Source organism: Candoia aspera, chromosome 1 (genome assembly GCF_035149785.1).
Source record: "Candoia aspera isolate rCanAsp1 chromosome 1, rCanAsp1.hap2, whole genome shotgun sequence".
NCBI lineage: Eukaryota > Metazoa > Chordata > Lepidosauria > Squamata > Boidae > Candoia > Candoia aspera.
This window is the reverse complement of record NC_086153.1, coordinates 77,720,343-77,864,521: the sequence shown is the minus strand read 5'-3', so window position 1 is coordinate 77,864,521 and position 144,179 is coordinate 77,720,343. Positions and strand designations below refer to the sequence as shown.

Genomic DNA, 144,179 nt, shown 5'->3' with positions numbered 1-144,179 from the left:
ACAGCCTTCCTATTGGCTTATCTTGAAAGCCCACTAGGAGGACTGAAGGCTCTAATCTTCTGCTGAATTCCCAAGTAACTGGCATTGAAATGTAGATTGGATAATATACATCCATGACTAATCTTTGCTGTTTTGTTTTTGTTTTTAGCTTGCATGATCTGTTTGTCTCATTACTGCTGACTTTCCATAAATGTAGCCACATGAATTTGTAAATACTTTCTTCTTAATCAAGAGAGGAGGTGCCAGCCCTATTTGTCAATGATGATTACAAAATGCCATTCATGACTTTGAGATTGAAAAACAAAATACAATTGTCTAATTTCTGTGTCTCTCACATAATGGTTAGGGGAAGAATACTGATTAGGGGTGTGTGGAACAGCCTTGATCCAATTCCAATTTCTGAATCAATCTGAAAAATCTCATTCAATCTGAAATTCAATTTGCAATTCAATTCAAAAAATCAGTTTGATTAGATTCAGACATTCAAACTGATTCAGAACTTCCATTTGAACCAAATCACTTCAGCAAATCTCAAATCTCTTAATCAAATGTAAAGTTTTCAAAATTAGCTTGGAGGTAACTGGTTTGATTTAATGCTTTGAATTAATCTGAAGATTCACATGAAAAGTTCATATGTTCCAAATGAAAATTTGCACTGCCCCAGGATGAGTTACTACCCCAATAGGTGAAGATGTTTGCCAGTATCAGGCATGTTATATGAGGCAACTCTCAACAGAGGAAGAGCCTGAAAAGATATATATTTGGAGAAGGCATAGAAGGTACAAAGTATATTTCACGAAGAGGGTAGTTTTGGCATATTTGCTAGCTTTTTGGAAAGAAAAATAATGTTTAGGAATAACTATAACCCAAATTAGTTTTAAAAATTAGTTTCACTGGTTTTAGTGGTGTAAACTTTTGAGCAAATATGCTTTAGAAAAGTTCTTTAATTTTAAATTCAAGTTCATGGTTCTCTATAATTTAATGTAATTAAATGTAAAAGTGGTTCTTCTTCAAGCAGCTGGAGGGATCCAGCTATGTGATGAGGGAAAGGCATGCCTTTCCTTTCTTGATCTATCTTCAGGATCCCAAATGGACCCACAAGCTTCAGAAAGGATTGCTGATGCCACGCTCACTACTACTAAATAGCCAAGCAAGACTGGTGTACACAGGACAGCAGAGCCTCCCTCTATAACTGTCTCATACCCACCTCTTTTCACACATACACCCAAAAGACCACCTACCACATTTCTGCATAGATGTTTTATAGATTCTGGTCTCTCAATCTGCCTTTCCTGAGAGTATAAGCAATCCTTCAGGCTATCTGTTCTGCATTTCAGAGATATAACAAAGTTACCTCTTGCCATAGGGGACAGAGATAGGTGAGAGAGAGAGAGAGAGAGATCAAGGTTTCTCATCCAGGGTTCCATGGAACCCTGGGGTTCTGTGAGAGGTCACCAGGGGTTCCATGGGAGATCACGATTTATGTAAAAAATTATTTCAAATTTGGGCAACTTTACATTAAAGAGGTAAATTTCATTCTTTCTTTTTAGTTTAAGAACACTGTTAATGCATATATACAGGCCTACACATGAATTTTGTAACTTCCGGCCTGTATTTGAGCCTGAATGGGCAGGGGATCCCTAAGGCCTGAAAAATATTTCAAGGGTTCTTTCAGGGTCAAAAAGTTGAGAAAGGCTGAGATAGACAGACAGACAGGCACAGACAGAGATGATGGCGATTTGCTTAGGCTTTTGTGCTATTCCAATAAACAAGAGTCTGAGTGTCTTACAATTCCTCCTTCATCAATATAATCTTATAACAAACATCCATAATCACAATAAGCATTGATCATCCTGGTGCTTTGTTTACTGTGGAAACAGTTAATCACACTTCCTTTCCATCCCCAAAGGAGCTATGAAAGAACCAGGTCTACTGAAATATTTATAGTATATAGATGTTATCATTCCTTATCTCTAGGGGTAGGCTGTTCCAAAGGAGGGAGGCCACAACCAAGAAGACTTATTTCTGGGTCCCCTGAGGAAAACATCTCTTGGAGGTGGGACCCATAATATGCTTTCTGTCACTAGATAGGTAGAATCCAAGTGGAACAGGTAGCCCCAGAGATATCAGATCCTAAAGTCATAAAGATATTTAAAGAAAACAGCCAGAACATTGAATTGCACCCAGAAGGTTACCAGAGGCCAATGCAGTTCCAATACTAGAGGTATTATGTGGATGAACTGAACAGAGACTGTTACTAACTGAGCTGCTGCATTTTGGAGTAGTTCTTCACAGCTAGCCATAGGTAGATTGAATTGCAATAGTCCAAATGTGAGGTGAGAAGGGCATGAATAACACCTCTCATTTCTGGAGGGTACACAAGTCAAATGCTCTCTTGGTGATGGCTTCCATCTGCTCTTCCAGTTCGGCCAATGAGTCCAGGAGGATCTCCACTTTGTGATTCTGATCTCTATGTGGGAGTATAATCCTGTCTAGCATCAAAGATAGATTTATTCCAGAATCAGAATGCTCAGAATCCAAACTATTTCATCTTCTTGGGAAGAAAGGAAGGCTTAAGTCTGTTTCTCCCTATCCAGACCCTAACAGTCTCCAGGCACCAGGCCAAAACTTTGACTGCATCTTGTGTTTACCCTAGGGTAGAGAAATATAACTGAGTATCATCAACATACTAATGATATGTCAAAATGTACCAGCAGATTGTCTTCCCCAGTGGCTTCATTTAGATATTAAACAATAAGGAAGAAAGGACTGTCAGACCCCACACTGGAGAACTTTAAGGCCCAACCTTTGCCTCCATCCAACTGGAAGAAGGAAAACCTATGTAAAACAGTGCTTCCTACTCCTAAACCTCACAGATGGTCCAAAAGGGTACCATGATCAAGGGTATTAAAACTATGTGAGCAGTCCGCAGGCCAGGAAGGTTGTAAAGGCAGTTGTTTTTAATACTTCAATAGTTTCTCAAACATGAAACTGGGCCTCAAATTTTAATAGAAGAAGAAATATTCCTTGGGAAGTAGAATCTTGGAAAATTATAAAATCAAGGAGATATTTAGACCTCTAATTCATACTGCTGCTTAGTGCAGGAATTCAATTAAAGCAACCAAAATAGATGGCGCCCTCATTTTTACTTGTACACAGGCAATGGAGGGAGCCCACCATCTTACTGGGTAATTGGTTTCACAGTCAAACTGCTCTTGCTTTTAGGAACCTTTTGCTAACATTAAATAGGAATCTGCCTTCTTATAACTCAAATCCATTATTCTGTGACCTGTTCTCTGGTAAAAGAGACACAAGTCTTGATCTTCTATGTGACATCCTTTTAGGTATTTGAAGAGTACTATCAACTACTAGGAGGTAGTTTCCTAATCATTCTCAGTATCCTTCTATGAACCTGATGTAATTTCTCTGAATCCTTCTTACAGTGTAGTGTCCAGAATTGGACCCAGTACTCAAAATGGAATAAAGTGGAAATTATACTTTGTTGACATTTTTGTTCTGCTCTTGGCTACCATGGTAATTAAGTACTTCCTTAAACATCGGCCGGGTGAAGAGGTTGAATTTAATTGTCCTCAGTTTAGGTGTTAATAGTTGCATTGCCTGAGGGGAAGGCAGCTTGCAGGACTTTTGTTTAGTTTTTAGCCTTGCAGCCGAGTAAGCAGCTCGCTCCTCTCTGAGAGTGTGTGTGCATGCATAAGCCTATAAATATGTTTTTGTGCTTTCTGTAAATAAATTTTTATAGAAATGCCTGGTGTGTGATTTTTCTGATCTCCTGGGCCAACCACTTCCTAGCCTACTCTGACATACTTATGTTGCTGGACCTAAAATTTGGCTTCTTTTCTTTTCCTTTTTGTTCTTCTTTTGCAGCCATTTCACACTGCTAATTCATATACTGTTTGCAATCAACCAAGTTTTTTTTTCTACAGGTACTATTTCCAAGTCAAGTATCCCTCATCCTATATCAGTGCATTTGTTATATGTTTTCTAAGAAAAGAATGTCGAACGTGCCTCGATCAATCTGTGACTTTAAGCCAATTTCTCTAACCTATCAAGATTGTTCTGAATGTTATTTTCCCCCCTAGGCATTAACTATCTTCACCTAATACTGTATCATCTGCAAATGTTATAAACATTCCCTCCATCTCTTCATTTAACTCTTTAATAAAAACATTGAAGAGTAGGTGACCCAAAAGTGAACCTTGTAGTACCTTATTTGATATCTTTCTCTAATTTGATGAGGAACCATTGATGAGTATTCTTTCAATATGATTTTAAGCCAGCTTTGTATCCCCTAAATTATTATGTCATCAAGTCCACAGGAATTGGCTTGCTACCCATGAAGTATTGGCTTTGCTGAAATCAAGACATATTATGTCCATAGCATTCTTATAATCAGTTAAGAAAGTTACTTGATCAAAAAATGAGATAGGTTTAGCCTGGCAAGATTTGTTCCTGGCAAATCCATGCTAGCCTCTGGTATTTACTGCATTGCTTTCAATGTGCTTACAGATTGAACTTGTTATAATCAACTTAAGAATCTTCCCAAGGATTGTTGTCAGGCTTATTGATCTGTAGTTTGCTGTATCATCCTTAAGGTAAAGGTAAAGGTTTCCCTTGACATTAAGTCCAGTCGTGTCCAACTCTAGGGGGCGGTGCTCATCTCCGTTTCAAAGCCGAAGAGACAGCGTTTGTCCGTAGACACTTCCATGGTCATGTGGCCGGCATGACTAAATGGAACGCCATTACCTGCCCGCCAAAGTGGTACCTATTAATCTACTCACATTTGCATGTTTTCGAACTGCTAGGTTGGCAGGAGCTGGGACTAGCAATGGGAGCTCACCCCATCACGCGGATTCAAACTGCCAACCTTCTGATCGGCAACCTCAGCAGCTCAGTGGTTTAACCCGCAGCACCACCGCGTCCCTATGTATCATCCTTATCCAGAGAAAAATAAACCCAGGGAGTTCTTCACCAGTCATCTGGCAGTACACAGTTTTACATAATTTCTCAAAAATAATACATAAGGTTTCAACCAGACCATTAGCTGGCTGAGCTGTGTAGCACTTTAGATTCAAAGGGGAAAAGATGTTTCCAAGGTATGCTTCCATAGTTCCTGCCAACAACTCTTTAAAACAGTTGCTGTCATGACCTCGTTGCAAGGCACAAAGAGCCTCACAACGTGGAGCATGATCATTAAGGAAAAGGGGGAAGGAGATAATCTTTCAGGAATTAAACCAAGCACCCAAGGACACCCACACCCATGATCCCATCAACACCTGAAAGGAGGGACGTCAGAGGAGTGAAGATAAGGAGCACATGGTGCCCCGGAGAACTCAACCGTTGCAGGAAGACAAAGAGGACACCGGGGAAAACGCCCACGCAGCCATCAAGGATCCCATCAAGAGGGATCGGGGCATTGAGGGGTGGGGAAGCCCGGGGCAATACAGGAGGGTATAAAAGGGGCACCCCCACCTACCTACCCCGTTCCCGTTTTTCGTTCTGTCAGCTATCATTCCAATAAACCAGAAATCCTTAATACCCATTAAGTGAGTCTGTGTCTTATTGCGAAGCGAGGCTGGCCCTGACATAAAAACGGGAACCCCAAAAAATTTTTTTCCACCTGGTACCTATCCAACTCGTTTGTGAGGGACCCAGCCAGGCATGGAGAACCAGGAACCGAGGAGGCGCAACCCTTCGGCGCCGGGCGACGAAGCCCCGCTCTCGCAGGGCGGGATGCAGCTGAGGTCCGGGCGATGCAACGCCCCGGTAGGTATGGGACCCAGCTGGGGGGAAGCAGCGGGGGAGGGACCCACCCCGGCGCCCCGGAGCCCGCGAGGCACCGGGGGCGAGACGGGGGGACCCCCTCCAAACCTACAGGCAACCCCGACGGAGGCGCGAGACGAACCGCCACCCTGGGCGCTCGAAGGCGAGGGCGCGCCTGGCACCGCGGCGGGATCGAGGGACGACCCGTCCTCTACCACGGCCAACGGCGAGGGCGAGCGGAGCGGCGAAAACCCCGGCGGGACGCCAGGGATGGCGGAGAGGCTCGGCGCGTTGGAGGAAGGGATGCAGGCGGTGCGGCAGATGCTCCAACAGCTGACGGTGGCACAGGGACCCCGCGACGGAGGAGGCGCAGAGGCAACCCCGGTCGAAAGGCGGCAGGGCGAGTGGGACGGCGGCGACGGCGGCACCCGACCCAAGGAGCCCAACCGACGACCTGAGGCGCACCGGGAGGCGAGGCGGGGTGGAGACCCAGCGGACGGCGGCGACCACGGCGGGACCCGACCCCAGGAGGCCATACAACGAGCGGGGGCGCGCCCGGATGTGAGACGGCGGGACAACCTCGGCGGCGGCGGCGTCCGGCCCCAGGAGCCCACCCCACGACGGGAGATACGCCAGGCTGAGAGGCGGAGGGACGACCAAGCGGGCGGCAACGGCGACGGCGGAGCCTGGATCCAGGAGCCCGACCGAGGGAGAACCCCCCGCCCTCCCCCCCGAGCGACGGGACGAGTACCTTGCGAGGAGACCCAGAGAGAGGCACCAATGCCGCAAGAGAACCGGAGACACCCCGACCCGCAGCAGCTCCGGCAAAACCCGAGGCACGACGCAGAGGGGGCCAGGAGCCAGACCAGGACACCCGCCAAAGACTTTGGCATAAAGTTCGATGGGGACCCCTCGAAACTTTCCTTCTTTTTAACTAACGCGAGGTACTACCTCGAAGAATGGGGTCCCTGCTTCAGAACTGAGCGGGGCAAAATCAATGCCCTGGCTATAAAACTAAAAGGGCGGGCCGCCGATTGGTACGTCCAATTGTGCCAATCCGGCGCCCGGGCGCTGCAGGACAGCACTGAATTCCTGCAGGCACTAGAAAGGCACTTCAGGGACCCCCTGGAGCAAGAAAAGGCAAAAAGGGCGCTAGAGACACTTAGACAAAGCCCGCGCTCCGTGGCTGAGTATGCCATGGAGTTCCAAGCCCTAGCCGGAAAAGTAGACACGTGGTCTCAATCGACACTGATTGAGAAGTTCAAACATGGACTCAATTTAAACGTCCTCCGGTGGGCACTTGGCCGCGACAACCCCAGCTCCCTCACGGGGTGGATCCAGCTGGCAGCGGAAGCGGAGAACGCCCACGACACGTTCCTCCACGCAAGGAGGGAAACGCAACAGATGGCGACAGCGAGACCCCCACGCACCAGCGCAAGGCAGGTGAGGGCGAGACCCCAACCCTGGAGGGAGGAACGGGACAGACGCTTCGCAAAAGGGCAATGTTTTACGTGCGGCAGGGAAGACCACAAAGCAGCCGCATGCCCCAAAACGACGCCCAGAGAGAGCCCAAGGAGGGCACAAACAGCACCAACCCCAGCGCCGAGAAAGCGACCAGCAGCAAAGGGGGAGTACCGACGCAGACACGACCCCTACAGTTCGGAGGGGGAGGACAGCAACCCAGAAGAGGCGGCGGGAAACGACAACCACCTGGCCTAAGGGGCGCCGAAGGACAGGTGGAGAACACTGACAGGCGCTTCGACAAAGGGGTGAGTGAGGAATGCCCCACCCTCTACGTCCGTGTCACCCTCACCCATCGAAATAAAACCGAAAAGGTCTGGGCACTCATTGATTCAGGTTGCTCCAAAAGCCTCATGCACCCTGACCTGGCAGCCGCCCTCGACCTCCGCTGCTATCCACTTCAGCACCATTTGGTGTTCTCGCAGCTAGATGGATCTGCAGCGGGAGGGGGCCCGGTCACCCAATACACCGGAAAAACCGCGCTACGGCTCGGCAGCCACGAGGAAAAATTGGCTTTCATCGTGGCACCGGTGGGGCAACCCCGACTCATACTGGGGATCCCATGGCTCGTGCAGCAAAACCCAGTCATCAATTGGAGAACCAGAGAGATTAAGTTTGCTGACGGGTGCTACCAAGCACCGTCAGGGGACAAGGTTCCCCGAGCAGCCATGGGGGGGGCGACGACGACTGCAGAACACACAGAGACAGCTCTGCCAGAGGGACTGCCAACCAAATACGGGGAGTTCGCCGATGTTTTCGGTGAGAAAGAGGCGGACAAACTCCCCCCCCACAGAAAGACGGACTGTACCATTGAACTGGTCCCGGGGGTACCCCTACCCAAACCAAAAATATATGCTATGACCCAGCGAGAGCTAGCTACGTTAAGGGACTTCATAGACAAAAATCTGGCGAGAGGTTTCATTGAGCCAGCGAACTCTCCAGTGGGAGCGCCAGTCCTCTTTCGCGAGAAAAAGGATGGGACATTGCGGCTCTGTACAGACTACCGCGGGTTAAACGCAGCAAGCATTTCAAATAAATACCCCTTACCCTTAATAAAGGACATTTTGTCCCACTTGGTGAAGGGTAAGGTATTCTCCAAACTGGACATAAGGGAAGCCTACTACCGCATACGGATAAGGGAGGGGGATGAGTGGAAGACTGCTTTCAATTGCCCATTGGGGGCGTTTCAATATAAAGTACTCCCTTTCGGATTGGCGGGGGCACCGGGGGTATTCATGCAGTTAATTAATGAGGTCCTGCGTGACCACCTTTTTAAGGGGGTTTTGGTTTATCTGGATGATGTATTGATCTACACAGAAACAGAACGTGAGCACGAACGCTTGGTAAAGGACGTGCTCAAGAAACTTCGCAAGGCAGAGCTGTTTATAAAGCTCTCCAAGTGCGAGTTTCACAAAAAACAAATTGACTACCTAGGGTATAGGATTTCTGCTAAAGGGATAGAAATGGACCCCAGCAAGGTCCAAGCCATCCTGGCGTGGGAACGCCCACGCACAAGGAGACAGCTGCAAAGCCTCCTGGGATTCACAAATTTCTACAGGGGGTTCACGCCCAGGCTGGCAGAGACTATATTGCCCCTAACTAACCTGCTAAAAACTAAGGGCTTGGGGGACACGCGCAAATCGAGGAACCCGGGGGCGCTACTGAATTGGACAGCTGACTGTCAAACGGCTTTCGAGAGACTGAAAACCCTTTTCACAGCGGAGCCAGTGCTACAGCACCCCGACCCCACCAAGCCTTTTGTGGTGCAAGCAGATGCCTCCGATTTCGCCATCGGAGCCATCCTGCTCCAAAAGGACTCCGACAACCACCTAAAGCCCTGCGCCTACCTTTCCCGCAAATTCTCCGAGACGGAGCGGAGATGGCACGTATGGGAAAAGGAGGCGTTTGCAGTAAAAACAGCCTTGGAAACGTGGCGACACCTGCTGGAGGGGGCCTCCTGCCCTTTCGAGGTGTGGACGGACCACAAGAACCTGGAGGCACTCAGCACGCCAAAACGGCTCAGCCCGAAGCAGGTGCGATGGGCTCAGTTTTTCAGCCGGTTTAATTTCACGCTGAAATTCATACCGGGCAAGAAAAACTTCTTGGCAGACGCCCTCTCCCGACGACCACAGGACGACACGCAAGCCTCCGACATCGTAGGAACAGTATGGACCGAGAAACAGCTCGGCTGCCCAGCTGTCACGCGGAGCCAGACAAGGAATCAGCGCACGCCAGCACGAACGGCGGGGAGCGATCGGAGGGGACGCTCAATTTCACCGAACTGGCAACAAAGACTCACACAAGCACTACAGCAAGATACATGGTTGCAGAATAACCAACAACATGTATCTTTCAAAGACAATCTCGCCTGGAAGGAGAAAGCTTTGTACGTGCCCGAATCACTGCGGGGAGAAATTTTACACAGAGCACACGATGACAAATCTGCAGGGCATTTTGGGTTTGTAAAAACCCTCCACCTAACAAGGAGGCAATTTTGGTGGCCAAATCTTAGAAAGGACGTAAAAGACTACGTAAGCAACTGCCCCACATGTGCTACCACCAAACGTAAAGGAGGGAAACCCCACGGGCTGTTACAGGCGGTAGCCAGCCCCTCCCGGCCATGGGAAGAAATTTCCATGGATTTCATTGTGGACCTCCCACCCAGCCAAAGAAAAACTGTGATATGGGTGGTAAAAGACTATTTTTCGAAACAGGCACACTTCATCCCGTGCGCGACTATCCCCTCCGCACAACAGCTGGCACGTTTATTCCTAACACACATATACAGGATTCACGGCGCCCCCTACAGGTTGGTGACCGACAGAGGCACACAATTCACGTCAAAGTTTTGGCGGGAATTTTTAAAACTAATCGGAACCAAGCAAGCACTGTCCACTGCGTGGCATCCAAACACGGACGGATCAACAGAGATCCTTAACTCAACACTTGAACAGTTCCTAAGGGCATTCATAAATTATCAACAGGACAACTGGGTAGACCTACTACCTTTTGCAGAGGTGGCCTATAATAACGCAGTACACCAGAGTACTGGCCACACCCCTTTTAAGGTGGTCTATGGAAGAGATTTTGTACCGATACCAGAATTGCCGCAACCTGAAACCCTGCCCTGCTCACCAGACGATTGGGCGGCACAGCTGGCAACAACCTGGCCAGTCATCCAGACGGCTTTAGCAGACGCACAAACAACGTACAAAAAATATGCGGACAACCACAGGGCGGAGGCACCGAACTACAAAGTGGGAGATAGGGTCTACCTCTCCACTAAGTTCATAAAGACCTCACAACCATCGAAGAAATTGGCACCGAAATTCATTGGACCTTTTAAAATCATACAGGTAATCAACCCAGTTACGTTCAAACTGGAACTGCCTTACAATTTGAGACGGGTCCACCCAGTGTTTCATTGTGCACTACTGAAACCAACGAGCACATCCAAATGGCATGCGGAAGAACCTCCACCCCCACCCATAATGATAGACAATCAACAACATTTTGAAGTGAAAGAAATACTGGACTCAAGAAAACAAAGAGGAACACTACAATACCTCGTGAGATGGAAACATTTCTCACATCCAGAGTGGGTCCAGGCACGACACGTCATGGCTAGACAACTAACAAGACAGTTCCATGAGGCATACCCAGAGAAACCAGCACCATAGAACATCTTTGGGGGGGCAGTATGTCATGACCTCGTTGCAAGGCACAAAGAGCCTCACAACGTGGAGCATGATCATTAAGGAAAAGGGGGAAGGAGATAATCTTTCAGGAATTAAACCAAGCACCCAAGGACACCCACACCCATGATCCCATCAACACCTGAAAGGAGGGACGTCAGAGGAGTGAAGATAAGGAGCACATGGTGCCCCGGAGAACTCAACCGTTGCAGGAAGACAAAGAGGACACCGGGGAAAACGCCCACGCAGCCATCAAGGATCCCATCAAGAGGGATCGGGGCATTGAGGGGTGGGGAAGCCCGGGGCAATACAGGAGGGTATAAAAGGGGCACCCCCACCTACCTACCCCGTTCCCGTTTTTCGTTCTGTCAGCTATCATTCCAATAAACCAGAAATCCTTAATACCCATTAAGTGAGTCTGTGTCTTATTGCGAAGCGAGGCTGGCCCTGACAGTTGCTTTTCTCAGAATCGTGTGGCTGCTGTAGCTGCAGAATTATCATGAGGGAAAAAGCACTTTGAGGTTAAGGAGCTGCTGAGAAGTGTTACATGTACTTCCCTCAGCATATGCTGAAGCACCTTTTTTCCTTGAAATTAACAATACAGCTCAGCCCTCTTATCTAGTTCTTTCAGGATCTTGGATGCAATTTGTCAGACCATGGAGTTTTAAACTCATTCAAAGAATAGAGGTATTCCTTGACCATGTTTCTTTCAGTCTCAAGCTACAATCCTGCCCCTTCATCCTGCTCTTCACAATTGCCGGTGGAATATATACTTTTTTGTCAGAGAAGCCTGAATCAAAATAAGAGTTGAATAACTCCGTGTTTTCTTTGCTATCTGCTAGCATTTTGTTGTCTTCACTGAGCAGCTGGTATACCGATTCTTCCTTCCCCTCTTTTTATTCTGAGCATCCTTCATTAACCCAAATTCATTCTCGGCTTTTACTTTTCTGACCCAGCTCTATAGTCTGTAGTTCCAGGATACCTACCTTTATTCTTTTTTTGTGACCTGTTTCTTTTTCTGTATGTATGTATGTGTATGTATATGTATGTGTATGTGTGTGTGTGTGTGTGTGTGTGTGTGTGTGTGTGTGTGTATGGTACATATATATGTATGTATACACACACACACACACACACACACACACATACTTTCCATTTTTTTCTAATCCAATGGACTACAGGAAAGAAATTATGTAAAGGGGGCTGGCATTTTGTCTGTCTCGCCGTCTGACCCTCAGCAAGGTAACTCTTTGAAACCTGAACAGAAGGGAGTCGCATTTATTATGGTGGAGAAGCTGGCAAAAGACCTCAGTCTCCATTTGGAATGGGCAGTGGCTTGGGCCTTGGACCACATCACCCCGATGTGGCTTCTCCCTACCCACCAATCCTGGTTTACTGAGTAGCTGTGGAGATGAGTGCCAGAAGAGATGCCTGGAACACTCTTGGAGGAAGATTCTGATCAAACGTGGGTATGAGCCCATATTCGGGATTATCTCATGGCAGTAAAGGCGGTGAAATGTAAGTACTCCATCATTGCATCAGCCAATAGCCACTGAGTGGCCCTTCTTAGGGTGACATGGTCTCTGCTAGGTAGGGACGGGGCACTAGCTATTTGGCAGATAAAGCCACTCAGTTCCACACCGAGTAGAATTCTACTGGACAGGTACAGCCAAAATTCCAGGGCGTGGTTTGGTGGTGTGATTTGGAATGAGTTTGAGTTGGTGACTTTTGTGGATGTGGATAGGTTCTTTGCACTCAAGTTTGGCCACCTGTTTGTTGGACCCACACCAAATTTAGAGTGCATCATTAAGGCAGTCAGGGGGGTGATTTGTAGTTGGGCCCTTGAGGTGGTATCAGCCTCTTTGAGAAAGGAGGCAGTACCTTCTGCTTTGAATAAGGGGGTAGAATGCCCTCTCCTCAGGAGACTGTCCTTGGACCCAACTATCTTAGACAAGTACCATTCTGTCTCCAACCTTCCCTTTTTAGGCAAGGTTGTTGAGAAGGTGGTCAGGCTGCTGCTGCAAAGTGTCCTGGAGGAAGAGGATTAGATCCATTTCAGTCAGGTTTCAGGCTGGGATTCAGTACAGAGACAACCTTAGTCATGCTTGTTGATGACCTGTGGTGAAGCCAGGATAGGGGTGGTGCATCCATCCTCATGTTAGTTGATATCTCAGCAGCTTTCAATACCATCAGCCACAGCATCCTTTCAGACCAGCTAAACGGGTTGGGAATTGGGGGCACCATATTGCAGTGGTTATCTTCCTTCCTTCAAGGCCAATTCCAGTCAGTAGTGCTGAGGGGGTGGGACAGTATCTGATGATACTCAGTTATATCTTTTCACCCCAGGCCAGCCAAGTAATGCTGTCAAAGTCCTGTCCCAGTGCCTGAGTTTATCCTGTTGGACTCAGCTCCTGCTTGAAGAACAGGTGGTAGCTGTGCCAAGATGGCCTTGGCACAGCTCCATCTGGTGCACCAGTTGAACCCCTTCCTGGGTTGGGCAGCCCTCCAGACTCTCACATACTTGTCACCTTACAGCTTAACTATTGCAATACATTCTACATGGGGCTGCCCTTGAAGACCACTCAGAAAATGCAACTGATCCAGAATGTAGTTGCGTGAACAGTGGCAGACCCACATGACACTCCTATTTTGCAAGCTGCACTGGTTGCTGGCATGCTTCCATATGCAATTTGGAGTGCTGGTTATCACCTCTAATGCCCTACATAGTATTAACTCTGATTATTTCAGGGGCTGCTGTCTCCTATAGTTTCTGCTAAGAGCTTACAGAGTGGGAGCACTCTAGGTCCCCACAATCTAATAGTGCCATATTTTTGGACCCAGGAAGCATGCCTTCTCTGTCTCAGTGCCTGCCCTATGGAATAACATCCCCCCTGAGATCCAGACAGCTCCCACCTTGATGGCATTCTGTTGTTTATTCGTTTAGTCGCTTCCGACTCTTCGTGACTTCATCGACCAGCCCACGCCAGAGCTTCCTGTCGGTCGTCGACACCCCCAGCTCCCCCAGGGACAAGTCCATCACCTCTAGAATATCATCCATCCACCTTGCCTTTGGTCGGCCCCTCTTCCTTTTGCCTTCCACTCTCCCTAGCATCAGCATCTTCTCCAGGGTGTCCTGTCTTCTCCTTATGTGGCCAAAGTATTTCAGTTTTGCCTTTAATATTCCCTCAAGTGAGCAGTCTGGCTTTATTTCCTGGAGGATGGACTGGTTTGATCTTCTTTCAGTCCAAGGCACTCTCAGAATTTTCCTCCAACACCACAGTTCAAAAGCATCGATCTTCCTTCTCTCAGCCTTCCTTATGGTCCAGCTCTCGCAGCCATATGTTACTACGGGGAACACCATTGCTTTAACTATGCGGGCCTTTGTTGTCAGTGTGATGTCTCTGCTGTTAACTATTTTATCGAGATTTGTCATTGCTCTTCTCCCAAGGATTAAGTGTCTTCTGATTTCCTGACTGCAGTCAGCATCTGCAGTAATCTTTGCACCTAGGAATACAAAGTCTTTCACTGCTTCTACATTTTCTCCCTCTATTTGCCAGTTATCAATCAAGCTGGTTGCCATAATCTTGGTTTTTTTGAGGTTTAGCTGCAAGCCAGCTTTTGCACTTTCTTCTTTCACCTTCATCATAAGGCTCCTCAGTTCCTCTTCACTTTCAGCCATCAAAGTGGTATCATCTGCATATCTGAGATTGTTAATGTTTCTGTCATGACCTCGTTGCAAGGCACAAAGAGCCTCACAACGTGGATCATGATCATTAAGGAAAAGGGGGAAGAAGATAATCAAACCAGGGATTAACACAAGCACCCAAAGACACCCACACCCATGATCCCATAAACAACTGAAAGGAGAGACGTCAGAGGAGTGAAGATAAGGAGCACATGGTGCCCCGGAGGACACAACCGTTGCAGGGAGACAAAGAGGACACCGGGGAAAACGCCCAAGCAGCCATCAAGGGTCCCATCAAGAGGGATCGGGGCATTGAGGGGTGGGGAAGCCCGGGGCAATACAGGAGGGTATAAAAGGGGCACCCCCACACTACCTACCCCGTTCCCATTTTTCGTTCTGTCAGCTATCATTCCAATAAACCAGAAATCCTTAATATCCATTAAGTGAGTCTGCGTCTTATTGCGAAGCGAGGCTGGCCCTGACATAAAAACGGGAACCCCAAAAAATTTTTTTTCCACCTGGTACCTATCCAACAAGTGTGTGAGGGACCCAGCCAGGCATGGAGAACCAGGAACCAAGGAGGCGCAACCCTTCGGCGCCCGGCGACGAAGCCCCGCTCTCGCAGGGCGGGATGCAGCTGAGGTCCGGGCGATGCAACGCCCCGGTAAGTATGGGACCCAGCTGGGGGGAAGCAGCGGGGGAGGGACCCACCCCGGCACCCCGGAGCCCGCGAGGCACCGGGGGCGAGACGAGGGGACCCTCTCCAAGCCCGCAGGCAACCCCGGAGGAAGCGCGAGACGAACCGCCACCTTGGGCGCTCGAAGGCGAGGGCGCGCCTGGCACCGCGGCGGGAACGAGGGACGATCCGTCCTCTACCACGGCCAACGGCGAGGGTGAGCGGAGCGGCGAAAACCTCGGCGGGAAGCCGGGGACGGCGGAGAGGCTCGACGCGTTGGAGGAAGGGATGCAGGCGGTGCGGCAGATGCTCCAACAGCTGACGGCGGCTCAGGGACTCTGCGACGGAGGCGGCGCAGAGGCACCCCCGGACAAAAGGCGGCAGGGCGAGCGGGGCGGCGGTGACGGCGGAACCCGACCCAAGGAGCCCAACCGACAACCGGAGGCGCACCGGGAGGCGAGACGGGGTGGAGACCCAGCGGACGGCGGCGACCACGGCGGAACCCAACCCCAGGAGGCCACCCAACGAGCGGAGGCGCGCCCGGACGTGAGACGGCGGGACAACCTCGGCGGCGGCGGCGTCCGGCCCCAGGAGCCCACCCCACGACGGGAGATGCGCCAGGCTGAGAGGTGGAGGGACGACCCGGCGGGCGGCGACGGCGGAGCCTGGATCCAGGAGCCCGACCGAGGGAGAACACCCCGCCCTCCCCCCTGAGCGACGGGACGACGACCTTGCGAGGAGACCCAGAGAGAGGCACCAATGCCGCAAGAGAACCGGAGACACCCCGACCCGCAGCAGCTCCCGCAGAGCCCGAGGCACGACGCAGAGGGGGCCAGGAGCCAGACCAGGACACCCGCCAAAGACTTTGGCATAAAGTTCGATGGGGACCCCTCGAAACTTTCCTTTTTTTTGACTAACGCGAGGTACTACCTCGAAGAATGGGGTCCCTGCTTCAGAACTGAGCGGGGAAAAATCAATGCCCTGGCCATAAAATTAAAAGGGCGGGCCGCCGATTGGTACGTCCAATTGTGCCAATCAGGCGCCCGGGCGCTGCAGGACACCACTGAATTCCTGCAGGCACTAGAAAGGCACTTCAGGGACCCCCTGGAGCAAGAAAAGGCAAAAAGGGCGCTAGAGACACTTAGACAAAGCCCGCGCTCCGTGGCTGAGTATGCCATGGAGTTCCAAGCCCTAGCCGGAAAAGTGGACACTTGGTCTCAATCGACACTGATTGAGAAGTTCAAACACGGACTCAACTTAAACGTCCTCCGGTGGGCACTTGGCCGCGACAACCCCAGCTCCCTCACGGGTTGGATCCAGCTGGCAGCGGAAGTGGAGAACGCTCACGACACGTTCCTCCACGCAAGGAGGGAAACGCAACAGATGGAGACAGCGAGACCCCCACGCACCAGCGCAAGGCAGGTGAGGGCGAGACCCCAACCCTGGAAGGAGGAACGGGACAGACGCTTTGCTAAAGGACAATGTTTCACGTGCGGCAGGGAAGATCATAAAGCAGCCGCATGCCCCAAAACGACGCCCAGAGAGAGCCCAAGGAGGGCACAAACAGCACCAACCCCAGCGCCAAGAAAGCGACCAGCAGCAAAGGGGGAGTACCGACGCAGACACGCCCCCTACAGTTCAGAGGAGGAGGAAAGCAACCCCGATGAGGCGGCGGGAAACGACAACCACCTGGCCTAAGGGGCGCCGAAGGACAGGTGGAGGACACTGACAGGCGCTTCGACAAAGGGGTGAGTGAGGAATGCCCCACCCTCTACATCCGTGTCACCCTCACCCATCGAAATAAAACTGAAAAGGTCTGGGCACTCATTGATTCGGGTTGCTCCAAAAGCCTCATGCACCCTGACCTGGCAGCCGCACTCGACCTCCGCTGCTATCCACTTCAGCACCACCTGGTGTTCTCGCAGCTCGATGGATCTGCAGCGGGAGGGGGCCCGGTCGCCCAATACACCGGAGAAACCGCGCTACGGCTCGGCAGCCACGAGGAAAAATTGGCTTTCATCGTGGCACCGGTGGGGCAACCCCGACTCATACTGGGGATCCCATGGCTCGTGCAGCAAAACCCAGTCATCAACTGGAGAACCAGAGAGATTAAGTTTGCTGACGGGCGTTACCAAGCACCTTCAGGGAACAGGGTTCCCTGAGCAGCCATGGGGGGGGGCGACGACGACTGCGGAACACAGAGAGACAGCACTGCCAGAGGGACTGCCAACCAAATACGGGGATTTCGCCGACGTTTTCGGTGAGAAAGAGGCGGACAAACTCCCCCCCCACAGAAAGATGGACTGCACCATTGAACTGGTCCCGGGGGTACCCCTACCCAAACCAAAAATATATGCTATGACCCAGCGAGAGCTAGCTGCATTAAGGGACTTCATAGACAAAAATCTGGCGAGAGGTTTTATCGAGCCAGCAAACTCTCCAGTGGGAGCGCCAGTCCTCTTTCGCGAGAAAAAGGACGGGTCATTGCGGCTCTGTACAGACTACCGCGGATTAAACGCAGCAAGCATTTCAAATAAATACCCCTTACCCTTAATAAAGGACATTTTGTCCCACCTGGTAAAGGGTAAGGTATTCTCCAAACTGGACATAAGGGAAGCCTACTACCGCATACGGATACGGGAGGGGGATGAGTGGAAGACTGCTTTCAATTGCCCATTGGGGGCGTTTCAATATAAAGTACTCCCATTCGGATTGGCAGGAGCACCGGGGGTATTCATGCAGTTAATTAATGAGGTCCTGCGTGACCACCTTTTTAAGGGGTTTTGGTTTACCTGGATGATGTATTGATCTACACAGAAACAGAACGGGAGCACGAACGCTTGGTAAAGGACATGCTCAAGAAACTTCGCAAGGCAGAGCTGTTTGTAAAGCTCTCCAAGTGCGAGTTTCACAAAAAACAAATTGACTACCTAGGGTATAGGATTTCTGCTAAAGGGATAGAAATGGACCCCAGCAAGGTCCAAGCCATCCTGGCGTGGGAACGCCCACGCACGAGGAGACAGCTGCAAAGCCTCCTGGGATTCACTAATTTCTACAGGGGGTTCACGCCCAGGCTGGCAGAGACTATTTTGCCCCTAACTAACCTGCTAAAGACTAAGGGCTTGGGGGACACGCGCAAATCGAGGAACCCGGGGGCGCTACTGAATTGGACAGCTGACTGTCAAACGGCTTTCGAGAGACTGAAAACCCTCTTCACAGCTGAGCCAGTGTTACAACACCCCGACCCCACCAAGCCTTTTGTGGTGCAGGCAGATGCCTCCGACTTTTCCATCGGAGCCATCCTGCTCCAAAAGGACTCCGACAACCACCTAAAGCCCTGCGCCTACCTTTCCCGCAAATTCTCCGAAACGGAGCGGAGATGGCACGTATGGGAAAAGGAGGCGTTTGCAGTGAAGACAGCCTTGGAAACGTGGCGACACCTGCTGGAGGGGGCCTCCTGCCCCTTCGAGGTCTGGACGGACCACAAGAACCTGGAGGCACTCAGCACACCAAAACGACTCAGCCCAAAGCAGGTGCGATGGGCTCAGTTTTTCAGCCGGTTCAATTTCACGCTGAAATTCATACCGGGCAAGAAAAACTTCTTGGCAGACGCCCTTTCCCGATGGCCACAGGACGACACGCAAGCCTCCGACATCGTAGGAACAGTATGGACCGAGAAACAGCTCGGCTGCCCAGCTGTCACGCGGAGCCAGACAAGGAATCAGCGCACGCCAGCACGAACGGCGGGGAGCGATCGGAGCCGACGCTCAATTTCACCGAACTGGCAACAAAGACTCACACAAGCACTACAGCAAGATACATGGTTGCAGAATAACCAACAACATGTATCTTTCAAAGACAACATCGCCTGGAAAGAGAAAGCCTTGTACGTGCCCGAATCACTGCGGGGGGAAATCTTACACAGAGCGCACGATGACAAATCTGCAGGGCATTTTGGGTTTGTAAAAACCCTCCACCTAACGAGGAGGCAATTTTGGTGGCCAAACCTCAGAAAGGACGTAAAAGACTACGTAGGCAACTGCCCCATATGTGCCACCACCAAACATAAAGGAGGGAAACCCCACGGGCTGCTACAGGCGGTAGCCAGCCCCTCCCGGCCATGGGAAGAAATTTCCATGGATTTCATTGTGGACCTCCCACCCAGCCAAAGAAAAACTGTGATATGGGTGGTAAAAGACTATTTCTCGAAACAAGCACACTTCATCCCGTGCGCGACTATCCCCTCCGCACAACAGCTGGCACGTTTATTCCTAACACACATATACAGGATCCACGGCGCCCCCTACAGGTTGGTGACCGACAGAGGCACACAATTCACGTCAAAGTTTTGGCGGGAATTTTTAAAACTAATCGGAACCAAGCAAGCACTGTCCACTGCGTGGCATCCAAACACGGACGGATCCACAGAGATCCTAAACTCAACACTTGAACAGTTCCTGAGGGCATTCATAAATTATCAACAGGACAACTGGGTAGACCTACTACCTTTTGCAGAGGTGGCCTATAATAACGCGGTACACCAGAGCACTGGCCACACCCCTTTTAAGGTGGTCTATGGAAGGGACTTTGTACCGATACCAGAATTGCCGCAACCTGAAACCCTGCCCTGCTCACCAGACGATTGGGCGGCACAGCTGGCAACAACCTGGCCAATCATCCAAACGGCCCTAGCAGACGCACAAACAACGTACAAAAAATATGCGGACAACCACAGGGCGGAGGCACCAAACTACAAAGTGGGAGATAGGGTCTACCTCTCCACTAAGTTCATAAAGACCTCGCAACCCTCGAAGAAATTGGCACCGAAATTAATTGGACCTTTTAAAATCATACAGGTAATCAACCCAGTTACCTTCAAACTGGAACTGCCTTACAATTTGAGACGGGTCCACCCAGTGTTTCATTGTGCACTACTGAAGCCAACGAGCACATCCAAATGGCATACGGAAGAACCTCCACCCCCACCCATAATGATAGACAACCAACAACATTTTGAAGTAAAAGAAATACTGGACTCAAGAAAGCAAAGAGGAACACTACAATACCTCGTGAGATGGAAACATTTCTCACACCCAGAGTGGGTCCAGGCACGACACGTCATGGCTAGACAACTGACAAGACAGTTCCATGAGGCATACCCGGAGAAACCAGCACCATAGAACATCTTTGGGGGGGCAGCATGTCATGACCTCGTTGCAAGGCACAAAGAGCCTCACAACGTGGATCATGATCATTAAGGAAAAGGGGGAAGAAGATAATCAAACCAGGGATTAACACAAGCACCCAAAGACACCCACACCCATGATCCCATAAACAACTGAAAGGAGAGACGTCAGAGGAGTGAAGATAAGGAGCACATGGTGCCCCGGAGGACACAACCGTTGCAGGGAGACAAAGAGGACACCGGGGAAAACGCCCAAGCAGCCATCAAGGGTCCCATCAAGAGGGATCAGGGCATTGAGGGGTGGGGAAGCCCGGGGCAATACAGGAGGGTATAAAAGGGGCACCCCCACACTACCTACCCCGTTCCCGTTTTTCGTTCTGTCAGCTATCATTCCAATAAACCAGAAATCCTTAATATCCATTAAGTGAGTCTGCATCTTATTGCGAAGCGAGGCTGGCCCTGACAGTTTCTTCCAGTGATTTTAACTCCAGCCTTGGATTCCTCAAGCCCAGCACATCGCATGATGTGTTCTGCATACAAGTTGAATAGGTAGGGTGAGAGTATACAGCCCTGCCGTACTCCTTTCCCAATCTTAAACCAGTCCATTGTTCCGTGGTCTGTTCTTACTGTTGCTACTTGGTTGTTATACAGATTCTTCAGGAGGCATACAAGATGACTTGGTATCCCCATACCGCTAAGAACTTGCCACAATTTGTTATGGTCCACACAGTCAAAGGCTTTAGAATAGTCAATAAAACAGAAATAGATGTTTTTCTAAAACTCCCTGGCTTTTTCCATTATCCAGCGGATATTGGCAATTTGGTCTCTAGTTCCTCTGCCTTTTCTAAACCCAGCTTGTACATCTGGCAATTCTCGCTCCATGAACTGCGAAGTCTACCTTGCAGGATCTTGAGCATTACCTTACTGGCATGTGAAATGAGTGCCACTGTTCGATAGTTTGAACATTCTTTAGTGTTTCCCTTTTTTGGTATGGGGATATAAGTTGATTTTTTCCAATCTGATGGCCATTCTTGTGTTTTCCAAATTTGCTGGCATATAGCATGCATTACCTTGACAGCATCATCTCTCAAGATTTTGAACAGTTCAGCTGGGATGCCATCATCTCCTGCTGCCTTCTTATTAGCAATGCTTCTTAAGGCCCACTCAACCTCACTCTTCAGGATGTCTGGCTCTAGCTCACTGACCACACCGTCAAAGCTATCCCCAATATTGTTATCCTTCCTATACAGGTCTTCTGTATATTCTTGCCACCTCTTCTTGATCTCTTCTTCTTCTGTTAGGTCCTTGCCATCTTTGTTTTTGATCATACACATTTTTGCCTGGAATTTACCTCCGATGTTTCTAATTTTCTGGAAGAGGTCTCTTGTCCTTCCTATTCTATTGTCTTCTTCCACTTCCGCGCATTGCTTGTTTACAAATAATTCCTTATCTCTTCTGGCTAACCTCTGGAATTTTGCATTTAATTGGGCATATCTCCCCCTATCACTGTTGCCTTTTGCTTTCCTTCTTTCTTGGGCTACTTCTAGTGTCTCAGCAGACAGCCATTTTGCCTTCTTGGTTTTCTCTTTCTTTGGGATGTATTTTGTTGCAGCCTCCTGAACAATGCTGCCAACTTCTGTCCAGAGTTCTTCTGGGACCCTATCTACTAAGTCCAGTGCCTTAAATCTATTCTTCACCTCCACTGCATATTCCTTAGGAATATTAGTGAGCTCATATCTAGCTGATCTGTGGGTCTTCCCTAATCTCTTTAGTCTGGTCCTAAATTGTGCAAGAAGAAGTTCAGCTCTGCCTGACTCCAAAGTGACTCTGGGTGGCTCACAATATAAACAAAATAAAATCTAATAATAAACTATCTGAACTACAGTCAGCTCCAGGTCTTGTTTTTACCGACTGTACAGATGTCCGCCACCTTTGGCTGCAAAGGATGTAGTCAATCTGATTTCGGTGTTGTCCATCTGGTGAAGTCCATGTATAAAGCCGTCTCTTAGGTTGTTGGAAGAGAGTGTTTGTTATGCAGAGTGAATTGTCTTGGCAAAATTCTATCAGCCTATGTCCTGCTTCGTTTTGTTCTCCCAGGCCATACTTACCTGTAATTCCAGGTGTCATTTGACTGCCCACCTTAGCATTCCAGTCTCCCGTGATGAAAATAACATCTCTTTTAGGTGTGTTGTCCAGTAGGTGCTGCAGATCCTCATAGAACTGCTCTACTTCAGCTTCTTCAGCATCTGTGGTTGGGGTGTATATTTGGATCACTGTGATGTTAGATGGCTTGCCCTGAATTCGAATTGAGATCATTCTGTCATTTTTTGGATTGTATCCAAGCACTGCTTTAGCCACTTTACTATTAATTATGAAGGCTACTCCATTTCTTCTGTGGTCCTCTTGTCCACAGTAGTAGATCTGGTGGTCATTTGATGTGAAGTGGCCCATTCCAGTCCATTTCAGTTCACTGACGCCCAAAATGTCTATCTTTAATCTTGACATCTCACCAATAACCACATCCAATTTGCCCTGGCTCATAGATCTTACATTCCAGGTTCTAATGGTGTGTTGATCCTTAGAACATCGGATTCGCCGTTCACCACCAGCAGCATCGGCCGCTAGCCGTCCTTTCGGCTTTGAGCTAGCTGCGTCATCACGTCTGGGGCTAGTTGAGCTCATCCTCTGTTCCTCCCCAGTAGCATTTTGACCATCTTCCGACCTGGGGGTCTCATCTTCCGATGGTATACCGACATATCTCTGTTTGTACTGATCCATTTAGTTTTCACGGCAAGAATACTGAGGTGGGTTGCCATTACCTTCCCCAGGGATCGCATTTAGTCTGACCTCTCTGTCATGACCTTCCCGTCTTGGGTGGCCCTTCACGGTTTAGCTCATGGCATCACTGAGGTGCTCAAGCTCCAGCACCACGACAAGGTAATGATCCTTTGCTGAAGAACGATCCTTTGCTGAAGGATGGCATTCTGGAAGGACTTAAAGTTCTGTCTGTTCCTCCAGGCCTTGGGATAGTGTCAGCTCTATTAGGTACAACAGATCAGGAAACCAACTCCATGGGAAGTTTAGAAGTTTAGAAGTTCATCTTGCAAGCCTGATTATGCTTTAATTCCCCTCCCTCTAATACCCCAGTGAATCAGTGATGATCCTGCTTGAACCTCTTCCGAATAGTAACTTGCTTCCCAGAACTTATGGAATGTTTTATCCCTCTGCATATGTAAGGGCTTTTATCTGTTTCCCTCAAGGTCATCTCCCTGACTTTCTACCTGTGGAAGAGATGGAAACACCCACACCCACCCCAGTGTTTGACATATGTTGTATATGCTTAGATATGAATTGTCTGAATGAACATTGCTTTGTTAATTCATCTTTGTGATTTCCATTATTGTATATCTATATACTACTAAAACCCGTGTCTGTTTGTACTTTGTAACCTTTAACTAGGCAAAACGGTGCATCGTAGGGCAACAATTTTTGAACCAAGGTACCTAAAATGGGCTAACCTACAGAATGCATCCAAAATTCAGGACCCATAACTCCCATGGAATAGACATTTGGCAAATTTTATAAAATATTTTATGACATAAAATTATCATAAAACATTCTATGACATAAAAATTATCATAAAACATTTTATGACATAATACAAAATGTCATAAAACATTTCTTGTGGTCAAGTCCTAATGGTTGACTGTGCTGTACTGTTCAACATACTTTCAAGGCAAATACATCTCTCCCTGAATTTTTAAGAACTTTTTCAGTACATTAGAAGCAATGCCATTGTTGAAGGCACTAAGGAATCTGGTAAGGAAATATTTCTGAAACCATGACCCAACGGGTCATGGGTTGAATAGTTTATTATTAGATTTTATTTTGTTTATATTGTGAGCCACCCAGAGTCACTTTGGAGTCAGGCAGAGCTGAAATCAAATTAAATAATAAATAATGACAAATGCTGGGTGATAAAGTCACTGTGGCATCATGTCACCTTACAGTTTGATTTTGGAAGACATCATACTCAACTTCTCCTTGGTTGGATGGTGATGCTGAATATCAACAACAGTATTGCTTTATTTGTTCCTCTCCTTCTTTTAGTCCAGATGTTTTCTATAGCATTGTCAAGTTCATGCATCTGGTTGTCTAAGAAGAAATAGATACAATATTCAACAGTACATACATACTCTTCCTTTCTATTGCTTCTGTTCTTTTTGAACAAATTATATCCTTCAGTTGTTATATTCCAATTACAGGAGTCATCCCAACAGATCTCCATTATATCATATTTGCCTTTCTATATTAACAGATCAAGCTCATCTTTTTTATTTCCCATACATTAGAATACAGCCAATGAAGGCCATGCACATTATGAGCGGACATTGTTTCTGATTTTTCATCAACTGACTCATTTCAGCAACACACCCACTTTCAAAAGGGCACAAGTCTTTACCTGTGATCTTCCAGGGTATCGGATATTGATGCTTGCAGAAACATTTTATATTGTAAAAGTTCCCAAACACCACACAAATCCCAAATATTTTCAGTTCCTGCTATATTCATTTAAACTGAAGCTAAACTAACCATATCATATCTTAGTTCTGACTAAGTTATGTTGGGAGTTCAACACTCAACACTTTATTTGGACTGGGAATTCTAGAAATTACAGTCTCAGCATACACTTTAGGCAACAAGCAGGGGGCTGCTGTATTAGATCACATGTATTCAAGACAGGAATGAGGAAAAAAGAATATATGAAAGGTAAAGTTTAGAATATCCATTTGAAGGTTGAGTGGTTTGTTTTGTTTTCTGGATTTGGGGGCTGCCCTTTCAGTTTCAGAAATGTAGGTGTAATTATTTCTAAAGCCAAGCTATGACCCTGGGTTTTTTCTTAAACGTAAAATATCAGGATGGAACAGATCTTGTAATTAAGTTAAAATGTCTCACAAAAGAGAACTCATGCCTTTGTATTGTAAACTGAGCACCAATATAACATGGTCTTCAGTTTATTGTTATTTTAATAGACATTTTTTCATTCACAAAATATGGTATTTTCCTCCTTCCTCTTAAAAGGGGAGGGGGAGACAGAGGTAGCTTTCAAATGTAGCCAACTTTTTTTGTTACTACAACCTGGCATCTCTCTTGTCACAATAGCCAGTTATAATTATACAACAATCATTATGTTCACTGTAAGTAGACAAAAGACATCAGTTTGTTTTGTGCATGACTGAACTCAAATGCGAAAGAGTACAAATTTTAGATGCTCTGCTGTGAATCCATAGAGCAGATTTCCTAAGCTCAATGATTTTGACTGTTGTACAAAGGGAGCCATGTGTCGTCATGAAAGCGAATTGTGATAAAAAGTGGTTCATCCTATTCAACTTTTTCTTTATTGCAGAGATGTGATAAAATCAGAAATTGTCACATATTTATAGTAAGAACACCAACTGGACACTATAGGACACTCACACAAACAACACACATGTTCATCTCACCCATGCATCAGAAAACAACATGAGAGAAAGGCCATATCAGAGAAAATATTTTGCATGCAAAAGACCACAGTCCAATCCTCAGTACCTCTAAAGGCATTGTAGATAGTAGATCCCAGAAGACTTCATAATTTGTATACAGAAACTGCAAGTTAGAGAGCTAGTTGGGTATAGAGGTTAAGGCACTGGGCTAGAAACCAGGAGACTGAGATTTCTAGTCCTGCCTTAGGCACAAAGCCAGCTGGGTGACCTTAGGCCAGTCTCTCTCTCTCTCTCTCAGCCCTAGGAAGGGGCAATGGCAAGCCACTTCTGAAATCTTGCCAAGTAAACCGTAGGGACTTGTCCAGGCAGTCACCAGGAATCAACAATGACTCAAAGCCACCCAAAACAAATAAATGAATACATATATACATACATATGTACATTCATACAAAAGCTGGCAGTTACATTTCTCCCCATCTCCAAGTAGAACTGGGAAAGTCACTTTCAAAGACATATTCTCAGACAGACATATTCTTCATCTCATGGCAAGCCCATGTGCATAAAACATGTCTTTCTATTATTTTATTGTAAGACCTCTTGAGGAATTTGAAGAGTGATGCAGCAATGTTTTAAATAAATTGATTTCAGTGGGACAGATTTAGCCTCTTGCTTAACTGTGACATTAGAGTCAATGAAACTAAAGCAGCTTATACTCATTTTAATATACAGCATATGTATATGTATATATGAATACGTATATGTATATATAAATCAGTTTTAAGGGCAAACTCCATTCAAGATGGTTTACTTATATAAAAAGGATAAATCAACTTTAAGGACAACATTACAAGCAGTAGAGTTAAAATTTCCCTCAAGAATAATACAGTCAACACCAGTTCCAAGTGAGGCCTCAAGCAGAGCAATTCAGCTTATTCATGAAACACCTAAGGGAAAAAATCTTTCAGGCTTTCTTAAAAGGCATTTAATAAGAAGGGAGGGACATGCAGAAAAGGCCTTCTCTCTTGTTGTGACCAATTGTATTTATTTGTTGGGATGCTCTCCAACTCCAGCCAACAATTTACAAGCCTTTAAGGGCTCTCCATCTTAAATGTGGGCAAGTAAAAGTGGTTGATCATTCAAAAAACCCTAATATACTGTATATCTCAGCAGTTATCCTAAAACTGTTGCTATAACTGCAGTCATATGGAAGAGCCCCCAAGAAAGTTTAACTCAAGGACTCCTGTCCACAACTATCAACCTGAAGCCCAAATCCATACAAGTTCCAAAAACAATGTTGTGATGACCACATCAAAATCATTTTATATTGGAAGCACCATGTCAGCTATTTTTTTCTATACTATATAGCTTGAAGTACTGTCTAAGATGTAATTTAGTTTTGCTATCTATCCTTCTCAAGCTGCCGCCATCCATGAACCACAAGACTCAACATCTCCAACCCATATGCTTGGTGATAATTGGAGAGAAGACCAACATGAATGGAAGGCATCACATTAGGGAAGTCCAAGGCTTCTGGTACAACCACACTGCTTCATCTCTGCAGCCAAAGGCCTACATCTAGCATTCCTAGATTTAAAGGCAATCTACATCTGCAATTTATAACATCACCCACCCATCACAGTGGTAATATAACATTCATTTGGACAGGATTTATATCACCACAGTGACAAGATGATGCTATAATTTAGTACTCAAGCAGATATCACTGAACTCAATCTGCGTGAACCATAATACAGAATTAAGTTTAGCAGCACCACACCTAATGTTTATAGGTATGGGTAAATTTCATGCCATGCCTCTCCCAATAAATGAAAGAAGAATGTTCACTTCTTATTCCAGATTAAGTCTTCATAGTGAACTGCTTCTTATCAAACAGAGTGTACCATCCTTTTCAACCTGGCAGTCTCCATATATGTTGAATTTCAGTTTAGACAACTTCTAATCCCACATTTTCCAATCAGAATCCAAGACATCTAGAAGACAGCAGGTTGCAGAGTATGTGTTCCAAAACCATGGGATGTTTACTATCTTAAACTGACTTTATGGATTTGGCTCCCATCAATTATGTGGAGACTACAATTCCCAGAAGTCCCAACCAATAAGGCATTAGATGACCATATATTAATTAAATTATAAGGCAGCTCAGAATTCCTTAAAAGGAAGTTACACAGCTTCCTTTAGTTGAGAATATATGCAGCCAAGGCTTAAACTGTTGGCTCCTTGGTGCTCTCTGAGCTTGGTTGTTTTCCTGCAGATGTTCCGTTACCTGGCTAGGTAACATCATCAATGCAAGGAAGAGTAGGGTTTGCTGGCTATTTATATATAGTAACTTGCCCTGTCAGTCTTGATGGGGGTGTGACTTTTTCCTTGATTTGCCTTGATTAGGGTATTGTTTCTTCCCTGATTATTTATCTGGTCCTGCTTACCTGGGTGTTGGCTGCTGGAAGGAAAGAGTTCTAGGCTGTTTGTTTCCTTCCTAGGATTTTGACTGTATCTTTCAAATGGTATGTAGATGGGGTTTATCTCAATGTGTCTAATTGATAGTTGATTTGTCTGAATGGCTGGCTTTCAGGAATTCATTAGTGGTTTTGGATTTGGCTTGAGCTAAAATATTAACAGTTTCCCAGCTGAAACTGGTTGAGTCTGTCCATGTGTTCTGAGATTAAGGGACTTTTGTCATGCCTTTTGGTTGCCAGTTGGTGCTCATGGATACAGCCTGACAATCTTCCACCTGCCTGTCCTACATTGTGGTCCTTATACTGTATGTTGTCAATGACTTTTTTTTTCTTCTTTGGCTACTGGGTCTTTTGATTTGCTTTGGGGGTTTTGTTGGTTTGTGTGCTACAGTGGTGTGAAGTAGTTGTAGTAGCCTGCTGGTTGTCTCAGAGATGTTGTGATCCACAGGTGTGTTATCCTTTTCGTAGGTTGTAATGGTTGTGCTGCTGGGGGTTGTATGGTTTGGCACTTTTTGATAAAGCTTACATTCTCTTTGACAGCTTACTTTCTCATTAACGTCATAATTTAAAGCTATAGATGGTTTGTTTTATCTTTAAGTTACTCCAAGGAGATATGAGAACATATGATTTGTTTTCATAGGTGCTTCCAAATAATTTGAATTCCAGATTTGGAGTTCCATAACACTTGCTTATGTATCTGAAGTTGGTGATTTTTTTTTCCAAAATTCTCTATTTTCCATGATTTTATTTCAAAGTTCTGTATTATGCACAATCTCTCTGTAATTGCCTTTTGCTCATTTAATTTCAAATTTGTCCTGACATGATTGTATGTAAATGTAACAAGATTACTTCAGTGTAGCATTTTACCACAGGCAAGTATCTCTGTGTGCATTAGGAGAACATAACACAAAAATAATCTTAATGCAATCATATGTATAACTGCATCAATATGGGTTTGGGGGGAAGGGTATATTTGCTGAAGCTTTTAATCAATGCAGACATGCACATAGTTATCAGGTTGATGGTGGGAATTTGACAAGAGTTAGCAGCTTGCAGCTCTAGATTCTTACAGCTCTGAATCTAATTTACCTCCAAGGTAACAGTAACAAAGCCAAATGATTTTTACACACCATTAGGTAGCCTTGTCCAGTGTCTATATTAGAGAGAAAATTCTTCTTTTAAAGTGGGTCAGCTAAGGATGATTTAAATCTGTCTCCCTTGTGGGCTGGGGATTAGACGCAGATATTCATGTCCTCATCGTGGACATGAAAAAAGAGGTGTCTGGGCAGAAAAAAACAGAAAAAAGAGGTGTCTGGGCATTTTAGCTCCATGGCAATGGGGACAAGACCTAGGCCTGGGGTAGGAGACTGGGGAAAGGAGAAGCATTCTTATTTGGCTGTACAGTATCTTTTTCTGACTAATGCAGGTTTACATTTACATTCTATATCACAGAATTTGGAAATATCAAAGGAGGTTTTGTTTATTTAGTGCCTCGTGTAGCGCAGAGTGGTAGGCGGCAGTATTGCAACCGAAAACTCTTGCCATGACCCGAGTTTGATCCCAGCGGAAGCTGGATTCTCTTTTGGGTAGCCGGCTCAGGTCGACTCAGCCTTCCATCCTTCCGAGGTTGGTAAAATGAGTACCCAGCTTGCTGGGGAAGGTGACGACTGGGGAAGGCAATGGCAAACCACCCCGCTACAGTCTGCCAAGAAAACGTCACGAAAGCGGCATACCTCCAAAGGGTCAGACATGACTCAGTGCTTGCACAGGGGACCTTTCACCTTTCACCTTTGTTTATTTATTTAATTAATTTACAGACCACTAAATTCTGGGAGATTTTACTGCCACATGCAGCAATCCCCTACTATGCAGATTGAAACTGTAAGACTAGATAGTGATATTGGAAAGGATCTATTTTCAGATGCTGAGGTTGCACACCTGCAGTTGCTGAATTGTTATTACGTTTTAATTGATCAAGAAATAACACAGTACAAAACAAACAAACAGAAATAATCCCATCTTGGACAGGGTTTGTTTGTTTTTTTTGGAAATTCAAGTTCCAGCCAAGAACCTAGGAATAATCCAAGTAATGTCATAAGATACAACCTGTGCCCAGCAAGGTGGTTTTTTTTATGAATCCAAGACTGATATGGCAAAAATACTTAATTGTTGTAAAAAAAATTCTCTTTTCTTTTCAATTATTGTTATATCTGATGTGCTATGTTCTAGATGGCAATCAATTTGTATGCCACAATTTCATAAAAAGCCAATATCACTTTCAAGAACTTTTTCAATTCTGATTATACCACATTCAGGAAACTTGGAAACTGTAATTTCTGCACAGATGCCACTGGATCATAGTGGCTGCTTGGTCATGACATTGTTTATAGTCAGCCTGAGCAATTTTATTGCATTCACTAATTATGTGATCCACAGTTCCCTCTTTTTCTTTAGAAGTCTGCATTTGCTGCTGTTTGATACATATTTAATCCCTGATTCCATCACATTTGTTTGAAATGCTTGTTCTTGAACAAAAATGAATCCTTCTGTTTCCTTCTTGATAGTGACAATTATAGTGACAATTGCAACCATTGTCAGTTTCTGGCCTTATCCACTTTATGGTTCAATTCCTTTTTATATATTGGCCATGTGGTGATTTACTTCTCCCATTTTCAAACAGTTTGCCAATAATTCATTTTTATAATTATTTTTTGCTTTTGCTACTTTCAGAATGTTTTCTTTGCAAATGGCAATGTGCATTTTCTCTTTGCTTGCCTTGATGTAATTATTTAATCCCAATTTTCTTCTTCAATGTTATATCTGCATTATTACCATCAACATCATTATTATGATTACCAAAAAAGAACCCAATTGTTTTTATTTCAGTTGGATCAATCTGAACTTTCCTTAGCGGGATGCATGGTAGAATCCAAGCTGCCCGGCTCCACCTTCTCAGATTCCCACTCTCTCTTTCCTTCTCCTGTGGACACCTTCCCCTATCAACACCCACGTACCCACCCCTGGGACCAGCCAGGAATGGCTGGATTTGCACTTTCCTCCGTGCTTGGCACACTGATGAACACTGCAGCACCAACAAGCTGGGAAGCTACTGCGGCCGGGAAGAGGGGGGAGGCGAGGTGAATGTGCGTTGGCTCCAAGAATGAATGGAGAGGCGGCTGCTTGCGTTTGCCCTCCGTCCTCCCCCCTCCCCATTATGTTCCATTCACCAAGTCTGGTCCCTGCTGCCGAGGCTGCTGACGTCAGAGATGCCTGCGTCAATGCTTGCCTCAGTAACACACGTGCGGGCTTTTTCCCTCCCTCCCTCCCTCCCGCCTCCTCCTGCTGTCTTCTCTGGGGTCCCTCTTCTCCTCCTCCTCCTCCTCCTGACTTTTATTTTATAAATCAAACCATTAGGACTCTTGCTGGCTTTTTTAGAATTAAAGGTGATCTCTTTTTACTCTCCCTCCTTCTTCTTTTCGCCTCTCTGTCATTCTCTATGACCTTTTCCATCTCTGTTCCGATTATGAGGGAGGAATGTGTACTCATTCTGAATACTCTGGTGCCTGGCTGCCGTATCATACAGCAACTTGGGGACTATATTTATGCCGGATAAAAATACGTGCCAAGAGGACTGCAACCAGCAAGTCCCTACCCCACCCCCACGCACACATATGTTCCTTCCTCAAAATAAGGCATACACTTTCAGGAAGGTTTTTGGGTTGATTTCTCCTCCCCACTCTGGAACAAAGCCCCAGGGGCATGCTAATCGAACAAATGCTCTCCCTTGGTGTGGCTTTTTAAAGAAGCCTCCCATTGGGCTCCCTTGGGCCTGCCAGCTGTTTATGTTTCCTCTGCGCAAGAGGGAGCTTCTCCGAACAGCACTGTGAACAAGGCGGTTGCTGGGCTAGGAGTCAGTTGAAGCCAGATGTGACCTTGACAGCTCATTCTGGGGATGCACCCTCACCTCCCCCTAATCAAAGCACCAGGATGCTCCACTGTTTTTACAGGCCATGTCCTGATGCTATTGTCTGAGCCCCAGCAGAGGCAGTTTAAGGTCACCTTTAGCTGTTCCAGTTTTATAGCATTTTCCTTTTTTTCCCAACACAATTTGGGCCATGACACACTTCACGCTTCTGGTTCGGGTTCGGGTTGCTGATACTGGCAGGAGTTGGATCAGCCCAGCACCTACTAGCCGTTTTGGGCTGCTGGGGGGCTGTGCCCTCCCCTCTGGTCAGTGGGAACTATTGGCATAATGATTTGGCTGAGGTTGCAGAAGAGAGCTGATGATCAGTGTCCTCAGTGGCAGCTGTCTGCAGAATGCTTGGTTGATATTTTCTGAGTGCTCATCAGCTGCTACACAGGCTCCTTATAAACATGGGTTTGTTGCTTTTTTGAAAGTCCTAACGTTGTTTTAAACATGGGTTTAGTGCTCCTTGAGAACTGGACTACCATGTCAGTTCAGCACTGTCTGAAAGCTTAAACCACACAAGTCTATTGATCAGCTCTTTAGTGAGCTTGCACAGATGCAGAGTTTTGAAGTCATGGGACATCTGATACCCCCCTAGCTTTGCTGTGATTGTGGCCTGTGCAGCTTTAGCCATCTATCAAAACTCACTCCTGACCTGCACAATTATGCCGATCAGCTGGTCAGGTTTGTGTAGGCACAGAGGAAACAGGTTTATCCAGCAGTTGCAGGTGACATTCCAAAAAGAGAAGCCCAGAAAAGCCACAGGATTTAACTAATGGCTTTGTTTAGCACAGTCTGCATATCCAAAATCAGCAAACACCACTTAGTGGCAACCTAGGGTAGAGGCTATGGAGCAGTGTTTCTCAACCTTGGCAACTTGAAGATGTGTGGACTTCACCTCCCAGAATTCCCTAGCCAGCAGGGCTGGCTGTGGAATTCTGGGAGGTGAAGTCCACATATCTTCAAGTTGCCAAGGTTGAGAAACACTGCTATAGAGACAAGATAGAGATCGACAGGACAGCAAATTTTATGTGATATGTTTTCCTGCCAGCTCAAAGAAGGTGGATAATATGCTTACTAAGTTATGAGGAAAAGCCCATATATGTGCAATGTGGTTGGAACTGATGGGTCTTTATGTAGTACCAGTATGTAGTTGGAATCTATCCTGATATGTATTTGACCCCATGGATCTGTCTTTTCCAGTCCCTATCAACCCATATTGTTTCCAAACTGGAGACAGAGAGATTTTGATGACACCTGCACATTGACAACAGCTATGTGAATATGGAGGGCTCTCTCTGGTTTCATTCATGCTGGTGCAGAAATATTCCAATTCTAATTTAAGTGTTTTTGTCTTGCTTATATGTGCTTGTGTTTCTGATACCTCTATAATCAGAAATGAATTTTGCAGGCAACTACAATTGTTTCATTCTCAGTGATGGAAACCAGTTGTACTGACTCTACCTCAAACTCTTAGCCATGGAAGCTCATTAACCATCCGATTTTGTTAGAAACCAATTCTCAGGAATCTAATATAAATGAAAGCCAGCCCTTTAGAAGAGACTTAATATTATTTCATCCAGCAGTATGATAGTTTCCATTTGGGATGTTAATGATCTAATCATCGGATGAGAAAACTACTTAGCAATTGACTCAATATTCTTAATTAGCTTGTGCTTGCATTATAAAAAAGCTGGTTCATTTCTATAGGACCAGTTATTGCACAAAAGAGCTTAAGTTTTAAATGTGGAACAAGGAAGAAAAGTACAATTTGGCCTATTTAGGATTCCCAGCATGAAGCTAACTTATCAGACATTCTTGAGGATCTGTTGATCTACATGAAGAGCTTTGTCACAGCACATCATCTTTGAAAGTCTGTCCCAGATACATTTTCCTGGTGCCAATTCTTTTTTTCCTTTTAGGATCAGGTAAATATTTTTTCTGTTTCGACTGCAATTTCCAAAAGGCCTTTGACACAATGATTTCTAATGATTCACACATACTTCACTGTGTGACAATGGACAGGAGAAACATTGATATTCTGATGAACACTATGACAGCTTAACATTTAAATTTCATATAAATTTCCCATTATACATTGAAGCAATGCTGTATCAAATACACTTGGGATATTGTAGGAAATGTAAATTGTCTTTTTAAGCTGCCATGATAGGATGGAAAAGGGAATCCATAATTGGCACCAGCAGTAAAGGAACAACAGATGCTGGCACCATCCATGTAATTACCTGGGCTTTTAAAGGCATGATTTTAATGATATTTTCACAGCTGAATTTTTATTTGTTGAGCTTATCCACTCCTTTATTGGTTTGCATTGTTTGCATTGATTTTCTCATAAGACTTTATTATAAGGGTTGAGGAAAGGAGTAATGTCTTTCAAGTAACTCAAGCATTTGTAAGGAAACCAGAATAAAGATGGGGGAAAGTTGTCTGCAAACAATTCTGGTGGGCTGAAGGAACCATAGTGCACATCTTCTCCCAGGAGACTGAAAACATTACAGAAGTTTGTATCACATCCCTGGAGTCTAGAACATATTTCTTTCATTCTCTTGTAGGCAGCCAATGGCTTCCCTACAGCTGGGCAACCTGGTATCATTAGAAGGAACAGAACTGACACAGTCAGCTTTTAAAAATTCCCGAACATCTTGGCTGCTGTATTTCTTTCTCACCTCTGCTTTCATGACACAATATAGAAATTTAAAATGAAATTAAAAATGTCTGCACAGATGTTTGGTTATCTTTCTTAGTTATTCTGTAGCTAATCCAGGATATATCCCATTCTCTGTACCTTGTGTACACACAGTGCACTTTGCACTCAATAACCAAGGTGTCCCTGCTCTGTCTTTGCAAAGAGAGGAAGCTGTGTGGTAAAAGACATCATTTGTACATTAGGAACACTCTGTTGCCAGATCAGCAGTAGCACCATTGACGTCTGTACTCTGGTGCTTTATTCCTTCTGGCATAAATCAGAATGACTATAGCCCAGACACTGTTTGTTAAACTACAAATGTATTTTCAGTCAGAAAGGACACCAGGAACTAGGCAGATGTTTCCATTTAAATCATTTTACTAAGATACTCCTGCTATAGCACCAGCAAGCAAACAGATAAATAATAAAAAAGCAGAGAAAAGGCACAACGCATTGCTTTGGATAGGGAGGTATTGAACTTTTTCCTACATTAGATTTAAAGGGGGGGAAAAAAAGATATAATGGTATAAAAAATACAGTGGTCTGAATTGAGCTCAATCCCTGGGGATGTAATGGATGTGTATGCGTTATTTTCTTGCCAGTAGTTATACAAGTGGTTGGCTATTGCCTGCCTCTGGGATTTTTTTTGTTTTTCAATTTCCCCATCTAATTTACAGGTTTGGAATTTCAGATTATTTCCTGTCCAAGTACTAATGCGGCCCAACCCTCTTTAGCTTTTCAGATCAGCCAGAGTCAGTAGGTGCTCTCAGTGAACTCTTATTTTCCTGAAAGTACACTGTGGTTATTTGCAGTGAACCACAAGTTATTCCAAAAGGGCATTTGTCTTTTCCTCATCTTCTCTATGTGGCATATTATTAGGACTGTATTCACTGAACCATAGCTTGTTAAGTCATGAAACCTGAGGATGTCTGCCTGCTCATAGGGACAGACTGGGTAGGCACACTCCAGGTTCCTTCTCTCAAATGCCAGTTTGGTTTAGTGGTTAAGACACCGGGCTGGAAACCAGGAGACCGAGAGTTCTAGTCCCACCTTGGGCATGAAAGCCGGCTGGGTGACCTTGGGCCAGTCGCTCCATCTCAGCCCAACTCACCTCACAGGGTTGCTGTTGTGAGGAAAATAGGAGGAGGAAGGAGTATTAGGTATGTTCACCGCCTTGAGTTATTTATAAAAATAATAAAGGTGGGATAATAAATAAATAAATAAATAAATACATGTTGTCATCGCATGGGACCTAGACAGCAGCCCTTCTCAGTAGTGACCCCCTTCCCTGGAGAACACCCTCCCCCTGAGATCTGGCAGGCCCCCACTCTTCTAGACTTCCAGAAGGCCTTAAAAGGCTGCGTTTTCCCCCAGGAGTTGGGATAGGGTGAGGTTGGAGCCCAGTGATTGTGGTTTCGTATGTATTGGGGATTGTTGGTTTAGGGCACTGGGAGTTGTTGTTTTTAATGTTGCTTTTTTATTATTTTTTATGTTCCTCTCACTGTTGCAATGAGCTGCCCAGAGTTAGGCTTATAAAATGGGCAGCTGTATAAACCTCTCTCTGGTTTTATACATTCCTTTACACTGTAAACAGCAGATGAATATCCCTCAGCCAACATGCAATACTTTTTAGTAGTTCTCCAGAATTCTCCCAAGACCCTAGAGCAAACCTGAAGAGGATGGAACCAAAATTTTCATCCCAGTTTTGGGAGTTGGGTTGCTTAAAGCCACTTCACTTAAAAAAAATAAAAAAAAATTCCCAAAATTTTTCTCACGTTGCAGCAATTTAAGGAAGAAATTAAGGCAAATCAATTTCTTAAATTAAGGCTATCAATTTCTTTTTCTTAAAACTTCCCCAATCCCTCTAACTCTAAAAAAAGACACTGGTTGTTAGAGGCCCTATTAAAAAAGAAAGAAAGGACTAAAACCTGGCCTCGTCCTTAAACCATAGATTACAAACTACAGTCACTGGAGTAAACCCAAAAAATCCCATTATGACTTAGTGTCAGTTGTGAACCCACCATAATTCAAACACAAATACTAACAGCAATACTAAAGATAGAACAAATCACACTTATTTTTTACAGCTGTATGGGAAGGGTTTTGTCTTCCTATAAGGCTTGTTGGCATATTCCACAAATACATTCGTTGTTGCTATTTTTCACTTTTTCAATGCGATGTTAGCAAGCATGATGGTTAAAGACTTCCAACTTTCAAGAATGATGGTGTGGTGGTAAAGGGTACCTTCCATACACTTGTGAGCTGTATTCACTACCAAACGTACAAGATACCCCACCATACATGTGAACTTCTATGGCTTATTTTCTTGGATCTGTAAACATAGTGGCTGGTCTTACATACTCTTGTAAAAGCAGCGTATTTGCTATTTGCTAAGCTATGGGTCTATTTACACATGCTCAAGTATAGAGCTCCTTCAGAGGACTGCAACTCAGTGACAAAGCCAATATTGGTGGTGAGTGGCGTTTCATTCATAATGAAAATGTGTATTTCCTAACTGTGTTGTCTCCATGGGTGGAAAGGAAGGACAGAAATATTTTTAATAAATATATATTTCAACAAAACTACTGTTTTTGTTAAGAAGAGCTTGCTGCTGAATTTCCCTGAGAGCTACACTGAAGCTTACTCAATATCAGACTGAATGTGACCCTGCACTGGGTCAGGCGAAGTTGTTCACTGAAAGTGCTCCTTCACTTTCGAGCATCCAACAACTGCAAAGGGATAAGGTGATGTAGCTGCCTGCATCGCCCATTCAGAAGGATTTTGTGGAGCACAAATAAAGCAACATATGCAACCCACTCCTAGCAAATAGTACAAACCTGAACAAGCATAAAGAGATTTTATGTTCTCTTTTTATGTCACCTTGCCCTTCCAGGAACCTTTTGCAATCTCCATTCAAGGTATGCTTTACAAACACATTTACTGAAATTGTTCAGACACAGGGTCGTACAAGGACAAATCATTGCCTATCACTTTGGAGCATGACAAGACACTTCACTGGAAGCTGAGAAGAGATGTAGCTCATTCGAAGAGGACACGCTTTACACAGAGAAGATCCCAAGTTCAGTCTCTGTCATGTCTTCTGAATTGATTTAGTCTGATTGCAGCCATAGATTGAAATTGCCATGACTCAGACCATGAAGTTCTTTATTCTTAGAAACTAGCAGTTCTAGCACTATGCAAACATCATTCTCCTACTATAAGCTACATGTATTGGTTTTTCACACTTAGGAAAGCAGCTTTTCCATCAATAGTATATTCATTGTCCATAAAACCATAAGATAAAGAAGATACAAATATCTATAGACAATTTTTTCCTGCATTTCCAATTATTTTTAAATGACCTATGGAGATTTCATTGTTCTCAACAGACTGTCTATGTTGAGGCAGAATTACAGGTGCCACCTTCCCTGATGCCTAAAATCTTCTCTTTCATAACCAGCGGAGGTAATTGGAATTATAGGTAAAGGTAAAGGTTTCCCTTGACGTAAAGTCCAGTCGTGTCCGACTCTAGGGGGCGGTGCTCATCTCCGTTTCAAAGCCTTGGAGCCGGCGTTGTCCATAGGACACTTCCGGGTCATGTGGCCAGCATGACTCACGGAACGCCGTTACCTTCCCGCCGAAGCGGTACCAATTAATCTACTCACATTTGCATGTTTTCGAACTGCTTGGTGTGCAGGAGCTGGGACGAGCAATGGGAGCTCACCCCGCCGCGCGGTTTCGAACCGCCGACCTTCCGATCGACAGCTCAGCGGTTTAACCCGCAGCGCCACCGCGTCCCTAATTGGAATTATAGTTATTGGGAAATTCAGAGACAATTTTCCATGGAGATTTCAAGTTCATGCCATTCACCTTGGGAGTTCATTGTTGCCATGAAAACTATAGGGCCATCTCAGTACCTTTTCGGCCCAATGAATGAAGCAGAACATACTCTTATTTGCAAGATTTTTTTTTAATTTCCCCATCCATACAGCTTTTGTTATAGCATGAAGATGACTTATCATTTGCTGAAAACATGTTCTCCTCTTGTTGCCTTTAGCTCATCCTCAGCTGGCTCCTGAGGCAGCCCAAAGACAGCTTTAGGTGTTTTGGTGTGTAAATAATGTTTTTTTCTGTTCTGCTGGATCAAGATATTCCATGTGGACAATCTAGGATGCATAGAGCAGGTGGCTTGTGATGTGGTCCAGTGGGTCAAGTCTGTTGCGGGCCCACTCCTGTCTGTCCAGTAACTGAGCTCTGTACTGTTTTGGCTGCAAAGCAGACCAGAATTTTAGTTTCCACAACCACTTTCTTTGTGTGTTTTCTTTCTCATGGATAGGTTGACCAGTCTATCTAAAAATGATAACTACCTCAACTGAGACATTGTATAACTCAAAGAACTCAGTGGATAGACACTGTACACAGGCCACTCTTGGATACCACTTTCATCCATGAACATATGTACTGGATGGATCTAGGATTTTGGTGTGTGTGGTGATGAACAGGGTTCTCTGTATTTACCAATATTCTGGCTATGATACAGATCATAACTTCAGCTTCTACACTTGCTTTGATTGCTATATTTTGACAGGTAGGTCAACCTATCTACTTCCACCTATAGAGCAAAACCCATTTTTCAAACTCCAGCTCTTGAACATTTATCCAGCAGCTGCATCACAGCTGTGTTAATGCAGACAGCAATTAGAGGGCAGCTAAGACATACAAAAAATTATTCATTCTTTGCTGTTACTTAATGATTAATTGATCAATGAGTTGACAGGTCAATAACCAATTTAGGAAAAATTATGTAGATGTACCCAAGAACATCCTATAACTTAAAACATTTCTCATCACACCAAATCCCAAAGAACACCAATACATATCAGCTGCATCTGGGCAGCACAAATTTAGGAGACACTATTTGGTAGTCAAGAGAGACAACTCTTTGCTCCCATCTAGTGGCCTTTAAGTCAATACATCATTCTTTGGGGGAGCAGGGAGTAGAAAAAATTATTGGACAGAATGCGTGGACTGGCACATGTTCCATTATAGTTGGTAACATCTTAATTTCAGCCAGGGAAAACAACCTGCCTTAGGGTGCTGCATGGTATAGCTATATAGACATCAGAACCACACAGTGCCATTCCAGATGTGTAGCAAAAGTGTGCTATTGAAGTAGTAAGGTTTAGGGGAACTGGAGACCCTTTCAGCTCCAGAACAGCAAAAGCTGTTTCTGTGGATTGGCTCTGTAAGTGGATGGATTTGTCAGACCCTTCTTCATGACACTGAACTCACAGATCTTTCCCCCACTCTGGAAATCAGGTAGCTCCATAATTTTCAAGAGATTTACAGGTAATGAAGTAATGAAAATGGAACATGAATTAAGATACATTATCATACCCACCAAGTGACATAAAGACTTTTTTCATTTATCCTTAGGTATTTGTTCTGTGTGATTCAGAAATTTGTGACATCTTTCCCACCAAATGGTATATTGCATCCCAGAGAGACTGTGACATATTTATAAGACACTTTGGAATAAAATCCTTCATCTCCATGTCAATCTAAGTGGTACAATTGATTCAAGTCCAAATGAAATGTTTAGTGTTCTGCCTGGTACAGTTTATGGGATAAGTCTGAGGACTAAAGATATGCATAGAAAACTATAAAGTATTCATCCAACTACAAGCCCTTTTAGCTCCTGCTTTTCATGAGTCATTGAATTAGCCTGAGGAAACTGAATGGATGAGTCCAAGATATACAGTGCATAAATATGCAGGAGGAGATGTCTGATGTCTTGAAGGAAAAGGTATCACACCTGCTTCTCCAGAAGGCCATACTAGATGCTGTGATCAACTACCAGCAAGTTGCTCTTACAGATGCTTGATTTCATGCCAACAAGCTAAGCTTGATGCTGCGGAATGCTTGTCTCTCTCATAATAAGTTAATCTTCCAAGGACATTCCTGGATCTTTTTTATTCAATCCATTCCATTCACTTTACCCATTGTCTTCCCCTTCTGCTTCATTCAACCTTGCCAAGGACAGTCAGCATTTCTAGTCCATTATTTGTTCAGTGAATTTCTGCTTGCTGATCATCTCTTCAAGAGACCAGTCAGTCTTTATTAGATCCAAGATTAATGTATTAGTTCTTCTTGCAAGCCATTGTACTCTTAATAACCATTTCCACACCTATAATTCAAAGGCATCTGTCTTCTTTTTCTGTATCTCTCAACTTGCAGCTCTTGCAGCTATACATTAGCTCTGGAAAAACTTTCGTTTCGCTATTCTGATCTTTGCTGTCATATAAATATTCTTATCTTCATTATCTTGTCCAAGTTTGCCATCACCTTCATCCCAAGGATTAACCTCCTCTTTATTTCTTCCTACACTGTCCATCTTAACGTATTCCCAAGGATAAAAAAAAATCTACCACTTTCACTTCTTTGCCATCAACTGTAACTGCTGATAGTACCTCTGTCTTGTTAATATTTAACATCCAACCAGATGTTTCACTTCTATTTTTACTTCCATAATGAACTCTTCCAAGACTTCTTTACTTTCAACTAGTGTCATCTGCATATTCGTTAGTCTTTTGGCTTCCATTTTTAATTCCAGCTGTCATCTCTTTAATCTTACTATTTTTATACATTTGCTCTATAGGTTAAACAACACGGGGACAATATTGCAGCTACTGCTTTCATGTCTCACAGCAAATCTATTGCCTATCCTATCTCCCTCTGTATTAGAGTCAGTTCCTGAATATGTTAGGACTACCATATATAGGCTGCAAAAATCCAGACCATCTGCAGCCCAGATATGATAGCTATAGAACATCGTTTTTCAACCTTGGCATGCTGGCTTGGGAATTCTGGGAGTTGAAGTCCACACATCTTAAAGTTATCAAGTTTGAAAAACAATGCTATAGAGCATATTATAAATTTCATAAATAAATAAGTTAATATTGTTTCTCTGCAAATTTTATGTTACTCTAAAATATATTTTATAAAGGGTTTCAATATAATCTTTCCATTTCCAGTATTCTTACTTCTTCCTTGTTGCATTACAGGTTGTTGTCTGGCCACCTTATTGTGGGTAGTCAGTTTCCTGCCAGGTAAGATCCCACTCTGCTGTGACCAGTTAGGACAACATTTTGCCAGTAAAGTTGCTCATGTGGGTTCCACATGGGTGGGATGTAGTGTGGTGACTGGAGTATTGTCTGGATGCATTATCTGGGATTTTTTCATCCTGTTTTCATCCTGCTCAAGTGGATAAGGTGGTCTCTAGGGTGTACAGTACCTTTGTTGTGACTTGGATGGGGGTAATCCTTCCCTCCTTGACAATGGAAGTTTGTACTTAGTAGTTCTACAACCTTGTGACCCAAGGTGTTCATCCTCTTTTTTCAGGTATCATGATAGCTTGTTCTGAAAACCACTTGGATCTTTTCCTCTTTGAAATTTTGGGAATGTTGGGAATTTTTCACTTCACTCCTCAAGAATTCCCTTATTTCTTTCCAGGTTTTCCTTCATATAAGGGATGTATTCTGAATCTCTTCCTTACATCTTATATTCTGACTGTATATCCTCCAGGTTAAATCTTGCTGGCACCCTTACTCCTTTGAATTTCCAAGTTTAATCTATATATTTATGGTCAGTATTTATCCATAATCTGTAATATATGGTCAGTTCCACAGCCGGCACCTGGAAGTGTCTTTGGGTTCCTGTTAGGTAGTTGATGTTAGTATATATTCATTGATGCCCAGGTGTAGAACCTGTACTTATATTACTTGAAGCATTAGTAATATATACTTTGGTAAACTCTTAATAACTACCTCCTGCATTATGGAGTTTATTGAGTCCAAATCCCACCTGCAATTCCAGATTCTTCCAGTTTGATCTAGTGGTTAAGGTGCTGGGCTAGAAACTAGGAGTCTGTGAGTTCTAGTCCCACCTTAGGCATGAAAGCCAGCTGGGTGACCTTGGGCCAGTCACTCTCTCTCAGCCCAACTCACCTCACAGGATTGTTGTTGTTGTGGGGAAAATAGGAGGAGGAAGGAGTATTAGGTATGTTCGCTGCCTTGAGTTATTTATTAAAATAATAAAGGTGGGACAAATAAATAAATAAATTTCTCTAAATTTTGCATTTCATATCTTAATGTTGTATTTAGTATCTCACCATTTTTTGAGAATTCCTCAGTGTTTTCTAACCACTGTATCTATTATATATTTGTATAACACTGATGTTCATCAGATGTCTACTGATTCTAATAGATACTATCCTGTTATTTATTGTCTTACACTGAGGACAATGTCTTTTTAGTGTATTTTTGCCACTCAATTCTTCAGTATTGAATCATGATCTCAATGGTACATCAAGCAATCCTTTATATTAAAGTGGCCCATTCCAGTACATTTAAATTCACTTATTCCTAAAGCATACAGTTTAGTACTTTTATTTAAGTGATTTTTTCATTGTAAACAATCAGTTTGAAAATATGCACTGAAAAAATGTAATTGAATGGAAAGTGAAAGACCCACAAGGCACTCCTGCATTGCGAAGTGTTGGAGGTCCCAGCAAATCAGCATGCCTCATTAGCATGTGGATGAGTTTACTCTAGGATGCAAGTTCTCTATGTGCTTCTGGAGGAAGCTGTTTGTTGTCCCGCCCACATTCCTCGGTTCTACCTCTTTCCACCATCAGAGGAGAAAGCATGCTTTAGCTGCTCCTTCCATCTCTGGGAGCCATACTTGGGCCTGGAATGAGGAGGTTTCCCCTTTCTCCATGCAGCCTTCAGCAGCAATGAGGGCTGAGGGTCAATTTAGTATAGGAAAAAGAAAGAAGAATGAGAATCATCATTTTTCTTCTCAATGGATGTAACTGGGCCAAATAAATGAGTAAGATATTCTTTTTACTTACTTTTGAACCTACTTTGTCTAAGTGTGTAATTCTTTATGCTTGGGTGGGCTAAGTGTGTAAGATCAATAACATATTTCTCTAACATGCTCATTAATGCTATTTTAGATAATATTCTTTTTCTGTGCACATCTTTCGCTGTGTTAAGCTCTGCTCCATTCAGTGGTCCTAGCTGTCCACTAATGGCTTCACAAAGGGCCCACATTCACAAATCAGTGTGATGCCTCTTGAGGGAAGAATAGCAAAAAGGAATCTATGAATGCAAATATTACAAGTTGTTCTCTTTTTTTTAAAGCATCTCGCTGAAAGCAGATGGGAGAATCACCAGAGAAACCTAAAAGAAATGTGTAATTTCTTTTGTAGAAGAATTTTCAAAAATGAAGGAATAAATCAATGAATAAACAAAGTGTGGCAATTCCAGAATAAGCACCTCATCTGGAAACATGTTGATTTTAAGCTTGAAATTTATTGATATGAATTCATGCTTACTGATATGGTTGGGCTGTCCCTCTCATGAACATTTAGAAAGATAAATAATGTGGCCTTGGATTTCAATTGTTCTTGGCTCACATAATCGAGCTATATAACCCCTGGGTTTAAAATGCCTGTAGAACAAAAGCAATTGTATTAACAGCACCTGCTTTGTACACCCCCTGTGTTATTTCTTTTGCACAGTTAGAGGTAGAAGATCCCATTATAGAACTTGCCAGTCAGGTAGCAGAGCATGAATACCCTGCAATATGGCAGGAGTGATAACACATCCTTTGTAGCAGTGGTAAATTTTGGAACAAGTATCACTCCTCCAGCACCTTGTCATGAATGATGGCAGATCACCATCTGCATAGTGATGCTAATACTTCATTTCAAACAATTCCTTGCAGTAAAATAAAGGATATTTTTCATTGCTAGATACAGCAAAAGATGATTCAGAGGATTGGTTATAAGAACATGTTTGGCCAGTATAAATGCAGAAATCTTGTTATATTGTGGTAGCATTGCAAATTGCCATAATAAGTTACATAGGGAAAATATAAGCAACAGCTTACATTTCTTATTGCTATCCCCAAAAGTTCAGGTTTTAAAAAATATTTATTTATTCATTTATTTGGTTTATATTCTGCCATTCACTCAGGAACTCACAACAGCATACACAGCATTTCCTCCTCCTATTTTCCCCCCAAACTACAACCATATGAGGTAGGTTGAGTTGAGAGAGGGAACATCTGATGCAAAGTCACTCAGTGAGCCTCTTTGACTGCAGGATGGACTACAAGCTGGATGTCCTAGTCCAGTGTTTCTCAACCTTGGCAACTTTAAGATGTAAGGGCTTCAGCTCCCAGACCTCCCCAGCCAGTTGGCTGGGGAAGTCTGGGAATTAAAGTCCATACATCCTAAACGTGTCAAGGTTGAGAAACACCAGACTAGTTCAACACCCTAACCATATTCACTTGCTTTTCTGTGTTTTCACCGAGCTTCCATTCCACACTGAACGTCTTGCATTTCACAGCAAGGGGCAATTTCATGTGTAGCATGAAAGGGAATGTACCACAGTTTTCTCCAGCCAGTGCCTTCCAGAAGTACTGACTTTGAATTTAGGATTCTTTCTTATTCATCTGTGGGAATCCAGGAATTTTTCTAATGATATGAGAAAGGTTGCATTTCAAGCTTCTTGTACTGAAAGATGTTACCTGTAGCATATGCCTACTTCCTCAATGACTTGTTTGTCTGCAGGCACACCACCATGCATGTGTGTCTGGTAGAAGAAAAGTGGGCAAAAGAATTATTTAAAAGGATAAAATGCAGGACATAGCAGCTGTTACTTCTTTTGTTGCTTCAATGGTTGGGAAGTCTGGCAGGATCTCTTGATGCCAAACCTACACATAAACATATTGTTAGAATTTTAAGTTAAACTGGAAGCAGCAATTTGAATAAATAACTGTTTTGGTAAGATACAGAATTGGCTATGATGTCAGATACACTTAAATCTTAGGGGGGGGGGGTTCCCAGAAAAAAGACTATCAAACAGCTCAGTATCGATTATTGTCCTGCAGAGCTTAACTCCCAGCCAGAGAGAAAATCCAGCAAAATGGTTTTGTCATGAGGCAACTATGGCTGTAATTTTTTGCCTTCTGTGGGAATAAGAATAATTGAATTGAAGGGACAAGGCTGAATCCAAATGGAAGGCTCCATGAGGCTACAGCTGCTACAAGAAATGGCATGTTCTGGTGTCAGTCTCCACCTTACTTCACAGAAGTGGGAGACTATTAAAAAAATTCCCCTGGAATTTTCAGTTCTGGCTGGAGAATGTGGTGCTGAAGGTACCTAGATTCCAAGTCATACATTCTGACTACTCTTTATCCAGTTTTTACTATATATATTCCTGGTGTGTATCCACCATTGGAGAAAGGTGAAAGCTCCCCTGTGCAAGCACCGAGTCATATCTGATCCTTTGGGGGGACGCCGCTTTTGCAACATTTTCTTGGCAGACTGTAGCGGGGTGGTTTGCCATTGCCTTTCCCAGTCGCCACCTTCCCCAGCAAGCTGGGTGCTCATTTTACCAACCTCGGAAGGATGGAAGGCTGGGTCGACCTGAGCCGGCTACCCAAGAGAGAATCCAGCTTCCGCTGGGATCGAACTTGGGTCACGGGGAGAGTTCCGGTTGCAATTCTGCCACCTACCACTCTGCGCCACACAAGGCTCTTTATCTCATTTTTACTATATATATTCTTGGTGTGTATCCACCATTAGAGCACCAGGGAATGATCTGATTCAGGTCTCTGCCTGCAATGAAGAAAAGCGGGACTACTGGATCCTAAGAGAAAACTATATTTCCAAATATTGTTTAAACAGTATAACACAAGCACATATCCCATTCTTCCCCAAATAAAATTGAAGGGATGGCGCAACCAAAGAGGAAGACTGGTGTTGTCAGAGCACGAATGTACTATGACAAAGGAGAAAGAGGGGAGGGGGCCAACCAGAGACAGTTCTGTCGTTCTCCAGCCATCCTGATCTTACCCCATCTTCCACAGACTGCACAAGGGCAACTCAGTGGAAGGATCACTCTGATTTCAGGATGGACATCTTCATCCAGCATTTCACATTTGCTTTTCTTAATTCCCCTTTTTTGTGTAGCTGCTACAGCACTACTGAAATCAATAAACTGAAATAGAATTTTACAACGATGTTTGCATTGGAAGTGCAACACATTTTGTCTCAGGTGAATAAAAATTAATTCTCAGTTGCCCAAAATTATCCCAAGGCAGAGCACAGCCCTAATTTTTGACAAAGCAACTTCATTCCATCATTCTACCTGCCATAAGCAGCCCTAGAACACATCATGAACTTATTGATACAGTCCAGCAGTATCAATAGAGCAGCAGTCTTTTACAATCAGTCAAAATGTTCCTGAATTGCCTTTTCACATGTCCTCTTCCAACCATAACCATGCAATACTCTCTTTAAATGTTACAATCTAATAGGGAGAATCTATATGGTACAGGAGGCTTCTGCAACTGGGAGCATTCCTGAGTCTACATTCTCATAATATATACAGGTAGTCCTTGTTTAGCAACCACGATTGGGACTGGCAACTTGGTCATTAAGTGAAGCATTCGCTAAGTAAAACATCACAATTTTATGATCTTACTTCAGCTTTCCTTTGTATTACAGACCTGCAAAGGTCACAGATGCAAGGACTGGTTGCACAGTTACTTCATCACAGTCGTAACTGGACAGTCATTAAATGAGGCAGTCACTAAACAAGGAGTACCTGTACTTTCCACACCTTGTAGATCATTGTTATTTTAGTGGAAGAAAAGTAAATGTATTAGATATTTCCAGTTCTAGGCACTGCATTTCAGAAAGGATATGGACAAACGGGAGCATGTCTAGAGGAGATCCACCAAGATGACAAGAGGCTTCAGAGAAAAATAATTAGAAGGAATAGTTGAAGATGTTGGATATGATTAGCCTGGAGAATAGAAGACTGTGAGGAGGCATGATAGTTGTCTTCAATGTACTTGAAGGGCTGTCATGTAGATGAGGGGGCAGAAATATTCAGAGTTGTTTCAAAAGGCAGGACAAGAAACAATGGGTTTAAGTTACAAGGAAGGAGATTTCAGTCACACATCAGGGACAAAAATCTAAAGGTAAGAGCTCTGTGACAATCAAGCAGACTTCATCTGTAGATGGTGAGGTCTCCTTTGTGGAAGGAGTTCAAACAGAGTCTGGACAGCCATCTGTCAAGGATGCTATAGTAGCAGATTTCTGCAGTGAACAGGGAATTGGACTATGTGATCTCTAAGGTCTTTCAAACCCTTTCATTCTAGGATTCCATGACATATAAAACCCTCTAAACAATTCAAATAATCTTTACAGCAAACCAGAAAGACCTATTTATAGATTTTGTACAAAGTGGGGGATAAAAGTTGTATAAAAATTATCTCAATAACAATTAATGATAGGTAAGATAGCTTCAAAGTCTTAGACTCAGGCCTATTAACTTATGCTCATAGATCTCACAGCTCCAGCAGGATTGAATTGAGCTGATGTCAAAAAGAAAAGCTTTCAAGGCAGCTATTGGCGCATTATTGACTAGAGTAAATAGAAAGGAGGCTACATCACAGTCATTGCTCTTGTACAGTATCGCTTGGATGCCTGAGAACAAAGATTGAATCACTCAAGACAGTTGCTGCTTCTAGCCACCCTGGAAGACATATATGGGGTCCCCTCACCAACCTTTGCCCAGACTGAAGAAGCTGCTTGGACAAGCAGTGAAACGTTTCTACCAAAAAGAAGGGAATTCAGTTGCCAGGACTCAACCCACAGACAATTCCACCTGGATGACTGAGAAGCTTCATCGACACAGTTGCTGCTGCTGAAAAACACACAGCAGCCATTAGTAGCATTTATATCAACAAAATTATTCATGGGCTTTGACTGGTATGTCTAGCAAACAGTCCAGAGGGAATTTAAACCTGAAACTAACTTTTGTAAGAGTTAGATTTCCTTGGGAACAACAGTCATTATGAAATAAAGAATTACTGTTATCTGTACTCATTGATACTCAACACTCCACTAAACAGTGGAGAGATCCTGTATTCATCTGTATTTCTGAGCTACCTAATTATTTGCATTTGGATTCTGGGGCTGCCTGGTTTTCCCTAAGAGTAGTGATATTCTAGGTGTTTGTGTCACTGTTTTTTGTTCTATTTAGTCTACTGCTCTGCTACCTCAGCTACAGAAATAATTCTAATGTACAGAATCATAGGATTGCAAAGATCCTTGGAGATCTTCTGGTTCAAGCCCCTGCCTAAAGCAGGACTCCTCATACCAGAACAGGATTTTTCCTACCAGACAAATGGCTGTCCAACCATTGGACAATTGGCTTGAAAACCAAGTTACAAATGGACTAATGGGCCAGAATTTGAAATAAGAGTTTGAAACTAATTACATGAATCTTTCCTGTGGGAAAATGTAGTTGTTTAAAAAAAAATATGAACATTTTGAAATTAAATATGAGAAATCTTCCCGTGGGAAAATGCTGTTGATCAGAAAAATATGTGAGAAGATGGGACTTTGAAGGTTGAACACTAAAGGGAACCAAAAAGAATTAAAAGGTTATAATTTAAAGAGAAGAGGCCCACTAATACAGAATGGAGCAAATTATTCTAACTTGGGATGACTTTAAGGATATTTGGGACTTAAAAGTAACTTCTTTTAAGATTGCCTGTTATTAACAAGACTGTCATGAGTTCTGATGGTGAGCAGGAGGGGGACCCTATCCAGGGGGAAAAACGCATGTGTAGTTTAGAGGCTTTGAACCTTCCTTCAAAGAAACTCAGAGCAGACCTGCCTTGAGTTTTGGGTTTATCTGTGTGGGTTTCCCACTGTCTTTCAGTTTGGCACGATTTTCTGTCTACTAGACTAGTTCAATAAACACTAGAGACCAAGATACCGTCTCAGCGTGGTTCTTCGCTCTAAGTTAGGACAAAGACTGAGACTGAGGCTAATTTGAATGTGAATTTAAAAATGACAGATTACAAGAATGGTATGAATAAAGATGTTACACTGGATAAACAAATGAAACCAGCTGATGTCTTAACAATTAAAAGAGATATACAAATAACAAACCAGAAGAGTTACTTGGATAACTTTTTCATTCTGGATCTACAAAAGAGAGCTGTTAAAGTTCTGAAGGACTTTTTGAGAAGAGTCAAAGAGAAAATGGAAAGAAATTGAGTCCAGGGACTTTATTTAAAAGGAATAAAGATCAAGATTGTTAAAAGTAAAATGAAGAAATATAAAGTGGGATTATTTGATCAAGGTTAAAATATCTATGTTGTTATTCTGGTAACTCTTAATGGACTTTTGCTGACCAGGACTGAATGACAAGGCTGTAAAGATTTGTTTATAGATAAGAGATAAGATAGGGGAAGAAGAGATCCTTCTTTGTACTTTTAGAGGAAGTGGTAAGTTACTGCGTTAAAAATAAAGGAAAGGAATATAAAGCTAGTTTATTTGATTAAGGTTAAAATATATAGATTGTTATTTCTGGTAACTCTTCATGGACTTTTGCTGACTAGAATTAAATAACAAGGTTTTAAGAATCTGTTTATAAATAAGAGATGAGACATGGGATGAAGAGTGCTTTTGTTGTAGTATTAGGGAAGATGATAAGCTACTGAAATTGTTGGTACTTGTCACGCTGAAGGGGGAAGTGATTTCTGTATATTTCTTTTTTCTTTAGTATAAATTTTTTTCCCTTTTTCTTTTTGCACTTTTTTTTCTTTTCCCTCATTTTACTTTTTAATATTTTTCTTAGTTTTTGTTAGTTGTTTACCTTTGTAATTGTAAAGTTTAATAAAATTACTATTTTAAAAAAAGAAAACCTCCAATGATGTACCACCCACCATTCAAGGACATAGGTTATTCAACTGCTTAACAGCATTCACCATCAGGAAAGTCCTCTTTGTTTCAAGTTTAGAGCTCCCTTTGTAAAGCTTCTACACAGTGGTTCTTGTCCTACATTTTGGAGCTATAGAAAATCCACACCCTCTTCTCTGTGTATTGGAAGTACTGGAAGACTGCTGTCATGTCTCTCTTAGCTTTCCCTTTTTTAGGTTAAGCATGCTTCGTTCCTTTAACCATTCTTCATAGGATTTAGCTCCAAGCTCTTCATTTTGTTTGTTGCTCTTCTCTGCACTCTTTCCAGTTCTTCAGTGTGCTTTTTATATTGTGGCAACTGGACCACTACAACATGGAATAGAGCTATTATTTTCCGTGATATTGACACTATACCTTTATTAATGCAGCCTGAGATTGCATTGGGTTTTATTTATTTGTTTTTGTTTATTTTATTTATTGGCTGCTGCAGCACACTGCTGTCCCATGCTTAGTGTGTGATCTACTAAGATGCCCAGATCCTTCTCAAAAGAAGTACTACTGAATCAGATACCATCTATCCTACATCTGTTTTTCCTACCAGAATGCAGAACCTTATATTTCTTACCACTCAACTGCATTTTGTTGATGTTCAAATTATCAAGATCCTTTTGACTCTGCCTTCTGAGGTGTTAGCAACTCCCTCCAGTTTTGTGTCATCTGCAGATCTGATGAGCATCCCTTCTATCCCCTTATCTAAATCATTTATAAACATTTTGAAGAGCACTTGGTCTAGGACAGGTACCTGAGGTACCCCACTGGTTACCTCCCTCCATGTTGACATAGACTCATTAAGCACATGTTATGTATGGTTGTTCAACTAATTGCACATCCGCCTGACAGAGGGACCATCAATCCCACATTATTCCATTTCATCAAGAAGGAGACTATGGTCAACTTTATCGAATGTTTTACTGAAGTCTAAATACACTATTCCATAGCATTTCCTTGGTCTACTAATCTAATCACTTTGTCAAAAAAGGAAGTAAGATTTGTCTGGCATAACCTGTTTTTAACAAACCCGTTCTGGCTTCTAGTAATGATATTGTTCCTTTCTAAGTGCTTGAAAATTCACTGCTTGATGGTCTTAGAATTTTTTGAGGTACTGATGTCAAGCTGACTGGTCTGTAGTTTCCTGAGTCCATTCCCCCCCCTCTTTTTTTTTAAGAAACAGAGTCATATCAACTTTTCTCCACTTTTCTGGCACTTCTACTGTATTCCAGGCATTCTCAAAGATTACATTCAGTGATTCTAAGTTCACATCTCCCCATTCCTTTAGGACCCAGGGTTGTAATCCACCCCGTCCTGAAGACTTAAATTCATTCAAAGGAGCTAGGTGTTCTTTCACCAGTTATTTACCTATTTTGACCTGCATTTCTTTTCTATCCCCCACTCCCACCCTACCCAAGCTGATTTCTGACAGGAAAAGTCAGAAGTAGTGGACGGCTTTTCCCTTCTGTAAAAAAGTAGATGCAAAATAGGAATTAAGCAGTTCAGCCTATTTTCTCCAAGCAGCAGGCCAACCACTTCCTTAGCTTTCCTCTCCTTCCACACATATTAAAAGAAATCTTGTTGTTATTTTTGGTGTTTACTACATGACTATTACTGAATTGAATTACACACATCTGGAAGTTGCACAGATAGTATCTAATCTAGGTGAACTATAAGCAGCATTGAAAGCAGCAACCCAGAGTCTTGTTCTCCTCCTGCTCCCCTTAGTGAAGATTTCCTCAGTCCAGCGCTCTCTAGATGTGTTGGTTGACAACTCCCAACATTTCCAAATAGTAGAATCATTCTGGCTGGGTTAATGGGGACTGTCATTCAACAGGCCAGTATGAAAAAACCAAACTGTGACAATGATATCATTTACTTGAAGAAGGTTGTAGAGATACACTGGAAGGATTTTGGAATGCTGTGGTGTCACATCATAATTTTCTTTCTAATATAATACTCATCTTTTGAATCATTTATTTCTAGTCTGAGATAATGGAGTTCAGCTCATTTTATCATGTACTCCATTTCATTTTAACTACCATGATCAGTTTCAAAAATGAACACTGGAGTATTTCAATCTGGGCACCACCCAAGCTCATGAACAAAAAGAACTAACAAATAGTTCCTGCACCTGCAATTCTTACTAGTCATAAATACAGCATTGCAGACAGCCTTTAGGGTGTTAATGCTGACATCAGTTTGAGAAGAAGAGCATTCACTGATATTCCAAACACTAATGGAACTGCTTCCAGATGGCTAATTTTGAAAATCTCAATGGTTGGCAAGTGTGCCTAAGATCTACAAGCTGCTGAGGCACTAGTTTCCTGCAAGTACACACACCTCAAACTCAGCAAAATGATAGCACAGCAATTGTTGCCTTAAAAAAAAAAGGTAAATATGCCCTCCCTGCATGCTTACCTGGCTATAAACGAAACCTGCAATGAAAGCATCATTTCGCTTTGCTAACTACCCTGTGTTCATGATCCTTCCTGTGGAAAAAAAGTGCCAATAATTAATTCTGAAGGGCAGATCATTTGCGGAGAGAGCAAAACAGGACAACGTGTGTACGTGGTATATGAAGCTAATAGGAGAGGATCAGAAATGCAGCTGCAGTTGTTTAGGCCCTCCCCTTTGAGCCAGCAAGAACCTTGCATGTTAAGCCAGGATTATTGCTTGTGGCAGATTTCTCCAATCTTGCCATGATCAAGTAATGAATGTGCATATAAAAACTGCAGACTGAGCCTCCCAGAATGAGTATTTTAGATTATTTTACAACCTGTTTGCTTCTTAAACATTGGATCTTCCTTGATGCTGAGCAATTATTAGTATTATTGGATACTGAATGGGCTGTAGAAAAAAACTGGGGACTATTTTCAAATGCCACCTGTTAGCTGCTGGCTCACCAGTGGCCAGGTAAGGGCCAACAGTGTATACATTACCACTTTATTGAGCATCAAAATTCTACTGTTAGAAGCCATTCATTTAAAAGAATCTGATTCTCTATTTCAGTAAGTACATGAGGCCACCTAGAGGCCCATCTGAGAACAAGCAATGTAAAGGGTAAGATCATTCCTTAAAACTAGTACATTATTATCCAATATGCTAAATAAAGTGTTTCTGAAACATTAATTTTAAAATATTTTTTCCTCCCTTAAGAATTGAGCAGACTGTGCACACTGTTTTTCAAGAAAAACGGCTAAACAAGCCAATTGGTATTATGAAAATCACAGTGCTGGAAACATCATAGAAGCTAATGTACTTTCTCTGCAACATACAGTAGATGCAGAATCTTTCAGTCCAGCATTGTCTGTTTTGACAGTGGCTTTCCAGCATCTCATGCAGCAGAAAATTTCTTTAGTTGATACCTGACATCTCAAAAGAGGAACTAGAAATGCCTGGATTAAATCTGGAACCTTTTGCATGCCAAGTGTATGTTCTACCAATGAGTTGTGGTCTCAACTTCCAAAGCATGCTCCTCTCCTGAACTTTCTAGGTGGCCAGAGAGAACCTCTCCTAACTTTCATTTTCCTGTTTGCAGTGGAATTACTGTTTTCCCAACTGTTAAACAGCAGAGCAATATGCCAAAAATACGAATAATGATAAACACAAAGACAACTGTGAAGACTTGGTTCTGTGTCCCTACCAACAACACCTCTGATGGCAGTCAAGAGCACTCTAAACAGTCTGGACTATTTATTGCTATAAAACTAGTTAAGTAAAAGGTAAAATCTTCAAGTGTTTGTGATTAGCTATTGCCCTCTTTCAGTTTTTTTAAAAATGCCCAGTCCAGCCTACAGCCCTAAGATTTTCTGCTAGCCTCCTATCCTAGTATTAACCATTTTTAATCCTGCTTAGCTTTTGGAGATCAGCCAATAGTGGCAAAGCATCTCCACTGCTGTAATTATAAAGGTAACACAAAATATTGAATTATTGTGTTGGACCAATACTGGAAAAGGCAATTGGAGAAAAGTTAAGGATCCTTGATGTTCCCCTGATGCTCTTACTCCCTTTCCTCTTAATAAAGCATAAGGAAAGTTTTTCTTCTGTCTCAGAATTTCTTTTTCTTGCCTCAGAGAAATTATTTGTGTTATAGGAACTAAGCAAGGGTGTCAATGCATGTACAAAAGGGGCAGAATTTTGTTTACAGCATTGTCCCTGGCATCTTGAAGATTTTGATGCCTCTCCCCATGGACCCCCTCCCCTTATGGTACCTTTAGTTCAGTGTTGACTCCTGGCAACTCCCTGGATAAGTACCTGCAGTTTTCTTGGCAAGATTTCAGAAGTGATTTGCCATTGCCTTCTTCCTAGGGCTGAGAGAGAGTGACTGGCCCAGGGTCACCCAGCTGGCTTTCTGGCTAAGGTAGAACTCATGGCCTTCTGATTTCTAGCCTCCCCCTATGGATGCTCCTGTTTTGTCTGAATGTGTGTGTGTGTGTGTTTGTGTATTACTATATATATATATATTCACAAGATAATGGTTTTTATCGAGCAAGATTAATGAGCAAGCAGCTGTCAGTGCATATGTACAGTATAGGGGGGTGTCACATGATTTATATTCCATTTTGAAAAATAGTGCTATCACCACTAAGCTGTAGTCAAGTTGAAATAAATAAATTAATTAATTAATTAATTAATGAAATTAATGAAATTAAAAGAATCGAAAGCTTCAATAATTAAAGCACTTAAATATTTTTTTAAATTCAAGACAATGTCTAAGGAGAAACTGGGAGGCTAGATCACATCAGGTATCTTTAATGTAAAATTGGCATATGGAGGAAAAGACTGTCATAGTATAGCAACAGAAAGCTGTGCAATATTGCTCTGGAGCCATGTTCTCACTGTAATATTTATACAAGCCTACTGAGCAGAGGCTTCTGCACATCCATCAGAATCCATACATGGGTACAAATCATACATGTCAGACTGTTTCAATAAAGTATCTTATTATAACCATTAAATACTTGGACATGAATCATAAACTTCCTCCTCCCTTTCATTCAAGCATGTTTGAATGAAATAGAAGGTGACATCCACAAGGTGGAGCACACAGACCAGGTATCCAAGCATCAGTGCTGTGAGCATTTCCCCACTATTTTGTAACAATAAGAACTTTACTAAAGAGTTAAGACACATTTCACCACTCATTGGAGAATCCAGTTTTCTAACTATAACTAGTGAAAGCATAAAACTTAAATTAAGTATTTAGGGAGAGAAAACAAGTCACAGACAGTAGCAGCCTCAAAATGAGATAACCCTTTCTAATTTCACATATATGCAGATAGAGTTTGATCTCTCAGTATCAGGAAAAGCTCTAGAGGTTATGGTAGACCACTCAGAGAAGATACCAGCTGGATATGTGGCAAACATAAACATGATGTTGCCATTGTACAACTCTGAAGTATAATTGCATGTGGAACACTGGAAATAGTTTTGGTTGCCACATCTGGAAAATGTAATACAGCTGGGGAAAACTATGATAATCGGGAGATTTAAGCGACGTCCTTATAAGAAAAGACTGGAGTGTTTAAACTTTCTAATTTAGAAAAAAAGGAACTAACAGGGGACATGATCAAAGTGCCTGAAATCATGTAGAGTTTGGAGAAAGTGAAGAAGTTTTTTCCCATTTTCTCAAAATACTAGGACCAAGGGACATCCAACTGAGGGGATTGGATGGAGATTTAGAACAGACAAAATAAAGCACTTCTTCACACAGTACATAACTAAGCTGCAGAATTAATTAATTAATTATTACAGGAGATGGTGATGGACACATTTAAATAGCTTTAAAAGGGAATTGGACATTTAATGTTGAAGTCTTAGTGTTACTCTGCATTGGGAGTAGGTAAAGGTAAAGGTTTCCCTTGACATTAAGTCCAGTCGTGTCCGACTCTAGGGGGCAGTGCTCACCTCCGTTTCAAAGCCGAAGAGCCGGCGTTTGTCCGTAGACACTTCCGTGGTCATGTGGCCAGCATGACTACATGGAACGCTGTTACCTGCCCGCCAAAGTGGTACCTATTAATCTACTCACATTTGCATGTTTTCGAACTGCTAGGTTGGCAGTAGCATGCCTCAAATGGGAGTAGCATGCCTCAAATGTAAGGCAATAGTGGTGAAAGGAGTCTCCATTTCCTACTTGCAAGCATCCCAGGAGCATCTGGATGACCATTATAAGAAACAAAATGCTGGACTAAGATGGGATTGACCTGACCTCCAGGACTACTCTTAGGTTCTTTTAAAAATGAAATGAAATAATATAAAATGTACTTCCACGTAGCCAGCAGCCTCTTCTGCAATTTTGACCTACTGTGCAAATGTCCCCATTAGTGGCATCCATTGTCCTGTGTTCTGGCCAGGGCGCTCTCTAGCTAGCCAACGGATTGGCCCCAAACTGGCAGCCATATAGCTGCCCTGCCCTCACCCTTTTTCTTTCACCAACAGGAAAACCTGTTGTAAAAAGCAACCAGGGTTTTGAGGGGGGAGAGGGTGCAGCAAAACCATCCCATGGTGTGTGCATTCCTGGATATGAGTAGGACAAGGCGGGAAATCCCACCAATAAGAAACTGCCCATTTCAAACTCCAGAGGAAACTTCGCAAACTGGTTTTACCTCAGGAAATCCTCACAGATCCTTTTGTGTAATAAATTAGAATACCCATCCAACTAAGCCATTCTGTTTTGAAACTAAGAGATTGACTAGAAAATGCTATTTCAGATTTTTTGCAAGTTTATGACATCCTCGAAGCAATGAAACTATGAGAATTACCATATTTACCCTGTAGAAATACAAGTGGGTTTTTTTCTCTGAACATTTATCAGTGAAGAGAGGGAGGGTTATCTCACATTTGCTGCTATGGGGATAGGTGGGGTGCAAATAATGAGACACATATCTGTGGAGAAGCCTTGATCCTTTGGAGATTAGACTGAAGATCAGCTACTTGTGGGGGTGCTACTTGCCTGGTAAGTTTAACCCTTTCGGAGACGTCTACAGAGGGATTCTCTCTCCCTTCCCCCACCCCTTTGTCCAATTATTTCTTCTCACATAATCTTGATCCAATTTTGCCCCCCCCCTTTTTTCCTTCTCTTCATAGTGAAGCTATTCCTTCCCCTTATCCATTTTCCATTCTGATGCTGATAGTTTCATTTTTATTTGTTTTGCTGGAAGAAAGGGAATGTGAGTGTGTATAAGGTGTGCACACACACACATATACACACATATATATGCATAGACATATACAAGTGTGTTACATACAGACATTTCCTGGTTTTCAGAATTTGTTTCAACTGAAGTTGGGAACCTGAGGTTGATTGGTGGCATCTGTGGTGGTGGGGTGGGAGGGAGCAGGGATATGGATATAGTATAGTATTTTTGCCTGTTTTATCATTGATTGAAATCTACTCTTCCTTTTGTAGCTGGATCTCATCAGATACAGGGTTTTCTTTCTTTCACTAAATATGAGTTGTTCCAGGTTAAACCTACAGCCCTAAATTACTCTCCACCATAAATATTTACAATGCCAAAAAAAAGTTAATAAGGGTTATTAGAACTAGGCTGCAAAAATCTGGACAACCAAAAGATCGCAGCAAAGATAGTGTTGCTGTTATTGTTTTGCGACCTTTGCTATCATGTAGTGGTTATGTGAATTTTTTCAGCTCAGATCTGAATGCTCCAATTAGGTCTCAGCAAGAATCCTTTGTCCCTCCAGTTCTTCTGCATCCCGTATGTGGGTTTTTCATGTCACAAACAGTCATATTTACCAAGACACAACTAGGTGCTTTTATAGATTTTGTCCTATATGCTCCATGTCACATACAAATATCTATTTAAAGTGTCCCACTGTTTAGCTTTTGTTTTTAGGAAGAAAATTACCTTGGAGAAATGCCAAATGTATAAATGATTAATGAGAAACACTTCATCCTTCCTTCTAGTGAATTCAAAATACATGTGCTGACCTAGATTTGAACATCAGAGTGTGGGGAATACTTGGCAACTATTTCCCCATCAATAGCCCCCCACACAAACTGTTTTCCTTTTCTTAAAAGGATTAAAATTAATTACTTTTGTTTCTATATTTACTTAGTTTATTTTATTGAAGGACTTGCCAAATTGCTAAAAAAAAAAAAAAGAAACCAAAAGTTGAAGAGGAAATTTCCATCTAAATTTCCATATCTCAGATTGCCAGCAACCCAAATAACATTCAAGAAGTGACTCATTATGAATTATTCTTTTAGCTAATTTGGACATGCCAGTTTGCTTTTCATAGTGTATCAACACCTGCCTTCTGAAGCCTGTTCAAGAATTCATCATTTTTCCTCTCTGCTTTTTTTCCTAAATCAGTCTGAACCCAGACAAACTCTGTTTGACTTTCTGACAGGTCATTTTTCTAAGGGTGTTTAATTGCAGTTTCTTCCTGACAGCCAAAGACTCAAGAGGTCACTTGTTGGCAATCTCTGACAGCTTGTGTTCTCAGAGGCAGGGAGTTAAAAATGACTCCCATTCCTCACCTATGTTGGAAGAATTTGCTCATAAGGAAAAATACATACAGAAGTGCTTGCAGAAATCAGATTGTTCAGCTGTGTAGGCCAAGTTGCTGGTGCCTGTGGTACCCCAAAGCATCTGTTTAGATTACCCTCCTTGGCTTATATTCTATTTTTGTGATTTGTAATTAATGGATCCTCTCAGTAATACAATTAATCTGACTCTCAAGGCTTAGCTCATCTGTCCTGACTGGTTGTTTTGACTCCCATTGTTCCATTATTGAAGGAGGGCCCAACTTGGTCTGAAATCATAGCAGACTGTCCATGGTTTGTTGAGGGTGACTTTCCAAAGGAGGTGAAGCCATGGCCTATTGTGGGAGGAGGAGTTAAGATTTTAAGGGAGCAAAATGAGTTATTTCACCATATGCAAGACATAATGCACCCATTCCCCCCATCTAAAAAAGGGAAACATATTTTGGCCCTCTGCATTCTATTGGTTTTCAAGATTTCTAGCAGTCTTGAGCCAAATTGTTTTATAGCCATTCATTAAAGAGCCAAACAGAGAAGCTACAGAAATTGTATGAAACTCTTTACATCATTGTCAACAAATTTGCTACTTATGATACACCTTCTACTTTGCTCCTGAATTCCTCATCATATCCATATTAACAGTATGTTGCAAATTGATCTTAAGTTATGCAAGTATTTGTTTATTCATTAACCTTAAAACCAGAGGTGCCCACAGGGCAAATCAAGGAGGGAAAAAACAAGGTCTGCCCCTTTGTACAAGCACTGTCATGTTGCATGTACAATGGCAAAAGATTTTTCTTCCAATAAAGGTTATCCTAGAATGCAATCCCCATTATATCATTACTTTAAGTCCTCCGCTAACCATAAACAATTACCCTAAAGCTAACCTTCATACCAAATTGAACAAGAGACCTCGAGAAAGCCTAACCTTAATCCTACTTTCTTGCTATGGAAATAGAACTTTTGTGCCCTGAAAGTTACCATGGAATACAGTACCCACATAACATAAAGGTAAGGCTACCATTAACCATAAATACTAGCCATAAAGGGAGTACTCATATCAAGTTGAGCCAGACCTCAAGGAAACTGAATCCTAACTCCAGTCTACTGCCAGTAGAAAAGTTTGACATTGAAAAAGTGTTTTTCAACCTCGGCAACTTTAAGCTGTGTGGACTTCAACTCCCAGAATTCCCCAGCCAGCATGCTGGCTGGGGAGTTCTGGGAGTTGAAGTCCACACAGCTTAAAGTTGCTGAGGTTGAGAAACTCTGTACTAAAAGATTCCCTGTACTAAGATTCCCTGTCAAGCAATCCCAACTAGAACATAAACATAAGATTACCACAACTGATAGAAAACCACCAAAAAGTTAACAAACCAATTCAGACCACATATTGTTAGGGTCCTCACATCTAGTCATTTAATCTTTAATATGTCCTTTATTTCTTTATGTGGCTTATACTACAGGAATATTAAAGCCTGAGAAAAAACCCATTAGATGTACAAGCTACAGACCAATATCTTTGCTTAATGTGGATGCTAAAATATTAACTGCAACATTAGCCAGGAGTCTATAGAAAGTAATACCATCTCTAATCCACCCTTCTCAATCTGGATTTTAGAAAAAAATAGGCATATTGGACAATAGCTGTCTGGTAATTGACATTCTGGATATCATTGCAGATAAAATAAAATCAGCTATTCTAATTTTGTTGGATGCCAAAAAGATCCTTGATATGGTTCAGACTGAAATGCATCCTAAGATGATATGGGTTTCCACCATCTTTTATTCACTGGATTATAATTTGGTATCTTCACCCAGGAGCTAGAGTTATTGAAAATGGATCTCAAGCTATTAAGGCTGTGGTGGTACTTGATACTTGAGTATAAAGTGTTCTTATAATGCTGATGATATTATGGCTATCCTTGATAATCATGCAGCATCATTACCAAAGTTTATTGAAGTCATGGAGCAATATGGTTTACACTCTGGTTACATCATTAATTAGAACTTGTGTAATTTGATGCCTTTGGGATCCACTATATTTATAGATTACTGTAAGAGATTGAAATTTACAGTTTATACAGACTCTAAATAAATACTTGGGTTTTCATAGTTCTCAAAATATATCACAATATATTGAATTAAGTACTGTATCGCTAAATGTATAGATGCAATTTCAGTAGATATATCTCCATGGTTAAAACTCCCATTAAGTCTTTGGGGCAAGATTAATGTTATAAAAATAAATATTGTCTCATAATTAATGTATATTTTAAGAGGAATTCCAATGTTAATTCATATTAGTTACTTTGCATTGGTAAGTAAATAAAAAAAAATTATGGCAGACCAAACCACTTGAAAGTCCTTGACCAACGTGAGGTTACCTTATTATGACCTACCATATTTTCCACTATTTCACTGAACTTTTGTTTTAACCTCTTATTTTTTGGGAAAAAGACCTTTTATTAATATTCCCCTCTTTGGGCCTATTTGGAGAGCAAGCCGGTAATGCCTCTGAAATCTTGGCAAGTCTTAGGTCCTGGTATATTTAAAAGGGATCTTCATTTCCAGCTTTGAAATCTGCCAGGCACATTTAGTTATTAGCATGAAAGTGTTTATGTTTTGGTCCTGAATCACATAAGAAATTGATATTGTGGAATAACCCAAATGTAAAAATAGTGGGCTTTACTGGAATGTTTGGGCTAAATATGAAATCAATTCTTTAAATAAGTTGATTTCTCAAGGTTGTTCTGAAGACTTTGAGAGATTTCATGTTAAATGTGACTTAATACTTGCTTGGTAATATATACAACTGAAACATGTCTTAATTAAATAGTATAGTATGACCCAGATACTCTAGCAGCCTCTGAGATACCTGCAATTTTAGGATATTAAAGAGACGCAGCGCTTGAATGGAAACCAACAATTCAATTATATAAGGAATTATACATTAAAAAGTTAAATGAAAGCTACTATCAATTATAGATTTGAATTGTGGAACAAAGAATAGTAATACCCAATTCTGGAGAATCAATGGATCCAGGTGTTAAGTAATGTAAAATATACTTATGATTTAAAATGTAATTACTTCCTCTGTAACTATTATCTCATATTTACTGTATCCTTAAGGAAAGTTTAAAAGGGATTGGCATTAGATTTTTTTTATTATGATGTTATAAGAAATTTGGAGGTTCTTTAACTCATATAATCTGGTCTTGTCCAGCTATTGTCTTATTTTGCTTTCAAATTACTACATGCATCAATATAATTCTGGGACAAAATGTTACAGTTAAGGATCTTAATGTGATGAACTGTGTTCCTAAACATAGAATTTGTCATCATGAATATCTTTGGCTCATTCAAGCGGGAGGCATGGCAAAGAGAACGATTTTACAAAACTTGGAAAGAAACTTATCCTCCTGACTTTAAGAAATGGATTCAGGATATGAGTCTTACCTCTTTCTGAAAATTCTCTGTGTTCTAAAAATGAGAAGACGAAGCAGTATGTTTCTATAGGGTCTAGATTTAATGACAAGTGCAAGAATTGAATTAACATATCATTATCTATAGCTATAGTATCAGTCTTTTTTCTCTTTCTGTTAATAGGTTCTTTTTTGTCACATTTAATTCCATCACTGTTAGATACATTAGTTTTCTTTTTTCACCATCTAATCACTATCTCTTTTCCTTGTTGGTGCTGTAGGTTTTTTTATTTTGTTTTTATATTTTATATTTCTCTATTAAATAAAAGCAAAACATCTATGGATAAAAGTCATTTGAATATTAACTTTGGGGTGAAAGTTTAGGTATAGTAATAGTCTCAGATTTAAGTTCTTTTGAAATTGCCTACCTGTCAACTCTTTAGAGCAGTGTTTTTCAAATTTGGCAACTTTTAAGATGTGTGGACTTCAAGTCCCAGAATTCCCTGGCCAGCAGGGAGTTGAAGTCCATACATCTTAAAGTTGCCAAATTTGAAAAACACTGTTTTGGAGTTAAAAAAAATATTATATAGGCATTAAGGTAGAATTAAGGTTAGGGTTACAGTTCTATGAGTTCTGCAGTTAAATTTAATGGGGCAGCTATGTTTTGCCTGAGTTTGTATTAAATGTGGTAGCCACACATTCATATTTTGGCATATGTTGCTGGGCATGGAAACTTCTGATGTGGAAACTGTTTTGTCAGTAAGGTACAGTTAGTGTTAGGCTTCCTTATATTCAGTGATTCAAAATGTCTTTAGCTTTAGGTAAATTTAGGTAAATTTTTAAGTTTAATAATAATCTCAGATTTACGTTTTGTGGTATTTCTTTTCTTGGCTAACTTTTAGGCAAAAATGTTCTATCATTTACTTTGAAGGTCTGAAACGTTGCGGCTTTCAAAATAGTTAAACCTTTGGCACACATATAATAAGCAGAACAGAAGCATTTTGTATTCAAATACTGCTCTTCTCCTGGGGAGAAGAGATTGGTTGCACCAGCTCCAGGACTGATATCAATTTCAATTGCTAATGGAGCAAAACCCATGATTGTATTAGATCTAGTAGATGTTTGACCATTCCTCCAGAATGCCTCTTTTTTTTTTTTTTACCTCTGAGCAAATTGATCTAGAGCTTCTGGTGAGGATTGTAGCATTTGTATGTTTTACTTCACTTCACAAGGGCATACTAACTGCCATGAGTACTCAGAAGATGTTAAGTTCATCTTATTAAATAAGTCATTGACCATCTCCAGAACAATGGCGAAATTTTGTTTAATCACCAGTGCAGTTTGACACATGATTCTGTAGTTTTGCTGTACAGAATAATATGGACGCTATTGTATGCAAATGTTTATCTTAACTACATTATGGTTTATTTGTTTCTTTAGTGTTTATTTATTTATTTATTTATAATTCAACAAACACCACTCAAACCCAATTGACTCTGGGAAACTCATAGCATAAAACAAACAGCAATATACAAACAGATAAACAATAAATGAGACAGCAAATCCAGCCAACAACATACATACAATTTTGATTTTAAGCCAATGTAACTTTTGTGACCTCTGATTGTAAATAAATATTGTAATTCTAATTGTTTTACTTCACTTGTTGCTGCATTTTTAATTCTACCAGCAGAATCTAACCTCACCTATTGTTCTTGGCCTTTTCACAAATGATCCAAGATAAAAGTCGTAACTCTGGAAAGGAGGTGACCAGCAGATTTCACAAGGATTTCCCACATCCCAGGAATTTGAATTGCTCTGAAGCAGTCTTCAGAGGAACGAGTTTTTCAGAGAGAGAGAGAGTGAGAGATGCCATAACTTTCATACTGTTTTCATTGGGTGCTCTTAATTTCTAACCCTGATCATATGTACTTAAAAATCCAGGAATAGCCTGAAGGAACACTTGCAAATGATAAAAATACATTACAGGATATAACTTTCCTTTAAGCAAGTAGATATGTGAGGCACAAATGCTAATGAAGAGATAATTTGGGAAGAAAATTTTGCTACTGCTTCCATAAAACCTCTTGTTGCAGGTTTAAGCATTCATTAGATGAAAGATTATATACTGTATATGTTCTCTGGGAGGAACTTCCCTTAAAATGTGTCATCCCTTTGACAATGAAGGCTGTGAATACTTTTCAAGAATATGGTCATGGCATTGGAAATAGGCAAAGCAATTCTGAAGTAGTATGAGAAGCCCCAAATCCTTGCCAGTTATAGCCCTGCAGGCCCAAAAAAGAGAAATGAAAGATTATTGCATCTCTCTGGCCATCTCTTGGGATATTATGAATTGATATTCCCTCCAATTACAAGTAACAGTAATAGAATTCTCCTCACACCAGAGGCAAAGAAAAAGATTAGAAAAACACTAAGCTCCTCTTGCGGAGATGCTAGCTGCTTTTTTTGGCTCTTTGAATTCAGGATTTGCTTTCCTGGGAAAAGCACTAGTCTTAGAAACAGACCAGAAGGCTCAAGGGACAGCCAGTTAGGATTTTCCCCTCTCACACTAACCTTTTTGATGCTGTCCCTGGACCAACAGTATTACAGTGTCATGCATCCAATCATTTATCTTATTTTAATGATCACGTTGGTTAGCCTTCCCAAATTTGGTACCTTATAGGTCTGTAACTCTTGAAGACTGTGCTAGGTGGGGTTTATGAGAGCTGTGCTCTTCAATTATTTGAGTAAAATACTGGATGAAACTATACACTGCAATTAGAGAATTAGTTGTGAAAAAGAAAAAAAACCCTTCAAATTATTAGTATATATTCCTGCTGATGGATGATTCAGAGAATCCTTCCAAACCATTCCCTTCCTTGAAAACACTTTTGAGCCTTTTGCACATGGAGTAAATAAAATGCTTTAACACACAAAATCAGCAGGAGAATCACAGGTCTGCAACTTTTTAAGAGTAAGAATGGGGACATCTCCATTTTTTTTATCCTTTATTGAATTTTATTTACAATATAGTGAAGAAAATATAAAGTATGTATAACCTTATTTAATTCAATTATCTAGCAACCTGGAACTGCATAGTAAATAATCATTATGATTTTGTTGTACTTGATAAATAAGTATAAACCAGATAGTATAAAAGTCATCATCTGCATTAACATAATAATTATGTCGATTTTGGTAGCTTTTCCATTAGATCAGTTTTTTAAAAAAACTTGCCATCATATGGAAATATTCAAATCCATTCTTGTTTTCCAAAACTTTGCCATTATATGGCTCTAACCATCTAACAAAAAAACCATCAATTCTTTATGATCTAAAGGAACATTTGGATTACAAAATGTTACCAAAAAAAAAACACCTTAATAAGGCTAGGTTAGGATCTAATATAATTATCCTATTTTAATAATCATTTCAGTCCAAAATAGCTCAACAACTTTACAAGGCATAACATACGTATTCATTTCTTTAAATTTTCTCCACATGAGACTTAAAATTTATCATGTTGAATTTCCTTGGTGAAAATAAAATTCTTTTGCTGATTTTTTCCTAATTTTGGCTTTTCTAATAAAATATTATAATTCCTTTTAGATTTTTCTTATTAGGTAATGAATTTAACTTAATTTCAAACTTAATCATACCTCTAGTCACTTGTATTCCAACTGCTGGGATTACAGTAAAATGCAGATTTTGATGTATCTGAAACCACAAACCAATTTTTTAAAATTTATCTGTAATTGTTCTGCTATTTTGGGAATATTCCCAACATACAAATCTTATAAAAATAAAATTCTTTCAATTTTCACCCCTTGTTCTATTGCATTTTTCCTTTATTGTAAAAAGAATTAATATAAATGGTTGAAGAGGTGATGGGCTTGCAGTTAATTGCCCATCTTTTCCTAATTTTGAACACATTCAGAAAGAATGGATTCCAACTATGTTTCAGTTCTTTATTAATGTTTTTGGTGAACTGTCCTAATTTTCAATAATGATATAGTTATACATACCATCTTTAATCAAGGTGTTAAATCTTCTAAATCTTCTGACTTTATCAAAACCAAAAAATGTTTTTCATATGGTTGGCATCAGAATAAGATTTCATATCTGGGATTCTAAGTCCTCCTTTACTGGTACTTTTATACAGAATCTTTCAGTTTATTCTTGTTTCTTGCCAAATATGTTTGTATTTATTTTTCTACGATATTTGATGGAGCCAATTATTGTCTACTGATAGGTCAGAAAGAAGTAATTAAATTTTACTTTGTTGCTTTCCCTTCATCTCATCTCTTTAAGCTTTTTCAAATTTTTTTCACTATATGCTGTTTTATTGCAGATGTTTAATGGAGTCCTCCATACATATTTCAGAATGCTAATGAGTTAGGTAGGAAAATAATGAAGATTCAGAATATAAATTGATTCATTTAACAAATTTATATAGCTGCTCTGGGCAGCTATATAAAGTTATATTGTTATATAAATTTATTATACAGCTGCTCTGGGCAGCGAACAAAAGATTAGGCATACTACACAATCAGATTAATGAAAACAATTAAATTGAGGTCACCGTAAAAAATACCTTACTGTAATGTCCCCCTCATCCCACACACATGCTAGGCTCCATTAACATCCCAGCCAGTGCCTGATGTCTTCACAGCCTTCTGGAAGGTCAAGAAAGTTGGTGCCATCTGAATCTCTGGAGGAGGGGGGGAGATGTTCCATCAGGCAGGTGCCATGTGAGAGTAGGGATGCTTCATAGGACCCACCAGGAGGCACAGTTCACTGAGGAGACCCAGAGCATGCCCGTTCTGCTGGATCTACTGGATGGGCAGAAACCATTGGGGATGGACATTTATTTATTTATTTTATTTCTACACCGCCCATTTCACTATAAAAGTTACTCTGGACAGCTTAGGTAAAGGTAAAGGTTTCCCTTGACGTAAAGTCCAGTCGTGTCCGACTCTAGGGGGCGGTGCTCATCTCCGTTTCTAAGCCTTGGAGCCGGCGTTGTCCCTAAGGACCTGTCCGTGGTCATGTGGCCGGCATGACTCACGGAACGCCGTTACCTTCCCGCCGAAGCGGTACCAATTAATCTACTCACATTTGCATGTTTTCGAACTGCTTGGTGTGCAGCTTACAAATAGAAAAATCATTTAAAAAATTATAAACATACAAAACATACAAAAAATAGAAGATAAAAGAGGAAAACTAAAAGGCAGAGATAGCGTCTTTAAGCCACCAACCACCCCCAGAGTTGCCTATCACGCTTGGATCTCCAAGCTAGTTGGCAGAGCCATGTCTTGATGCTCTTCCTGAAGGCCAGAAGAGTGGCGGCCAACCTTACCTCGGGGGCAAGATGTTCCACAGAGCAGGGCAACAGCACAAAAGGCTCTCCTCCTCAACCCCACCAGTCTGAATTCTTTAGCCAATGGGGTCCACATTCCTACAAGTAACCTGGCCCCATGCAGTATAGAGCTTTAACACTGACAATCAGCACCTTGAAATGTACCCAGAAAGCTACTGGATGCCAGTGTAGCTCATGCAGCAGTGGTGATACATGAGCATATCATAGTGCACCCAATACTGTATGTGCTGCTACATTCTGGACCTGCTGAAACTTTTGAATGCTCTTCAAGGACAGTTCCATGTATATTACAGTGCAGTAGTCCAATCAAGAGGTGATTAGGGCATGAATGACTAATCAGTGCCTCTCAATCTAGGCATGGGTGCAACTAGTGCACAAGATGTATTTATGTATCTGTATAAACACTTTCCTGGCCAAAGCAGCCATCTGCTCCTCAAGGAGTTACAAGGAGCAGGTGGCAGTTGTGGCCAGGAGGGCATTTGCATAAATACATCTTTTTGTCTGTTGCACCCATTTCTATTACCATCATAAAAATAATTCCATGAGTTGAAAAACAGTTGGCTTAAGCTTTAAGTACTAAATAACTGGATAGAGTACCTGGATCCCTTGACTTTCCTCTGCAACAGTCTATACACATAATCTCCAGCCCAATTATACAGATCAGTAGATTTATGCAACAGAAACTAACCTGCAAAATTGGGATTAATATACAATTCTTTGAATTTCAGTTACCTTATGCTTATAAACTTTTCTGAAGAACTGTAGTTAAAGAACACCAGCTATCAGGTCTCTGTCATGACTTATGACATGTATCATTCAACTACTAGTTTAACAGTTACCATGTAGTAATGTAATCTATTTTAATGTGATATTATTTAAATATTGTTATCAACTGATGACTAAACTGTTGATTTATGAAAGAAACAGTATCACTTTACTTCACAATTTAACTGAGCATAGCTAAAATGGAAACATACAAGCAGAAGCACATTTTTGTTAATGCCCAACAGAAAGCACAATGCAATAGACATACTTAATTTACAAGATTCAACTTGCACAATAAAGCAGAAGTGTTTATTTACATATCGACAAGGGACATATCAAGGAAAGGCAACAATTCTAGTAACTGTCTTGTTATTGCTGATTTATAAGCACTAAACTCTCTCATCATGATCACCTCAACCTAGTGTGGAACTTGATCTCAGACTTCTGAGGATGCTAATCTTAAAATACCATTTTGACACTCAAGAATTCTGTTCCTAAAAAATAGGTCCCCTAGATGATTGTCTTACATTCTACAGTAAACAGAGCATATACACATATACAAAGGCATTTGCAAACAAATAAATACAACTTGTTGAAGGTCACCACTAAAATAAATTAGAAAAAAAATCAAATGTGCAGTTCCTACTTATGACTAGGCTTCAAGCTTATTAAAACCAAATGTCTTTGAATAATCTTTTGGTATGTTACAGCCCTTAAAGTGATCTGAAAATTATTTGCAAACCACTAATTAAAGAAGGCTTTACACATGACAGCTTCCTACACACAGGAAAACCACATGCTCCATGTGGTTCTATGCATATGAACTCCATGCACAAGGGCAAGGAGATACATGTATCTGTGATAGTCTCACCATTTGCTTATAGAAGGATAAGATAAAATTGCTTCAGACTGACTTGTTGGCAAAGGCTTCTATGATATGTAATGGCAAAACAGTTGTCTATACAATCACACTGAATTAGTAGTACGGCTACAATCCTTACATGGGAAGTAAGTCCCACAAAACACAATCAAACTTATTTTTCACTCAACACACAATTGCACTGTACAAGAATAAAACTTATTTTATATAGACACACATCAAGAAAAAAAAAAAGAAATGTGTAATATTTTGAAAACTGCATTTGTTTTGCAGCAAAGAGCTTTTTGGATTGTCACGTCAGCTTAGCCACAAGGAAATAAGCACACAATTGTGCATAAATCTGTAAACTGGGAGGTTTAAGGCACATATTTTATTAACACACAATTTTAACTATTCTTTAAGGCTAATTATATAGAGGTAATTTAAAAGAATTTGCATTTGGGTCAATACACAGCATTCCTTATGGGACAGCCAATTTTTGACTTTCCAAGTTAAGCAGATAGTACCCTTGAAAAAGAGTACAGAACTTTCTCATTTTAAAAAATGTGCACTCTGAAGGATGGAAAGGGAGTGGCTAGTGATGTCACAGCCAGTAGACACAGCTATGGCAGAGGGGAGAGTTTGGGGCAAAACTTGATGGGTTAATGTATCTACTTCGCCCCTTACAATCCCTAAAAGAGAAAACAACAAAACCAAACCCTGATATTTGGGGTTTTGTTCTTTTTTTTAAGGGTGAAATGGCTGCTTCAATTTCTGCAAGGCTTAAGGCACCCATTTTGCTCCTTAATCCCCTAGCCCCAAAGACTACCACAAAAACATGCAAAAATGTGGGCCGTTGCCCACTTGGAGAGTCCTCTAGAAAAGTGTTTTTCAAGCCGTGTTCCGTGGAATCCTAGAGTTCCACAAGAACCTGATTGTCATGACCTCGTTGCAAGGCACAAAGAGCCTCACAACGTGGATCATGATCATTAAGGAAAAGGGGGAAGAAGATAATCCAATCAGGGATTAAAACAAGCACCCAAAGACACCCACACCCATGATCCCATCAACACCTGAAAAGAGGGACGTCAGAAGGGTGAAGATAAGGAGCACATGGTGCCCCGGAGAACTCAACCGTTGCAGGAAGACAAAGAGGACACCGGGGAAAACGCCCACGCAGCCATCAAGGATCCCATCAAGAGGGATCGGGGCATTGAGGGGTGGGGGAGCCCGGGGCAATACAGGAGGGTATAAAAGGGGCACCCCCACACTACCTACCCCGTTCCCGTTTTTCGATCTGTCAGCTATCATTCCAATAAACCAGAAATCCTTAATACCCATTAAGTGAGTCTGTGTCTTATTGCGAAGAGAGGCTGGCCCTGACATAAAAACGGGAACCGCAAAAAATTTTTTTCCACCTGGTACCTATCCAACACGTTTGTGAGGGACCCAGCCAGGCATGGAGAACCAGGAACCGAGGACGCGCAACCCTTCGGCGCCCGGCGACGAAGCCCCGCTCTCGCAGGGCGGGATGCAGCTGAGGTCCGGGCGATGCAACGCCCCGGTAAGTATGGGACCCAGCTGGGGGGAAGCAGCAGGGGAGGGACCCACCCCGGCGCCCCGGAGCCCGCGAGGCACCGGGGGCGAGACGAGGGGACCCTCTCCAAGCCTACAGGCAACCCCGGAGGAAGCGCGAGACGAACCGCCACCCTGGGCGCTCGAAGGCGAGGGCGCGCCTGGCACCGCGGCGGGATCGAGGGACGATCCGTCCTCTACCACGGCCAACGGCGAGGGCGAGCGGAGCGGCGAAAACCTCGGCGGGAAGCCGGGGACGGCGGAGAGGCTCGACGCGTTGGAGGAAGGGATGCAGGCGGTGCGGCAGATGCTCCAACAGCTGACGGCGGCACAGGGACTCTGCGACGGAGGCGGCGCAGAGGCACCCCCGGTCGAAAGGAGGCAGGGCGAGCGGGGCGGCGGTGACGGCGGAACCCGACCCAAGGAGCCCAACCGACGACCTGAGGCGCACCGGGAGGCGAGACGGGGCGGAGACCCAGCGGACGGCGGCGACCACGGCGGGACCCGACCCCAGGAGGCCACCCAACGAGCGGAGGCGCGCCCGGACGTGAGACGGCGGGACAACCTCGGCGGCGGCGGCGTCCGGCCCCAGGAGCCCACCCCACGACGGGAGATGCGCCAGGCTGAGAGGCGGAGGGACGACCCGGCGGGCGGCGACGGCGACGGCGGAGCCTGGATCCAGGAGCCCGACCGAGGGAGAACACCCCGCCCTCCCCCCCGAGCGATGGGACGACGACCTTGCGAGGAGCCCCAGAGAGAGGCACCAATGCCGCAAGAGAACCGGAGACACCCCGACCCGCAGCAGCTCCTGCAGAGCCCGAGGCACGACGCAGAGGGGGCCAGGAGCCAGACCAGGACACCCGCCAAAGACTTTGGCATAAAGTTCGATGGGGACCCCTCGAAACTCTCCTTCTTTTTGACTAACGCGAGGTACTACCTCGAAGAATGGGGTCCCTGCTTCAGAACTGAGCGGGGCAAAATCAATGCCCTGGCCATAAAATTAAAAGGACGGGCCGCCGATTGGTACGTCCAATTGTGCCAATCAGGCGCCCGGGCGCTGCAGGACAGCACTGAATTCCTGCAGGCACTAGAAAGGCACTTCAGGGACCCCCTGGAGCAAGAAAAGGCAAAAAGGGCGCTAGAGACACTTAAACAAAGCCCGCGCTCCGTGGCTGAGTATGCCATGGAGTTCCAAGCCCTAGCCGGAAAAGTGGACACTTGGTCTCAATCGACACTGATTGAGAAGTTCAAACATGGACTCAACTTAAATGTCCTCCGGTGGGCACTTGGCCGCGACAACCCCAGCTCCCTCACGGGGTGGATCCAGCTGGCAGCGGAAGCGGAGAACGCCCACGACACGTTCCTCCACGCAAGGAGGGAAACGCAACAGATGGAGACGGTGAGACCCCCACGCACCAACGCAAGGCAGGTGAGGGCGAGACCCCAACCTTGGAAGGAGGAACGGGACAGACGCTTCGCAAAAGGGCAATGCTTCACGTGCGGCAGGGAAGATCACAAAGCAGCCGCATGCCCCAAAACGACGCCCAGAGAGAGCCCAAGGAGGGCACAAACAGCACCAACCCCAGCGCCAAGAAAGCGACCAGCAGCAAAGGGGGAGTACCGACGCAGACACGGCCCCTACAGTTCAGAGGAGGAGGAAAGCAACCCCGATGAGGCGGCGGGAAACGACAACCACCTGGCCTAAGGGGCGCCGAAGGACAGGTGGAGGACACCGACAGGCGCTTCGACAAAGGGGTGAGTGAGGAATGCCCCACCCTCTACGTCCGTGTCACCCTCACCCATAGAAATAAAACCGAAAAGGTCTGGGCACTCATTGATTCGGGTTGCTCCAAAAGCCTCATGCACCCTGACCTGGCAGCCGCACTCGACCTCCGCTGCTATCCACTTCAGCACCACCTGGTGTTCTCGCAGCTCGATGGATCTGCAGCGGGAGGGGGCCCGGTCACCCAATACACCGGAGAAACCGCGCTACGGCTCGGCAGCCACGAGGAAAAATTGGCTTTCATCGTGGCACCGGTGGGGCAACCCCGACTCATACTGGGGATCCCATGGCTCGTGCAGCAAAACCCAGTCATCAACTGGAGAACCAGAGAGATTAAGTTTGCTGACGGGCGTTACCAAGCACCTTCAGGGAACAGGGTTCCCCGAGCAGCCATGGGGGGGGCGACGACGACTGTGGAACACAGAGAGACAGCACTGCCAGAGGGACTGCCGACCAAATACGGGGATTTCGCCGACGTTTTCGGTGAGAAAGAGGCGGACAAACTCCCCCCCCACAGAAAGACGGACTGCACCATTGAACTGGTCCCGGGGGTACCCCTACCCAAACCAAAAATATATGCTATGACCCAGCGAGAGCTAGCTGCATTAAGGGACTTCATAGACAAAAACCTGGCGAGAGGTTTTATCGAGCCAGCAAACTCTCCAGTGGGAGCGCCAGTCCTCTTTCGCGAGAAAAAGGACGGGGCATTGCGGCTCTGTACAGACTACCGCGGATTAAACGCAGCAAGCATTTCAAATAAATACCCCTTACCCTTAATAAAGGACATTTTGTCCCACTTGGTAAAGGGTAAGGTATTCTCCAAACTGGACATAAGGGAAGCCTATTACCGCATACGGATACGGGAGGGGGATGAGTGGAAGACTGCTTTCAATTGCCCATTGGGGGCGTTTCAATATAAAGTACTCCCATTCGGATTGGCAGGAGCACCGGGGGTATTCATGCAGTTAATTAATGAGGTCCTGCGTGACCACCTTTTTAAGGGGGTTTTGGTTTACCTGGATGATGTATTGATCTACACAGAAACAGAACGTGAGCACGAACGCTTGGTAAAAGACGTGCTCAAGAAACTTCGCAAGGCAGAGCTGTTTGTAAAGCTCTCCAAGTGCGAGTTTCACAAAAAACAAATTGACTACCTAGGGTATAGGATTTCTGCTAAAGGGATAGAAATGGACCCCAGCAAGGTCCAAGCCATCCTGGCGTGGGAACGCCCACGCACGAGGAGACAGCTGCAAAGCCTCCTGGGATTCACTAATTTCTACAGGGGGTTCACGCCCAGGCTGGCAGAGACTATATTGCCCCTAACTAACCTGCTAAAGACTAAGGGCTTGGGGGACACGCGCAAATCGAGGAACCCGGGGGCGCTACTGAATTGGACAGCTGACTGTCAAACGGCTTTCGAGAGACTGAAAACCCTCTTCACAGCTGAGCCAGTGTTACAACACCCCGACCCCACCAAGCCTTTTGTGGTGCAGGCAGATGCCTCCGACTTTTCCATCGGAGCCATCCTGCTCCAAAAGGACTCCGACAACCACCTAAAGCCCTGCGCCTACCTTTCCCGCAAATTCTCCGAAACGGAGCGGAGATGGCACGTATGGGAAAAGGAGGCGTTTGCAGTGAAGACAGCCTTGGAAACGTGGCGACACCTGCTGGAGGGGGCCTCCTGCCCCTTCGAGGTCTGGACGGACCACAAGAACCTGGAGGCACTCAGCACACCAAAACGACTCAGCCCGAAGCAGGTGCGATGGGCTCAGTTTTTCAGCCGGTTCAATTTCACGCTGAAATTCATACCGGGCAAGAAAAACTTCTTGGCAGACGCCCTATCCCGACGGCCACAGGACGACACGCAAGCCTCCGACATCGTAGGAACAGTATGGACCGAGAAACAGCTCGGCTGCCCAGCTGTCACGCGGAGCCAGACAAGGAATCAGCGCACGCCAGCACGAACGGCGGGGAGCGATCGGAGGCGACGCTCAATTTCACCGAACTGGCAACAAAGACTCACACAAGCACTACAGCAAGATACATGGTTGCAGAATAACCAACAACATGTATCTTTCAAAGACAACATCGCCTGGAAAGAGAAAGCCTTGTACGTGCCCGAATCACTGCGGGGGGAAATCTTACACAGAGCGCACGATGACAAATCTGCAGGGCATTTTGGGTTTGTAAAAACCCTCCACCTAACGAGGAGGCAATTTTGGTGGCCAAACCTCAGAAAGGACGTAAAAGACTACGTAGGCAACTGCCCCATATGTGCCACCACCAAACGTAAAGGAGGGAAACCCCACGGGCTGCTACAGGCGGTAGCCAGCCCCTCCCGACCATGGGAAGAAATTTCCATGGATTTCATTGTGGACCTCCCACCCAGCCAAAGAAAAACTGTGATATGGGTGGTAAAAGACTATTTCTCGAAACAAGCACACTTCATCCCGTGCGCAACCATCCCCTCCGCACAACAGCTGGCACGTTTATTCCTAACACACATATACAGGATCCACGGCGCCCCCTACAGGTTGGTGACCGACAGAGGAACACAATTCACGTCAAAATTTTGGCGGGAATTTTTAAAACTAATCGGAACCAAGCAAGCACTGTCCACTGCGTGGCATCCAAACACAGACGGATCAACAGAGATCCTAAACTCAACACTTGAACAGTTCCTGAGGGCATTCATAAATTATCAACAGGACAACTGGGTAGACCTACTACCTTTTGCAGAGGTGGCCTATAATAACGCGGTACACCAGAGCACTGGCCACACCCCTTTTAAGGTGGTCTATGGAAGGGACTTTGTACCGATACCAGAATTGCCGCAACCTGAAACCCTGCCCTGCTCACCAGACGATTGGGCGGCACAGCTGGCAACAACCTGGCCCATCATTCAAACGGCCCTAGCAGACGCACAAACAACGTACAAAAAATATGCGGACAACCACAGGGCGGAGGCACCGAACTACAAAGTGGGAGATAGGGTCTACCTCTCCACTAAGTTCATAAAGACCTCGCAACCCTCGAAGAAATTGGCACCGAAATTCATCGGACCTTTTAAAATCATACAGGTAATCAACCCAGTTACGTTCAAATTGGAACTGCCTTACAATTTGAGACGGGTCCACCCAGTGTTTCACTGTGCACTACTGAAACCAACGAGCACATCCAAATGGCATACGGAAGAACCTCCACCCCCACCCATAATGATAGACAACCAACAACATTTTGAAGTAAAAGAAATACTGGACTCAAGAAAGCAAAGAGGAACACTCCAATACCTCGTGAGATGGAAACATTTCTCACACCCAGAGTGGGTCCAGGCACGACACGTCATGGCTAGACAACTAACAAGACAGTTCCATGAGGCATACCCAGAGAAACCAGCACCATAGAACATCTTTGGGGGGGCAGCATGTCATGACCTCGTTGCAAGGCACAAAGAGCCTCACAACGTGGATCATGATCATTAAGGAAAAGGGGGAAGAAGATAATCCAATCAGGGATTAAAACAAGCACCCAAAGACACCCACACCCATGATCCCATCAACACCTGAAAAGAGGGACGTCAGAAGGGTGAAGATAAGGAGCACATGGTGCCCCGGAGAACTCAACCGTTGCAGGAAGACAAAGAGGACACCGGGGAAAACGCCCACGCAGCCATCAAGGATCCCATCAAGAGGGATCGGGGCATTGAGGGGTGGGGGAGCCCGGGGCAATACAGGAGGGTATAAAAGGGGCACCCCCACACTACCTACCCCGTTCCCGTTTTTCGATCTGTCAGCTATCATTCCAATAAACCAGAAATCCTTAATACCCATTAAGTGAGTCTGTGTCTTATTGCGAAGAGAGGCTGGCCCTGACACTGATGAGGTTCCACAAGAGACTAAGGGCAAAAAAAAAAAAAATGCTCACCCCAACACAGCCAGTTGTCTATCAAGAGAGCCAGGCCTCTTAATCAGGAGTCCCAGGTATTTTTGTTAACTAACAGGTTCTACGACCTGAAAAAGTTTGAAAACCTCTGTTCTAGAAGTTTCTGTACTGCTTCATCAAATGTATGCATCTTCTAAGCATTATGGAATAAACAAAGAGTAGGTAATGAACTGTCCCAACTGGGCAGGAATCTCCACTTAACCTGGGGGGTGGGAGGAATGTGACACAAGTGGATGGAAGGAAAAGTGTTGCAGGTATCGGGTGTTTGTTTTTTGAACTAGGTTAAGCTTTTGGGGGTTAAAACTTCAATTTTGGCATTTTTCCTTCCTCAAAATCCTGGGAAACCATGCTGTTGATTTTTAGCAACACTGATGAGAAGAAATTTTGGGGCCACAAAACCAGGCTTGGAACCACAGATTGTCCATTCCTTTAATTGGGGTAATAATAAAATATTGCTTAGGGCAAGTGTATGCATTTATCTCAGCCTTCAAGGAATAAAATTTCAAGTCACAGTTATATTTGTGAAACTGCCAGCAAAGATCACATATCACAGAATTACACACGTCATACTTTTCAACAGAAGCAGTTTATACAGTCATCTATGAAAAATTGTGAACAAAAAAAAATCATGAGAGGCCTAGTCTGATGTTGGCACAGTTGACTTCTACCAAAGTTTGAACATTTTAAAAAATGTCAAAAAGGGCTTATTAGAGGATCTGTCTGTGAGGTTTTGAACTCTCCTAACAGAGGCTTGGCAACAATTCTAGTCCTCATGGCTGCAGAGTTAGAAAAGGGGACGGCAACCACGTCCTAGGCGGTCCGGGCCACCGGACAAATTCCCTACCGCTTTCATAAGGTGTCTGTACCACTTACTAATAGATTCTAATACTGAAAGGAGCATCACGCAATTAGTGCAGTTACTTTACCGTTAGTATACGTCAAGACCTATTCCTCCAACTCCTGGAACTTTCTCTGTGGATTCCCAGTTTAGCGTAACTAGAAAGTCTTTGGTCATCAGAAAAGGTCTACATGGATGGAGTCGTGACAGGAGTCCATGTGGAGGCAAGTCTAGCATGCACCGAGGCATCATACTGGCTGTCAGCAATATCTGTGGGTGCCCCACCGTCATATAGCGGGGAGCCTGAGGAAGTCGTAGCAACAGAATGAGGAAGGGTGGGGTAGTGGGTGGCAGAGCCTCGCAAAAACTGGGGTCCTATCCCACTGGACATTCCGCCTGACTGGGACACGGGTGAGATGGTGCTGTTGCTCACAGACCACAAGTTGGGATATTGGCTGCAAGAGAAAATAAAACAGATTTTACATTGCTGGAGAGACAGCCACATTAGTGAAAGGCTAACTAATTCATTGTGCCATATATTTCTACAAATTATGGCTTACTTCACTAGATGCACTATTCCAGAAGTTACAGTGTATAAATATCAATATGGTTGGGAGTAGGTGATTCTAGTAGGAGGGGAAGAAAAGTATGTGCTTGAGTTAAGGAGGCACTGACAGGATGCAAACAAGGTGCTTCACAAGAGACATCGGCCTCCTTAATTCAAGCGTGTGCTTTTCCCGGATCGTGCAACTAGTATGGAACCCAGGAAAAGATGCGGATTCTCTAAGGTGGCAATAATAGATGCCCACAGCTGCACTGAGTGCTGCCATCCCACTCCAAACCACCTTTTTGGCTTCAGAGGGAAAGCACAGCAAATCTAGTTGGGAGAGGTGCAAAAGGCATTTTTGGAAGGCATTTCAGAATTTGGTATTCAGTACTGGCTGGTGTCAGTGGAACATTGGGTGTAGGTTCACGAGTGTCTCTCCAGTCACAGATGCACCAGGTGCCCGTACGCAACTTATTTACTAAATTTCTATGCACCACCTGCTAAAATGGAACTACCTGTATAGCTAAGCACAAAATTCAGCAAGATTCTTTTTTCTTTAGAAAAACCCCACCAATATAGGAATTGGGAGATTTCTCTAATCAAATCAAATCTTTATTATGCAGGAGATTATAAATACACATTATTAATGATTCCTCACTTCAGCTACTTGTATAAAGCAATGTTCCTACACAATAGCACAAACTTTAGCTTGCAAAATGAAGAAAGTATTAGGGATCCTTGTACATGCTGATTTCCTGCAGATTAAAGATGTTTTACAGGATAAGACAGGTTTGCTTACATACAGTTCCTTCAGAATCCTGTTAATTGTTATAGGATGCAAATGCCTGACAGCTGCTGCTAGATGGAGTCTTTCCCCAGTAACATTTTTACTATCCTACAGAGCATTGTATTCATTTATTTAGCAAATTTATATAGCCATCCATCTCCCTGAACGTGACTCTGGGCAGCATTTCATAAACCCCGTGGTAAAAGACCTATTACATCCAAGCTCCTTAAGACAAGATTCTAAGGAAGATGGGCATCATCATCGGGGGGGAGGGGTGTCAAAAAGGCAAGATAGCAGACCCAATGCAAGCCCCGCCCCCTTGGGCTTGCAAGGGGTGGGGTTGGCACTGGGATGCCATGTCCAGAATCTTGTATTTACTGACCCCTTCCATGAAAGCTGCTAAGGAAGGGTACATCTGCATCTAACCAACCTTTTTTATATACCAAGCCAACTCTTTTTTTCCTGCTTTAAGTCAGGTATGGCCATCTTACAGGCTGCAGGTGGAATTCGTGGTACAGTTTTACACTATTTTTTTACCGGAAAGTAAAATTAAGTGTATTAGCTCACACTCATCAAAGGGAGGGAGGTACGGACTGAAAAGTCTGTTTGCTTTCCTGTAATGTTATTAAGTCATTAACCTCCTCCAGTACGCATACAAAAGGATGTAATGGAAGAAGTGAAGATTAATTTTCACCTATGGCAACAAAGTAGCTTGAGCTAGCTATTACCACACACTAGCAGCTACCCTATCCTTGAAGTTAAAGACCACCACCACCCCACCCCCAAACACCTCCTGCATAAATCATACTATATGAACAGTATTTGTGCACAAACTACAGCTGTATTTTGGGGGGGGGGGTTCTCCTCCATGGGACTCATGCAGAAATGGATCTATTTTTTCATAGGAAAATCCTCTGAAAAAGTCAAATGCCAGTTTAGAGAAACTGGAGGACCTTCTTATCCAAGGAAGAGGGCTTACCTGGAACTGGTTGGTGGACCGCTACTGTGGTTCATAGGCAACATGCTTGCTGGAGTCGGGACACCTAAGCTGGACCAATTGTCATGGCTTTGGAGCACAGAAAGGCAGGCTGAAGAACTATCTCCATAGGCTGCTGTAAAGGCAAGTGTTTTGTGTGTGAACATTCCATGTTTTCAGTATGGTATCTGAATATGACCTGAATCAGTATAATTGAATTTGCTATGAATTGTTTTCAATTTCTTGCTTTGAAATTAGAACTTATTTGCATTCCCAGCAATGATATGAGGATGCTTTAAAAAAACTGCATTTTGTTCTATATCAATTTCTAATGCCTTTGCAACCATGTTAGCATAGACCCAAAGCAGAGTTCAATTCTGTATATTTAGTCCACAAAGTTTTGATGGAGCAGGGGCACATCAACTCTCCAAGATAAGCATGTAACCTTCTTAGAATTTCCTCAAGTCATTATTCCACAATCAGGTTTGAAAGAAAGAAGCAAAAATTTCCATACCAACAAAATTCTGAGGATTTATTTCACTCTGCTGCTTGCATCTGCTTCACTGCTGCTTGCCTCACAATCAAGAGCTAATTTAATCAGACAGTAGAGCATGTGTATTGTTTATATATACTGTCTTATATATGGATTGAAAAAGAATGTGTTGATGCACTTACAAGTAAAAAAAACCACATTATTTCCCTAGTACTTTTCATAAGCAGAAGCTTTTCATAAGCAGAAATAGATTATAACATGAAATTGTATTAAATACGTAATATATATTCTGTTGCAAGCATCTGAAATAAGAAGAAATGCTTTGTTCAGAGCTTTAAGTGGCTCAAAAACAAATAGTTTGGATTTACTTCAGATCCACTTTTCTTACAGTCACCTAGCTGGAGATTTTAGGACCTATTAGGCAGTTGGGCTCTTTAAAAATGCTAATGAAGCTGACTGCATACTGTAATTGTAAATGTTATCTAGTCATTATGGACTGATGAACTGTATGTGAGAAACAGGAGGCCTGCCATTCCCTGAATGATTCTCTTACCCTGACTGCTTCCATTTTGGAAAGCGGAATCTGTGCCTCTTTTTATTACATCCCAGCACTATATAGGCAAAAATAACAGTATCGTCATCACAGGCCAGGTTCTCACAGAAGTTTAATTTTAAATAAGATGGAAGTCTTTCACTGCAAACCAAAGACTCCCAATAAAATGATCTATCCACTTTTTTGATATTTTATTTTAGCAAAATAGCATAGTAACCATAAAAACAATGTTAATAGTGCACTCTTTGGTGGACTATTCAAAAGCATTTAACAATTATTTGAAAGTCTTACTTAAAAATAAAAATTTACTTCTGAGTTAAAATGCCATGGTTTGGATGGTTAGTGAAATCTTGTTTCTAACATTCTTTAGTGGTGTTACAATCCCTACGGCTGATTAAGATGGATAGATGATAGATATATCTCTGTCTATCTATCTATCTCAGCCTGAATCAATCCACATGCAGGATCGAAGGCTGCATGGGAACCATAATCTACATGCTGGTCAAATGCAGGTTGTATAGATGTTCTTCAACTTCCCAGTCTCAAGCTTAAAGAGGGTGACAGGCCCAAAGTAGCCAGATAGCTTCTGTGACTAAAGGAGTGTTAGAACCTGGGTCTTCCTGCTGCTAGTCCAGCATCTTAACTGCTACACCACACTGGGTCTCATGTATATAATGGCAACACAAAGTTGCTAATATTTCTCATTTGTGGTACATTTTAGGCAAATGTGTATACATCACATAAACACAATGTCATCTAACCCCTGAACACATTCTTTCTCCAATTCATAATGTCCTCTTTACTTGGAGTATTTCTGTTTGTTCCTTTTATTAATTTCTTGCAAACAGTCAACTGCATATCAAATCAGATTTTGATTAGTTTCCAGTCCTGTACCACCAGGACTGGAAACTAATGGTCCTCCAGATGTTGCTGAATTACAACTTCCAGAGTTTAAGATACCACAGCCAACAGTGGGGGATGGTGAGAGTTGTAGTTTAGAAACACTTGGAGGATCACAGATTCCACACCTCTGCTGTATATTCACAATGATATCTGTTAGTATCTTATGACATCAAACAACCGGAGGACACTATAAAGTACTTACTTGGAGAATTGGTTCTATGAGTGTATGGATTTGGATAAGGGGCAGGACGGTGATTTCTTAACGATGAATACCTTTCACAGCTGTGAGCAGGGGAGAGTGACAGAGATGATCCAAATTGGGAATGAGGACTGGCAGGAGGACAAAGAGTCCCTGTTCCAGGAATTAGCCAACCACCTACTGTAAAAAGATGAATAATATCATTTCACCAATATACAGCAGGATTATTTGTCCAAGATGACAGCAACCTGTTTGCACACATCAATCCTGGAATGTCAAACCTATTTTTAACTTGCAGTAAAACAATAAAAATGAATTTCAAGCTCTTCTCCCCCTGTAACTTGTGGTTATAAATAGCTTTGTTGTGGTGCCATTTCAGCGCATTTACCCATCTCTGCTAATCAGTGGTGTGTCATATGTGAAACATCATGACAATAGCATTCCTACGCACTGAAGCAAGAAAACTCAACACAGGAATGCCATTTTCAGCAATGACCTCATGAACATTACATTCTTATAACCTTACATCTCTTATTTGCTATCCCCTAAATTGGGACATAATCAGAAGAATAGATGAAAATGCAATATTTTGTATCTAATAGCTTTGAAGAAGCAATGTGAGAACAGTCATCAAAATATCCAAGTAAGCATAAATGTGAATAAATGGTAGTCATGGGTGTCTGTGGGGAGAAGGGTGGGAAAATGACAAAATCTGTGTCACGATGCAAACCATCTTAGATACATATCTGCATGCAATTTTGGGATACGGATATGAAAGGCGGGAGTTGACACTGGCATGTCAGAATATGTATTTTGTCATTTTTACATCATTATGGTACAGAGGAGCTATTCAAACAGCAGCACAGTAATTCTGGATTACTGTAAAACTTAGATAAAGGGAATGGCTCTGCTAATATTTCTGATTAATTTAAGCTTCTAATTTTCTTTAGAACTTTGTGCTGTTGCCAACAATCCCTGTCTCAAAGATGATTGAAATCTGCCTCAAAAACATCAGTGAGATTGTAATGGGGATATTCCAGACTTTGCATGGATTGATGTATTTGACCACCTGAAGCAGAGAATTACATCAGCTTTTTTCTTATACCACTTAATTTCAATACAAGAGACAAAGAAAAATAATCTTGTTCTACGGCTAACATTTTAGGTGCAGACCTGTGCCATTAACAGAAATTAGAGCTCTAGATATTTGAGAGTTGTTTAATTGCAGTGGGATTGAAATAAATAAATAAAACTTCAGGGAAATATGGCTTTTCTACATTTTTAAGCATGAAATGTTTTTTAAAAAATAAGGTACTATGCACACAAGGAACACAGCAGAGGGCGGGTTTCTACAATTCCAAGTCAACCCTTTAGTCCACATCATCTAGTGTTTTTAACCCTGGTTAGCAGTGGTTTTCCCCAAGTGTCTGGCAGGAATTTTTCCAACTGTACTTGGAAATGACAGTAATTGAACCAGGGACTTTCTGCACTCAAAGTATGTACTCAACTGCTGTGCTATGAGCTCATTCAAAAACAGAATACAAATAATACATTTCACTGCATAATCATCAGATACCCTAAAATATCTAGAAATCAGGGAATGCAGAAGCTTTTGAGGTAAAGCATATTCCTTCCTCTCTGATTATTTCTTTCTTGGGTCAGTTCAGTGCAGGCTCTTCTTCAATCTCAATGTTCAGTAAGAGAAACAGGTAAAGAGCATTACAGCATTTACAGTTCTTGGCATCAGAACTGTAAAATTATAGTATCAGTTCTCAGGCTGAAATATATTGCAGTACATGTTGATAGACAGACAGACAGACAGCCTCCTAAAAGATACAAAAATATCTAAGATATTGTTGGTGAAGGCTATATTTTATAAAATATACATTCATGCCTTCTATATTCATGAATAATATTCTTAACTACATAACAAAACAGAACTGATCCTGGAAGGACACTGCTTTGAGAGTTTTGCATATGGAAATAGTGTATCAATGCAATAAAATAAAAGCATAACATAACTTTCAGAAGAGAGTTTAGACATACATTGTGAATACCCTGATTGCTGACTATCTCCCACTTCATCCATCATGTCTTTGTGATCACTTCTGTCAAAGAAACACATTTTGTTAGCAAAAATATTAAAGAGCCTAATGAAATGCAATCTGTAAATGCAATTAAAAGCAAGCAACAGCTCTCACCTTTCTTTTGCATCAAGGAAAGCTTTTGCAAAGGGGTTATATTTTATCTTTAATGCTGTTATCTGCAAAGAAAATGAAGAAAATATTTCAATCCAAATGTAAATTTAATTATTTTATTGTTAATTCAAAAGATAATTCAACAGCATTACTGCTAATTCCACTATAGCTTTTGCAACTGATTCTGGTGGGAAAGAAGCCCGGAATGAAATTATTAAAACTACTAAGACTGCAACAGCAGGCTTTGAAATCATTCTCTCCTCTACAATGTCCCCTCCTTGCCTTACTTAGATGCCTAGTTTTATTATCCTATTAAGGAAGTACATAAAAGGGGCGGAGGGTGGGGGGATACACTAAAAACAGTTATAAAAAGTGTCAGGTTCCGGGTAAAAAGAGAGGATAATATATTGTAAGAACAAATGATTATTTTATTAAGAAATGAGCTATTGCTTCAGCATGGAGAATTTAAGAGCAAAGGACTTGTATCATACTTCTGCCCATTGTTGAATGAAATAGAGTCACCTTTCTAAATAAAAACTTTGAAACAATGATGTACAAACAATTAACAGAAGACTGATTAATTATTTGATCTGGCTAGACATTGCTATTTGACTAGCTTGCTATACATTAATATGATTTTTTAAAAATAAGTTGTTACTCATTTAGCTCTTGTTAAAATTCATCATGTAGACATTCAAGTTGGAAGTTGTGTTTAGAGGCAGAAATTTTATTTCTCGCCTTGGTGGGCCTACCAACATTTATTCAGAAGTTATTAAATACAATATAATGAGTTACAAGCAATGCTGAACCCTTTACATGTTTTGGCGGAATCCAAGTGATCAGTAATAAAAATTAGAAGCCAACGCAAATACAAAACAGCAAACAGAAAAAAGTATTTTATAAAAAGTTAATGGTTATTATTTTCTTAGGAGAGCCACTTACACCATGACAAAGAATAAGAGTTCAGATAGCTATATATATGTAGCACTTCCATCACTTCATTGAAATGTATGTATCAGCTGAGTAGGAGAATTCAATTATATATTTGAAATGTGGATTTTAAACAACTTTTCAGTTTGTAGATTATGAAAAATTGTTTAGTGTTGTCAATAATCAAGGTTGTTTGGATTCAAACTATTCACAGGAATTTTTAAAAAATGATTTGCTTATACAGCTTGATACAGCTATTTTCTACATTAAATAATAACAACACGTATTGAGAATCAATACACCTTCACTGAATAAGCCCAATTATGTCTGGGACCCTGGTCCTGAATAAATCTTCTTGAGAAGTCAGTTCCATATAAGCCAGTGGTGTTAACTTGCAATTAAATTGTGTTTAGTGATGTAAGCAAAATAGAGAGGTGATTACTGATTAAGCCTTGTGGTTAACAGAATCATTTTCCAAACATGCAAAAATATCAGAAGACCTCATTTTCTTTTGCTCGAAGAGCAGGATGGTTCTAAAGATCACTTGATATTCTCCTGAAAGTATAACAAGAGTAGCTTTTTAAAAATATATATATAAACCAATATAAACCAGTAAAATAGAATTATATCGGAAGATTTTCAACTGCAATAATCCTCTACTTTGTAGAATGAAATAACACACAATCTCCTCAGTACCTTACTTCATTGCTTTTTATACTAAAGACATTTCTCCTACTTTCTAGCAGTTCCATTTCTTTTTTTTAAGTACTCGGTGGAAGTGAACAATTACTGCATCTCCTTTGTAGCATCTTTTAAAATTCTTGTAAAGAGTCAGCATACCCCTACTTTTAACATCCCCCTTCTCACTCCAAGTCCCTTTACTACTTTGAAGGAGAGCAATCCATGCAGGCTCTTCCACACTTTATGCCTACCTCTTCGTTCTGGTAAGCTGTCACAGCTATAAACTGCGTCTCTGGGAAGGAATGGCTGGTGATCATTCGCTGAGGGCCACCAACTCTCACTATGTGAATCCTAGGCTCATATTTGTGCAAGGAGTTCAACATGATCTGTTAATGTAAGAACAACAGAAACAAGCACTGAAAGGGTGATAAACACTATTCTGACACTGCAATATCAACTATAGCAGTGATTTTGGCTTTTTCATAAGAGGGCAAAGTTGCTGGCTTAAATCTCAAAAAACAGTAAAGGTAACAGACCAGAGCTCAGTGGCTTTTTTTCTACCTTTTGTCTTTCCAAAGGAACAATCAAAACAGGAACATTTTATTTATGCTTACTTTCCAATTTTATCCAAGGCAGGAAAGTAAGATTACTAGCTTTGAAATGAGCTAAGATATTAAACCATTTGAAACTGATTTATTATCTTGGACTATTTCACAGCTAGTAACTACTTTTTGCCAATTGAATGAAACTCTGGTTAAATCTTTGTAACTTGATTGGTCACCTTTCATTACGAAGGGAGGAGTGAAAGGACTCTATGCACAGGCAAAAGCTTTATTCCTCTCTCAGAAAGCAAGCTATCATTATCTATACATAACTGATATTGCTTAATAAAAGCTATCACTGCAAGATTTTATAAAAATGATCCCAGTACAAAATACCCACAAACCTGATCCAATTTTTTGCATGCAAACCACTTAACTGATAAATACGTTTTCCTAGTTAGTTAAGTGGAAACCCCTTTTTTTAGTTGGGTTCCTTATGTGACTGTCATTATAGCATGACTGCAAAAACATTCACTCAATAAAGGAAATATTAGCTTTTGGAATCTAACCTAGAATCAAAGCCTTTTTAAAAACAGCAACAAAATATAATCAATCGAGGCCCTTTGGAATTAGGTTTGGTGCTTATAACACCCTATAGGTTCATTTTTTTTCTTTTATAAGAAACTTAAACTACTGAAAATGCATAGTTAACTGGTACTAAAAGTATTAATAGTAATTGGAGAACAACAGTAGTTTGCAGTCTTGGCTAAACAGAACAGAAAGTTTTCCTCAGTAATTAAAACTATAACTTCTAACTTTGTTTTTTAACAAGCACAGCACATGGCATATTAATGCCTACTACTGGAACACACATCATGCAAACTACACAGCTTATCAATTTGGCAGGTTTCACTAATATATATTATGCTATCGGAAATACTCTTGAGAACCAGGCTGAAAAAAAAAGTACATTTGTACTATAATATACAGCTAAACTTCTCTAATATCAATGATCATCATGCTATTTTAACTACATTTAATGCCCATATTTCAGATATATGGAGTACTTTACATAGAAAACTTTCTTGATGACTGGTTTACATGAATTACAGAAGCCAGAATGATATTTGTATACACTGTCAAATTATTCATCACAGCCAGTGACTTGAAAAATATATCTGCAAATTTAATGGAACTTTCACGCTGCCAGACTGGACACTGCCCTGTCCTGTTTCTCCCCCCAAAAATACAGGTATTAGCCACTGAAATATTTACTTAACAGTTTCACATGACCAACTTTCCATACCTTCTATAGCTCTGTGAAGAGAGGGCAGTGAATAGAAAAAGAGCAATAATATCAATTATCATGCCTTATTATCACAATTGTTGCTGCCATTATTACATATTGCCATACTACTCCCAAACTCTTGGCAAACTGGCCTTTGGGTTATCACTTTGGTTAATCTCTATCTGGCTTGCAAACATACTGAGAACGGTGCATGTCACACACCCACTTCCCCAAGTTCTCTCCATACTTATCTGGGGATAAGACCTAGGCCTATACATGTTGACTCTTCCAGAATGTTGACAGCGATATGTAGCACCAGACTTTGGCACACAACCATTGCATTCATTTTCTGCATTAATGTTAAAAACTGTATAGGAAAACACTAGAGAAAAGATTCCCCTGTGGCTGACTTTGTCAGATAAAAATATAAGTTGGATAGAACATCCCTCCAATCCAAAACAGGAGACAATTTTGTCAAAATACTTTGGTCCATGCCTTTTACTCCTATAGAGTTCCCAAGATAATTTGTGCTACATGATCTTGCTTTGCATTACACTGCCACACAGACCCACAAGACCCTAGTCCAAAATTTAATTTGGCAGCAATTAGGGTGAGACATTAACAGTTCCAGCATTCAGGTCTGGCACAAGTTATTTGGATGCTTGACAAAAATATTCTAAAACCCCATTAAAAATAGTAAATAAAATAATGACAAATCACTGCCTTTAAATAAAATTAATTGTTGAGTGCAGGCTGTTTCACTCTCCTTAATTATAGGACTAGAACTACCAAATAGCTTCTAGGTTCCTGTCTCCAAATTGGCTAAATCAGGATACACTCCATTTTTCCTTACAAATCACTGTTCATATTGTTTTTGGGAGAAAATGGTAAAGTTGCTTTTTTACATGTAAGTGCATCTACAAAAGTGAGTTTTGTAGATGCCAACTCTCTGGGTCTGAAACAGACAAATAGCTGAGACTGCATTTCATTCTAAGATATGGATACAAACACACATTGCCAGCACATTACCTTTTGATCCCTCCAAATTCTTACTGTGTAATTGTTGCTACATGCTATTTAAGTTGCTAACACATCTGAATCCAGAATTTAAATGTTCTTAAAATTATAGGTTACGTCAGAAATTGACTGCCACAGTTTATTTAACCCACCCAGAAGCTTGCAACCTTAAGAACAATTAAAGCTATCTTGGATGAGAATTCACTTCAACTGTCAATGCAATGTTACCCTATACTGGCCAATGCATAATACTTAACACATCTGATGAAGGACATACATGTTTACAGAACCTATACTAAAATATGTTCAATTTTTCATGAATTTCAAGAATTTTTTAAGACTATAATACTAGCCTCGGATTCCTTTTTTTTTTAACAGACCCCATTACCCTCTTGTAAACTGTGCATTCATACATTTGTAGGTTTGAATCTAGAATGCGTGGAGCTCAAGATGAAAATGTAGCAATCAATTTCAGATCCATACAGACTGCCGGCTACATCGTGCAAAGCACTGGCCTTTGAGGCAAGTACACGGGTGTGACAAGTTTACAACAGTGTCTATAAACCCAGGCTACAGAACCCAGGAAACAAGAACAAAACGCTTTTCTTGGAATCTCCTCTAAGCCACACTTCTCATTACGCAGAGAAAAACAGCTGAAATTGACTTCCTAGGATACTTTCCAGGACGGGGCAGAGAAGGGGACATTTACAGAGCAGCTAGAAAGGGGTTAACGAGAGCTCCAGCCGACTGCAACGGGGGACCTCTGTGGAACCTTTTCCGGATTCCTAAACTGAAAAATAAAAGGGCGGCTGAAGCCCTAAGAGTCCACATTTAAAAGGCAACTCTACCGAACCCACAGGGCTTATAGCAAAGATGTTTTCAAAGGCACATTCATGTGTTATACATTCAACCTTAATTTCTTCTCCAGCAACCTAACCTATGGAACGAACTCGACCTGCGGGCCGCCCCCCCCCCCAAGCATCTTGCTCCTTCTCTGCTCTCAGCCCGTTAATTTTGGATGCCAACGCCTGCCGGCGAGAATACCTTTCCTTCACATCCCCGCGCGCCCGCGCGCCGCGGTGGCGCCCTCCTCACCTGGCCTCCCCCGTTGAGCTTATTGGTAAGCTTGACCTTACTGAAGGAAACGGGCGCCTTCATCCAGTGGGCGCCGAAATTGGGCGAATCCGGGTGGATGTAGACGCAACTTGGGGCCTGCGGCTCAGGCTTGCCGCCCGGCACCCATTCACCGTTCACGTACTTCCAGCGGTGGTTATCTGCGGCCACAAAGTCCAGCAAGAAGGAGTACATGGCGTTGGGGTCGAGTCCGGACACGCTGGCCTTCAACACTGGGAACATTCGCCTGCAGGGAGGAGAGGCAAGGAGCGAGGAGAGGCAGGAGGAGACACGGGCGGCGCGGCCTCTTGGGCCAGGCCTCTAGGCCTGGGCGGGTGCCGTCGAAGCCCTTTCTGCCCAAAACACGGTACCCTCCTCCGCCCCGAGTCGGGCTACCTTCCGCCCACGGAGGAGGCCTCACCATGCCTTGATGCTCTCTGGAATCCAACGTAAACCCGCTTCAGTGTGCAGCTTGCATTGCGGCTGCTTTCAACGTAACGTTTCATAGGAGCGCAGGCGATGAACTCCATGGGATGGCTTCCCAAGTAAACAGGCAGTGGGGAGGGCTCGGTGGTCAGTTATATTTATAATCGGGGGGAGGGGGTGCATTCTGATCTCAGCCCTAAAAAAGAAGGCCCTTGAAATGGAGCGGCCTTCTGGAATCCGTGGGACTTAACTAGCAAATAGCAATAATTTGGAAGGAGGCTCGTTCCTGGCCGATTGACAAGTGCGTGTGTCTTACTCGGATTGAATCTTTTTGCCTCTTAGGAATCAGCAGTTTTAGGAATGAGATGCAAGTACCTAAAAAGTTACCACTGCAGGGTATGGCCACCAAAACCACCCTTTGTTCTCAAGCTGTGGAAGTAAATTCTAATTAAGCCGTTTTGAGGGATGTGCTTTGATCCTCCCTTCCTAATTTCTTTGATTTGGGAGAGTTCCCTCCACTTCGGGTAAATTCACTTGCATGTAAGAGGCACAAGGGAGAGGTTTGGGTTATAGTTTCCTTCATTTACTTTTTAGTAGTCTTCCATTTGCTACAGGAGAAAGCCTGCAGGAGAAACTTTTAAAATGGAGACATCATCTCGGTTCAGATTTGTGATGCGATAGAAGGCAATCTTCAAAACAGGCTGAATGGAAAGATGTTTACTGGAGCTGAAATTCTACTGACATCACAATAAAATCCTGTACCCCACTAGGAAATCTTTTCTCTCCCTCTCCCGGAAAAACCAGTCTTTATGTATGCAGTTTGGTTTATTGCCAGGGTGCCAAAGGAAAACAAGATTCTTCAAAAGACACATGAAAATCTAATTTGGAGAAGTGCCACTGAAAGCAGCCAGGCTGCTGCCTTAGAAAAAGGGTTTCTGAGCAGGGATGGCCTCAGATCTTGGGTGGAAACTCAGAATCAGGCCTCCTGCTTGACAAGGTTACTGGGCTGGATCACGTAGGTTAGGGACTTCAGAGGAGAGGAAGGGGAAGGGAGTAAAGAAGATTGAGACGCCACAGGACAACCGGTGGACAGGATGCGGAATAGACAGCAGAAGGGGAGCCAATGGCCGAGGGAGGAAAGCGAAACATTATGAGGGCATGTCCCAAGAAAAGAACAGGACTTGGGAAAGATCACTGAAGGAATTTCCTCTATCAGCTGCTATAAGCAGCCATAGAATCGGGAGCAGAAGGCTTCGGATGCCTTCGGGTGATTGATTTCCCAAGTCCAGGGCAGTGAGAAAACAAAGTGGGAGAGGGAGAAGTATCCCTGGGAAGCAATCCGAGAGCATCGGTTTCCCTGTCTTTCCTCTTACCTGCCGTTTTTAGTGACAATCATCTCATTGGTGAGTTCTTTGAAGCGCAGCCACAGTTCGCTGTCCTCCAGCGTCACTCGCAGCTCCCGCTCTGTAGGATCCCCCTTTTCTCTGCCAGCCTGTAGTTCGTTCTCCACCGCGCTCAGCAGATGATCCACTTGATACTGCAGAGTCTTTCCTGAGCTGTCCGTGGTTGGAGAACCCATCCTTACTGCCCACCCACCAAGCCACCTTTAATACTGAGATCCTCCTCCAGTCTTTTGGTACCCAGAAGCTCTCCGCCTTGGAGAAATTGGCAGGGGAAACCCCACAAGAAGCTGTAGTGAGGGAGGTCAAAAGCACCCTTAAAGTAGATGGTGGGGCGTGGGATGGTCTGCAGTTTGGGGGCAGAAGGGTTAATTCCACTTGACCTCTCTGGTCTGAGCCACTCGAAGAAGCGAGTTAAACGGGGAGCAATTATGCCCCTGGTATAAATATCCTTCTTGTGACATCACAGTGCCAGTAGGGGGCTCACCTGATTGGAGGACAGTCTCTTTGATGTACCATCCGGCCCACCTGATTGGCTCCCTGCGGCCATATCAGAACGGAGCCCAGGGAAAGCCTGTGATGTTAATTGCAGCCAGTGGGATTAAACGCGGTTATTTTATGTAAATCTGCCCCCAAATGTTTGCACCTCTATCAAAGCCGAGGGCTGCAGTTTCAGCAGCCTAAGAAGGAAATGGCCCAGGTCAGTAAGAGCCATAACCGGCAGGAGCTCGGCATTCCCTTTGCTTATTCCAGTAGCACCTCTTACCCCTCCGAAGATGCGTCTTACTACTCCTGCAAAGAGCAGGACAGCTTGGATCAAATCCTGCTGGGCAGGGATATACCTTGGAAACCTTAATATCTATGGATCCACCACCCCAAAACTTTCATCTCCAATGACCCAATTTTATAAACACCTATTTGCATATCAAGGCCGTTCAGATCAGTGGGACTTTGATGTAAAATGAGCCATGATTGTGGCACAAGGAAAAGTGGTTATTTATTGTCAGGAATCCGTTTTAAACACATTGTTCATTTACCAAAGGAGACAGAATCAAGGATACTCTCTATCTGTGTCCAGTGTTTGAGAGCCTTTTAATGATGTGTTAACTAAAATCCTCACATATTTTAAATGTGAAAGGGTGGGGGCGGGGGTTGTCTCTTGAGTGCAAAACCCAGACGAAATTAAAACAAGCTGGAACAGTGAAGGATTCTTCTCTTTCCATAATGCAAGTACACCTCCCTCTTCCAAAGAGCTGTAATTATAAATAACTGTATTTGAAAAACCAAGTACTGTATAAATATATTAGAGAGAAAGAAAGAGATAGATAATACAGTAGGATCCAATTTTGCAAGAAAAACTAGGTATCAATCTCTCTTTGAATACATAAGTGAATGGTATGTTCTAGCTAGCAGTTTTGCAACTTTATGAATATGGATGTGGGCAGGCCTACATCTCAGGGTCTTCTTCCATTAATGGTAGCACTTTCAAGTTTTTACAGGAGATTAAGATATCTTTCTTGCTCCATCTTTCTTTTCCTTGTTGTTTTATACTCTGAAGTAGATTGGGCCACAACTAAGACATGTGTGGTCTCCATAACTGGAATGAATAATTGCTGTACGTTAAATAACTTTGCAGTGTGCTATGAGCTTCAAGTCTGATGATGTCCAAGGCAGTAAGTGGCATGTGGTATGTGGTATGACAGGCAACTGGGCAAGAAAGTTGACAAAGCCTTGGGATCAAATAGATATTTCAATAACTTTTTAATTATTTCAATAAGTAGCATGTAAATGTGTTCTTACTGCATATAAATCAGCCAATGCTGGAAAAGGTAAAGGATCCTATGGTTGAGGACAAACATAAATTCATGTCAAAGATTCCATTCTTAAGGAAGGAAGGTTGTGGAGATGGTGTTAGCATCTGAAATCTAAGCTGTTTAGGTAGAGACATTTCAGTCAGCCAACTAAGATAAAGGATGGAGACAGCCTTGCACATCTTGATAGATGACTTTGCTCTAATGGGGGGGGGGGGGGACAGTGTTATGATGTTATGGCAGTTCCAGTCCTTTTCAGAGAAAATGGAGTCAGTAGGGTTTTGAGGTATCATAGGGTTCCATCTTCTCCTGTATGTTTTTTTAACAACTATATAAAGTCACAGGAAAAGGTAGCTAGAAACTTTTAATTCCTATCTGCTTAAAGAACATAAGAAGCAAATTGGTCATCTTGCCCAGCATTCTGTGTCATTCTGTTGTAAACAAAGTGCATTAAGGAAACTCACAGACTTGGGGAAAAGGGTGTCATATCTCCTCCACTTTTGCTCCCTGGCAGCTAGTGTTCAAGGTTGTCTGCCTGATTCCAGGGCTGGAAAATAGCCACCAGTGCTAGTAGTTGTTGGCCTGGTCTTCCTTTTCAGTTGTACAGTTCCTTTTTAAAACTCTCCCAATTGTTAGCCATCACCACAGATGATGACAGCAAATTCCAGAGTTCATCTATGCTTTGCGTAATCCCAGGGAGGCTATAGGCTTTCTGAACAGATGTCCAGAAGCAATTTGGGGATGGATGAGAGCAAACAAGTTGCAGTTTCATCCAAGTAAAATGGAGATGCCTGGGTGTGAAAATCGAGTAATCAGAATGGGTGCCTTTGAAGATGGTTTGGAAACTTCAGCTGGTGCTAAGTGCGGTTGCCCAAATGCTTATGGGTGCTCAGCTTCAAGGCATGTCACGCTAGTATTATATCAGTTGTGCAGTTTGCTTCCATGCCTGTTTCACAGCACTTTTTTTGTCTTTTAAGGATAACACAATTTAAAACCTCATAGATTGCTTATGCACATTTAAGCTTTCCTGGGACTCATCAGTAGGTACATTCAAGCTGGTGGGATGTGAAAGAAGAATTTATTAGAGATGGTCCACAATTTTTGAACTTCTTTGTTATGTCTAGACATTGCTATTATTGCTACTGTTTCAGAAATGCCTCCGGCAACGTTTGATTTGACATTATTTTAATTGTTCTTGTTTAGTTTCAGAATATTTTTTAACTGTTAGGCTGATGTAGATGATGGTTTCTTTTATGCAGTTCTCTAAGTTATCAGAGTTGTATGGCTAATTTTAAATTGTCTGGTTTGTCCATTGGCTGTATGTATTACATCTCGATATTCCTTATTCGTCATTGCTGAGTTACTTTGTGAGAACTCAAACAATGGCATGAAAACCTTTTCTGTAAAATGGATCATCCAAGAAAGAAAGAATTGACCTTTCGTATATCAGTTTTTAAGAGTTCACGGGGCTGAAAGAATCCTGAGCTATATGGGATAGGAGGACAAGGGTCCTGGGCATATATTTACTGGAAAAGTCATGTCCTCAGAATGAACCTAGATTAGAGGAGTAGCAAGGTTACAGTCCTAAGCAGGTCGCCTCTCTGGAATGAAGCGGACTCTACGCCAGAATGCTTCTTGCATAATAAAAACAGTCGATGGTCTTTGGATACCTATTTTCGAAGATGCTGAGATGGCCGGCCTACTGCAGGGCGTTTGAACTGGGCGCCGCTTCTGTTTTGGTCCGACGCTGCTCCCGTTTAACGAGATCTTTATTGTTTTTCCAGAAGCCCAAGCAAACCATTTCCTGTCCATTGTCACCTCCCGCTCCCCCGCCCGGCCTCATCCTCCTTCTGGTCAGAGGTTCCCACCGCAAGGTAATAAAGTCGTCCCTCCTAAGAAACCGAAACGGCGGCGGCGATCCGACAGTCCCCTGAATTCCTCTTTTGGAGCTGCTGCGACTGAAACTGAACCTCGGCGTACAGCAACCCGGGCTCGGCTTCCTTGGAAGAGAGAGATCACGGAACTAGGCAGGCTGGCTTCGGAGGAAGCCCAATCGATCGCAGTTGGCCTTTACTTTTCAGAAAGAATCCATTTGGGCTGCCTTTTGGTTCTAAAGCTGAGATCGCACCATACGCAAATCCATACACACGCACCCATCTTTTAGCCCCGCTTGTTGAGCGAACCAGTTCACGTCTCAGAAGATTGGCTTGAGTAAAACACAGTCAGTTAACCCTGGCTTAGGACGCCGTACGAACGTTGTTTCAGAGTAGTTGTATGTTTGTTGCTATTGTTGTTGTTTCAAAGATCTTAAAGGTGCACGTTATAATGTTTACCAAGGGCAGCGCTAAGGGGCTTTATTACCCATCCTATCCCGGTTAACAAGAGAAGTCTCGACAGGTCTACTCTGACATAAGCTCTGATGATTTCAGAGGGACCTACTTGTAAAGAAGATAGATAAAGGATTCCCACCTAAATTTATCTTCAAAAAGACTTCACGATTATTTGGTAGATGCTACTGTTGGCTGTACTTGACTCTTGGTAGCACATCTGCATTTCTCTCAAAATGCACCAAAGATCGCAGCTTCTCAACCTTCGCAACGGAACAAACAAGGATCGATCTAATTTCTATAGCAAAGGAAGAGCAGAGTTAGTGTTGGGTGGGAGAAATACAAACTTATTTTAAATTTTAAAAATCCCCGGGTTGGGGGAGGGATTCCAACTGTAGCAGCCCGTAGGCACGGTTAACCATCTCCCTCCTTCCGGCGTTTTTCCCAATCACAGCCTTTTCCGAAGAATTCTTTTCACTTGCAGGATGAAAGAGCGGGAGGTGGGTGTTCCTCCGACCGTTTCGAGGAGGAAAGACTTAACAATCTTCTTAGATAACCCCCAACAGACTACAGTCCCTCATTGTCTTAGCTCAGAGTAAATTCCGCTGACCTCAATGGCTGAATCTGCAACACCCGAAGCCAAACCACATTTTGATTCGGCAGCTTGTTGTGTGTATCCAACCCGAATGGTTTCTAAAATATGGCTTTAGGCGGTGTAGGAACCCAGACACAGAATCTCTGAGGAAGCATGTGACAGCCACGACGGCTTTAGCCGGGTATTCCGGATTTATCTGGTTGTGTTCACACCATATGCGTGGTTAATTTAGTCATTGCTGAAATCTAGATTTCAGCACACCTTCACCACAGCGACCACACCTTTACCCCTGTGCAAATTTTCACCCACACCTTTACTACAGGGCACCTCTAGATTCAGATGGGCTTGACTAGTTTGTGCACTGCGAACCCAACCTGGGTGGGGTGCCAAGGTCATCCACGCGTGTTGGGGACAAGGCAGGTCCTCGGAAGAACGTCACTTGTTCTTCACTGAGATTCCATGCGCACCCTCTGGATGCGTCCAGACACAATTTACATAATCCACCAGTGCTGCGGATCTCTGGCTGGCTGGGAACTGTCAGAATCCAAACGCTTCTAGAGAGCGCCGCCAGGTTGGGAAAGCTGCCCACCACCATTGGGTTTTCAAAACGACTACCACTCGCGAGAGTGCAGCGCGCAGTTTCGTCCAAAAAGCGGAGATTTTGAGAAAGTGCGGGCAGAGAAAGAAGGCAGGGAGCCCTAAGTGGCTTAAATGTCCCCATTGCCGGTCCCTATCCTATCCTTCCTAAGCTCCGGCGAGCACGGACAACGTAAAGACATGGGCGTGCTAATCTAAAGAGCGCCAGGTTGCCGAACCCCACTTGGCTATCCCCACTTTCGCCTAACTCGCCTTTAGGCCAGAAACAGCTGCGGTGGATGAAGGTCGGCGCTATGAGCCTTTTCTCCTCCCGGTTCCTTTGTCGATCCCCAGAATTCGGCCGCCTGGGAGATCATATGCCGAAGCCTCCTTGATCTAAACCAAAAACAAAACATCAAGCGTGGAAATGACTGTAAATGCCTCCATACGTACATCTCGGCCTTCTTCCGGAGAATATTTGACAGAAAGAGGCTTCGACGAGCGTAAAATATGACAGCCTTCCGGTCGTTTCCTCCCCCACCTCTGGGTCGTTCTCAACCTGCAATTTCGCCTTGTCAAAGAGGTCAGGACCACTTACAGATATAGGCTTGCATAAATGTTGCTCGACAGGACTCAGGACCCCCAGGGGAGGATCGTACAGCAAAACTCCAGCTCCCCACTCCCAAAATATACTAGCGGACCCCCTACTCATCATAGCTCGTTTTTCGTATTTTGAAATGAAAAATGGACTTTTTTCCCCCATCCTCCTCCATTCTTGGTGCTTCTCTCCCCGTGCCAAACCTCCAGATCCAGGCACCTGTTACCGACGTTAGAGCGTCTTCAGTGATCTCTGCAGTTCTGAGACCGCCACTCATTTGGGGGGGGGGGGGAGTGTCCTTCCTCAAGCATCGCACTGAGGGCATATATTCACCGAGTGTAAAGTTAGGAGTGGGGGAGAGAAAAAAAATAAAATAGGTAAATTTCTCAGCAGAGCGACACTTAGCACTACTAACCATGGGAACTTGCTACTAACGGCTACGGTTCTGCCTTAGCGGTCTCCTTCAAGTCGAGCGCTGAAATGTAACGGGCGCCTTTCTTCGGAATAAGGGGGATCTCTGTTCTTCCCTCGCCGCCGCCTCTGTCGCCCATCCTTGCCCCCCACAGCCGCACTCCCCTAAGAAGGCAGGAGTGACTTTAGCGTCTTCAGCGCCTTTAATTTAGACTTCAGGGGGCTTGGCGTCGCGGATTTCCAGATCCTCTTTAAGCTAGGAAGTCGCGATTTCTAAGAACGTGGAAAATGAATGGGAATAAGTTGAAGTTACTCCCAGAAGTACCACCGTAGTATTGAAGCAAACCCTGCTTAGCGAATTCATCGATTTAATTCCCAATGAAATGGGCTCAGGACCCTGTCAGTTTCAACTAGCCTTCCTCAGCCTGGGACGCTCCAGAGGAGCTGGACCACGCCCCCCATCGTCCCCATCCACCACCAATACACCTGCACGCATATGCACACTTGAAGGGCATCAGGTTTGAGGGAGGTGGTTTAAATCTTCAGCTGCTTCCAGGAGCTAGACTTAAAGCTTTTTCCCCCTGCCGCTCAGTATAACCCGTTGACATTGCTTCCCTTTCTTTTCCATCTTCGACCGCAATATAGTTGCGATGCTGTTATGTTTTTAGTTTTATATTTTTATACCGTATTTTTTCTGCCTGAGCCTCGGAGAATCGTTTTGATTGAGGTGACATAGAAATAAGTTTAACAATCAAACGAACAAATAATGCCGAACAAATTTAGCTGGAAATGTAAACCATAAATGGGAGAATGCACAGTTAGGTAGAACTGATCCTCACTCACCCTAGAAGGAACAGAAAATTATACCAGCAACAACTCCGCTAACCCATTGCCTCTACTGCATGTGTGTGGACTTCAATTCCCAGAATTCCCCAGCCAGCCGCAGGGGAATTCTGGGAATTGAAGTCCACACATCTGAAAGTTACCACGTTTGAGAAACCTGCTCTATCGCCTTTCTTGGCAGTCACTGTCCGGCCGGCACGGGTGGAGAAAGCCGAACACGTGTGAGACACCTTGAGGGTGTCCTTGGATGGTTTCTGAATAAGGCGGGAAGAGGACTTAAACGAACTCCTACAGAAATCTATTTGTCTCACTCGTGGACTGGAGATCATATGCAAACAGCTTCGTGGGGACGCAGCAAAACCACAACAGCAAGGCAGTTTGTGCCTACAAAACCACGTCCACCTTGCCCCAACAGTCAGTCGGACAAACGTTTCTGTTTGTTGCAATAGAATCGTCTTATGGGTTGGCGTCGAAGTGCAGCTTCCCGCAGGAGTCCTTCGCAGTGCCCGTAAACAGGTTTATAAATCTAGAAGGTGTAGTTGGCGGGTCTTAACCGCAACACTGGCATGGCTCTATGCAAAAATAAAACAAACAAATGTGGAAACCGCCGTAGATTAACCCCCCTCAGCAATTAAATTGTCATCTTTTGACATATTCTTGGCAAATTTAATAGAAGTATTGCCAATGGTTACAACCGGACGTATTTCATGACATTATTTATGACACATGAGATCAACATCTCATGATTATTATACTTTTCCAGCACACGGGGCCAGAAAAGAGAGTCCAAAGAATTTGCAAGGCACACATTCATAGCAAATGTATTTATAGCATGTCTATACAGACGTAACTCTAAGCAAAACCAGGGGCATCGTTCCAAAAGTCACGCACAAAGTCCACCAGTAGCCGCTGTGAAATCCCAGTCATTTTAAGGAGGCTTCAGGATTATTTGCAATTGCTACCAGCGAGAAGTACGACATCCCGTTGCTGATGCTGAGTGTGTGCGTGCGCCTTGACTCTCCAAAGGTATCCCCACCGTTCCGAGCACAATCTAGCCAACGTTGTAAAAGGTACCACTAAGCACAGGCTTGATTGCATCTTTCTCCCTTGCACTCGCTGGCCACCAGTTTGACCCGCCAGCCCTTTATTAGGGAGATGGCCAGATTTGACCGCTGATGGAAACCGGACTCTGGAGTGAATGTTGAAGGTTTCCCTAGCGTGGGCAAAAGAGCCCCCGTTTGATCCAGCACGTCCTTGGCTTTCCAATAACTGCCTCTCCCCCTGCACGCCGCTGAATGTTCACGGCAGAGCAGAGGCCCAAGCTTTCCTTCCTTTACCCCTCGTCGCGGAATATTTGTTTTGTTAAATGGCACCATCAAGAACTTCCCTCCACAGACCTCAGCGCATTGGAGTCTGCGCCTGCGCATTTGTGTTCAGAACACGAGAGTCGCAGAAGCTCCGTATGAAAAGAAGCGAAGAAGGCCGGCTTTTTCCCCCACAGCCGCGCCAGTTTTTAGGAGATTATTTCCTGCTCTCTCCTCGCGGTCTTAATTGCACCGCGGTTCTCAGGAAAAGACGAGCAAAAACCCCTTGCTTTTCTCCATCTTTTCAGCAGGAGCTACAATGCATGACAGTTTATAGCCAAAAACTTCCTTTAGGTGGGAGCTATAAAATTTTCCAACTTAGAGCAAAGCTCCCTTGAGGGACCAGGGACCAGTTTTTCCACCTTCCAGGCGAGGGTTCACCCAGGGAGCTGAGCCCTCATGGGGACTGTTTGGTTTTGGCTTAGCTCTAATCTAGTTTATTCACTAAACAGATTCTGGCTGCTCATGATGGGTAGTTGAATCTGTATGGGAGCCTCTTTCCAAAGATTTGCCTCAGCTGAGTGATGTTATGCTTTCTGTCCTCCTGATGTTTAGGGAACTTTTTTGCAAAGAATCTCTGCATTCTACCAGGGGCTGCATCCACCAAGCATAAAGCAGGCCTGTTTGGTCTTCATAATAGTAAGATGATTCCCCAGAATAGTGTTTCTCAACTTGGCAACTTTAAGATGTCTGGACTTCAACTCCCAGAATTCCCAGTTGAAGTCCTGACATCTTAAAAGTTGCCAAAGTTGAGAAACACTGCCCTAGAATTTCCCTACCATAAACAATGCAGGCACCAATGAATGAAGATGAGCCAGATAGTTTTTTGAAGATGCTTGTTTGGCACTACTGATCTCCCCATGGGTAAAACATGTACTAAAGGGACAATCCATAAATATACACAATGAGAGTTATATTTACAGTGCAATAGGCACCGGTGGAAGTGGAGGGTTGCTCTAATGACAAAAATTGGGCCAAAAATCAGTGCAGTAAGTGTTGGGGATGGGATGCGGTGGCGCTGCGGGTTAAACCGCTGAGCTGCCGATCGGAAGGTTGGCGGTTCGAAACCGTGCGGCGGGGTGAGCTCCTGTTGCTAGTCCCAGCTCCTGCTCACCTAGCAGTTCGAAAACATGCAAATGTGAGTAGATCAATAGGTACCGCTTCGGCGGGAAGGTAACGGCGTTCCGTGTCGTCATGCTGGCCACATGACCCGGAAGTGTCTACGGACAACGCCGGCTCTAAGGCTTAGAAATGGAGATGAGCACCGCTCCCTAGAGTCGGACACGACTGGACTTTACGTCAAGGGAAACCTTTACCTTTACCTAAGTGTTGGGGATGGAAGAGAAGTTGGAAAAAGTCTGGGAAAAGCACCATTTCACAGACTCTCAAGGTGGTTGTCAGGATGTAGGATGGGAAACCATCTTGTATTCTGTCCAGTAGAAATGCATATTGTACGTTAAAACGTGGAAGCATCCTGGGCAAGAATTTAAAAGCTTCTGCCCTGCTGCAGTAATGATGGAAACCTCAGGCAAGATTCATGCAGATGAATTTGCCAGTAGATACAATTGTATTTATTTATTCAACTTGTATGCTGCCCAATTCTCAATGACTCTGGGCAGATCTCTCTCTCTCTCTTTCTCCCTCATATCTATTTATCCATCATCATCTCTCTTTCCCTGAGGGGCTGCATCAGAATGTTATGAGCCATTCTTACTATTATTCCATTGGGCTGACACAACACTTTTTGCAGAATTAAGCTACCAATTGAAGTCCAACATGAGGCCCCCAAAGTGGAATTTAAATAATGATGCAGATAGGATCCTGAAGTATATATACCTCATTAGAACTGGTTTGTCAAGGAATGTGTTATATGAAATGAGATTTGCATTTATTTAATGCATTTTATCTTTCTAGAAACTTATTTTAAAAGGTGCTGATGCGTGTAAGATACCAAGTTTTCTAGATGCTTAAAAACAGGTTAAGAAAGTAAACATTTACACATAAAGTAGAAGATATAACTGACTGAAATTTGTTGGATTTTAGGCAACTGTAGAGGACATTTCAAACTGGAAAATCTAAGATTTAAAATCTGGTGCTGGTTTGTTTTTCATTCTGTGGAACTTCATGTTTTTGACTTATTTAAGCAATATAACTTCAATCTGCTGTGTCCTAAGCAGCAGCTGAATTAACTCTGTGTACAGTCTAGATCAATCTTTCTCACCTGGGATTCCATGTAACCCTAAGGATCTGTGAGAGGTCACTAGGGGTTCCACAAGAGAGCATGACTGAGAAATCATTTTTTGAACTTTGCATACCATGCAATGATAGCACTCATGAGCTGTAGATATAATAGTAGCTATGCAGGGGTTCCCTGAGACCTGAACATTATTTCAAGGGTTCCACCTATTAAAAAGATTGAGAAAGGCTGGTCTAAGTTGAACTCATAGGATTTATTGATAAATAAATATGCATAAAATTACAGTGTTTTGTGCAGGTGTCTTGTCAAAAAACAGCAAGACTCTAAGTACTTAATGATATAAATCTTACTGAAATTGGTAGAATGGCATTGGTTCAAAATCTAGTTCCTTCTTAATGGCTCTTGCTGGTTTTCCTTAGCCCCTACCCCTTTTCATCAAATCAGCTGTGACAACTTCTTTTTTGTTTTTGCAAAATGTATTGAGTTTCTGGAAGATAATTTTAACACATTTCCTGGGCTTTCTATTTTTGATACTTTCTCCTAAGGCTTTGGGCCACCAGTGCTGTTCAAAATATTTGAAAGAGAGAGAGAATAAGGGGTTGGAAGATGTGACTAAGGAGAATGAATCTTCACCTTTTGGCTGTCTCTTAAGTACTTGTCTGCCTTAAAGCTTAATACGATGCAATTAATGAACAACCATCTTCTACCCTTCCTGCCTTGTCTCAAGACAGATGTGCTGGCAGGATGGCACCTTCTTTAAAGGAATTGCGTTTTATGGAAGATGAGGGACCAAAAAAAAATAGAAGGGCAAAATATGTGGAGGGCATTACATGACCTGAAAAGTTGCTGGCCCTCTGCTACAAATGTCTACAAAGGTTCATAAGAACCAGAAATGGCCAAAACATCTGTCAATATCTACAGAAGCTAATGATGCTGTTCTTTAATTACATATCTGCAATGATTGTTACTGCTAGAACAGATAGATATATAGGAATATATAAATATTCTGAAGGATTTATTACTTTTTAACGATCTTTTATTTAATGTTTTGCAAGCTTAAATTTTTTCAGATAAAATGCACAGTGAAACCTGTGAAGTAACTACAGATTCTTTTATGTTACATTTAGTTTTGTTGAGTTTCTATTCTGATATAAGTCACATGTTCATGATATATGCAGAATGATTATTGCTTTTAGATCGCATTATACATTTTGTAACAGAATGGACCAATTACAACTATTGCTCTATGGTAACAGAATGTTTTCACATATATCAAGAGATTAAAACACTTCCCCCCCCCAGAGAAATACTAAAATATTCAAAAAACACAATTAAGCCATATTGGTCCAATAATAATAATAATAATAATCAGAAGCAATAGCTGAATAGCACCTTAAGATCAACCTAGGCGGCACAAGAGTACATTGGCTTGCCAGTTTCAGTGTTAGGATTCATACACTGTACTAAGCCAGAGCATGATTTGTTTGTGGCTTAGCAGTTGTGTGAGTCCAGCCATTGTTGTTTTGTTAACCATGATTTACAGCTTAGCATTAGGTGTGAACCTTGACAATTGCCACTTAGCAAGCTGTGGTTAAAGCCTGGTTAACATGACATGTATATCCAGGTACTGACATTTTTCATGGAATTCTGCCCTATGTTTCTAGGGATTTCAGCTCCATCACTGCAGTTGAGTACACCTTGAGGTCCTTAAAAGTTTCTTCCTCCCACGAGCACTGCATTTCCTACGGTTCCAGGAGAGAAGGGGGAATTATAGCACAACAATTATTTTTTACTTTGTTTTTCAAAACATGCCTAATTGGTATGTGTATGTGTTGGAGAGTTGGCATGTTCTGGGTTCCTTCAGTCAAACAGTGCCATCTATCAGGATCCGGGAAGCATGCCTTCTCTGTTGCAGCATCTGGCTTTGAGTCAGTCTTGACTCCTGGCAACTGTCTGGAAAAGTCCCTGCAGTTTTCTTGGCAAGATTTTGGAAATGGTTTGCCATTGACTGCTTCCTAGGGCTGAGAGTGTGTGACTGGCCCAAGACAGGATTAGAACTTAGGGTCTCCTGGTGTCTTCACCACTATACCAGACTGGCTCTCTCCGTGTACCTAATTGGTCTACCAAAATAAAATGCAACAAGTCCAGTACAAAATATGAAAAATAAAAAATAAGTTAAGAATTGTAAGATCTTTTGCTTGACCTGCATGTCTAAGTTGTCTGCCAACTGTGCATGGCTAAGTAATGTTTGGATAGTCCAAAGCACATGGTTTTCCAGTGTGCAATGAAAGAAACAATACAGAGGCACATTCTTTGCTACTTTTATCAGTGTGGCTGCCCAAAGCATTGTCCTCTTGCCTGCTATAGAGACACTGCATAGCTTCAGGCAGCCACTCTCATCCTAGTCACCTCAAGGTTTCACTACTGCAATGTGCTCTACACAGGGCTGCTCTTAAAACTTCAACTGGTCCAGAATGAAGCAGCATAGGCAGTGATGGGCATGCCTCAGTATTTTATTTATTTATTTATATTTTCTATCCCACCTTTTATTGTTTTTATAAATAACTTAAGGCAGCGAACATACCTAATACTCCTTCCTCCTCCTGTTCTCCCCACAACCACCACCCTGTGAGGTGAGCTGGATTGAGAGAGAGTGACCAGCCCAAAGACACCCAGCATGCCAATTTGACACCCCTGCTTTGTGAGCTGCACTGACCGCCAGTATGCTTCTGGGTGCAAATGAAGGTGCTGGCATAGGGTGCATAGGCAAAGGTGCTACATGCCATAGGACCAAGTTATTTGAGGGGCCACTTATCTCCCATGGTTTCTGTCCAGCTGGTATGTGCTGGCAGCGTTGGCATGTTCTGGGTTCCTTTGATCAAACAGTGCCATCAATCAGGATCCAGGAAGCATGTCTTCTCTGTCACAGCACCTGCCCTTTGGAATGAGATTCCCCCTGAAATCCATGTGGCTTCCTACCCCATCCTGATGTTGTTTGTATGGCCTTGAAGACCTGGTTGTTCTCCCAGCCCTTGGGTTGGTATGTAAGGGGACCCCTTGTTGGATATGTTTTGTCTATGATTTTGTATAAAGCAGCCAGATCCTATCTTTTTTCACTTTCTATTGGGTTTTTAAGGTTCATTATATTGTTAGCCACCCAGAGTCAGTTTGCAGTCCTGCAGCACCTAAATTGAATTAAATAAACCAATAGTTCTGGCAGCAGGATCAGCAGTTCAGATTTGCACTGAAAGCTAGAGCATGCACAGTATTGAATTAAGTCTTTCAGGTACTCTACTTACATATATAGTGTATGGAGCAGTATTTATAGCATTTTTTTAAATGCTGAAGTATAATTTCAACTTGGATATTAAGGAGTTAAATCTGAAGCACAAGAAAGTGCAAGTAGATCAGGTTTCTCTGCAATGCAGAACAAGGGATTGGTTTACACCTGGCAAATTTGTACATGATTTTATGACAAGAACTTCCAAAGTATTCAAGAGTACCCACATTTCATTGCAAGCAGGAGTTTCCATACATATTTCTCAGTTAACATTCTGCAGTGCAGGACACACCCAAGGAGAAAGCCATTGTCGTCAGAGAATTCTAGGTATACCTTAAACAGCCTTGCAAAATTTCAAGCATTGCACTTCCACTCTTGTCTGAAAAGTGTGTTGATTCAAATTCCATTGATGAATAGAAAGTATTGTACAAAGCACATTCAGTAGTTTCTAAGAGCTGAAGATGACCACCCCTGTGTATGTTTCAATATTGAGATAGTGTTTTCAAGGCAGAAGTGCACACAAATGGAAATAGAATCCTCTTGCCAAGGGAAGGGTCTCTATGTCTGTCCTCCCCTCCTTCTAACAAAAGTAACCACACATATTTATCACAGCAATGCATGCAGTTGGATTCTAAAGAGCTGTTGCTTTGACTACTTACTTTGGACTTTATTTTACTATGGTTTGAACTGGGAATGTACTGCTACTGTACCAAAAGTTTAAGCATTTTTATTTACAAGCAGGACATGGAAAAGTCCCTGCCCATGAACTTGTTCCTTTTCTCTTGGTCCTAAGTTCTCCCAGTTAGATGATTTGTGAATATGCAAGCTGCATATTCCTGTCTGCAAGACCTTACATGGTGTGAAGAAACTTAAGTCTAACTCTGATCTGTCACACACCACTTCTCACTTCCTTCATATCTGAACTGCAGTCATTTACACCCTTCTCTGCCTTTTAACAGTCTGAGCTTAATTTTTGTATGAATGTTGCTGCAAGACTTAAATCATGTACTCCAAAACTTTTCTATCAAACTTAACATTGCCTTAACATTGCCAGTCGTGATCCTATCTGTGTCTATATTCTTTTGAATTACCTTTTGTTAATTTTGATAAATGTCTTCAGGTTGTAGCAAACATATTTTAACCAGCATTCCGAAAAATGACTTCTCACTTGCTTTCCAAAGGGTGCCCTATTAATGTAAAGAACAGCACTCCCAAGAGGAAATTGTCAATTAAATCCTCTTACAATACTCTAAATCTCTTGCATAAATAATATATCATCATAGTGCATAGTTGAAAGCTTTCACTTCTAAGAACTTTTCCAAAGTGTGAGAACACCAGAAATCCTGTCCTCCCCCCGCCCCCCGCCCATGTTTAACAGCTCACTGTAGTAAAATGCAATCTGGAGTCAGCCACCTTGGTGTGATAAAAGAGGAAAAGAATATATGTTGCTTCTAGAAATAATCACATTTCATGCTTGCTGATTTTAAAATTAGTAATATGCATTCCAGAGCTGGAGAATAGTTCAGTTTTCAAAGTACTGAATTATGATGATGATGATGATACAATTTATCTACATGTGCTCTTTGCTAAGTTTTTGGTTTGGTGTATTGTTGTTCTATCACTGAATTTTGCATGAGATTCACAGTTAAGTCACATTCACTATTCCTTCTACCAGTGTAAAGCAGAAGGTTGGAAAAAGTGTGTGCCATTTGTCACGGTCTGTGGAAATCACGTGATTTTACACACATGCCGTTTGGGTTGTTCTTTAGTGTCTTTGTCTACCAATATATTTCCATTGTCCTGCTCCAAATGAAGCCAAAATGAACTTGGCTTCCAATTACTGGGTGGCAGAGAGAGGGGGAAAAAAGTTTGGTAGTCCTGGAACAGTGGCAACCAGCAAATTAGAGGGTGTGGAAACAGGAAAATCAGGGAGCAAAACAGGGAAAGTGAGGCTTTAATAACAGGAAACAGCCAGGAAGTTTTAAAGTACTTAACATACCCAGAGGGCAATATACTGCCAAACCTTCACACATCTCTAGGATCTGGGGGTAGTTTCAGATGTATCCTAGGGAAGCACTTCTTTTTCAAGGGCTAGCTAATAGTTAAGAATTATTCATAAAGGACAGTTTAAGTTTTTTTTTTCCTGAAATTTTCTGCATGTCATCCTGTCAGTGCACAGTGCAAACAGATGGCATCAGTGTTGCTGTTGTTTTTAAAATAAGCTGACAAAATCTGCTGCATAATATTCAAAAGGCTTATTTGATTGGAAAGATTATGCAAACATAGACTGGGAAAAGATGGGGGAGGAGAAAAGTCAAGACTCTGAAACAGTTTTCTGTAAGAAGTCTTTCTTTCACAAGGTTTTAACCTTTAACAAATTTCTTATGTTATATTGCATCTTGTTTTAGTGGTACTCCTATCTAGTAAATACTATTTGATGTGAGTCAAGGAATGGAAAAGGAATAATAAACCACAAAAGATTTTGACTGAGCCACTGAGAGGACCATTGAGTGAAAACGTATCTGATTATTTTAATCATTGGCACATCATCCTGGGAGATTTGCATATATATTTTGATTATATAGTTTGAATTAATATTCTGCAATACATTTGACTATGTGGGGTTTCCTGGTAAGATAGCCAAGACTCATTCTGAAGATGAAATTGCTACATAACCCACCAATTAAAAAAAAAAAAAACCAAACAACTCTCTACTGCTCTGCAACAGCAGCAATTAGGGGACAAAATTATTTAGTTATAGCTGGAAAGGCAATAGTTCAGTTGAACTAGAACAGCAGCCTGCTATCTACAAATTTTAGCTGAGTTTTGTTTTTTGTTTAATTTGGCTAAAAAGTGTAAGTAAGGAATGGTATGAAAGACAATTATACCCAAAAGAGCTATTATAAGGAAAAGCAACAATTTTCCTTTATTAGAAAGTGGGGCAGTGGCACTAAAAAAAGTGCCAAGTGGCCCCAAAGGAAAGAAAGCATTTAGGTAGAATAATCAACTAAATATACATATTGACAACAAATGGGCAATCGTAGGTGAACAATAGTGGAGTAGATTATAAGTAAAAAAATGATTACTTATAATCATTTATTATAATCTGAACACCAGCTATTAAAACTTTTAAGTTAAAATGTGTAATTCCTAATACATTCTAAAAAAGATACTTTTACATATAAGTTAACAAATATGTAATATTTTTCTAGACTGAATTGCAGGCAGTGAGAATTATGTCTCTTAGCCAAATGGAGAATTGTTCATTACACAGTTTTAAATTGATTTATTTTGTTAAATAGGAAGTAACAATTTTTCTTTATTGTTTTCTTTAGAATGCCAAAACAGAAGAATGCAAAAAAAAAGGTGTTGTTTTTTTTCAAAAGAGTGGATTTCAGACTTCATGCCCATCAACTAATCAAGAAAACTTAGCTGATTTCTTTGTAGGTGGGAATTGATCTATTATCTATGAAATTTACAGAAGGGCCAATTGTGCTAGTAAGAAGAATGTGGATAGTCATGTGGAACATACATATCAATAGAAGTATATATAATCTTCAATCAGTATTGCTAATGTTAGATCTGGGTGTGATGGAGATTATAGTATGTATGGCACCACACTGAAGAAGACGGTTATAAATCAGAAGCAGAGTTCTATGGTAGCTCTCTGAAGAGGTGGACTAAAGTTATTTTAGAATGCTGAAATAGTAGCCAGGCAGGGAGACGCAATTAATTACAGGAAGGATATATGAGGAAGAGGTTTAATCCATGACCCCAAACCCCTCCTCCTATGTTTATAAGTCATGGAAAGGAAAAGTAGAGAGTCTGTAGTCTGTAAGGTCCTCTTCAGCTCAAACCAGCTTTCAGAAATCCAAGAATAGGCATAAGAGCAAGAGCTGACCCCAATCCAACTCCTCCCCACTCCTTTCCCTGCTGCTCTGGCTTCCATCATGGAACCCTCACATGCTACAGCTACCCAGCAGACCTGGGTACAAGAGCAGATAACCCGGACGGTACTTCTGAAGAGTTTCCTGAGTGCTAAAACCCACTCCCTGTTCAGAAACTATCAACTTCACTGAAAAAGGTCACGCGGTGCTTATGAGGCATGAATTTCAGCCAGCCTGGTATGTTTTTATCACCTCTTGCAAAGATGTGGAGAAGGCAATGACTTCAATGCTGAAGGAATCTCTGAGAGAGAACCCTTAGTATATGGACACACTGGCCAGAAAGCATGTTTAGGAGCAGACAGTCCAGGAAGCACAATCCTCTTCATTCACAGAAATATGAATTCAAGTATCAGCTTGCACAAAATGGAATTTATTTGAAATATGTTTACTGGAAAATATAAAGAGCCATATTGATGCTCTTGGAGACTTCAGCAACAAAACAATTTAAAATGTGACACTCTTCACAATTAGTAAGAATGCATATGCATCAAAAAGTCATATTTAGAGAAAATAGATTATAATGAAAAGGGTGGCATGAGAAAGATACAGTACACATACACTTACGAGTAATGTTGATCAAAGTAATCCATAAAATGTTTTCACAGGACCATTATCTGTGGTTAGTATTTTTCATGGCTGAAGGAATTTTTGTCAGCATAGTTTATCCAGTATTTGCCTACTTGCTTGGCTTCCTAAAAATAGTAAAAAGATTTTAGTACATCAATAGATGTTTCCTCTATTTAAACTACTTAACAGCCAATACATCAGCATATACATAAATATTAGTTTAAGCAATAACTATTTCACAATGCCAGTACGTGCAATATTATTTAGTATTTAGCTGGGGAAACAAAAGTGTGTTGTACCACACAAGTATTTTACAGAACCATAGAACTGGAAGAATTATATCACCGAGATGAAGGTTATGATCAGAATGGGAATTCAAACTAAGGGCTCCACAACCAAAGCCAACAAAGGAGATTCTTGGTATCTCCCTTGTCAATTTGTTCTGTAATTATATTGCTCTTATTATTAGGAATTTTTCTTCAACACAGAACCAGAATCTGCTTCCCTGTATAAGGTAAAGGTAAAGGTTTCCCTCGACGTAAAGTCCAGTCGTGTCCGACTCTAGGGGGCGGTGCTCATCTCCGTTTCTAAGCCTTGGAGCCGGCGTTGTCATAGACACTTCCGGGTCATGTGGCCAGCATGACGACTCGGAACGCCGTCACCTTCCCGCCGAAGCGGTACCTATTGATCTACTCACATTTGCATGTTTTCGAACTGCTAGGTGAGCAGGAGCTGGGACGAGCAACGGGAGCTCACCCCGCCGCGCGGTTTCGAACCGCCGACCTTCCGATCGACAGCTCAGCGGTTTAACCCGCAGCGCCACCGCTTCCCTGTATAAGTTACTATTATTCCATGGACAATAGAGAAAAAGACAGGGCATTCTTCTGCATGGCACCCTTTTAGGAACCTGGAGAGTGCTGTCATGGAATCACTTCATTTTCTTTTCTCAGGACTACACCCATTCAGCTCCCACAATCTTTTCTCATAGAATTTAGCTTCCAGTCCCACGATCATTCTTAGTGTTCTTCCAATCTGTTTCAGTCTGTTGAAATCCTATTTAAAACATGGTGACCAGAACTGAACACAGCTTTTAGGTAGGATCTAATCAATGCAGAATAAAGTGAAATGATTATTTCCATAATTCGAGAACTATATTTTATTCATTTATTTTAAAAGTGCTTTCATTTTTTTTGTAGTCATATCATGTGGTTGGTTCATGCTTGGATTGTGATCAGTGCAAGTTTATTTTACACATTTACAATTGCCAAACTAAATTTACTTGTGCATTTAGGTTTTTTTAAGTGAAGAACATTTCATTTGTCACTGATAAATTTCATTATGTTATTTTCAGCTTACTTTTTAACCTGTTATGATCATTTTACATTTATTCCTCTTTTCTAGAGCATTAGCCAATGCTCTAGAAAACCAATTTTGATCAGCATTCCCTCTTTATCTTTTAATCCAAATAATGAACACAAATACACTATATGACTGCAAACCATGTCCTGTGATATCCCACCTTACTCCAGGTTGATGAGCAATTGAACAGCATTCTCCTCAAGCATGTACTTCAAGTCAGATATGGTTCCATTTAATAAGCAATGCCATGCTCTCCTTACTTAACTCACTTGCTAATAAGAATGTCCTTTTATCAAATCAAAATATATTATGGCCAAAGCATCCCAGGAATTTAATAAGGAAGTTATCCAATAAAAAATGAAAGATTAGTCTGATAAGCCTTATTCTTGACTTATCCATGCTGACTTCTGATAATTACTGCATTGTTTCAAGGTGCTTTTGTTTTGTGAAGTATTTAGAATCTAAACTGACTGGCTTTTTACAGTTTTATTTAATTGTTTAAGAGACACACATTATGGCTACTTTCTTTATTCCTGCTATAGAGTAGTAATCTTTACCTCTTTTCATTTCCAATCCCCCCTCTCCAAATTAATCACGGTCCTGAAACAGTATCTGCCACTGCAACACCATTTCTATAATGTGTTACTCCTCTGTGATATTTTTATTTCTCCTTCATGCCGTCCTCCATTGACTGGATGGATGGATGGATGAACATTGACTGAGCAAATGTAGAGCCAACTATCTTGGCTCCTTGTCTAGCTAGCTATGGCCAGAGAGCAGACAGTGAATATTTACTTATTTATTTATTGCTACATTTATGTGTTGCCTTTACCCCAAGGGCAGAAGAGCATTTCCTTCTCTAATTTTTTTCCAACAGTAATTGGCTGGGACTGAGCTTGGGCTGAGAAAGAGTGAGAAGCCCAAAGTCACCCAATGAGTTTCCAGGAATGAAGGGGAAGTTGAAAGTGGATCTCTCCATTTGTAGCCCAGCCTCTTAACCATTATACAACCCCAGCTCTCACAGATGTTAGCTCAGCTGCCAGTGGATGTTTATCTATTTACCATCAATTATATGTCCTCTACTCAAATACCTCTAGGCAGCAGATACACCTGCGATATTTTTCTTGGTGCCTGTCAATCCCCTTGCTCACTTTATTTCTAAAAAATAATTTTAAAATGGAGCCAAATTTAAAATACTGCCTATGGGCATTTTTTTAAAAAATATTTTAAAAATGCCCAGTATTTGGTTTGAAAATGTGTCCACTGGTCACATTTCCCTCCCACCCAAAGGTAAGATGAGGTGGTAGGAAGCATCTAAGGATGGTACTAGAGCAGGAAGCAACCTCACCTACTTTCTAGCTTGTAAATGGGTGTTATTTGATTATTAGTGTCTACTAGGGCAGCCATTCCATGAACAGACAAGCCTCAGAGTAGCTACTTATGAGAAAATACATTATATGCTCTCAAAATATCAAGGTGGCCAGCAGCCTAGAAAAGGTGTCTCACTGGGGGCTGTCAGATGCCACTGGTAGGCCTGTGAATTACTGATACAGTAATGGAAAACAAGAAAGAAATTAAAAAGGAAAAACCTACCACTACATGATGGTAAAGGGCAACATCTTCCAGAGTTAAAGGCATAGCAATAATGTCCTGCTGGCCAACAGCAGATGATTTCTGATCTTCAAACCTGTCAGGCAGGCAGGCAGCCAGGCAAGCAAGCAAACGGAAATAGATAGCATGATTCGTAATTATATCTTCAACTATCATCCATTTCTCATGGTGTCATAGTATAATTTAACTGTGATAGAAGCACTGAGATTTTGTGTTCTAGAGATCCTGTTTTTATATAATAAGCTGCTTACACACTCAAAAAGCTAAAATCAATCAGCATACAGTACAGTAATGGATATTGGAGCTAATACAACAGCAAACTTCAGAATTTCCGCTTCAGAGTAAATGACAACTATTAGGCTATGTCTTACTCATAGTTTTGCTTCTTATCTGAAGTTTTTACTAGCGCATGAAAGTTAAAAATGTTTTAGAAATTAGGTAATTTCGTTCAGCTTCATAAACAAATCACTAGTATGCAAAATCCAGCATCTTCATCAGTGATGATTCTCTAAAAACAATACAGATGGAAGAATATTGCTTTGCATTAAGCCTTACAAGTGGAGTATAATTCTGTAAAATGGTTACTGAATTTTGCCTCTTCCAAATTTTATACTGGAGAATGAGAAGCATATCCACGTGGTCCATTAACAGATGTGGCCAGTCAGGAGCCTTAAAGACAAAAATACTTACACATCAACATGTCTCTCTTGCTTCAACAACATTTTCTTTTCTTCTGGAATTCTGAGCATTTTGGGAGAGTCTTTCTGATGTATTTCTTGCTGCTTTGCATGAATTGAACATGGAATTATGTTTTCTTCTATTGTCCTTTTATTGCATTTCACTCCAGAATGTCCATGAGAATTTGGAAACAAATACTCCATCTTGAAATAAAAACAAAGGTTTCCCCCCCCAAAAAAGTCATTTTGAAACAATTGCAGCTTATTAAAAGTAAACTTGGATATTTAACACAGTTCTGCGTAGTAAGTTTGATGCATATTTTTAATTGTGGGTCAAGCTGTAGCAATTTTATGGGAAATATTTTTGTTTTGATTTTCTTTGTCGATGAGTTTATCCAATGTGCAAAACAAAAAGTACATGAATGCTAAATTTTTATTGCTAGTTTTTAATGCCCATTTTTTATTACTCATCCAAAAGACATCCATAGGAAGATGTGAAAAAGGCCACAAACCATGAAAAAGTATCATAAAACAGGTAAAGTAGCTTTTAAAACCTGTAACAATAAGTAAATCATACCAATCGTATTGCTGCTAGAAATGTTACATTTGCAGAAAAATGAAGTTTTAGGGAGGCTTCTACGGCCATCCAGGCATCTTTCTAGATTATTTTCAGAATTCACACACTGCAAGTCATAATGTTTACCTTTGACCAAAACTTTCAAAATGTAATGGGTACTGAAATACAGACTATAATTGTCTGCTATCCTGGAATAATTGATCACATTGCCATGATTGAAATATATACAGGTAACCTCGAATTTAAAATATCATGACTTCCAGAAAACATGGCCAAAGACAAAGAATTGTGTAGTCAAGACTATCTGGTGGGAGATGTAGTCTGACTAGAAATGAGCATCCTTACCTTTTTCTTAGCACATAAACAAGGGTACGCATTTGAACATTCAAAACCAAATTCTGGATATGAAGTATCTCAGTTAATAAACCATAATTTTATTTTTGGGAATAATTTTATAAATCAGACAGTTATATTTAATTTAACATTAAAAATGGTTCCACAACAACAAAAACAAAAAAACATTTATAATTTGGGAGCATGTACAGTGATGATAACGTGTCTTATGTAAATCTTAACATAGAGAGAACAGGATCTTATACTAACCAGATCATGGACACTTTGCTCTTTCCTGACATCTGAAAACTGGCCGTTTTGCGTTAGGAGCCTGTTCCAACCGTAACCAAAAACAAAACAAATTAAGAAGAGAAACAGCTGGCACCTCCTTAAAGGATCAGAGACTTCCTAATTTGCTTTAGTAGCAATTCTTCCAGGAAAATAAGGACACCAAAGATTGTTGTTGGCACATTTGAGATTGGCAAAGAATCCCAATGCTATCAGTAAAAGGCATTTCTAAACATTTTCTTAAATAGCTCTTTGGCACCGTATTTTATATTAAAGAATCCTGAAAATATAACTAATGCAATGGAGAAAAAAGAAGTTTTAAAATTTCATTTCACTTTTTTTTAGAAATCTGATTATGTTCTTGATACTCCAAAGGGGGGAAAACTTCATCTAAAACTAATGTATTACAAATGAAACAAATCAGAAGTATTATTGATTCTAGCACTGTTACAATGTTGTTTTGTTAATTAAATCCATTCTTACTTTAAGGCACCATTCACTCCCCCACTATGAAATATTTTCTCGTCTGGGAAAGATGTTTCAAACTGCCCTTTCAGGTTCTGCAGACATAGTATTAAATACAGCTGACATGATTAAATCAATATGTCATATAATTCTTCCTTCAGGTTCATGCAAGGAAAGCCAAAAACTATAAACAAGACTCTCCATATCTATACTAATGAATAAACGTAGAATAAGTCAATTTATAATATGACATGTGACATACAGAAAACTGTCTGATATGACATACTGTACAAAAATAACTTAATGCTACCACCAGATAACATTTCTATTGATTCCAAAGACTACAGTGCTTTTCTAAGCATGATTTTGGTATGTGTTTCAGATATTTTTTTAAAAACAGAGTTAAATACATTAATACAATCAAATCCATTACTTCTTCCCAAAGGATAAAAGCCTCAGCGTACAAATGTCTCATTTGATAGTCTTGCAATTCAGCTTTCTTAAATTTGTTAGAGCAAATTTGTAGGCTTCTGCATCTTCACTCATCACAGCCACTATCTGCTGGCCATGATGAGCCCCACATTCTGTGGGCATGATGAGGCACAGTGTTCCTCCTCCTAACTTTGAAAGTGCAGAGATGTACTTCAGCAATTGGGTTATAGCAATCAGCTTCTTCTCTCTGGTTCCAAGGTGGGGCAAAAGCCTGATGTTACTTGGTCAACTCTCACTGGGAAACTTTTTAGACTAGGTCTAACCAGATGTGGTCCCAATGAATGCAATACTCATTTAAGATATTTAAGTACTTAAATACTGATTATGTGCCATCAAGTTGGTATTGACTCTTAGTGACCACATAATTTTCTCCAAGATGACCTGTCCACAACGCGGCCCTTCAGGTCTTCCAATGGTGCACTGATGGCTACTGTAATTGAGTCCACCCACCTTGATGGTCGTCATCATCTTTTTCTCTTTCCTTCCACCTGTTCCAGCATTAGAGACCTATTTTTTTTTTCAAAGCTTCACCTACACTGTTAAACACTCTGCACAGGGCCGCAACTGGGGGGGGGGGGGCAACCAGGGCATGTGCCCCGGGCACCACGCTGGTGGGGTGCCAAAATGAGCTCTGGGGGGTGCCAAAATGGGTGCAGAATCCATGTTTGCCCTGGGTGACACAGACCCTAGTTGTGGCCCTGACTCTGCATATCAGATTGTAAAAGTCAACGATGAACTTTTAAGTTAAACAGAACAAAGAGAACTTAGTGTTTCTCTAATTATTGTAATGCTGCTTGTTATAACTCACCTCTTGGATAGTGCCGTGTTAATAAGGGAAAAGTAATACAAATGATGCAAACAATGAAGATGCATTTCATGTTTCCTTCTTTTATGTGATTCCTTCTGTCAATTAAAGAACAGTCAGATTTGTGCTTATCTGCCTATTTATTTCTGGAACCCTGGCTTTATCTTAATGCCACTTATTAGAGGGAAGACAGGGTACTAAGAAGAAACTGATACAGAGAATTGCAAACAGTTTCTGTGTTTGCATTACTGTCCTGCTGACTGCTCAAGACCTTCCCACACATACAATTTAGATCTTTTAGCACAATCACTGTGCAGTGCAGAATTCAAATGAAAGCATCCCAATCCAGCTTCTACTGGAACACATCCAATGAATGAAAGTCCCCTGCTGTTCCCTTGTGTACATGATTTCACTGTCAAACTTATTGTTTGGAAGCTCTTTTAACATTCAGCTGGAATCTGCCTTCCTGTAACTCAAAAAGATGATCCCAAGTCCTGCCCTCTAGAACTGAAGAGAGTAAGTCTTAACCTTCTTCTAGGTGACATCTTTTCAGTTACTAGATCTCACATTTCTCCCAGCACCAGTCATCTTTTCCAAAGACTAAACATTTCTAGCTTTGTCTATCTCACTCCACAAGACTTGGTTTCTAGTCCACTGATTATTTTCATTGCTCTTCTCTAAACCTGTTTCAATTTCTCTGAATCTTTCTTAAACTGTGCTGCCCATAACTGTACTAAAAATTGGGGTCTGACCAGAGAAAAATAAAGTGGAATGATTACTTTCTATGAGTTAGAAATTATAGTTCTGCTGATGCAATCAAAAAGTACATTTCAGCCACATCATACTGCTAGCTCATCATCAGTTTGCAATCAGCTACTGTTCCAAGATCTTTTTCACAACTATTACCAAGCCAGGTATTTCCCCATGTTATATACAGTATCTGTGCATTCAATATTATTTTTTTTCTACATGAAGAAATATGCATATGTCCATATTCAGTTTCATCCTCTTACTTTCAGCCCATTTCTTTAACCATATCAATATATTTTGAATTTTATTTCCATGTTCTAGCATGATCTAATTAAGCAATAATTAGTTCAATAAGCTATTTGAGAGAGTTTTTTGTATACATTAAACATTTAAGGCTATGGGTTGTAGTATCTCAATATATTGCTTAAAATATATCAGTACTTTCATGAATCTAGCTGAAATCTTACCTCAGAGGTAGATTAACTGGATAGCCAGAAGGAAGCCAACTGTGGCTCCCATGTGCACTGTGAGAGTAATAAAATATTGGCCCTCCTTACAGTATCATAAGGAATACAAGATAAGTAAGTGATGTAGTGAATATTCTAAAACAGTGTTTCAAATACCTGTCTTCTTTTTTCTCTCCTCTTCTTTTCCATATTTTAACATAAAGAAGCTATGACAACCCTGTTTGAAGCCTATTTGGAGTATCAGTGACCTACTAATAAATGATGGTTTAAGTAGATACTAGTCAAAATAGATAATCTTTTAGAATCCCCCCTAATATTGCATTCCATCCCACAGCAAACATGCCCTTATGTAACTCTTATTAGGACTATTTCACATTATTATTGATCAGAAGCTTCATAAAGACAGGCATGTTATATATTCCATTAAGATAAGCAACAGAGGAAAATGCTTAATATGGTTCCACCACCCTCCAAGTTCTGTTCTGTCCTTGTTAAGTACATGGTCATGTTATTCCCATACAGTTTACTGAAGAAAAAATGGCCAGACCATCTGATAAAACTTTAAAGAAAAATAAACGTGTTTTGCTATCGTCTCTGAAGCCGTTAATAAACTTGGTATAAAAATGTATTTCTTCATACATTACGACTGATTCATCAAGACCCCGTAATATTTTCAATTTGTGGTGGAACAAAACTATGTGAGCATGCTTTCATAACATTAAATATGATGGTGGGTTCTTACTTTTGTGGCAGCAGATTTATTTGCTTTTCCTGTTCTATGTGAAAAAGCATTAATTTGAAAAAAGTTTTAAAATTCCATAAAAAAGATTTCAAAAGACCCAAAAAAGGCAGCCAATGTAAGCCAAGGTTTACAGTCCTAACAGGGAGATAACCAACAGTCTCACTCTGGTCTGCATAATTGATTGGGAAGCTTGATTGCACCTTTCTGCAGCCGAGGGCCCTGGAGTAAAATGCAAGTGGGAAATGGCATTTTGAAATAAAGACAGTGTTGACACAGACCTGGAGCCAGCCTCTGTATGATTAAGGATACCTTCCTAAAACCACCTTTCTCCAAAATTCAGTGACCCTTGGCCTTCTTTACAAGCAGAGCTATATTTTGAGTTTAGGTAAGAGCTCAATAGACTTAATTGTTGTATCCCATTTTCATCAGTCCTGAAAGACCCAAGATAAAGTAGGTTTAAGGATGTTTGCAGGACACTGTTTTGGGCTCTTTTCAGCAAAGTTTTAATGGTACTATGCCCAACTCAAAGATGGGGCATCTTAGAGGGAGCAGCTAGTTTGAAAAAGCAGTTAAGCCCCAAGAGCTTCAGATAAGAGAGTGAAACCTACCCCTCCCCTTGACTTTGTAGTTCTCTAATCACCTTAAGTAAAGAAGACTTGTGAATCTCTGTGGCAGGGAGGAGCTGATGGCACAGTAGCCTAGCCCCATTGTGTAGACGCCTTCTATCAAGCCTTCATTACAGAATTATCATAATAAAAGGCAATACTTCCCTTTCAGCTCTCAGCTTGATCTTGAATCTTCAGAAATTCTTCATACTGTAATACTTCAGCTTCTCTCCAGGTGAAGAATATAAGTAAGTAATCCCACCCACCCACCGCCCACGTACACACACATATACACACACATAGCCACTTTCATCCCTCAGTTGCAATTTGGGGATAGAAGGATGGGGGTGGGATGATGCATACCTGGTGAAGAGCAGCTGAAGAACATACCACCTGCTGAGATTTCAATGGCTCCCAATGCTTTTTCTGCACATCAGAAAGCAGGAACTGCAGAGGGGGAGGGGGAGAGATTTTTAAAAAATTCCTATGAAATTTCAATAAACCTTAAGACAGGTTACTCTCTGTAAGATATAATAAACCTTAAAAATAAATCTTAAGACACGTTATTCTCTGTAATACATAAATATAGCATTAATTTATTACAGTATAAAAACTCATTACATGGTACAATAATGACCAAAGGAATAAAAATCACTGCCCAGTGATAAATTATCTGGCCTTCTACAGCATTTAATAATACTTTATGGTTTGATAACTGCACACTAGTTTCTTTTTCTGGTTTTGGGGTCTATTACTTGTTTTTGCAGAAATGAAAATGGGCATTTACGATAAACAGCAAATCTTCATGCTTTATTTGCTGAACATTTACATAGTGAACATTTTACAAATCTTACCTACTATGCTATTTCATCCTTTGAATGTTTTTTGTGTTCCATGATGGAAGTGGAAAATATTCAGACCATTGACTCAGGAGAACAAACATCACATTATACTAATTGGTAGTTTTTATAAGTACAGTATTTAATTCCACTTTAATTTGGAAGGAAAAACAGAAGCAGAGTTCTGATCTAGAATTAGGCTCCTGGTCCAGACTGTAGCCTTGCATCCCCAGCTACAACTGGCCCTTGAAAACTCAAGTTTGTAGGATATAACACATTGATCTAAATCAGCGTTCTCCAATCAGGCACCTTCTAGACACGTTGGGATGCAGCCCCCAGAATTACCACACAAATTAAGGAATATCAATGAACACAAAATTGCTGAATATTATGCTTTCTTTTTAGGGATACAGGTAGTCCTCGGTTAACAACGGTAATTGGGACCAGAATTTCCATTGCTAAGCGATGTGGTCATAAAGCGTGATGTTATGTGACCACATCGCTTAACGACGGCAATCCTAGCAGTCCCCATTTCCGTTAAGTGAATCCTACCCAGCCATTAGGTGAGGACCCACCCAGATCCAAGGCATTCCCAGTTTGGTCCCTCCCAGCCCCAAGCCTCAGCAAGCCTGCCTCCTCTTGAACTTCCCCCACCCACCTATCTCCCCCCCATCTCTGCCCTTCTGGCTGCCCTGCACAGTGGTCCTCCTCAGCAGCAGCATGGGCTAGGGCTTGGCGCTGGGGCTGAAGTAGAGGCCCGGGGCCTTCAAGGGGCTCAGCCGGTCGCTGCTGCCCCTGGGCCTCTACTTCTGCCCCAGTGCCTCTGGTGCCACCACTGCTGCTGAGGAGTGCTGCTTCAAGCCAGCCACCTGGTGCCCCAGCACAAAGCTGCAGCTGCCCCAGCCCCTCAGCGTGAAGCCCCAGCCGCCCAGGGCTTCCCCCACTCCCCTGCAGCACCTCTATGCTCCTTACCTGGGACTCCCGCTGCTTCCTGCTTAACGACCCACACATCTTGGAGTTACGAAGGCAACCGGGACTGCCTAGATTGGTGCCGCTAAGTGATGAGATCATGTGACCTTGTGCTTTATGATTGCATCGCTTAGCGATGGCAGCCCCAGTCCCAATTGCCATCATAACCTGAGGACTACCCGTACATGCTTATCCAAATTAGCTACTATAACCAGAAATGAACAATGCAGATAAAATGGAAGAAATGAGGAAACAAAATCCTCTAGAAGAGGCTCCAGGTTAAGCGGATCTCCAAGGGTTTTAGTGTCATAAGGCTGCCACTAACAATAATATTCAGTGAGATGATAAGAACAATTCCTCATTTTTATCTTTGCAAGAATGATAGGGAAGATGATAGGATGACACACCTAAGCAACACACACACACACACACACACCAATTAAAATAGTCTTTAACTCCCCACCTATACCTCTTCCATCTTCAATTTGTTGATGTTCTGGGATCAGGTCAACCAGTAACTTTATTTATTAGCATGACTTTAATCCTACCTCATTATCTCTGTTCCATCTAAAATTCCAGTGTATCATAACATCAACGCAGGTTGCAAAAGCTGCAGAGGAAGAAGAGGGGGAGGAACTTTCCCCCATTAAATTAAATGTGAAAGATTTGGAGATATTTCTCTCCCATTGAAATAAAGGAGCATCATAGTTCATAATAAGCTAGACTGTGAATAGAATCCTAATCTTATTCTTTCTTACTCACACAAACCTGGAACATTTTTTAAGCTAGATGCATAAAATAATAGATTAAATAAGTACCCTTGAGTTTATAGTTTGCCTGTCTGCCAGAGAAGAGAACTTGATATCCTGAAGTCAGGCCAAAGTTTGCAATAAGTTTTTTTGGTCACAGATTCTCAGCCATTGTACAGCCTGAGACCCCTCACCCTCATACATCTCCCCCAAAGCACTCGGGGAGATCCACAGAGTTGTGGTAAAATTGTAATTTTTAATGCAAGATAAATGATTAAATGTTGAATTAAATTGAATAAAATCTTGTGCCATTTCCCCTCCCTTGTTTTTCTATTCTAGATTCATTCACTTTTTGGAGTGTGGCCCAAAGCATGCCACTCAGGGATGTCCAGTGTGTGTGTGTGTGTGTGTGTGTGTGTGTGTGAAGATAGCAGCCACAACACTGTGATCAAAGTCCTGCCCTTTTTTATGGGCATCGCATGAGTGTGGCCACCAAGTTAACCTTTTGAACCCCACCCTCTGGACATCCTTGATGCCATTCAAACATCAGTTCTCTTAAACCATTGTTTTAATAGTGCGCAATCTGATCTAAATAGTGAACCAGGTCTGTAGGTCCCTGGTAAATGTTTTAAATACAGTAATCTTCTACTACTTAGGTTTGTATCAAAACATGCTTTTAGACAAGTGAAAAGTGCTTTGTTCATAGCTCAGGAGTGGTGTTTTAGGAGGTCACATTTCTGTTTGCATTATAGGAGACAAGCCATTGAAGAATCTTATTTTTTTTCACCCTGTTTCAAAACTGGTTTGCCACTTCTTTTTAAATATCTCAAACCTCTTTTTGAAATATGTAGAATTCTGCCTAATTTAACTTGTTGTTGAATTTTTAAAATATGCTCCAAACTGGCAGAATTGAATCCATCTCTTCTGATATGGAAGTGGAGCAAACATTTAACTTTATTTCTCTAGAATTAACACAAAAGTGCTTTGCTGTAGTTCAGTTGTGTCCATTGTATTTAGATGATCAGTGTCATTATAAAATATTTTTCTCCACTTACATGTTCAAGTAACTATGCAATTCATTCTGGTATCACACACACACACACAAAAGACATTTATGCTTCAATTTACACTGTTTTAATGTAGCATGTGTGTCTAGTGTTACATCAATTTTAAAAGGGTCTCTAAAAGCCTTTTGGTTTGCTATTGCGCTTAATTTTTAAAAATGCATTTATTTTTCAATCCTTTGAAAAGAATTAGGTGGATTTTCCCCTCTTCAACACAAAATCAATGCAAGATGGAACTAGCCCATGGAATGGAATAGAGATTTAAAAACTTACAAAACTTCCCACCTCATCTTTCTGAATAATTCAAAAGCTCAAATTTGGCAAAAAGTTAATACCGTATAAACTAATAATTTACTACAAAGGCAGACTATGGGAAGTTATTGTTGCCTTAGAAACTCTTAACTCTAGATTTCCTGCCTTCTAGGTGACTCCAACTTTACTTGTAAACATTACATCAGTGTTGTTTTTTGTGCATGACTAATGCAGGGTTAGTTTTTAGCTAGGAAAATGCTGCTTGAAAAGTTTCTCTTAGTCTCAATTTCTCTCGGTCTCTACTAATGTGGAAAAAGTTTCCACGCACAAAGAAAGAGAAAAAGGGGGAAAAACCCGCCCCCACGGCATTGAGCCATTTTTTCCTGCAAAAAGGCTGACTTCGTGGCAGATATCTTAATGTACCTGAGACGACTAATTAAAGAAGGAAGTGGTCAAAGTCATTCTTCTTTGTAGACTTCAAAGGTGATCCCTCGCCTTCCTCTTTACATTTTACTGTCTGTCTCTCTGCAGCTGTCAGCTTACCCTGCGTTTCATGGCGTCAAACCTGCCTCCTCTGCTCCATAAAGTGACAGCAGAGGGTTCATGGAATGCAGGTGTAGAGAAGGGAAAAACACAGGATGAGCCCGCTAATGATTTCTCTGACACCCCATGCTGGGCTGCTAAAGAAAGAGATCTATGCCCACTCCGCTTTGTTTGGTCAGATATTCTAGGCTAGGCTGCTTTTCCCCACTGCAAAGTTTTTCAGGGCCAGGGCTCTACACCAAAATGATGACACCTTACAAGGCTTTCATTAGATACTGAAGTGGAGTCACACTGCACCAAAGGCTTTTATTTTCTTGATAACTTCACTCTGAAAAAGCTTCATTCACTATTAACTCCATTACAGCTTAGATGGGTTGATGAATGGAAGAAAGCAAATGAAAATGTGCTCTCCTGCAGACATCACTCACCTTACTCCCTGCCTAGCAAAAAATTAGGGTCAAGAGTATTCATCACTATAAACGCTCTAGTATTCAGCTAGTCCTCTTGCTTTTTTGTTCACTCTCAAGTAAGTGCATTGAATCCAGATCTGGGTTGCATGTATGATAGAAAGATTCAAATCTTCCAGGGAGAAGAGAGAAGCAACAGCTATAATTGAATTGAATTGAATTGAAAAGAAAGAAGCAACAGCTGTAATTGAAAACCCACTTATTAGTCACTAAGCCACTCTGTAGGCAATAAAAGTTACCTAGCAAGTAAAAAACAATTACATTGCATGTGCCCATGAAACCAGTGGAATATGTTAGCCACAATTAACTAGAGTCTTTGCTTTTAAGGAAAGGTAGCAACCACCATTCAGCTAGGATGGTTGCCTTTTATTCTTACTGAAGAATTTTTCCTGATTTACACCTAATATTGCTGTGGATGGCATACTGATCTAAGTTAGCCTAATGTTACCTTGCCAGTATGTTCCTCTAAACTAATTATCAAAAACCCAGAGATTTAAAATAATTTCAAGCACTATTTCAGATACTAACTTTTTATAAATAAAATTCAGTGGTGTCCGATTGTTTAAAAAGCCTAAAGGGCAGACATTACAAATGATGAAGGTTGCTTAATGTGTTTACATCTCCTACCCACAAGTCAACCTTTGTAATGCTATCTCAATGTAAAGCAGTTAAAAAAAAAACAGTGCTAGGTTCTGAACTACTGAGGCAGGAAACATGGGAAAACTGCAGTGTAAGTCCTACAATAAGTTCAACACCATTTAAAAAACAAATATCAATTCCTTTCCGGTATCACCCACAAGTGGGTGTAATTTGTATCATTGTCCCACCCACTGTAGTCCCTGCCATTCCCCGTTATGTTAGGTGTGACACCTGCTGCCAAATGTTTTGCCTCACAAAGTTCCTCAACTTCCACTGTGCAGATATACTGGTTTTCAACTCCCATAGTCCCCAACTAGCATGGCCAAAAACTATTAGGACTAGGCATTATAGGAGTTGATCCAAAACATTAGCAGTGTTTCTCAACCTTGGCAACTTTAAGACGTGTGGACTTCAATTCCCAGAATTCCCTAGCCAGCAATGAGTTGAAGTTCACACACCTTAAAGTTGCCAAGGTTAAGAAACACTGCATTAGCAGGACATAAGGTTTAGGTTGAGAATATTGGCCATAGTATATATAAGCTGACTCTATGGAGGGAAAGTATAATACACCCCCTGCTCTTTCTCCCAGATCATTTATCAACGGAATGACATTTTCCTCACCTTCACTAAAAGAGTCTACTCTTAATGCATCTCCCACTAAGCCTGAGCAGCGAGGATTACCCACTTCCCACTGGATATTTCTGCTGCCAGTTCTCCACTGTTGATCACATGCTTAGCTGTCCAGTGGGCTGTAGAATTTACATGCTGTGAGCAGCTTACAGCATCTTGCCAATGACATAATTACAAGGCTGTGAATTGGGATTTAGATCACATGCATAGCTTCATGTTACGTAATAACATACATACTGTACATAATACAACATAATAACTTACATAATAACCCTGCATGAATTGGGGCATGAAACAATTCATTCTAAACACTAACGGCATATTTGTTTTCAAGTTCTGTACTTGGTAGCAGTTACAGAAATCATCATACTCCCACACGGATTTCTGAATCCCGTAAAGCAGGTGCTAATTCATTTGAGAAAGGGCTTGGCAATGTTCCCCCACCTTTTAACAAATGTGACTGTGTACATACCCTTAAATCTCTACGTAAAATCTCTCCCTTTTGTCCCCCCCACCCCCCGCCACTTGTTTCTGATCTTATTTGGGTCCTGCTTACTTTATATTTTCACAACAAAGTCTAAAGATGCTCTTAAAAAATAATTCTAAACATAGTAAAGAAGCTAGAAGACATATACATCTATGCATCGCCCATATTAAAAATGCACACATATTATCTTCATAGCAAACCATCCAGCAAGGTCCCCCATTTATCCCAGCATCACCGGCTACTGGTGTACGAAGGGACACACAATTTTATTCGTTTAGATTGATTAAACTGACACACCGTAAGAACAGCATACATTTTAACTGAAAGAAGTTTAAATGTGGAGGAAATAAAGATCTGGAAAACAGAATTACCCGGAAGGTTCATACTTACCCATTTTTACTCTGTCGCAATATGATACCAAATAATGTTCATAATATGTTACTATTTAACATGCAAACAGTCTTGTACCTAAGAACCTAGTTACAGATATTATTTTCAGGGATTCCATTCCAGCCTAAAACTGCCGATAGTGAAACTGTTGGTGATGAGATGGTGAGACTTTGGGAATTGGGGGTTCGTTTCCGGAACACATGGGTCATCTTCTTTGTTTCACTAACACTTCCTCCCTGTTCCTCCCCTAAAGGTTGTCTGTGCAACATATTTGCTTCTCCTTCTTTCTGTCCTAACAGTCAGGAACCACGCTGAGACGAGGAATAAGTCTCTAGTGTTTTATTACTGCTACGTTAGACAGAAAATCCTAACAAACTGAAGAAGCGTGAGAAAACCCAGACAGATAAACCCCAAAAGTCAAGGCGGGTCTGTTCTGTGTCTCTTTGAATGACTGCTCAACTCCTCACTACTACGCATACGTTTTCCCCCCTGGATAGGGGCCCCCTCCTGCTCACCATCAGTGCTCGTGACACTTTCATACTCAGTTGCAGGGGCAAGAGTTTCCAAGCAGCTTCCTTGAGGCCACTTCTGTCATCTTCAGAGCAGCTCACCCAGCTGGGGTGGGTGGATTTATGCCATGAGGCTTCTGCTGCTCTCTGCTATGTGCAGCATTTTCAAGGTTTGGTGGAGGCGCTTCTTAACTGCAAACCTAGAATCAGTGTGCACACCAACACTGTGAGAGAGATGGAAGGGGCAGAGAAGCAGTTGCTTCCTCGTTAACGGGCAGAGTAAGTTGCTCCGAAAAAGGCCAGATGCTGTGAGGAAGCCTTGCAACAAGGCCCAAAGGGAGCAACTGCAACTGCATGAGGAGGAGCGAACGTGCAGATGAGCTAATCCTAAATTTATTTATTTTTTTAATTTTTATCCCGCCTTTATTATTTTTATAAATAACTCATGTACTTTATGCATGCACAACAGTCCACCCGCCATTTTGCACATGTATACTGAGATCTAGTCTCCACTTACCAACCATGGATATGCAACTATACATAAAGTGATTGTCAATGATCAGGGCCACCTATATTACCAACACTACTCTGAACCCCATTCCAGCAAGGGTACAGGTATTGTACAACCTATCATACTAATCTGCATTGTAGGCTGCGTTTTATACTTACGCACAGCTAACTACACAACAGACAATGTAGTTCATTGCATGCCTATTTGGCAACCACCCCATTTAGGTATAACTGATCTAACTTTTCCACCCTTACTACTATTGGAGCTTCAGTGTGAATGTTTTTAAAGAGTGTCTGGAATGTTTGCTGCGTATTTGAAAGAACCACATTCCTAAATTATTTCCCCTCAATTCCTGTTGTCAACTGTTAAGTTAGTTACTACAAAACATATTGTGTAGTTTTGACATATATCTCACTATTTAGGTATTATAAAACATTCTAGTATTTTTATTCTAGTATTGCTCTAACCTAGCCGTTCAAATATTGCAGTTTCATGTGAATAACCTCAGGCAACAACTATACACACATATTAACTTGGGGAATATCTTGAGGCAAAGTGAACAAAATCTTGCCCCAGAAGTCTTCTTTCCTTTTATTCATTACCGAAAGTCAATTGTTGAGCCGTGTGACATGATAGGGATCAATAAGAAGCCAAAATGTGTCAAAATTGAGAAATGAAAGAGTCCTAAATATAAAGAGGAATTGAAAGTCTGTATAGGTATCCGTTTTCAACAAAAGGCCACTGAAACCTTTTATTATTCAATTACTGACTTAAAACAGAATTCAGAGGAAAGAGGGGAAGAAAATGGCCCAAATTATTAGCTAACATTGCACATATTTTCAGCCTTCAAAGTCCTTCATACAACTCTAAATTTGTGGTCATGGCAACAGTGTGAATGGTCTCTTAGGACTGATGTTTTTTTTGAAAGGTCAAATAATATTTTATACAGCAGCAAAATATTAACTGTCCCATCATCTTTCACCAGCCTTAAGCCAGTTGTTTCAAATGGTAGGAAGGCCTGATTTTTTTTTCCTCCTACCTTGGGAAACATTTGCTCCATTTGTTGTGGGCTTTCCACCTTCATTTTCATATGAGTTGATGATGGCTTGCAAATATCCACAGACTGCAACAGAAGAGCTGTGGTCTGCCATGAAAATTAGGAGAACAATGCATGATTAATTTTTGCTCTATACCTTGTAGAAAACTAGAGTAAAATGAATTCATCGAGCAGCAAAGAGATAATTCATTAAGAGAAAGCAAAATTGTTTAATCCCTTCAATTAAAAATAATAATAGAAAAAATGAATGATCTGTTCACCAGTAAAACTATTCAGTCTAACTTTTTTTTAGATTTTTGTATCCCTTTATTATTTTTCCAAATAATTTTATTTGTAAATAAATTATAAATAATGTTATGAGCATTAGGATAAAACATAGTTTATATAATGCAGTGCACCCCATCAATTTAGTTGGTTACTATATATTTGTTTCCATAATATAAAAAACAATGTTAGCATAACCTCGACTAGCCCACTTTCCCTCTTAACCAAGGGAACTGCATACTCTAAGCACTAACTATTTTTCTATCAATGGGTTTTGGAAGAGATTTATACACAGGATCTGCACAGATCAAATGTTCATAATCTGTTCCACTGGATATATCCATTCACCAGCAAATTAAGACTATTGCATACACTCCTCAATTTTTAAATTATTAATAATTATCTCATTACAGCCCAACACAAAACAATTTATAAAAACACAAAACAAATGGAAGCAAAAGTAGGATTAAAATACTAGCCTTTTTTTATGGAGGAAAATTGTTAACATTAATAAAAGATATACTTAGATATAAAAGATATACTTAGATATACTTTATACTTAGATTTACTGAAAACAACCTTTCCTAAACTGAGATCTTCCAACTAAGAGTTTGGGTCTCTGGGATATAGATAAGGCTCCACTCAGTTATTCACAACCCCCAGAGAAAACACAAGTGGGAGTAATTGACATTTGTACCACAATTTCTGGGAAGTACCAGATTCCCCACTTTTAGTTTATTGCTATATTGCTGCTCAGGTTACTGGGGAATATGCTAAATGGGAGTTTCAAAAACAAACAAACAAAAAAACAAAATCCCTACAGAATTCCATTCTTCTGTTTGCAGGATTCTGGAAATGTGGTTTAGAAGCGCATGACAGCCAAATTTGCAAGGATTGAGAATGAAACATCATCAGTGTTTCAAGAACTGCAGGAGAAGTTACAAAGAGGTAGCAACAAAGGAAATAAAAAAATATTCATAAACATGTCATACATATATGCAAAGAGATGAAATGCATTTCAATTCTTCTCTCAGACTTCATGAATATAACCTGTGAGTCAATGCCACTACCTCATGGTGCCATCCCATATGGATGTAAATACATTGATGACCAAATGAATGAATCTTTCAGCATTCTGGAGAATCCATGGCAAACCAACTTAATCATATATTAGAAAGAATAAACCAAACAAGGCTGCAGGAGGACTCATTATTTCAAAACAGTGACACCTATCAACATAAATTTGCTTCCATTTCAGGAGAATGTCACGAAAACTAATATTAAAACAATATATCCGTATCAGACTTGCAGAAAAGTTACAGCCAGGTAGCTAATTTGATCCAGGCCCATTTATACATTCCCATAATTTAAAATGTGTAATTTGGAAATCCTAGAAGGAAGCTACTTCATTTGTTAAAAAACCAGCAACATTTGCAAAGTTTCAATTAATTGGAAATTGTTTTCCAAACATGTTCGTTCACAATTCTAAGGTTAAGTCACAAAGCTGCTTGCTGCACCCTGACTCTACCCAAGCAGGAACCACTACAAACATCTGTGTTACAACAGGTTGTTTAATTTAAGCACAACCCAGCTGAACAAAGAGTACAGCATATCACTCTTCCCGAACCTGTGGCACATGTATTTTACACGTCTATTTTACACTTACTTTATCAACAATAAACTTCTGTTCTTTCCTCTCAGACTCACACATGGTTTACAAATAGAACAAAATGCATAGATTTATTGATTCTAATCCCAAAAGGCCCACATCTAGTAACAGCCCAAGCCTAACCTCAAGTATATTAATTGCAGAATACAGTATATTATCAACAGAAAAATTAAGAATATTGTAATCAAGGAATGAGATGACCATGTTCTGAATAAGAATTTCAGTAATAGAAAATGAACATTATTCTAGCAGTTTTGAAGAAATATCAACATCTAACAAGAGAAGGAAGACAACTTGAGACAAAAGGTTTCCAGAGCTGTGTATTTAATGGTATTTTCAACAAGAAACAAAAGATTATGACAAGCCATCCAGGTGAAAAAGTTGGTAAGACAATGAGGGACAGAGACTTAGGCTTTGGGAAGCTTCAATAGTGGAAAAACAGATTGGGAATAAGTGTAATGAAGATGGTGAGCAAAACTGAGTTTCCAGAAACAAAAGGCAAGAAGAAAAGCAGACTGCAAGCTACGGGCCCCAAAGAGCCCTTTCAAAGAATGGGAGAAGTGGAGCAATAATATTTTCAGCAGGAACAGAAGAGTATCAGGGAAGGGCTTGAGGTAGTATCAGGAAGCACACAAAAAATAAAAGAAACTTGCTTCCCTACTAAGCTTAGGAAAATACTCTGAATCTTCCCAAACACAGACTGGACTGAATTACAGTCACGTTTGCTGGAGTTCATGAAAAAAATAAGAAGCTGAAGCCAAGTTCGGAGTTCAAGGAAATCTGAAGCAAGAGGGAAACAAGTTAGAGGGTAAAAAACTCTAGCCAGAATTTTTCAGGGACAAGAAGGAAGAATTAAAGTTGAAAAAGAGCATGGAGGGAGATAACAGAGTTAAGAGATGAAAGGCAAGATGGGTAAAAGCAAAGCAAGCTAGTTCAGAATGGGAGCCTGGAGAAGAGGGGAAGAAAGAGAGGACGCTAAAGAAATCCATGTAGGATCGCATCAGTTCCTTTCCATTCAGAGAATGGAAAGACATCTTTACTATGCTTACATTGCATCTTTCCATTGTATTGGTTTGTTAGCCAAAAGAATAGCAAAACATGTGAAAGCTAATTAATAAATAATTAACATCCCTGTTAAAATATTTTTTAAAAATCATGATTTACATTATTCTAAAGGTTAAATAAGAAGGGGTATCTAAACAGGTTCATGATGGGAAAGGCAGTTCCCAGGATGGCCATGCCCCAAGCCATTTACCATTTTAAAAGATTAAAACACTGGAGTCCAGAAGACAATTGACCACTAACACAGTTTCATTACAGGGGTGATTTGATTACGATACTATGCATGAGTGAGCAGCCTTACTACTGCCATTTCTATCCAGTGAAGCTTCTGCATATTCCTACTTTTCTTCAATAGCACACATTGCAGTCCTCTACCATCGTGATGTAGCCAAATCATGAGTAAATATTACCAGTTCTGATTAATCCAAGAATAAGTGCATGGCTCTGGGGCATGAAATGCAATTGCACAATTGCCTTTCTGGCCCTTGGCACCCCCTAAAGATCCCCAGAGGTCAGGATCAAGAGGCATATCAGACCCAGACTGCAAGCAACCCTGCTCTTTCAGAAGGAGTGCAGCTCCTTTCTGTACAGGCCAAACCCCAATCTCGATCTTATCTGGATTTAGCAGTTACAAAGTGGATTCAGGAATATACAAATCACATTCTGACACTAATCCAACTTTGTTGCTTTAAAATCGCAAAAGAAATGCCAGTGAGTAAGGCAATAGCAATTGCCAGAATAAAACAAATCACACAATATACCTCAAAATATTATAGGGTCTTTTACAAAAGCACTTGTTCTTTGAGCACATCTGGATTAGGTTTCTATATTAAGATAAACAATGCTCCTGGGTTTGCCTCCCCATCCCTTCAGGATCTTTTTAGTGACAGATTTTTGCACTAAGCAGTCAAAGTGTGCCAGCACCGGAGTGAGCGATACTATTGGGTGTTAGCTGCAGCATGCTGATACATTCTTGAGAACTAGCACATCATTAGTGATACCTTCACAACTAAGGTCAGATGGCACACAAAGCAGTATTTCCCTAAGGCAGCTGTTTAGATAACATTCAATTTAAGCTCTTTGTCATTGGTACTCTTGAACTATATGTACAGTATGCATATATGTATATAAGCATGTATGTATATACACGTCTATATCTAGTATAGACTAGTCAGATCAAAGCATACTTCATCTTACAAGGTAGCTACAATCTACCTATCAGTCCAGTTAAGAATTACCTTGCAGTGAAGTAATCAATAAGCACAAGGTGAAACATAACATCTATCCATACAGTTTTTGTTTTCTTAATTACATCTATCAATTTGTCATACAACTACCATAAAATCAATTCAAAAAAGTTGATAGGATTCTACGCAGATATGTGAATTAGAGCTATTTATCATTTGTAAGCCGCCCAGAGTTGTTGTACACGAGATGGGCAGCAAATAAATTTAATTAATTAATTAATAAATAAATAAATAAATAAATAAATAAAGAATCCTCTGTGCTCATTAAACTCATAGACTGGGACTGGGACTCACATAGGGGATAATCAAACACAAATTTACATTTATATTTAGTTTTCAAAGGTGTTAGTCTAATTCACTAATTTTCTTGCATCCCTCAGAAATGCTTCTTAGCACAGGTGGAACAAAATATTCTCTTTTGGGAGTCACATTTGAAAACTGAAAACTGAGTGTTTGCATTCATAATTGACTTGTCTACATAGTTACTGCAAGTCTATCTTTCTTACTTATTTTGAAGTAAGTTGAATCCTTCCACACAATCACTACCAAACTGGATATCTGTATAACATACCCCAGGTTACTGTTAACAGATTCAGAAACACAGCAGCAATGATAGTTACTGTTTTTGTGAGGTTTTAATTATAAATATTGAGTGCTGTTGGAAATATATTGTTATACTTCAAATTCTAATCTATTCTGGTAAAATAATTCACAAATCCAGATCTTCTCTATCTATTACCATGAGAGATAACTCCACAACATACAGTGAAAATGTTCACATAAACTGGGACCAATAGGTTGTCCTCTGGATTCAACTTTGTATCAGCCTTTTCTAGTTTAGTGCCCTCAAAATGTGTTGGGGGCCAACAGATCAACTGGATTATTCTGGATTTCTAGTCTCAAAGCTCTGCAGAACACTAGGGTGGGGATGGCTATACCAAGGGACGAGGTATAGTTTTATTGAGCTAAACCATATGCACATGCTTAAAATACTTGTATACTGTTTCCCTCTGAGGAAATCCCAAAGTGATTTTTAGTGTATAAACTAAAAATGATCTATTATGGAAAGCATACATTCTACAAATAAATAAAATACCAATATTAACAGAAATTAGTTGAAGGTTTTATAAAAAGTGCTATAAAGTGCCAAGAGCCCTAGCATATTATAATAAAAGATTCATTAAAACATCTCAATATTTTAATACTTTTTAAGGGCTTTTTTTAGTGAGTTTTGAGAAATCTCATTTGCCTTAATTCTGGAAAAAAAAAAGATGTTGGATATGTGTGTTTATCAGCCATATTTTTGTCATTTCCCATCTTAACCCATTTTCTTTTCATAGTAAAGAACTCTGTTAACTTTGTTAACTTGCTTCTTTCTGCAATTTTGAAATATTACTGATATATATAACTAGTATATGATATGAAATATGAGGAAGAATTAGCTTTAGTTTGCATTTTTATCTATTTTCTATTATTTAATCTACTGTCTTACTCTAAAGTTACTTATAGAAAAGAAAATAAATCAACTATGTTCAAACTCTATAAGTAGGTTAATATTTATAATTAGTTCAGAAAAAAGTAACTAAAAACGTTAATCTTGGTAGATGAACATATAAAGATAGAATCAGATCATAAAAACTTTTGCCTTATTTCTCTTCATTATTTCCATAAATGTGTTGATTGCTTTGAACACTTTATCTCTCAGACGATAACCCAAAATGCATTTTGATTTTAGTTCCAAAAGACAGTGGCTATTCAAATGTATGAAAAGGTGCTTTTTCATTCCTCTATTTTATTTCTCTCACACATATGTGAACAATTTCCCTTGCTTCCCTCTGCCTCACAGTAATAAGGATTCAGCCAAGATATATTTATTTTAGGCCAGGCAAACACGGGTCCATGTGGCCTACCTTTGACTGGGGCTGGATGAAAGGCTAGAAGGGCCTCCTAACGGTTTGGTGACATCTTCACTAATCCTCCCTCCTTTGGGGAACAATTACAGATGTCACCCAGAAGGCATCTACAGGAAAGTTTCCAAGGCATGTTCTGAAAAGATTTTGCTCTCGAGCCCAAAGTAAAGCATTTTGGTATCATTCTGAATATTGAGGGTTGTTGGAGTCACCTTGGATTGATGTCCCTAAATTGTCATAGATATTGCTTTCTGGATGCAGATAGATTAGATACTCTTTTCAAAAGGATTAGACCAGGAGTCCTCAAACTCTTCAGCTCATCAACCTCTTCACTGTTCATCAACCCCCAAACATTATATTATTAATTTAATAAATACTACTGTAACTAATGAATAACAACAACAACAATAATGGATAGTCCCATTGACCCTTGGGGGTTGATACTGACCACTTTGGAGAACCCTGGATTAGGCAGATATGAAAGATTAAGTCTGCAATGAATTACAATAATTGAATAATAGTTTAATAATTTGTTAATTAGTCATAATTCACCACAGGCTGCAAGCTTATAAACACCAGGTCCTGGCGGGTGGGGGGAAAAGGGGGCAAAAGAGGTGACAACATCTTAATGCTCTGTGCTTGTGCTCCCCAAGCCATCCAGATAGCATCAATGAACTTTGTTCCAATTCAGCAATGAAACACTTTCATAACTGGCTCAAGGTCAATCAAACTGAATGAGTACATGAAGAACTAAGACTTCTAAACTTTCTCCATGCCCTTCTTTTGCACTGCCCAAGGGTAGCTTTTGCAAATCTGACCTTGACCTCGCATGCAACTGAATACCATGAGGAGGAGAAAGTAATGCCTTCCCTTTGTAACCTAAAACCTGTGGCAATCCTCCAAAACTACTGAACCTGGAGTGAAACACATGGTTTGATCCTCTCTTCTTTTTAAAATGTATTTATTATTAAACTATTGAAATACAAATAAAAGTTTTAAAAAGCAAATACTGGAATGTGAAAGAAGTAGAAAAAAGAAGAAAAAAGGCAAGATGATAAGAAAAAATCTACCATGTTTAAATTTTTAAAAAAGAAAACCATAGCTGAAAAAGAAAGAAGTGGGTTATATGCTCCCTTTCCCTTCCAGTTGTATCCCAAACCACAGGTCATAGTTTAGATATTTGAACTTTGTATCAAATATTGTAATTGTTGTTTGTTTCTATTTAAGTTCTAAAAATGGTATTCCAGGTGTCTAAATCTGCCTTGCTCTGTGATACAGTATACGAATGGGAGCCATTTTTGCCTGAACTTACTTAAATTTGCATTATGGATATATATATACTGTCAAGTCTGCCATTGCAGCATATTCTGCAGTTTTAGTCTCCCCGCCTGCTATCATAGGCAAGATACCTCTTTTCCAATATTGTGCTAGGTTTATTCTTGCTGTGATCAACATGTATCTTAGTAAATTGTAATATTTTTCATTTATTTTTTTCTGGAACTAGGCCTAGTAGAAACATCTGTGGTTTCGGTTCACGGTTTTATTTATTTATTTATTTATTTATTTATTTACTTCTTTCCAATACTTTTGAGTGTTTTTTGTATGACCACCGCATGTGGTAAAATGATCCTTCTTTGTTAAGGCATTTCCAGTGTTTGTTGTTATATGCTTTACCTACCTTGGACATTGTAGATGGAGTTAAATACCATCTATAGAATATTTTATACCTGTATTATTGTTGTTGTTATTGTTATTAAAATGTATATGCTGGCCAACTCCCAACTACTATTCATTCATTCATTCATTCATTCATTCATTCATTCATTCATTCAATTTATATAGCTGCCCATCTCAGACCAGGGACTCTGGGAAGCTAACAATCATAAAAAACAGTCAAACAATTAAAACAATACAAAAAATTAAATATAAATACAGCCAAGAGATATTAAAATCCATCGGTGTCAGCACAACCATGAGACGAGGCCCTTTGTACACTCAGGGCCCCAGGCCTGGGCACAAAGCCAGGTTTTCAAGGCCTTCTGAAAAGCCATGGTCGGGGCCATCCTAATCTCAGGAGGGAGGCTGTTCAGAGGGCAGGTGCCACAGCAGAAAAGGCATGTCTCCTGGTCCTCGCCAGCTGACCCAAAGAGTCTCATATTCTCTAGCTATAAATATCAGCCAATGACTGAATTTGCTGTGGTGTCAGAAAATAATTCAGGAGAAACTGATGGGATATTACTTAGGTAAGATATGGATTTGTTTTACTTTACATATTGTGGTCTAAAATGAACAAAACTAATCACTTTTCCAAAACAAATAACTTAATGTAGTCTAGAATGGACAAAACAAATCACTTACCCAAACAAACCAGATGTTATTAGGTTAAAACAAACAAACTGAAGACAAAACTCACAATACATTTATGAATCAATCTGAATTAATTTTCAAAAAATGCAATACCTTAGTACAGCGGTCCTCAAGTTTTGTGCTACCATGACCGGCTCCCTAAAATGAGAAACAAATTTGCATAATCCCTCCATGAATAACATGAATTAATTGCTATTAGGGTGGGCAAGACATAAATATATTCCATGTAATAATGAAAATATAACCTATATAAGTATAGGATGGAGGTAGTTACTGTATATTGGGTGCCAGTATGTGCAAAAAGGATCAGGGTTTCCTGATGGATCACAAGCTGAACACGAGCTGACAATATCATGCATGTTCAAAAAACAAATGCAATCTACAAGTGTATAATATCAAGATCAAGAAAAGTCATTGATCCTTTCTATTCTCTGCTGATTAGATCACATTTGGAATAGTGTGTCGAATTCTGGGCTGTTTGTAATATTAAATAAAACTTCATACTGAGGCAGGCCTGCTCATGCTAAGAAAATTAAATAACAGCGTATACTTAGGCCTAGATATTCCCTCTCACCAAAATCTTATTCAGAAAGTCAATAATATATCATTCAGCATAAATTATTTCAACAACTATATACTGTGAAAAATCCCAGTACAAAAGTGGTTTTAGATGATATTATCTCCTACTGCAAATTAGGTGGCATTTCAGATAAATATGGAGTTCTAAGTCAAGAGAGCGAATGACCCATTGGGGCATTTTCACAAGAAACATTTTCTGATAGCAATCTTCCATTCACCCTTTTTTGCAGCTTCTCTAAGTAGGGGCTTAATAGACTCAATATATTAGAACAGTGTTTCTCAACCTTGGGAATTTTGATATGTGGACTTCAACTCCCAGAATTACCCAGCCTCTATTACATATGTGGAGTTGAAGTCCACATATCTTAAAGTTGCCAAGGTTGAGAAACACTGTATTAGAAGGTACCAGGTTAAAGAAAGCTACTCATTGTATGAAACTGAATTAAGGAGTGGAAACACAATGTCACAACTGTTTTGCTGTCAGAAAACACACATTTCCTAAATTAAGGCCAAGCATTTAAAAATAAAAAGGTCATAAATAGCTTTTTAAAATGTACTTACTTTTTTCAGTCTGCTACTCTTAAAGCTTTTAACTTGCTGTGGTGGATTGATTCCAGTTGGGGTAGAGAAAGGTAAAGGCTTAGCAGCAAACACTGTAGATTAAAAACACAAAGTAAATATTGAAGCTCTAATGTAAATAGCATAACTAAATTTGTCAGCTGAAACAAAATGGTCAGCTGAAAATTTCCTGTAACACAACAGTTTTACTACAAATTTCACTAATTGTGTGTTTCACTAATGGGACCTAGGAAGCATGCCTTTTCTGTCACAGCACCTGCTTTCTGGAAAACCATACCCAGAGATTAGATTGGTGCCAACCCTGCTGGCCTTTTGTAAAGTGTTGAAGACCTAGATGTGCTCTAGGGCCTGGAGGTCAGGAAGCTAGATGGCCTGTGAAAAGGGTTTTGTTGATTGTTGTATTTGGGTTTTCCCTCAGTGACCAGTGTAGATTTTTACTCTTTGTTAGTATTGTTTTTTTTAATGTGTTGTTAGCTGCCCAGAGTCGCATTTGTGAGATGGGTGATCATAAAAATAGGAAGGAAGGAAGGAAGGAAGGAAGGAAGGAAGGAAGGAAGGAAGGAAGGAAGGAAGGAAGGAAGGAAGGAAGGAAGGAAGGAAGGAAGGAAGGAAGGAAGGAAGGAATCACTACAAAGTAGATGCAACTAGAGGGGGGAAATTTTGACAAAATTCTGACAAAGGTGAAAGAAGAGCACTTATTTCAGGGCTTTTTGTCATGGCTGTGTTCATGTAGAGAATAAGTAAGATGACCTTGATGAATAAGCAAGCTTTGTTGCCAAAGCGACCAAGGGGTAAAAGATTTTTAAAGTCCAGAATATCCAAATAATGTTTGGAAGTGGTTCGGATAGACACTTCCATAATTCACTGAACTATGAGGAGAAGGAGAAGGAACAAATACAATCAGACTTGCAAGATTCTGTTATTATAGCCAATCTCAATAAACGTAGCTTTAGCCTTCCTGTGGAGTTGATTTCTTGATCTGGTCTTCCCAGTGGAGCTGACTATTCCAAGTGTATTCTTCCTGTCCTTGACTTGGAAAAAAAAATGCCATATAGCTGGTGTTGCCCCCATGGCCAAGCTCTATTCTGCCTCAGTGATGAGGCTGGAAATTTTATGGTTGTGGTTGCCTGTGATAGAGAATCAGGCACCTTTCAAGTTGCCTGAGTAATAGCTCTTGATCTGCCTCCCACTTCATCCCAAGCCCCTTCCACCCTGATTTGTGGCTAGTTAGACTATTTTGGACAGAAGTTTCGCAGACTTCCAGAAAATTGCTAAAGCTGTGTTTAGAAAGAGGCGGAGTAGTAGGTCACCAGCATGCTGGAAGAATTGTGAGGGACACTGGGCCATCTCCTTCACACTTCACCCAAGCTGTTCTGTTGCAGCTGTAACCTCCTATAACTTGGCTAAAACAGGAAATAGAAGTCTTGTTAATTTCACCCCAAATCCTATATATTTGGCCACATAATGAGAAGCCAGGACACCCTGGAGAAGATGCTGATGCTAGGGAGAGTGGAGGGCAAAAGGAAGAGGGGCTGACCAAGGGCAAGGTGGATGGATGATATTCTAGAGGTGACGGACTCGTCCCTGGGGGAGATGGGGGTGTTGACAACCAACAGGAAGCTCTGGCGTGGGCTGGTCCATGAAGTCACGAAGAGTCGGAAGCGACTGAATGAATAAACAACAACAAAAAGTAGGGCTCAAGGAAATGTCAGGTGACAAGTGGTCTTCTGGAAGCATTCAAAGGAGTAAGCAAAATGACTTTAGAGTGGGGAAAATGGTGCTTTCTTCACCTATCAAACAAATAGAAATAATAAAAAGGCTGTGTGAAAATATATTGGCAAGAAATATATTGGCGGAAAGCCTGTAATGGACTCACAGGTGGAAAAACCAACAGCGTGCAGCTGGAATTACCTACCTCTCTTTCTCACTTTAAACTGTCTGGAGTGCCAGTCTTTTTTCATAAAAGAAAAGTAGGTCTACTGTTTTTCTGAGTGAGAGAGAGAGAAATTGCTTCTGGAAAAGCACTAGAAAGCATGCACTTATGTAAGCATACGTAAAAGCATATACTCTATGTATGGAGCTTGTGTAATGTTCCATCTGGCATGACATGGACAGATGCAATTGCTAGTATCTACGGCAGCGTTTCTCAACCTTGGCAACTTTAAGATGTGGGAACTTCAACTCGCAGAATTCCCCAGCCAGCAAATGCTGGGGAATTCTGGGAGCTGAAGGCCACACATCTTAAAGTTGCCAAGGTTGAGAAACGCTGACCTACAGCCTAATCACACTTCTCATCTCCTAGGTGCTACTCTGTCATGTGAGTTTCAAATCAATTTATTATTTATTTAACTTGGTTTTAATCTTGCATTTTTAGGATTGTAAATGCTCGCGAGATCCTCTAGATAGTAATTTCTTTATTTAGAATATTTGTCGATAAATGAATAAATAAAATAGGTATCTGCTTTTCCTGTAAGATGAACGTTATTCTACTCTGCAAAAATTATGAAGATACTCAGCTTCTTGCTTTTATGTCGGGAAGCTTCTCCTTGAGCTTTGAACCAGGAATACCCTTCCAAGCAAGTTTCCAAAAGTTTTCATAATCTTGCTGGTTCCTTATGATTCCAAGTTTAGTTAGTTCATTCTGCAATCCAGTAACCTTAAACAAAGGAATTAGAGAAAAAGCATTTCTTTTAAAATGTGTGATTAGTTAACAAGCATCCATATGAAATACAACAGGATTTACTTTATCAAGCACCAATCGCTTTCTAAGTGAGGCAATGCATGTCATGCAGACATGAAGCTTCTGGGGATGTTCTTTTCAACATAACCTGATGGCTAGGCAGGATTTTGCACAGGAAAAAAACAAAACCAGGCTGCTAAAATGACTGTAGTATTATTTACTGCTTATCACACATACATCAGATAAAAAGGAAGGAAGGGTGTCCTTATTTCCCCTTGTGCCTGTTTAGCTGCACAGTAAGGGCCATCACATTAGCTGGATGTATCTCATCGTTGACAATTTATCAGATCTGCTTTTTGTTTATTAAATAGAGGGACTTCTACATGAAAGTACTGGAAACAAAGTGATAGCTATCTTAAACCTACTGTAGCAAAAAAAGAATCTTGTGGCACTTCTATGACTTAAATTTATTATTGTAGAAGTGTCCATGGACCACAGCCCATTTCACCAGATGCACAGAGTTCTGTCTTGAGACAGGAACATATATTCATTGTGATTTCTGCAGAAATAGTAAATATAGTTTTTCAAAACTAATTTTGAGCACCTATCCTATTATATCTGTTTTTTCCAAAAGATCCTGCCATAAAATAACTGCAATCATATCAGAATTGCATTAGTAGAAGAAAGTGTTTATTACCAAATAAAATCAATCTAACTGACCACATGTAGTTCAATGATTCTCAGACTGTGCTCTGTGGACCACCAGTGGTCTACTGCAGCCTCTTCTGTTTAAGTCCCCTTGCCACCTCAGTCCCCACCTCCCAATAGTCAGCTAGTTTACAAGCATGGATTAGGACCAGAGAACTGGCTCACTGAAGTGTATAAGTGATAATACAAATAGTAACGTGAGTGCTAACATTCAGAGAACTGACAGTAAACAGATCTACCACCTGTGAGTCCACATGTGCTGTACTAGATAGAACTGTGATCTCACAGCAACAATTCAAAAAAGAAAGTGTGACTATGAAATAACGATGATGATGAGGAGGAGGAGGAGGAGGAGGAGGAGTTCCTAAAACTGGGATTTCTCTGGGCTGGAGATCCATTTTCCCCTGATGCCTGAAATTCAAGGGATTTTTCTTGAAGAACATCCCTGACCAGCAAATCTGCGCTATGAGTTCTTACGATGACATGGGATACATAAAATAATTCAAGTGATAAATAGTTAATTTTGGATTAAGTATTTTCCTAGAAAATTTAGTTGTAAAAGGTAATTTTAAAAGTAGGAGGATAAGAAGGCATACAGAAATGCAACCATAACCATTATTTCATTCACTAAAAATGTGAACTAACATTTATTCGCTAAAGATGTGAACTAACATAGACACAAAAATTAGAGAGGAGGAGTTGGTTTAACTGGGTGGTCCCTGTACTTTTTGAGTGTTTATTTAGCAGTCCAAGGCCACAGAAAGTTTAAGAAAAAATGCTTTAGTAGGATTAACCATTTTCTCCTATAAGCAGATAACCCGGGACTTGCTAAATAAAAGCAGAAAAATAGAAAATCAGTCTTCGTGAATGTAAACTTTTCAAGAAGTAAAAAAAAAAAAGTCAGAAGCCCACAATGACTGAATAAATGCTGAAACATAACACTGGATATCTTTAAATAAACTGTCCCCATTGTTAATTCATCTTTCAGAAAAATGAATATTGTGATACCAGTGTATCAGTACACAGACTGAAATATATTTTTTCATGGTTATGAATGTTTTTCTATTCTGTATCCCAAAATTAAAACCTGCATTTGAGAAAGAAGTTATGCAGATTATGAGACAGTTCCTGAAGATAAGATGCATTTTCACAAAGTGCTGTGAGTAACTACTTAGGATCTATTTGTAATTCAAAACACAACAAATCTCCATATGGACAGACCACTAAGAAGATCTGCATAAAACCCAGCGACTTGTTTACTTCTTCTGTTGATTCCATAGTTATATTGTATTATAATTTAATGGTGACATTTTTGAATAGCTTTACAGTACCCAGGGTTAAAAATAGCATCTTATAATTACTTCTTTGTGACTATGTAAGTGCCTGCCTTACTAATTGTTAACTAATGATTTGGAGGAAGAGGAGGACAAGCTCAGATTAAGGTGGGGAGATTAAGGATGGGGTTAGATGGGAACTCTTTGGCCCACATATTTCTAATAAAAAGGATGGGAAAATTGTAATCACTATGACTACTACCTGAATAAACAGTGATTTTTAATGCCCAGGATTTTTCAGTGTAAATTTTTATTTTATTTTCAAAATAGACTCTCTAGAAGGACCACATTTAGAAGGTACTTTTTGGGTAGATAACCAAGCCTTCAAGCTAGATTGGTAAGGTGCTTTCACCTTATGTGGCTGCCAGCGACAAGAACAGAATGAATTGTTAGAGAGTAAAAGAGAAAGGGAAGGGGGCCAGGAGTCTTCACAGCTGACTCCTTAAGGCAACCATTTGACTGTCCTGGAGGAAAAGTGAATTGTTTTGTCCTGGGATACGTATTTGACATTTTCTAAAACACTTCAGTTACAACCACAAAACCAAACAGAGATGGCCATCTTACCAAGTAGCTGCTTGACTGTGAAATGGACTCCAGATACTTCGTATCATGAGACAGCTTGCAGAAAGGCAGTTTACGACGAGGGATATACTTTTATCAAAGAAGATTTTTAAAAATGGTTATTTCTCTCCAAAGAGCTGGGAAACAAAGCTCAAAACAAATGACAAGTAAACATTCAGCCACAGGAAGCCATTAACCACAGTGGGCACCAATTAGAACTCAGCGGGCATTCCCAAGACCGCCTGGTGCTCCCCCAATCCCCCCACCGCCCCACTCCCCAGCTTT

General features: G+C 41.4%; 2 protein-coding genes across 4 annotated transcripts; both read right to left on the bottom strand.

Annotated features, from left to right (window-relative positions):
* Positions 1 to 78,275: 78,275 nt before the first annotated feature.
* On the bottom strand, positions 78,276 to 92,320 carry TBXT (T-box transcription factor T). 3 transcript variants are annotated; one of them, XM_063290489.1, is made up of 8 exons: positions 92,115 to 92,320; positions 90,298 to 90,562; positions 86,607 to 86,741; positions 84,748 to 84,809; positions 84,593 to 84,654; positions 82,550 to 82,726; positions 80,402 to 80,531; positions 78,276 to 78,543 (listed from the first exon to the last, which is right to left on the bottom strand). In XM_063290489.1, exons 1-8 carry the CDS (start codon positions 92,318 to 92,320, stop codon positions 78,276 to 78,278), a joined length of 1,305 nt encoding a protein of 434 aa, XP_063146559.1. The 3 variants fall into 3 exon arrangements, with proteins under 3 accessions (XP_063146559.1, XP_063146569.1, XP_063146577.1); XM_063290499.1 differs by having other exon boundaries at positions 82,550 to 82,723; XM_063290507.1 differs by lacking the exon at positions 82,550 to 82,726.
* Positions 92,321 to 110,439: 18,119 nt separating this feature from the next.
* Positions 110,440 to 141,113, bottom strand: LOC134500379 (uncharacterized). The gene is made up of 10 exons (XM_063307684.1): positions 140,527 to 141,113; positions 138,594 to 138,685; positions 137,547 to 137,591; positions 128,917 to 129,021; positions 120,192 to 120,275; positions 117,268 to 117,362; positions 115,485 to 115,545; positions 114,318 to 114,508; positions 113,610 to 113,703; positions 110,440 to 110,782 (listed from the first exon to the last, which is right to left on the bottom strand). Exons 1-10 carry the CDS (start codon positions 140,570 to 140,572, stop codon positions 110,711 to 110,713), a joined length of 885 nt encoding a protein of 294 aa, XP_063163754.1. The 5' UTR covers positions 140,573 to 141,113; the 3' UTR covers positions 110,440 to 110,710.
* Positions 141,114 to 144,179: the final 3,066 nt, after the last annotated feature.

Coding starts and splice junctions, on each gene's coding strand:
- LOC134500379 (XM_063307684.1), bottom strand. CDS start 140,572: ATGAAAAAAGACTGGCACTCCAGACAGTTTAAAGTGAGAAAGAGAG. Junction 129,022..137,546: donor TTGAGGACCGCTGTACTAAG/GTATTGCATTTT, acceptor TTTTCATGGCAG/ACCACAGCTCTTCTGTTGCA. Junction 110,783..113,609: donor CCCTTTACCATCATGTAGTG/GTAGGTTTTTCC, acceptor TACTATTTTTAG/GAAGCCAAGCAAGTAGGCAA.
- TBXT (XM_063290489.1), bottom strand. CDS start 92,320: ATGGGTTCTCCAACCACGGACAGCTCAGGAAAGACTCTGCAGTATCAA. Junction 84,810..86,606: donor CAGCTTACCAGAACGAAGAG/GTAGGCATAAAG, acceptor TTTTCTTTGCAG/ATAACAGCATTAAAGATAAA. Junction 82,727..84,592: donor GCAATCAGGGTATTCACAAT/GTATGTCTAAAC, acceptor ATCTTTTTACAG/TAGGTGGTTGGCTAATTCCT.